Source organism: Hippopotamus amphibius, chromosome 3 (genome assembly GCF_030028045.1).
Source record: "Hippopotamus amphibius kiboko isolate mHipAmp2 chromosome 3, mHipAmp2.hap2, whole genome shotgun sequence".
In the NCBI taxonomy this organism is placed as follows: Eukaryota; Metazoa; Chordata; class Mammalia; order Artiodactyla; family Hippopotamidae; genus Hippopotamus; species Hippopotamus amphibius.
The window spans coordinates 21,142,026-21,268,105 of NC_080188.1; the positions used below are offsets into that span (position 1 = coordinate 21,142,026).

At 37.3% G+C, this 126,080-nt stretch overlaps 1 protein-coding gene, 1 non-coding gene and 1 pseudogene across 3 annotated transcripts; 1 reads left to right on the top strand and 2 right to left on the bottom strand.

The window, feature by feature from the left end:
* The first annotated feature begins 7,159 nt into the window (after window positions 1–7,159).
* On the top strand, window positions 7,160–100,475 carry SLC30A9 (solute carrier family 30 member 9). Of its 2 annotated transcripts, XM_057730077.1 has the most exons (18): window positions 7,160–7,408; window positions 16,522–16,674; window positions 29,608–29,670; window positions 32,449–32,548; window positions 35,465–35,557; window positions 35,940–36,022; window positions 46,375–46,433; window positions 54,472–54,539; window positions 57,628–57,730; window positions 79,329–79,384; window positions 81,737–81,872; window positions 83,434–83,473; window positions 84,614–84,685; window positions 85,288–85,395; window positions 88,081–88,246; window positions 91,121–91,250; window positions 93,102–93,215; window positions 97,073–100,475. In XM_057730077.1, exons 1-18 carry the CDS (start codon window positions 7,297–7,299, stop codon window positions 97,115–97,117), a joined length of 1,701 nt encoding a protein of 566 aa, XP_057586060.1. In that variant the 5' UTR covers window positions 7,160–7,296; the 3' UTR covers window positions 97,118–100,475. The 2 variants fall into 2 exon arrangements, with proteins under 2 accessions (XP_057586060.1, XP_057586062.1); XM_057730079.1 differs by lacking the exon at window positions 29,608–29,670.
* On the bottom strand, window positions 12,804–12,876 carry TRNAG-CCC (transfer RNA glycine (anticodon CCC)). Its single transcript has one exon. It is a non-coding gene; the product is annotated as a tRNA-Gly (tRNA).
* On the bottom strand, window positions 26,454–27,665 carry LOC130850487 (14-3-3 protein zeta/delta-like; annotated as a pseudogene).
* Window positions 100,476–126,080: the final 25,605 nt, after the last annotated feature.

The following is a 126,080-nucleotide window of genomic DNA, read 5'->3' on the forward strand; positions in this document are numbered from 1 at the left end:
ACATTCTTTTTTTCATATTAAGCCTTCATTATATGTTATATTCTCACAGCACATCTCAATTCAGACTAGCCATATATCAAATGCTCACTCTCCACATATGACTACTGGCTAATGTGTTGAACAATATAGATACAGAAGGTATGAAGGAGATTGTCAAACATTCTCTGGCGACCTTGGTGTTACCACATACTGATCCTCCCCAAGTCTAGGACTAAGACTCCATGGCTGTCAATGGAGCTTAGAGGCAAGTGGAACAGATTAAAACACTCCACTGGCTTGTGTACTTGTGTACTTTGTGTGGTTTGGATTACATGGCTTGAAAATGAAACTGCAATTGAACATTCTTTAGGATTTTGTGTGTGTATTAAATTGACCAACATTAAGACTGCTTTATTATAGAGTAAACCACTTTTCTCTTCCATTATATGGTATATTAGTCCACTCGGGAAGCCATAACAAAATATCACAAACTGGGTGACTTAAACAACAGAAATTTATCTTCTCACAGTTTTGGAGGTTGGGAATTCCAAGGTCAAGGTGCCAGCAAAGTAGATTTCATTCTGAGCCATATTGGCTTGTAGGTAGCCACCATCTCACTATATGGTCAGGTGGCCTTTCTTTGATGTGTGTACTTGGAGAAAGAGAGAGGATATTTCTCTCTTCCTCCTCTTGTAAAGCCTCCTATTGGCTTAGGGCCCTACCCTTATGATCTCATTTAACCTGAATTTCCTCCTAAAGGTCTTATCTCCAAATACAGTCACACTGGGGGTAGGACTTTAACATAAAAATCTGAACAAGATCCACCCCAGTTAGTTACACAGAAAAGGATTTTTTTGAAAGGATATTGGGTAGCTAACAACATTTTTTAAAAGGAGGGGAGACTCAGGCTTGGAAGCTCTCTAACTGGGAATGATGCAGCTTCCTCTTGCAGTTTCCATTGACACACAGTTGTCACTATTGCTGGGACATGCTCCTGGGCTTCTGTTCCTACTGCCTCTGAGTTTGTGTATTTGTGCCTCACATCTCTTCCCTCATCAAAACATGTTCCATGAGGTGCCTTGCTTTTCCCATTATTTTCTTGCAAACTGAGGCCTCTCACAGATTTTCTTATACTTTTTAAAATTTTTATTATTTATTTATTTATTTATTTATTTATTTGGGGGGGGGTCTCTCACAGATTTTGCTGGTTGGTTGGACCCTCTGTCACATCTGTGGGCCCTAGCTGGAAAGGAGCCTGGGAAAGCAAGTGCCAGCCTTCTACCTTGGAGAGGTAAACCGACAAGGTGGGAGATTCTCCACATATTGGAAGTGTGTTCAAAATATGCTAGGCAGCCACAAAATATAAATGTCCTTCACTGGCAGTGACTTTAATCATTACTTGAAAAAAAAATTCCATGTCAGGAGACCTAAATTTAGTTTAAAAAAACTTTGTTTAATCTAGAATTTGTTTCCAATAGCAACTGTTAAACAATCTGTCCGCTTTCAAATTTCGTTTTCTTTATTCCTGACCTTGCTTCTAACCTTTATCTGTTGCATATTTTCTCATTTGACATCCTGGTAAATAACAACCAAAACCCATTGCCTGGGTTTCATCATGGACTTGTATTCCTTGGCTGGGGGGTGGAGTGAGTAAACAACGTGATGCTTTACTTATGGAAAAGGAATAAGAGTGTGAGCCCATTATCAAAAAAAAAAAAAAAAAACCAGCAGGAGTGTAAAATATTGGGCCACCTCAGGGCTTCTTGCCTATTACCATAAAACCCACAGTATTCAGCAGTCAAGTCAGTGAGCAGCCTGCTGCCAAGTTCAAATGGTATATTAGATTCTATGACCAGTCTTGACCACCACATAACCACTTTTTCTACAACCTTTAATTTTTCTTTTCTTTTTTCTTTTTGAAGGCAGGAATGACTCTGCTAAATTATTATTTAAGTTTAGAATTCACTGTCATTTCTGCACAATTCAGTTGCTGAAATAACATATAGCAGATGCTACAGTGCAAGTTAATGAATAATTATTTTTTGTACTATGGCCTCTGATTGCAACTCATTTGTCACAGCCATATGGGTTTAGTAATTATTCTTTTGACACTTTCTAACTTTTTTTTTTTTTTTTTTTGCCACACATAGCAGCATGTGGGATCTTAGTTCCCCCCTGCAGTGGAAGCACCAGTCTTAGCCACTGGATAACTGCCAAGGAAGTCTTCTAAAATGTTTTTAGCTTTTTAAAAACATTTTTGCTGCTGTCTTTAAATTTTCCATTTGTTTGTTTAATTCTTTTCTGTTTATTAAATTCTTCCATTTGTCCTAATTCTTTAGAAAGTCTCATGGCTCTTTATGGTCTACATCTGTTTAAGTATAAAGAGGAATGTGAAATTCTTCCATTGATTTTTTTTCCTTATTGTAAATAAGCCAAAGCCAGGGTCATGCTTACTTACCATTTCATGGGCACAATTTAGGCTTCAGCTTTCAAGGGCATATTTTCAGCTTGTTACAAGCCATGCTTTGGCCTCCCTTCTTCAAAGTCAGCTCTTAACCAGGACACAGGGCAGGGACAGGATTCTTTGCTTCCCATTTCAGTTTCTCTATAGCTGCTGTGTCCAGAAGTAAACATGGCACAGCCAAAATTAGTACCAGAATTGACTCCATCCAACCTATAAAAAAAAAAAAGGCTAAAAAAGTAAAGGCCTGGATATTTTTAGAAAGATCAAATAATCAGTGTAAAATTTCACAGAAATTTGATATATATAGATCAATGTCATACAAAAGTATTTCCAGCAAGCTACTCAAAGACAAAAAAATGAACATTGGCGGTGTTAGGAGACAGTGGAGTGAAGCTGGTTGGAACAAAGAAGCTATAATGAAGCAGGTCCATGCTGCTGAAATATTTGGAAGATGGATTTGCAAGAGGCTGAGAATAAAATAGAGCAAGAATCTAGTCCTGTGTATCTTTTTACCTTCCTATCCCCACTTGCATAGATATTGGAGGCAAGAAGATGAGGAGCATTACCACCTATTCCTCTCTCCCGAATTCCCAACAGTGATGCTGAAGTGGGGAATTGGCTTCAGACATGGACAGAGCTGGTGGACAGGGAAAACTGTCAGTATCAAGATTCATATGTGAGGATTTAGGATTAAAAACATATATACATATACACGTTTGGTAGAAGCTGGTGGGCATTGCTTTTAATATGTAATTTTGAATTGACTCAGAAGCAGTTTTTCAACAGTGGCTTTACTGACATTTTGAGGAGTCTAATTCTTTGGTGTGACAGGCTACCCTGCTTACTGTAGGATGTTTAGCAGCATCTTTGGCCTCTACCCACTAGATGCCAGTAGTTACCAGTTGTTACAACCAAAATGTCTCTAGACATTGCCAAAAGTTGCCACTGGTTGAGAATCACTGCTGCAAAGCCAGCGTGATGTGGTTAGGTGGGAGAACACAGGACTGAGCTGGGGCGGGCAGGCTGGTAAGACTGGAAGGGCAGAATTGTGAGAGGTGGGAGGAGATGGTGGATGAGTAAATTGAGTGGAATACTGGGCAGAGAGCATGTAGGTTCCTAAAAGAGAGGGAAAATGTCCTAGTGGCTGAGAGAGCCTTTTAGGAATGTAACAAAAAGGCATGTAACATTTAAGGGGGAAAGCCTGCTTACCCTTCTGATGGCAGGGTCAGGAGGTCAAGAAGGATAAAGAGTAATACTTGAAGAATTGCCTAACTGTGGTAAGCACCTGAATGTGGTACATTTGCTGTCCCAAGGAGTACTTGATCAGCTAATTAATGAAGAGGAGTAACTCACATGGATACTTTGGAAAAATATTTAAATTTCAGTTTCTTGCTGTTTGGACATGCAATACTGCTGTCAATGAAGACAGCATAAAATTCATAATGAAACAGGAGGGAAGGGGGCAGGGCACAATCTTTAAAAGAATGACGTAGCCATAGGACATGACAAAAACTGCTTGAAATCAGTTGGGCCCAAGATGGCAGACAAGTAGACCTTGAACCTCATTATATGCTCATTGTAATACATTAGCATGCTAAATGACACACCCACTAGTGCCAGGACAGTTCTAAGGCTGATCATCTAAGATCAAAAAGTGGGCAGTGGCCCAATTCCTAGAAATCTCCACCCCTTCCCCAAAATAGTTGGAATAATCCTCCCACTCATTAGCCTGTGAAATTACCCAGCCCATAAAAAATAACTACCCCATATTTTGGTGCTTCTCACCTTCTGAGATGGCCTACACTCTATCTGTGGAGTGTATTTCTCTCTAAATAAATCCACTTCTTACCTATCACTTTGTCTCTCACTGAATTCTTTCTGCGATGAGACATCAAGAACCTGAGCTTCATTGAGTCCTGAAACCAGGTGTGTGATCTCAGTTGGAAGGCCTTGGGTTTTGGCCAGTTTGAGTCCTGCCACATGGGTTCAAGTCCAATCTGAGATGCACAGTTTCAACATCACACAGCTATTATTAAAATTATTTTAACAACCCTGCAAAAGTTGTATTTAAAAAATGTTTCTTATCACAAAAGGAATGACTATTCCTCTAAGAATTATTAGAAAATCCATGTCAACAAAAAGAAAAATTAAAATCCTATCATACATAAAAATAAATCCTATGAAATTTTGACCAGTCTTGAATAAAATGATAGCTGAAACTAGGGGCCAACTTTAAGAATGCAAAGCATTTAAGTTAGCAATGTAGTAGAGGCTAATGCATATTTAAATATAGTTACCATAAAATTAGAGTTAAGCCCTTATGTATTTTATATCAAGTTGGATTTCTGCTAAAATTTATCTATAAGAAAAGGATAAGAACTTCCCAGTAATCAGATTTTTGAGCAATCTTGAGGTTAGAGATATTTAAGGAACAGCATTTTTTAATGTTTAACCACTTAGTGTTTTAATCCATGTTTGTCATAGGAGGTTAAATTGCTCACTGTTCTTGTGATAATTTAATCACTATGACCTCACTAATCTGGTTGTACTTTTTCAATCAGCATAAAAGACTGTTGAGTCTCTTAAAATTGGGAACATACTAATTTATTTCCCCTTGAATTAGTTATTTTATGGTGAAACTGAGCAGGCCTTGTGGGGCCTTTCCATGTCCCCCAGTTTCTTACTTATGGGGAAAAGGCTACAGCCTTCCAGACCTTCCCTGAGTTCCAAAAGGCAGATTCAAACAGTTACTAATTAAGGGGCATGGGAAGGAATGCAGAAACAAAGGAGGAGCAGTGGAGAAACAATAGTGCAGCATAAAGCAGGGTCCTGGTTCTTCCTCAATGGATGTACATAGCAATATATCTCTGAGTTCTGCAGGAACTAAGGCACCCACCCAGGTGGAGGATGGTAACTTCAGGCTGAGCACAAGCCACATGAACCCCAGACTGCAACCAGAAGGTTGATGATTGAGATTCTTGGAACACCACCTGCTACCTCACTACCAAGCAATCAGGGGAAGGTCATACACCCTGCAGACTTTCCTTCAAATTTTGCCCATAAAAACTCTTCCTTGAAAACCATCAGGGAGTTTGGGCCTTTTGAGCACAAGCCACCTGTTCTTGCTTGGCCCTGAAATAAACCTTTCTCTGCTCCAAACTCTGTCATCTTGGTTTGTTTGGCCTCTCTGTGCATTGGGCACATGAACTTGGGTTCAACAACAGTAGTACTACAGTTAAGTGACTCAATTTTAAAACAAACCACCATGTATTCCATTTAATTTATTTGTGTCAGGCACTGTTTTAGCCCCTGGGAAACAGCAGTGTGCAAAACACAAGATTTCAGCATCGTGATGCTTGTTTTCTATTCTGAGAGACAGAAAATGAAAAAATACATACATAATTTCAAATATCTTTAGGCATTTTGAAGAAAAGTATACAGGGCAATAGGGTAGAAAATAAACAGGCCTACTATAGCATTGGGGAGGAAGAAATTTTTCCTCTACTCTTCTAAGTTCTAGCTGGTCTAAGAATTAAATTGACATAAGACAGATTCACAGGAGAAAATCAAACAAAAGTTTAATAACATGTATACAGGGGAGAGACCCAGGAAAACTGCGTAACTCTCCAAAATGGCCAAAACCTTCACCATGAATACCATCTTCAGCTAAAGAGGATGTTGGGGGTAATAGTTTGGGACTTCCAAGGGGACGAAGGCAACTGGCAAGGAGACAAAAAAGCAAATGTTGGTAAACAATGTTTGTTGGGCCCGCTGAGACAATAGGACACAGAGAGGAATTTTAACAAACAGACTTTGCTAGGATGCGCCCTATCTAGTTTGTACTATAGTTGCTTATGGTGATGGCTCCCTTCTTGGGACAGGTCCTCTATCTACATTCTTTTAGGCAGGTAGGGGAAAGGTCAAAGTCTTTGGGGCCTTTAAAAAAAAAAGTCAGCCTAAATTCTCTAGCCAAAGGAACCCATTTTGGGGTGGCAAATTTTGCTCCCCTACAACAGCTAGGGTGGTCAAGGCAGGCCTCCTTCCTGTTTGAGCTAAGACCTGGAAAAGCATGTCAGATATACACACAGTTAATGATTGGTGAATACTGTTCTGGTCTCTTTCTCCCTGAGACCACACTGACTCCTGTTTACATGTCTGCACACCTGCCCATCTACCCAGACAAATTCTGAACGTGTAAGTCTTATGACTATACAATATAGACAGGAATCCGAGGTTCACAGATTACTAGGGCAAGTTACAACTGATTCTGTGGGTACCTGCTTTCACGGTAATGGCTACACAACGGTGTTGCGATGTACTGTGTTACAAGTTCCGAGAGCACTGAGGACAAACTAGCCTCGGCTTAGGCTTATCCAGAGGGAACGGCTCAGAAGGCCAATGTCCTTCCTTCCCACCTTACCTCCCATTTCCAACACCATGGCCCAGGATCTGAGCCCAGAAAAAAAGAAAAGTAAGCAGAGCCCCCAATGGCTGTCACTTCTGCCAAGGCGCTCCTGGCTGTTAAGAGGCAATTTCGTTCACACAACTAAGCAAAGCGCAAAAGCAGTAGCGCGGTCAGACAAGGTAGACGGCTAAACTTTCTGCGCAGCCACGCCCTCCCCAGGTGGTACGGGTCAAGCAAGGTCTCGCGATTAGCGCTCGGCGGTTACGTCACTTCCGTTGCCTCCGCGGCCTGGTCGCTAAATAAAGTTACCACTTCCGGGTTCGCTGAGGCCGCCTGCGGCGGCGCGGGCGTCCGTGTTCGCTCGTCTCCTGTCTATGGAGTCAGTTGGTGTCGGCGGCGGCGCGGAGGCAGCAGGCGGTGTCCAAGTGGGGGCCTTTGCCCCGCCAGGATGTTACCGGGCTTGGCCGCCGCCGCTGCGGCCCACAGATGTAGCTGGTCCTCCCTGTGCCGGCTCCGTCTGCGCTGCAGGGCGGCGGCCCGCGGCTCCAGCGACCGCCGGGGTGAGTGTCCTGCGCCGGCCGCTGACTCCGCGGAAGCCGGATTGGAAGAGAAGGCCGGGCTCGGCGCTGGGCGCCTCGCCTCGGGCAGTACGCCGCCTTGCCCTTTCCCGACCCCAGAACCTTATTTTCGGGTGTCCGCCTTTGCCGTTCAGCCTGCCCAGCCGGCGGGGGCCCCTCCAGGCCTCCCTGATCCGGGTCTCGCCTGTGGTCCTAGCATGGCCCCCTCGGGCACCTGGGGGCAGTTCTCGGGCCGTGTAGCATCCACGAAACTGACCACCTCGTTTCAGACAAAATGTTACGTGAGCATCGCGCTGCCCGGCATGACCGCCCGCTCCCCAGGCCGTGGGAAATTGCTGAGTCCACAGGGTTCCAGGGCCTTTTGAGCTCACTGCCTTACCTTCATGGAGCGCTTTTGATCGAGTAGATTTTCTTACCCTGTTCCTTTTCTCATACTCCCAAGTTGTTTTATTAAATTTTATAAGGAAGAAGTTGGGGGTTGCTACTCAACATTTACGAGTCATTCTTTAATATGAGGGTATGACCATCCCACAATTATTGAATGAGCCCAGTTCGGTTGAACAACTTTTTGGTGAAATAAGTGTCTGCTGGAGCTGCAACCCAGAAAACAGTGGTTGTCGGGAGTTTTTATCCCTCATTTTCAACATTCTGACTCAAATTTTAATTGACAGTTTACAAAATAACATTGAACTTTCAAGTTTTAGTCAGGCGTACCTCCGTTTTTGGCGTCATTGGCTTACCGTAGGTTGCTTGACACTTGCGAGCTGATAGTAGCAATGAGGGAGAGAGAGAAGCAAACCCACCCCTGATCTAATCCCCCAGGATCTTGGGGATGAAAAGAGTGTTTACAGAAACATTTCCCCAAAATTGATGTTTGAAAAAACTTGTGGCATGTTTGTACCTTGCAGTAGCAGTTGAAAGTCGTAGTCATTCAAGTTTGTAAGTAGCATAAGCTATAATGATGCCTGCGCTGTGCAGTTATTTTAGAGTATGGTCCTGTCTTTTATTTGCAATAAATGTACAAACTTGCTCTTAAAATTTCTAAAGGGTTAATTTTAACAGCACTGTTCTTGGGGCTTTTTGGTAGTGATAAAAACTTGTAACTGTGGAGTTTTCCTATAATGGAAATATACCTGATTTTCTTGTGAACAGAATGATTCATTTGGTTGTGCTCTACTCCGAAATCCCCAGCTAAACTTTATTGCTTCCATTGACCAAGCAGTTTTGGCATTTTACACTTAAATTAGGTGGAGTGGCTGTTGGATTTAGTCTAAACTGCCCTTTAACTGTTGGTAAAAAGAAGTTGAAAGAGTGTAATTTGTAATTCATTATGCTCTGTAGCTGCCATGTTCAAGATTATGTGCTCTGTCTCATCTCTCCGTGAACCACAGATAATAATCACCTATCTCACCAGTCAGAATGACTGCAAAGTTGTTCGCAGTGTTTAGTACCAAAAAATTAAAATGTGTTTTCATGCTTAAAAACAGTAGATTTAGAAAATAGCCTTGTTGGTGCAAATTTAGTTTCAGAAATACTGAAACAGTTTTTGAAAGGGCAACCATAATGATGATAAAACTTAAAAAATATTATTTAGAAAGAGTACTAGTTAAGTTGGGTGCACGTAAGAAAATATTTAAAGAACTTGGGAAAAACATTCTAAAAATAAATGTTTTTCTTTGTTGAGAAATTTAGTTTATGCTTCTAAAACTCTGGTGTGGCTGGGAAGAACTTAAAGAATAAGTAGAGGAGGAAACCTTGAGGGAAACAACTACTTCATTTGTATACTTAAAAATGAGAAATGTCGGACTTCCTAGGTGGCGCAGTGGTTAAGAATCCGCCTGACAATGCAGAGGTCACGGGTTCGATCCCAGCTCCAGGAAGATCCCACATGCCTCGGAGCAACTAAGCCCGCGTGCCAAAAAAAAAAAAAAAAAAAAAAAAAAAAAAAAAAAAAAAAAATGAGAAATGTCTTTGGGTCAAACTAACGCTGAAGACATTTAAAGGCAAAAAGGAAAACAATATTCTAGTGCAGCTCTCTCCAAAAGAAATATAATGTGAACCGTTTATGTAATTTTTATTTGTCTGATAGCCACATTTTAAAAAGTAAACAAAGGGAGTCCAACTCGAGGATGGAAGATGCCTTAGAGGACTGGGGCGGGGAGGGTGGGGGGGACTCGAGGGGGGGGAGTCAAGGAAGGGAGGGAATACGGGGATATGTGTATAAAAACAGATGATTGAACCTGGTGTACCCCCCAAAAAGTAAAAAAAATAAATAAAAATTCTAAAAAAAAAAAAAAGAAATAAATTACATAGGTAACTGTCAAAAAAAAAAAGTAAGACATGAAAATAATTTTATTAATATATTTTAATCAGTATATTCAAAATATTTCAACATGTAATCATTATAAAAATTCTTGAGATATTTTACATTATCTTTTTGTACTGTCTCTGCAGTCAAGTGTGTATTTTACACTTACAGTACACCTTAGCTCATACTGTTCACGTTTCAAGTGCTCAGTAAACAGTGACTACTGTATTGGACAGTGCAGTTATAGAGTTAGTAGCCCTGATTTGTAAAGAATTTTTACAAACCAATGTACATTCCAGTAGAAAAATGGGCAAAGGAAATGAATGCTTTCATAAAGTAGCCAATAAAAATGCAAAAATATTCCATACTTACTAATAAGCATAGAAATATGTCTAAAGGATTTACTACTTATTGTCTATCTCATAATAGCTAAGTTTTTCATAGTGATACTTCATATTGAGGGTGCAGGAAAGCAGGAACTCTCTTACTACTGATTGGGACATATAGTTAGTTGAACAGTGTTTTGGAGGTCAGTTATTCTTTGTATTAAAAAGAACTTTAAAGGTATATGCCTTCTCACCCAACAGTTCTGTTTAAAGGGATTTGCTTTCAAGAAACAGATACATATTAAAGTCTGTGCACAACTTTATTATTAATAGTAGTAAATAGGTAACATTTACAGTTATGAAGAGTTGAAAGCATATTATGGTACAGTTATTTAGGGCTGGTGATAGATGCAACCATTTTTTAAAAAATCATAATTTAGAAGAATAGTGACGTGGGAAAATGCTCTTGATGTATATTAGGTAAAACTAGAAAAAATGCAGTAAGAATATATACTATGATATTAGTAGTGACTTTCTTTAGAAAATTTTTTTTATTAACTGTAGTGTTTTTCAAATGATTTACATAAACATACTTTTAAATAATAAAAATATTACTTAGTTTCTCTAGTAAATATACCCTTTTAAAAAAAAAGTTGTTTTGGCTTTGCATAAGCAGTTATTTTTTCATGTATTTATGCCTTGCCTCATTTGACAAAGATTTGAGATGGGAGGGTGCTCCTTTAAGGACTACATGTCAAGTCAACAGATACACGCTTTTGCTTAAATTCGAGATTAATAAAAGTATAGCTTTTAAATAAAAAGATAGAAATTGAACTGTGTGTTTTTAAATTTGTCTTCAATCTGCTAGTATTACCATATGAAAAGTAGAGTGGGAATTTAACTCCTTAAATAACTAATAGGAACACTGACAGTTATAAAAACCATTTTGGCAGGCTAATAGCATGATTCTGTGTAGTTCGGGTTGATGATAGGGTTACCTGTAAAATGAGGTTAACCACTGTGTGTGCTTCATAGGGTTTTTGTGAGTGAGGATCATTCAGGAAAGAGGTACCAGGCATTGTAGTTGCTGGTGGTGTAGTACTGAACAAGACGGACACAGTTTCCACCTTTTTTTGGAAATGAGGAATAAGAAAACATATGTAAATGCTGTAAAGGAAATAAGCAGAGTGATGGGCTAGAAGATAGCCAGCAGGGGCCATTTCATTAGCTAGACTGGCCTGGGACTTCAGCTTTTCTGAGGAGGTGGTAACTGAGCCAAGGCATGAAAAATGAAAATGAGCAAGCCAGGTGAAGATCTGGGGCAAAGAGCAATCCAGGCAGGGCAAATAGAAACCCTAAAGACTAGACTTGTATTCAGGAGCAGAAATGTGCTGTAGCTGGGGTATGGTTGGAAGGGGAGGGTGTGTGAAACGAGATTTGAGAGGCATCATAGCCTTTTGGGCCATAGGTTTAAAAAAAAAAAAGAGGAAATGTTTTAAAAAATATCATTCTGACTGCTGTGTAAGAATGGATTGGAAAGGGGAGAGTGTAAATAAGGAGATCATTAGGGGACTATTAGAATAATCTACACAAAGAAGATTGTGGTTGGGCCATGGTAGTTAGCAATGGAGATGGAGAGATGTAGATGGCTTTGAGGTATGTTTTGGGATATAAATTATAGTGTGATAATACAGGTAAAGCATTTAGGACAGTGGCACTTGGCAAATCCTTAATGTATTAAATATTGGGTTTCCCCCCCTTTCTCTAAGCAAATAACAAGTATTAAGCAAGGCGACAGTAGAGTTTTATGCCAGGATGCAGTACAGGAAGTTGTGTATTCTTTACATACTCCAAAAAAAAAAAAAAAAAAGTGGATTCCCAATTGCTTACTCTGTTCTGGTGAAAAATCACATCAGCAATAGTCCTGAAGGTTGAGTCACCTGGTCTAGGTCACACTTTTGCTTGCGGATGATTAGGCATAAAAGGGATTTTCCTTCATTTCTTGCTAGCTGAAAGCATAAAAGTAAACAGAAGACAGTATGTTACTATTAGCAGTATAATATTAGATTTAACAATGGATATGTTTTTAATTTTAAATTTTAGGCATTTGGGGAAAATACAGAAACGTATAAGGTATAGAGTAAAAATTATGCATAATCCAGATATTTAACCAGTAGCATTTTTGAATAGTTGAAATCAACCTGTATTGTTTTGTCTCCTTTTTTTAATGCAACATCATGATCCAGTTATACACACTCATGCACACACACACACACACACGCACATATATGCTTATATATATTCTTTTTCAGATTCTTTTCCATTGTAGGTTATTATAGATATTGAATATAGTTACCTGTGCTTTCCAGTAGGTCCTTGTTGTTTATCTATTTTATATATAGTAGTGCATATATGTTAATCCCAAGGTCCTAATTTATTCCTCCCTGCCCTTTCCCCTTTGGTAACGGTAAGTTTGTTTTCTATATCTCTAAGTCTGTTTCTGTCTTGTAAATAAGTTTATTTGTATCATTTTTTAGATTCCACATGTAAGTGATATCATATGATATTTGTCTTTCTCCAACTTACTTCACTTAGTATGATAATCTCTAGGTCCATCCATCTGCAGTGATCTCTCTCTCTTTTTTTTAAATGTTTATTTATTTGGCTGTGCTGAGATTAGTTGTGTCATGCAGGGTCTTCGTTGCCTCATGTGGGATATTTAGTTGCAGCATGCGGGATCTAGTTCCCTGACCAGGGATCGAACCTGGGCCCCCTGCATTGGGAGCACAGAGTCTTAACCACTGGACCACCAGGGAAGTCCCTTCAATGGTCTCTTAAGTAAAGAGATTGATCTCTGGAAGACTTAGGTACAAGTTTGTCTCTGGTCCCGAAATTAGCCTGAAGCAAAACATTTTTGTTTGTTTTTAGTTATTGTTATTGCAGAAGCAACATACACAGTAGACAGAATTGTCAGTTTGCATAGGAGAAAAATAGTTTTTGGTATTGTAGTATGAAAAAGAAGGCTAAATTTCCTCCAAAAGCCAGAGTAAGTGGTAGGTGACAAACAAGATTGGAGAGAGAGGACAACGGGTGATCAGTTGCAGTGTCATTAGGAGCTGCAGAGGCAGTAACAGTAAAATAAAAGCGGAGAAAAGTGATGCGACTGGACTGATAAGATACCAGTAGCTCTGCAGTCTTGATGGAACAGCTCTTGTATATACAGCAATGGGAGTTCCTTGTCCAGGCACATAGAGTAGTGAGCACCAAACTAAAGACTATCTTTACCATAATAGTTTCTTTTAGAAATCATCTTGAAGAAAGGGTATGAATGGTGGGCAATGTTTTTTACTATCTTTCTGTCTCCTAGAATTAATTAACGAATTCAGTAATTTATTCAACATATGGTTGAGTTTCTATTGCTGTGTGTTAGGTATTCTGTTTGTTTTATTGAATCAAATGTGGTCCTGTATATCTTTTAGAATATAAAATGTTAAAGGCAGTAACATATTCTGCAATTTCTGTGCAGTTTTCAGTCTTGTATTCATGCCAAATGTGTACTTTTAAAGTTGCTGATACCTGAAATTCTACTAAAGTTAAAAATTAATTACTTTTTGAAACATTGAACAAGGAAGCTATCAAGATTACTAGGAAGGTGTCAGAAGGACACAGGAGTTGGGAATTCCCTGGCTGTCCAGTGGTTAGGACTTTGTGCTTTCACTGTCAAGAGCAAGGGTTTGATCCCTGGTAAGGGAACTAAAATCCTGCCACCCAAAAAAAAAAAAAAAAGGACATAGGAGTAAATTTGAAGAGACCCCTACTGGCCCCAGATGGGATAGACAGTTTGGACATTAATCAGGATAATGACTAAAATGGATTGATATTCATCAAATAACGTTTAGATCTATGAAATCATAATGATACATACACATGCAAATTATTATGTCACTGTTGCAGGATGACAGGTAGTGAACTCATTATTCTGAGAACTGGGAAATAAAGGGAAAGAATTAAGCACTCAGCTTGACTTTCCTATATGAACTGTACTGCTAACCAAATACATGAAGGGAGTTTTCTCTTTGTAGAAGTATTCTGACTAATAAATGAAGTGATAAAACTATAATATCACCGTTTTGTAGCCACTTAATGAATAAATGATTCTAGGGATTGAACAACAGCAGACACTATCACAAATAGAGACAACCAGATATTATGTGGCTTCTGGTTAAAGAACACATCACCACTTATCAAGTAGTGTTGTCCTAATAAAAAGGAACATGAATTTGGATAAAGCCTTTATATCCATCAATTTATAAAACATGTAGAAGTACAGGTTAAACGACACCATGGGAATTAAACCAGTAAAATTCAGACTGGCAAACTACCAAGACAAAAATTTAGGACAAAGAGCTGGTTTCTTCAGTATAAAAATTGCTCTAAAACACATCCTGTAGAAAAGACTTAAAAGATATCTCAGTCAATTGCAGTATGTGGACCAAATTAGGATCTGTTCACACACACAAAAATTACAACACTTGTAACAGTGGAAATTGGAAATTGAGGATATTTGATGATATTAAGGGGTTTTTTTTAACTTGCAATGGTGGTATAGCCATGTTTTAAAAAAATTTCTTATCAGAATGCATACTGAAATATTTTGTGAATGAAATTGTTTTATGTCTGAGATTTACATCAAATTAATATGTAGGTGAGGAGATACTGGTGCAGGTAGAGATGAAACATGGTTGGCCACGAATTGATAATTGTTGAAGCAATGAGTATGTATATGTTTATTGTACAGTTTTGTCTGCCTTTGCATATATTTGAAATTTTGTGTAATAAAATGTTTTAAAAATTAAGGAGAACCTTGAAAAAGATCTAGGATCAAGTCACAAAAACTGTCATTTTCTGAGGAAGGATTTTTAGACTGTAGTAATCCCTCTTTAAACACCTTAGCACAATCTCTATGGAAGCATTTTATCAGGGGGTGAAAAAAAAATGTTGGTGCCATTTTGTTTTTGTTAGGTAATAATCACAAAAGATATTTTGAATAGGGCTGACAAGTCAGAACACCAGTGGTGAAGAAGATGCTTTCCTAGAGGTTGGGTTTCTTAGGATAATTTGCTTTAACCCTTTCTTCACTAATTAATTTTGCTTGTAGGCTACATATTTTAATGTGCAAGAAGATACATTGTTACATTCCCTTTACTCAGCCTTTAATAAGTAGAGGCAAATGATTAAAGAAAACATACTAGGCCGTAAACAAATATTTGCCAAGTAAGTGAAAGATTAAGTTGGCATCAGAAAGTATTTTAAGAAAACAAGTTCTAAGCCTTAAATTCGAGTGAATACTTAGGCTGACTTATGTCCCTCATGATTTTCAGGTTATCTTCAGTGTTCACAATAATTGATGTTCCTGATGAATTCTCTGAGCCATTAAAAAAGATTTATTTTTTGGGTTTGGAAGGCGGTCTACACATGCACATTCATGAATTAACATTTTTGGAGGATCATTATTAAGCAGTTAGAAAAGTTTCAAGTCTTAAATGTTTAACCCTCCACTCTTGGAGAAACTTGACTGTTTCTAATAATATAATTTCATTATTTCCCCTAAAACTTTAGAAAATATATAAATTATACCTAAACAGTTTTTTGAGTTTTAAGTACTCAGCATAAAAAAATAAAAGCGAGAGAGGGTCACACAAGAATAGAGACAGATAGGTTTACTTTTCTTCCACTTTAATGCAAATGTGGAATATATTTTTCTTCTGTATTTCAGCCCTCTAAAGCCCACAGTCAACCCAGATGCAGGAGCTAAAGTGCTTTGTAATTAGTCTTCTATTCTTCCCTCAATTAGAATTCCCATATACTGAGAAATCTCACCAAATGTTGATCTAATTATCTGATTTTAAAAAATCAGTGACAGTATGAATGACTGATTAATATAGTTGACATATTGATTGTGAAATGAAAGAGGACTTAATCTCCAACTAGCAGAAGGAAGATGCAGGGTAATTTTGAGTAGGACACCCTCCTGACCTTCCCCCTTTCAGAGTTCTTATTCTGAAAAGACATTATGCCATTTTTTTTCGCATGCAACCAGCATACAAAATAAAGAGTATCTTTTATATGACCGGAGACTTTTCAGAATAGCTGAATAACTTGAATGTTTTATTTAATTTTATGTAATTTTAAGTTTTCATATAAATTGCAAATTAGGAGAAAAAAAGGAATATTATCTTTACTTTTCCTTTACAAAATATAGACCCTGTATACCTAGGGGGTCAATGGAATACCTCCATGGAAACGGTGGCTTAGCATTGTGCATTTGGATATTTAGCAGAATGAAAGTTTTACTGTTATTTTATTCTGTAAAATTATTCTCTTTCTAATCATGTTTTATTGGGTATAAAAATCCTTATTATTAGTTTCTTTGAAATTAAAAAAAATTTTTTTTCTTTTAGAACGACAGAATTTAGTGACATTTGGAAGCTTTTCAAACATTGTTCCCTGTTGTACACTGAATCAAGTAAAGTTATATTCCACAAATGTTCAGAAAGAAGGACAGGGATCACAAACTCATAAAATGGAAAAAGTACCATCATTTGATGAAGCAGGTATGTATCTTTTAAAATAGTTTTTTTCTGTATACAGGAATAGTTTGCATAAGATTATTTGTTCCTTGAATGTTTGATAGAACTTACATGTAAAACCATTTGGACTAGTGTTTTCTTGGTGAGGAGTCATTAAACTGCTAACTTAATTTCTTGTAATTTTTCTATTTCTTTTTGACTCAATTTCAGTAAATTCTGCCTTTTTCTAGGAACTTATCTACTTCAACCAAATTTTTAATTTATTGACATAAAGTTCATAGTACTCTCTATATACTTTCAGTAGCATATGTAGTTACACCCTTTTTTTTCCATTCCTAGTGGTGTTTGTCTTATTTTCTTGATTAATTTTGCCAGAGCTTTGTCCATTTTATTATTTTTCCAAGTAATATTTTTTTTTACTTTGAATCCTTGTATTGTGTTTCCTATTTCATTGATTTCTACTCTTCCCTTAGCTATATTCTCCTTTCTGCTTCCTTTGTATCTACCCTGTTATTCAATTTTTAACTATCAGTTAGCTATTTTGCTCATTAATTTGGAATGTTTCTTCTTTTCTAAAGTAGGAATTTAAGCCATAATAATTCTGATGGTAGATTTGATATGTCTTTTAGTTCTACCTACAATTTTGCATTGTATATTTTGAGGCCATATTATTAGATGCATACACATTTAGAATTGTTACATAACATTTTTTGGGCCTTCTTGCTTTATTTTCCATGTCTCTAAACCTCTCTGGCATACTATGTATTTCTTTATCTTTCTGGCCTGGATCCTGGATTATTTCCTTAGATCTACCTTGTTCACTAAGTCCCTCTTTAGGTGCCTCTAATCTGCTGGTTGGTACATATGTTGAGTTTTTTAATTTTAATGATTATATTTTTCATTTCTAAAAATTATTTTTATTTTTCACCTTGCTTGGTTGGTCTCTTGTTCCTTGCTTATGTTTTCAAACTTCTCTCTTATTAGGCATGTTAAACATAGCTATTTTATATTCTGTGACTGCAAATTCTGCTATCTGAAACCTTTTGGTTCTTACTGTATTATCTTTTTCCTCCATTTCTTGCTCTCATTTATGATGCCGTCTGTTTTTAAACTGAAAATTGTTCATTTTCCATGTAGGTTTATATCTTGGAACTATTTGACATCTCTGATTGAGAATGTGTTCCTGCATAGAGAGCTTGCATTTGCCTCTGTTAGCTGCTGGGGACACAGCTTGGGACCACATTAAATTAAATCGTCAGCTTAAGATTTTTGGACCATGTTGGTAGCATGAATTCAGACTATAAATGTGTGAGCTGCCTCATCCTTAGGATTTTCAGGGGAGTCTTTTTCTTCTCCACTATGTAACACCAGAGTAGGTGCAGGCTTGCTTCCTTGCTGTCCCCTTCTCTGTATGTTTTTTCTAGGTCACAGTAATGCCAAGTGTCTGGCTTTTTTGGGGTATCTCCTGTTAGACTCTCCATCTTTAGCAGAAGCCGGTTTTATTCTTTGTTCTTCCATGCCATGGAAGTAGAAGCTCAAAGGATGTAAGCTTCAACAGAAATCATCTGGGAAAAAACTGGCTTTGGTGTGCTCTCTTATTCTGTAGAGGTCCTGCTTTCCCTTCATTTTTGCCCTCTTCAGATCATTTTGCTGGCTTAGCAGTGCATTTGAAAACATTTTTTTAGGATATCTAGTCTTCTGTGTGGTATTAAAAAGAAGTCCTTTATTTATTCATTAATTTATTCAAGGAATATTTATTGGGCAGTTTTTATATGGCAGCAAATGAGAATGACTCTCAGAGTTTATATTCTCTTTATCACTAAAATAGAAGATTAAGCAAAAAAGTAGTATAGTAAGTACTGTGATAGAAGAAATACTGTGTGCTGGAGGGACACCTGAGTCTTGAGTGGTTGAGGAAGGTTTCCATAAGGAAATGATATCTAGTTAGTGACCTGAAAGTAGGCATTGGTGTGATGAATGGTGGAGAAAAAAAGGTACCACTGGAAGTAATTTAGTGTGACTAGACTAGTGAGTAGAGGACCTCATGGTGGGGTTGGTAGTTTTGAAAGTAGAAGGGGTGGGCTTCCCTGGTAGTACAGTGGTTAAGAATCCACCTGCCAATGTAGGGTACATGGGTTCGAGCCCTGTTCTGGGAAGATCCCACATGCCGAGGAGCAACTAAGCCCATGCGCCACAACTCCTGAGCCTGCGCTCTAGAACCCACGAGCCACAACTAATGATGAGCACACGCTCTGCAACTACTGAAGCCCATGTGCCTAGAGCTCATGCTCCGCAGCAAGAGAAGCCACCACAATGAGAATCACGCGCACCGCAACGAAGAGCAGCCCCTTCTCTGCAACTACAGAAAGCCCGTGCACAGCAAAGAAGACCCAACACAGCCAATAAATAAAAACAAATTAAGTAATTAATTAAAAAAATAAGATTTAGAAAGTACAAGGGGTGAAACTCAGGAGGTAAACATTAGTCAGATCAAGGTTTTGTTCGGGAGTCTGTTTCGTAGGCAGTGGAAATCTATTGTAGTATGTTAAGTAGAGGAAGTACTTAATCAGATTTAAGATTTTAGAAAGATAACTAGATGCAGACTGGAAAACAGGGGCAGACTGGAAAACAGATTGCAAAGGAGGGAGACTGAAACAGTAATACAAATGAGACTCTAGGTTAATGGCAGTGATTTTTTTAAGGGAGTAGGTGAATATGAGATTTGGGAGCTGAATGATTAAGACCTGGTGATTGAATTTGGGGGACTGAAAGAGAGAGGGTCAAGTAAAGGACAGTGCATAGTTACTGGATTGGATTGGGTGATTGTGTTGGTGATTTCATTGACTTCTAAAATTAGGAATACCAAAGCTGGAGTATATATTAATGAGAAGTTGAGGATTCAGTCTTGGATATCTGAATTATAGGTGCTTCTGGGGCATCTTAACAGATGACTAGTAGACACTTGGTTTTTACTGTTTTTCTACTGTGAGACATGATATCTTGGCTGGATTACTACAGTAGCCTCTCCCTGGGTTCCTTGCTTCCACTCTTACTTTCTCATTATATTTCAGCCAAACTAGTCTCCTTTCGGTTCTTAGAAAATACCAAATGTGTTCTTTTTTTAAAAAAAAAAAATTTATTTATTTATTTGGTTGCACCGGGTCTTAGTTGCGTCAGGCAGGCTCCTTTAGTTATGGCTTGCAGACTCCTTACTTGTGGCTTGCCAGCTCCTTAGCACATGGGTTCCTTAGCTGTGGCTCGAGGGCTCCTTAGTTGGCGGCTCGAGGCCTCCTTAGCTGCGGCGTGCATGTGGGATCTAGTTCCCTGACTAGGGATCAAACCCGGGACCCCTTACATTGGGTGCATGGAGTCTTAACCACTGCACCACCAGGGAAGTCCCCCAGACTTGTTCTCGTTGTAGGGTGTTTGCTCTAGTTGCTTTCCCTTTCCAAGATGCCCTTGTTTGTGTGGTTGACCCCTTTTGGTCATTTAAATCTTAAATGACAGGTCAGCTCTGTACACCCCCAGTCAACCGTTAATATTATACTAATTTTAATTCTCTGTGTAGATAGCATTTATTACTGACATTTTTAGTATCTGCTTTTTTCCCCCCTTTGTTTCCAAGCCTCATGATAGCAGGAACTTCAGTGCCTAGAGTAGTAGTTTGCAGATAATAGGAGTTCAATAAATTTTGTGAATGAGTGAATGCATAGAGTTCTAACCAGGGAATAGAGATTTAGGAGTTATAGCTACACCCAGGTGGTATCCGAAGTCATGAGTGTTTGAGACAGTACGGGGAGAGTTTAGATTGGGGAAATTTAAGAGCTAGTACAAAATCCCTAGTGAGTAAGGGACAGGTGGAAGATGAGGAGCTTGCAAAGAATACTTGAGGAGGAGCAGTCTGGAGAGGTAGGAGAAAAGCCAAGGAAAGTATGGTGTTAGGAAAAGAGAGTATTTGAAGAAAAATAAACATTTCAAGACTGTCTTTCCTTTAGTCGGATGTCTTTCACAGGGAGGATTTTACAGATTCCTTGAGAAACCTGTGTTTATATTTGTGATGCCTGTTTTTCATCCTTTTCCATAAGCTTCATCTTCTCTTTGGGCTTACTGTGCAGTTTTAGCCAGTTTCTTCTCTTTTCCTTGTGGTGGTGGAGAAGAAATGCTGGCGTACTTATTGATTGAGAGTTTGATATTAGAGGATGAAGAAATGGAGAGTGTATGAGTCCCTAAGTTCCAGAAATAGGCATATTTATTAGAACATTGGAATGGGAGAAGAAACAGGTGATGAAATAATATAATTAAAGGTAAAACATGTTATAATGCTCTTCTGAGGTGAACATGGACTCAGGCAAAAATATTTAATGTTGGTTCCACTATACAAAATGCTTGAAATTGAAACCTATAACTAGGTTTCTTTTTTCTCTGCTGACTGAAATTAAAATGTTAGTTTATTTTATTATATTAGGACTACATTGTTTATTGATGGTTTTATTTTGGGCTCAATTTTTCAGAATTTGCTTAGGCCAAATTAGACCTTGTTAGCCATCAGATAGACAGCAAGTAATTGCTTGATTGAAAGATAATTTGTATATTTAAGAGTTTGAGATTGACTTTTGAATAATTCAAATCACATGATAAAGTCAGAAACAGCTCATTAAGAGGCAGAGACTTGCTAAGGAAGCCTTAAGTTTTTAAGGAGCATTCAGATGTTTTAAATTTTAGTAAAATCAGTTTTAATTTTGCTAATGACAGCAGATGTGTGGCAAACAGCCAGGGCTTGAGCTTAAAACAAATGTCTAGAGATATTCATGGATAGAATGTCTGTTTACTTATTGAAATCATAAAGATTCTACTCCAGTGATCCAGTGTAAGTTTATTAAGATAGTGGTATGCAGAAAAAGTATTCATACATGTATTTGAGCCATTTACTAGAATTTCTTGTTTGTGATTCTTTTGGGTGGCTTGCGGGGTCTTAGTTCCCCAACCAGGGATTGAACCCGGGCCACAGCAATGAAAGCCCAGAATCCTAGACCTCCTTGTGATTCTTAATGCTGTATCATTGGTAATGTCTAGACAGTTTGTGTAGAGAGGAATATCCAGAAATATCAGTTTTAGAGCAACTCATTTTATGTGATTTGTTTGAATGACTTTGATCATTGTAGAAAGGAGGGCTGTCTGTGAAACTTTAGACAGTAGATTTCAGTTCAGATACAGGTGAGTGTTGAAAGCTTATTATTCTACTATCCCGTCCTTCACTATTCCCTGCCCAGGGCTCTATTCCCCAAAACAGAATTTTAAGTAATTGATATATAGGTACTATAGATAAAGGTGCTTTAGAATTTGCTGTGTATCTAGACAAAAATAAAATAACATATAACTGATCAGTGTCAAATGATATAAGCCGTAGTTATTAATTAAATAGAAGTGTTTTTAAGCCCCCCCCCCCCCCCTTTTAAACTAATATGCTGTCATAACCTACTTAGGAGCCTTTTTGGACTTTCTGTACAGATTTTAGTTATCAAAACATACCATGTTAAGTAATTTCCCTAGTGGCTTTTGCTGAAAAGTAATTAAGAAATATACTGGGCTTCCTAGGTGGCGCAGTGGTTAAGAATCCCCCTGCCAATGCAGGGGACATGGGTTTGATCCCTGCTCCAGGAAGATCCCACATGCCGCAGAGCAACTAAGCCCATGCACCACAGCTATTGAGCCCATGTGCTGCAACTACTGAAGCCCATGCGCCTAGAGCCCGTGCTCCGCAACAAGAGAAGCCACGGCAATGAGGAATCCTCGCACCACAACGAAGAGTAGCCCCAGCTCACTGCAACTAAAAGAAAGCCTGCGCACAGCAAAAAAGACCCAACACAGCCAATAAAATAAATAAATAAAGTAAATTAATTAATTAATTAAAAAATATACTAACAATTACATGTAAGATTTTTTTGCTTTTATTTCAGAGTTTTGCCTTTGTTAGTACCTATTCTGTTGACATTTAATTTATACATAAGAGTATTAAAAGAAGGTAAATCAGTAGATAGGAAGAAATTCTGATCAAAATAGCAATAGCATTGTTGAATGGGTGCTCTGAGGTAACTGTTCTGCTTCTCACTTATTGGAGGGATAGACAAAATATACAAAGAGAAAACTGAAGAAGTAACTGGGGTCAGAAAAAAGGTGTGTTATTTCAAAGAAGTGGAACAGAAGATGCCAGGCTCTGGGTTTGTAAGCAGACACTGGCAGCCAGGAGTTTGGCTCCTTTGGACTAATGGATCTATAAGTGCTACATGCTTAGCTAGCTGTTGAAGTCAGACTCACTGTGTGAACTTACCCACCCACCCTCATACAGGAGGCCGAAGCTAGCCTCTTCCATTTGTTACCTGAGGCTCTGTCTTGTAGGAGGCTGTTGGGTAGGGAGGCAAGAGGAAGAACAGGAACTGCAACCTGCTGTTTGCTGGCTTGGAGACTGAACTGAGGCATAGGAATTTCAAACTGGCAGTGTGAGATCTGGTTCAGGACAGAAGGGTCAGATTGAGTTCTGGGCACTAGAGCATGAAGAGGAGAGTAAAAGGATCCTATTCAGAATAAGATTGCAAATTCTAAAATTTAAAAGTACACAAAGGATCATATTGCAATATATAAGTGAATCAAATCAATATGTTGTATACCTTAAACTTATAAAACATTATGTCAGTTATATCTCAATAAGTCCTAATGCTAAGAAAGCCAACAAAATCAACAATCAAATATGAATTAACTCCAGATGATGTTAAAATAACAGCCTGAATTGCTTTAAATAAGTTTAATATCCTCAAAAGAATAAATGAAGTACTCATATTTTTATTTTATTTTTAAATTTTGTTTTTGGCTGCATTGGGTCTTTGTTGCTGAGCACGAGGGCTTTCTGTAGTTGCAGCGAGCATGGGCTACTCTTCGTTGTGGTGCACAGGCTTCTCATTGCAGTGGCTTCTCTTGTTGTGGAGCACAGGCTCTAGGTGCACGGGGCTTCAGTAGTTGTGGCGCATGGGCTCAGTAGTTGTGGCGCATGGGCCTAGTTTCTCCGAGGCATGTGGGATCTTCCCGGCTCAGGGATCGAACCTGTGTGCCCTGCATTGGCAGATGGATTCTTAACCACTGCACCACCAGGGAAGTCCCGAAGTACTCATATTTGGAAACACACACTGGCAGAAATAAAAGCAGAACAAGGAAATCTGGAAAAGAGCCAACTAGAGAGCTTAGAAATGAAAATGTAATCACTAAAATAAGAATTTAATAGATTAAATAGCCATAGTCAAGTAGAGAATTAGTAAATTGAAATTCATCCTGAATGCACATAGGAAAGCAAAAAGATTTTCCAAAAAAATGAAAAAGCTTTGAAAAGGCGTGAAGCTCTAGCCTATATTTAATAGGCATTTCAGAGAGAGAGGGAATAGAGAAATGGTGCAAAAATTATATATATAAAGAGATAATGAGAATTTTTCAGAATTTGAGAAAAACAGTCTTTAGATCAAAAGTACACTTTTAGTACAATCTTTAGATCAGAAGTACACTTTTAGTACTACAAAGGATAAATGAAAAGAAGTCCACAGATTTCAGAACTGAAACAAGAAACAACCCAACTTGAAAGCTTCCAAAGAGAAAGTTGGACTGCTATCAGTACAATTGTTGCTCTTTTGAAGTAGACTTTTTATCTGCAACAATATGCAGAAAATAAGGGAGGAGTGATTTGAAGTGATATCCATGAAAGGGTAAGAGGAAAAATAAATGTTACCCTACACTTTTACACTGGTCTAAATAATCATTTTAGACGGAAGGCAAAATAAAAACATTTCACATATATAGAGATGACTATCATTTACAAACTAACCTACCCACATTAAAAAAAAAATTCGAATATGTATTTCTGTAAGATGCAGAGTAAACTCAGAGGGAAAGAAGGGTTGGGATATAAAAGGGATAGTAAAGAGCAAGAAATGGACAAATGTGTTGGTAAAGTTAATTGTTGATAGTAAAAATTATAAACTTTTATATTAAATGCTAAAATTCTAGTCAGGAGTAATAATATAGAAGTTTTCAGTGGTTAAAGGTTTTTTTCTTGTTCAGAGGAAGGTAGAGATGGTGAATAACTTAACAGATGGTTAGAAAGATTCATAGGAAAGTATGTGTGTTAAATTTCTAAATGGAATCATGAAAACAGTAGAACTATAATCTTATCAATTTGAAACCAGCATGGGGGTGGGGTGAGAGGAGGATATAGAAAACATCAATCTAACAGATGGCAGGAAAGGCAAAATAAAAACAAAAGGAAAGAAAAAAAGGATAGTAAACTGAAGATAGAAGTCTAAATCAGGTAACAAAGTAGTCAGGTTTCACGGTGTTGCCTATGATTTATATATACTCACTCTAAATATGTAGAAATGGTTAATTTCCATTTATTTTATCATTTCCACCTCTATATAAAATAAAATCAATATTTCCTTGATTCCATTCTCTTTCCCAGCTCTTACGGAAGTTCTGATATTGCTTTCACTTCCTCATCTCCCATCCTCACTTCAGCCTGTTGCCTTCATCCCTACTCTTCCTGCTGAAACGTCCTGCTGTTCTCAGAAGGTTACCTGTGATCTCCACGTTGCTGATCCAGTTTTCACTTCTATCCTCTTCCAAAAATACACAAATACCTACTTATAAATCAAATATTATTTTAAACATAGAGGTAATGTAGGAAAGTGGTTAAGAGAGTAGACTAATCAAAATGACTTGGGTTTCAGTCCTGACTGTGCTTCCGTATTAACAATACTAGCTGTGTGGCTTTGAGGGAAGTTCTAAAACTTCCTGAATAAGATGAAAATAATAATAGTACTTACCTCAGAGCAGTTTTGTGAGGATTAAATGAAACAACGCATGTAAAGCACATAGTAGTGTGTGCGGCACATGGTAAATAACTTAGTAAATGTTAGCTATTGTTAATAAGCTCTGAAATGTTATACTATTGAATGAAGATATAAATGTAGTAAGGGAAAATGTTTTAAGGGTGAGATTTTTATTACAAAATATTTGATACATAAAAAAGAAGACATGCAATGTATGTGTAAGTTAGAAAGCATAAGAAAATCATTGCCTGGGAACTTACCACCTAACCTGAGAACCTTGCATTCTTGATCACATTCTTATGATCCTTAATTCTTCTTCTTACAGTCCCTTTCACCCTGTGTATCCATGTGACTATCCTGAATTTCGTGTTTCAGTCTCTTTTTTTTCCATTCCTAAAACTTTTAGTCCACTTACATGAACTTGATACATGTGTTCTGAACAATTATGCTTGGATTGTTCATGAAAATCTCATAAGACATTAAACAAAGCTAGCCATCATCTCAAGTTAGTTCCCTGTTAACTGTTTTTACAGCACATGCATGTTAGGCAAGTATCAAAAAAAAAAAATTACAAAAGGAAAAAAAAAAAAAAAACTAAAAAAAGTTAAATACATGGGTTTTTTTGTTTTACCTCTGTGCTTGGTATCCATGAAGTAATGAATAGCAAACAATTCATTTTTACTGCATCTTTACTTGTACATTTGTTCTTAGGTTGCCTAAAACATTTAAATACAAATGAGTGTAGCAAAATAGTGAAAGCAAGACAGCGGGTAACTTTACAAATAAATGGAATGTGAACTGTTTCTGCCCTTATCCAGAGTAAATTGGGTCACAAATAAAGGAACACTTCTGTAGCTGTAGTCAGTGGTGTGCAAATTGAGACCGAGTATGCCACAGATAACATGGTTTAACATGTAATATCCATGGGATATCCATTTCTACTACAGCCTTGCAAGTGCTCCAAACCTTAAAGTACCCACAACTACACCTGTGACTAGAACCAATGATCCTTTTTATTCCCCACCAGGACAAACCAATATGTAGGCAGTTTTCTTTGCTTAGACATGGAAGCAGTTTTAACACTGGCCCTGTGAAACCACAATGTACCAGAAGTACTATACCAAACATTTATAACTTGTATAAAAATTCCACATCCCCATATTGGCCACCTCAAGATGAAAACAGATGACTCCCTAAATGTTAACTGGCTCTACTCCCCTAATATTAAACATAAAAACCACATGGGAAATATAGAAATTCAGATAGAAGTAACATAAAGCTGTCATAAATCATAAACAAAAAACTATTTGTGGGACAGCATGGATGACAAATGGTCTACTGTGTAAATTTTAGAATGAGGCAGACAAAAGTTGGAAGGCCGGTTAGTTTTCCCCTCCTTCTCCTGCTTCAGCTTTGTCTCCTTGGGTATCCGATCTCCGCAATGTCAAGTTGTCTCTCAGTAACTGCATTATTAGCGTGCTGTCTTTGTATGACTTCACTTAATGTATCAGGTTTATGTATGGCTTCATCAAATGCTGTCTTTGCAAGAGAGCAGGCTTTCTCAGGGGAGTTCAGAATCTCATAATAGAACACAGAGAAGGTAAGGGCCAGACCCAATCTGATAGGATGTGTTGGTTGCATTTCCTTTTTGCTGATTTCATAAGCTTCTTAGTATGCTTGCTGTGACTGATCCACAGTCCCTTTCTTGTCATCACCAGCAGCAGCCTCAGCCAAGTGACGGTAGTAGTCTCCTTTCATTTTCAGATAGAAGACTTTGCTCTGTGCTTGTGAAGCATTGGGGATCAAGAACTTTTCCAAAAGAGACAGTACATCATTGCAGATATCTCTTAGCTCGGTCTCAATTTTCTCTCCGTATTCTCGAGCCATCTGCTGTTTTTTCTCGGCACCTTCTGTTTTTTGCTCAATATTTGAGACGACACTCCAAGATGACCTACGGGCTCCTACAACATTTTTATAAGCAGCTGAGAAAAGATTCCAGTCCTCATTGGATAATTCAGCTCCTTGCTCAGTCACAGACTTCATGCAGGCTGCCATGTCATCATATTGCTCAGCCTGCTCAGCCAGTTTGGCCTTCTGCACCAGCTCATTTTTATCCATGACTGGTTGTTCTGTGTCCGGAGTGGGTGGTGGCGGATGGAGGGACAGAGCTTAGCAGTCTCTGGGCGGCAGCGGCGAGGCTGAGACTCTGTCCCTGGATCTCGCTGCTCACAAGCTACAGCTGCTCCACAGACACGGGGTTTCCTCTCAGTCTCTTGATTTAAAACAAAAATTTTTTTAAAGGTGTAGATTTAGATACTTGTATATATCCCTAGTTGTTCAGTTAACTTATTTTTGTATTTTATTATGGTAGCTTATTGTATGTATTCTTTTGTGATTTACTTTTTTCATTAAAGTTTTTTGCTGTGATTTATCTTAATGGTATATTTGTCTAGTTCATTAATTTTTATGGGGATAATTATAGCGTGTACTTTGGGGGCTGTTGTGTGAATTAAATGAGTCGATGCACATCAAGTACTTAGAATAGTGCTTGCCATATAGTAAGGGCTCAAAGAAAGATAGCTGTTATTATGTTTGTTCTTTTTCACTGCTGTATGAAATTTTGTTTTATTGAAGTATAATTGCTCTACACTGCTGTGTCAGTTTCTGCTGTACAGCTAAGTGAATCAGCCATACGTATACGTATATCCCCTCTTTTTTGGATTTCCTTCCCATTTAGGTTACCACAGAGCACCAAGTAGAGTTCCCTGTGCTATACAGTAGGTTCTCATTAGTTATCTATTTTACACATAGCAGTGTGTATATGTCAGTCCCAGTCTCCCAATTCATCCCCACCCCCACCCCCCATATGAAATGTTGTTGTATGAATATAACATGGTTTGTTTCTCTTTTCTCATATTGATGGACACTTGGGTTGTTTCCAGTTTGAAACAACAGAGCGCAGTACAGCTTTAAATGAATGTTCATATACTTCTGTCCTTGTGCCCTTGTACAGATTTCTCTGTGCCAAGTATATTGACCTAGAAGTAGAATTGCTAGGTCATAGGTTATGCTTGTATTCAACTTTATTAGATGAAGCGAGCTTGTTTACCAAGGTAATTGTGCCTGCTTATGTTTCTACCAGCAGTGCATGAGTTCCCATTGCTCCATACCCTTGCCAACATTAGGTATTATCATCTTTTTTTCACTTTTTGTAATCTGATGATTGTAAAATGGCATCTTGTGATTTCATTTGGATTCTGTTAGTAATGAGGCCAGCATCTCTTTATATGTGTATTGGTTATTTGTATTTCCTTTCCTGTGCAAGCTTGTTCTTATCTTCTGCCTTTATTTTTCTAATGGGTTGTCTTTTTGTTAATAGAGCTAGAGGAATTCTTAAATATTCTTCATACTTATCCTTTGTTGATCATGTTTCTTGGAAATATCTTTTCCCAGTTTGAAGCTTTCTTTTCGCTCTATACTGTTGTCTGTTAATCATGTAAATGCCTTAGTATTTGTCATTAATTTACCTGGAATTGGTTGTTTATGGTGTGAGGTAGATTCCAATTTTCTTTCATTAAATTCTTTTTGAAGGGGATGGAGTTGTACGGTTGTTCCAGTAACCATTTAATAGTCATCCTTTCTTCATTGAATAAATATCTTTAGAATAGTTTTGGGTGGAAGAATTAACATTGTTATGTCCTTGTTTTGTTTCTTGTTTTAAAGGGATACATGTATATTTTCACCGTTGAATATAATGTTTGTTATAGGTTTGCTTTACCTTTTAAGGAAATTCGTTTTTGTCCTAATTTTCTTAAAAAAGTTTGAAACTTGGATGGGTGCTGAATTTTATTAAATGCATTTTTTTAGCTCCTCAAATGATTCTATAGTTTTTCTCCTTCTCTCTGTTAATGAGGGAAACTAATAGCTTTTCTAATGTTTATTCTTTCATTCCTAGGATAAACCCAACTTGGTCTATGATAATATTATCTTTCTTTATACACTGCCAGATTGTTAGCTAATATTAGTTAAGTTCATAGGTTTGTATGAAAACAACTGTGTAATATAACTTTTTTAAAAATGAACTTCACAGCAGAAAATATTGGTGCAGAACTGAAAGCTCCACTTATTAAGCAAGAACCTCTCCAAGTAAGAGGTAAATATATTTTATTCTGTTTTTTATTATAATGCTATTTTGAATTAAATATATAAAATTAGTTTATATAGAGCTCTTTATAGTTGTAAGGCTGTATTCATTTTTACTTTTCTTTAAGTATATTGACCATAAGGATTTATTCTATTTATAAACTAATTTTCTACTGAAGTTTACTTTGAATTTTGGTCATAAATTTTATGGTAATTGTTTTTTCAAAAGCCTGAAGAAAGGAGTAATGGCAAATAAAAATCAATTGCTTTATCATTTTTAGAAAAGTAATGTGATTAATAAGGAACAAGAGGCCAACACCTATAGCTTGTTCAAATCCAGGTAGAGTTTGGACATTCTTGTCTGATTTCCTTTTCTGGGAGTTGATTGAGTGATTAAGGAATTCTTGTTTGCAGCTCTCTTCTTTATAATGGGCTATGGCTCCCACCTCGAAAGTAGCATATTTCACAGAGGAACTAATTCTCTGATTAGGAGCACCATGGTTTTTGTGTCAGACAAAAGTGGATTCAGTTTGTAGCTTTAGCAGTTTACTTGATTTCTCTGAGCCTTAGTTTCCTCCCTTATAAGATGGTGCTAAAGATGGGACTTTTCTAGGATAACTTTGGAGATGATAGACAGTGTACAGTCACAATTAAGAATACTTAATGTTGGGGCTTCCCTAGTGGCGCAGTGGTTAAGAATCAGCCTGCCAATGCAGGGGACATGGGTTCGATCCCTGGGCCAGGAAGATCCCACATGCTGTGGAGCAACTAAGCCCGTGTGCCACAACTACAGAGTTCATGTGCCACAACTACTGAAGCCCGAGGGCCTAGAGCCTCTGCTCTTTGCAGCCACTAAGCCTGTGTGCCACAACTACTGAAGCCTGAGAGCCTAGAGCCCATGCTCTGCAACAAAAGAAGCCACCACAACAAAGAGTAGCCCCTGCTCACCACAACTAGAGAAAGCCCGTGCACAGCAACGAAGACGCAAAGCAGCCATAAATAAATAAATAAATAAATAAATAAATAAATAAATAAATAAATAAATCTTAAAAAAAAAAATACTTAATGTTGTGTTATCATCAATTATCTGGACCAGGACAGGCCAACAGGGCTTTCTAGATACTTTGAAGAAATTATTAAAAAGTAGTTAAAGGGGTTTCCGAGGTGGTGCAGTGGTTGAGAATCCGCCTGCCAATGCAGGGGACACGGGTTCGATCCCTGCTCCAGGAAGATTCCCACATGCCGTGGAGCAACTAAGCCCGTGCGTCACAACTACTGAGCCTGCGCTTTAAAGCCCATGCGCCACAACTATTGAGCCCATGAGCTGCAACTACTGAAGTCCACGCGCCTAGAGCCCGTGCTCTGCAACAAGAGAAGTCACGGCAATGAGGAGCCCATGCACCGCAACGAAGAGTAGCCCCCGCTCACTGCAACTAAAAAGAAAGCCTGTGCACAGCAAAAAAAGACCCAACACAGACAATAAAATAATAAATAAATAAATAAAATTTTAAAAAAGGTAATTAAAACAGAATAATCTTTTTGAAGAGCAATATAATTCTCCTCTCTGATCCAGAGAAACTTATTTGGATTTAGAATTTTAGGATTATTAAAGTAGTTTAGAGAAACTCATGCAAAAAGAAACCTGAACTTGCTTATATACTTTTTTCAAATAAGATTTTGATTTTTATATTGAACTTTATTTTTGAAATGTTCTTGTTAACTTATTAATGCATTTAAGTTCATGTGTTATTTTAAGTCTTTTTACCTGCTGTAGTGGTGGATAATTTTAGTCTTAATTTATTGTTTCAACTTGTAAGTACAACAGGAAACTCAGTTACTAGATGTGAGAATAGAATATGAAGTGACTAGGTGACAGTTTGAAATAGAACACGAGTTTCTGTTGTTTTTCTCTTGCTTTTCAGAGAGTTGCTTATATTATTTATCTATGACTTATGACCAAAGTCTCACTTTATAAAAATGAGCAGGCCAATGTTGATTGCAATTTTTATTAATTCATCGACTATAATTGATGCCAAATTGGTATTTTATTATTGATGTCTCTGGCTTTTTTTATGAACAGTTTGATACTTGATAATAGGAAAATAATTTAGTAGAAGGCAGTATTTTACCTATAGTCTGTAATTAACTTCCTATAGTTTTTAACTGATAAAAATATTCTTTATACTTACTTCATCTTTGTTACATTATGTGAAATTGTCCAATGACTTCCAAACTTTTTTGACTGCAACCCACATAAGAAATACTAATAATTTAGTATACATATAGATTATTATATGTAACTGAAACAAAAGTTTTCACAAAAAGTGTTTATTCTTCATTATATATAGTACTGTTTGATTACTTTCCATTTTCATTTTTATAAAATGCTGGTTTCACCAGTTTGTAAAACACCAAACCAGCATGTAATTGTTTCATTGAAACTTCAGTTTATTTTCATTTAGACCCTAAGCAATTTAAATTGTACTAGTATGATTTAAACAGACCAGCAATACCTATACAAGGTATCCTTTAGACAAAGGGTTGACATTTTGGCATCAGTTACTGATGAACTATGGAGATAAAAGCTAGGTGGTTACAAGTGTAATTGTGTCCTATTCTGTACTTGGAGTACACTTTTTTTCCTCTGATGCCATGCAAAGCATCAGGAAAAACATCAGTTTTCTATGGAATTTATTAGTGAACCCACTTAAAAATCAGCATATGTTCATCTTCAAATATGACTTCCAGTATGCATATTTAGTATATTTTCCTGTATTTTTGGTTTTAGTCAAAGCAGTCCTTAAAAAGAGGGAATATGGACCAAAGTACACTCAAAATAATTTCATCACTGGAGTCAGAGCAATGAATGAGTTCTGCCTCAAATCCAGGTACAGTAATTTTTTAAAAATGTGTTAGTTTGCTCTATCTTATCTAAATAACCAATTATTTCCTAGAATTTGCTACCTGCTACCCTCCATGTGGAAACTTTACCATGGCTTCTTCCTTAATTGAAGAAATATTTTTATTCAGTTAAAAAATGTTAAAATTGTTAGTTTACTAACCTGAAGCCTGTTCCAGCATGAGCAATTCCAGTGTTTCCTGGCTCCTTTAACTCAAAAAAGCAGGTTCTTCAAAATCCCTGTGTCACACAAGAACCTTAGGAGTTTTATTATGTTAATATGTAGCAAAATTATCAATAAGAGTATTTGCATATTTAAAATTTTGGTTTTTTTGGTAAAGCAATTTTATTATGTTTTGTTCACACTCCAGCTGTGGTTCATGTTGATTATAAATTATTTTCCTTCTTTCTGGTATCTTGTTATTAATTTTCTTATAATTAAAGAGATTTATTGAGGTATTTTTTCAAAAATGAGGTATTTTCAAAAATTTAAAGTTTTAAAATACGTATTGAGGTATTTTCAAAAATTTAAAGTTTTCCTCCCCTTGTACATTTACCTAGAAAAGCTATAAGGTTTTTTTTTTTCCATTCAGGATGTTAGTTTAATTTGGTTTCTGTTTTTTTTTTTTTTTCCAATCTTTATTGGGATATAAAAACCTTACACTGTTGTGCCCGTTTCTGCTGTACAACAAAGTGAATTAGCTGTATTTATACATATATCGCCCTATCTCTCCCTCTTGAGCCTCCCTATCCCACCCCTCTAGGCCATCACCAGTCATTGAGTTGATCTCCCTGTGTCGTGTAGCTGCTTCCCACTAGCTATATCTATTTTACATTTGGTAGTGTATAAATGTCAATACTACTCTTTCACTTTGTCCCAGCTTCTCCCCCCGCTCCATGTCCTCAAGTCTGTTCTCTACCTCTGCATCTTTATTCTTCCTCTGCCACTGAATTCATCAGTACCATTTTTTTAGATTCCACATATATGTTAGCATATGGTATTTGTTTTTCTCTTTCTGACTTAACTTCACTCTGTATGACAGATTCTGGGTCCATCCACCTCACTACAGATAACTCAATTCCATTCCTTTTCATGGCTGAGTAATATTCCATTGTATGTATGTGCCACATCTTTATCCATTCATGTGTCAGTGGACATTTAGGTTGCTTCCATGTCCTGGCTATTGTAAATAATGCTGCAATGAACATTGTGGTACATGTATCTTTTTTTTTTTAATTAATTAATTAATTTATTTTATTGGCTGTGTTGGGTCGTTTTTGCTGTGTGCGGGCTTTCTTTTTAGTTGCGGTGAGTGGGGGCTACTTGTTCGTTGTGGTGCGCAGGCTCCTCCTTGCCGTGACTTCTCTTGTTGAGGAGCACGGGCTCTAGGTGCGTGGGCTTCAGTAGTTGCAGCACATGGGCTCAATAGTTGTGGCGCACGGGCTCTAAAGCGCAGGCTCAATAGTTGTGGCGCACGGGCTTAGTTGCTCCACGGAATGTGGGAATCTTCCTGGAGCAGGGATCGAACCCGTGTCCCCTGCATTGGCAGGCGGATTCTCAACCACTGCGCCACCTTGGAAGCCCCGGTATATTATCTTTTTGAATTATGGTTTTCTCCAGGTATATGCCCAGTAGTGGGATTGCAGGGTCATATGGTAGTTCTATTTTTAGTTTTTTGAGGAACCTCCATGCTGTTTTCCATAGTGGCTGTGTCACTTTACAGTCCCACCAGTAGTGCAGGAGGGTTCCCTTAGAAAAGCCATATTTATGTGGAAGATTTCTCGGTAATTTAGACATCAGATTATCTAGCCTCCCCCATCCCCACCCCCAGTCCACGGTCACATTTTCTGTGGTATAGTGTCAAGAAATAAGGATTCCTGTAATCAATTTTATAACTTCCATAAGTATTGAAACAACAGCCAATTATAGTAATGGTATAAAACTATATGGTTTCACACACAAAAATTTTGTGAGTTAGGTAGGTTAGGTATTGCTGTCTTCACAGTATAGGCCAGGGAATATAATAAGGATGTTAGTGGTGACCTAGCTCATTGAGTGAGTCAGTGACAGAGAGGAAGCTAAAATATATATCTTTTGTTACCTGGACCAGACTTTTTTTTTACTGTTGTGTGATAGTTGATTGTTGACTTATTTTCTTTTTATTTTCCTTTATTTATTTTTTGTCTGTGCCACGTGGCTTGCAGGGTCTTAGTTCCCCGACCAGGCATTGAACCTGGGTCATGGCAGTGAAAGCCCGGAATCCTAACCACTAGACCACCAGGGAACTCTCCAGATTTTTATTTATAGGTCTTTTTGTTGCTGTTACAGAATTTCCTTCGGAAGACCAATGATCAAATTTAGAATGACTGTTTAGCAGTAAGTTGATAAATGTATAAACCTTTTAGAATTTAAGAGAAAGGAAGATAATTAAATAGCATGAAATTGACATTTACTCTTTATTACTTGATATCTATGAATGATATTACCACTTAGTATTAATCTGGATGTAAACAAATGACTGTAAATATTAAATTTAAATTCTTAAAGAGAGGGATAATACTCTAATTATGTTTTTTCCACTTTTTACTTTTTTTCTTCATACATCAGACATTGCAATGGTGTGTTCCCAGCAGTAAAAATACAAGCACTGATAAAGGAATTGACTCTCTACTTATTATGTTATGGTATCTATACTGAGCATCAAGAATAATTCTTAGTTTTTCAGCTGTCTCTAAACCAGTTTTGTGTACAAAATGACATCTTTAGACTGATTTTTACAGGCTATACAGAGTTAGCTATTAAAATGAAAGTCAGTGTAGTGGCTTTTAATCTGTCTTTAATCCTTTTAAGTACATGAACTATATGAACCTCGTCTAAATAAATGCAATATGTTTCTTTCTTCAGTGATCTAGAACAACTTCGAAAAATCAGACGACGAAGTCCTCATGAAGATACCGAGTCTTTTACTGTATACTTGAGATCAGATGTGGAGGCAAAGTAAGAACATAGTTCTTTTAGAATAAAAATACAAGCTGAATTTGGGATTAATAAAAACGCAATTTAGACAGACTCAGAATTTTAAAAATGACATGTTTTAAAACAATATTTTTACATTTGCAAATTTGTTTATCTGAGAGTTACTAGTATGTACTAGTTAGCAAAAAAAAAAGTCATAATTTATGAGAAAATTTGCTGTTGAATTTTCTCTTATTGTTTAGATTTAATTTAGAAAAGTTTCTTCAGTGCTTCATATTTTTCTTAAAGGACCTTATGTTTTGTTGTCAAATTCTCATATATAGTTTTAATTATCTGGATTGGAATATGATTATAATAAAATCATTAAAATTGTTATTATTGGTGTCCATGTGTGTGTACACAGATCTTTGGAAGTTTGGGGAAGCCCTGAAGCTCTTGCCAGAGAGAAAAAACTTCGTAAGGAAGCAGAAATAGAATATAGAGAAAGTAAGTATTTTCACTTTAAAGCTGAGTTAACTGAAGCAACTTGTAAGTAAGACCTGTGCCTATAATAGTGGTTACCCACCTCTTGACTTTGGCTTTGTTGGTTCTAGCAAATGCCAGTTTTCATTTTAGGATTCACTTATTTTATAAAAACAGTATCAGTTTGTTTTCTCCTCTATAGCTTTTTGAAGATCATGAAAGCAAGCAAAACTAGTTTGCTGTTTCTATAAGACAATATGAATATTAAAACTTAGGGTCTAATTTGAAGATTGTACCTGTTCTAAAAGTGAATCCTAATTTATAAGGGGTTTTGGCCTCTTGAAAGAAGCAATCAGCTGTTGAGTATCTTTATATTCACAGATATGCTAAAGAGAGCTACAGTTAAATCCACAGGAATGAAATATTCACTTTCTTTTTTAAAAATTTATTTTTTTTGAGGCAACATTGGTTTATAACATTATGTATTTCATGTGTACAACATTATATTTCTACTTCTGTTTATCCTACAGTGTGATAACAACCAAAAATTTAGTTTCCATCTGTTACTGTACAGTTGGTCCATTTTACCCATTTCACCCTCAACCCTGCCCCTTCCCCGCCAGTAACCACTACTGTTTTCTGTATCTACACTTTTGGTTTACTTTGGATTGTTTATTTATTTCATTTGTTTGTTTGATTTTTATAGTCCACATATGAGTGAAATCATAAGGTATTTATCTCTCTCCATCTGAGAAAGTTTATCTTTTTTATGGCTGAGTAGTATTCCATTGAGTAAAAATATCACATCTTTATCCATTCATCTGTTGTTGGGCACTTAGGTTGTTTGCATTTCTTGGCTATTGAAAATAATGCTGTGATGAACATAGGGGTGCATTTATCTTTTCTAATTAGTGTTTTCATATTCTTTGGATTAAATACTCAGAAGTGGGATATCTGGTTCATATAGTAGTTCTTTTTTTTAAAATTTATTTATTTTTATTTTTGCTTATTGGCTGTATTGGGTCTTTGTTGCTGCACACAGGCTTTCTTTAGTTGTGGAGAGTGGGGGCTGCTCTTCATTGTGGTGCTCGGGCTTTCTCAGGGTGGTGGCTTCCCTTATTGCGGAGCACGGGCTCTAGGCTCGCGGACTTCAGTAGTTGTGGCACACGGGCTCAATAGTTGTAGCTTGTGGCCTCTAGAGCACAGGCTCAGTAGTTGTGGTGCACAGGCTTAGTGGCTTCATGGCATGTGCGATCTTCCTGGACCAGGGCTCAAACCCATGTCCCCTGCATTGGCAGATGTATTCTTAACCACTGCGCTACCAGGGAAGTCCTATAGTAGTTCTCTTCTTAATTTTTTGAGGACTCTCCATACTGTTGGTATTCCTTTTCTCCACATCCTCACCAACACTTGTTTTTTCTTGCCTTTTTGATACTAGCCATTCTTACAGGCACGAAGTGATGTCTCGTGTTTTGATTTGCATCTCCCTAATGATTAGTAATATTGAACATCTTTTCATGTTCTATTGGCCATCTGTATGGAAAAATGTCTTTGTAAAAATGCCTATTCAGCTCTTCTGCATTTTTGAATTGGGTTGATTTTTTTGTTGTTATTTAATTGAGTTGTTTATATTTTTTGGATATTAACCCCTTATCAGATACTTCATTTCTTTTCCCATTCAGTAGGTTGGCTGTCTTTTTGTTTTGTTGATGGTTTTCTTTGCTGTGCATGAGCTTTTTAGTTTGATGTGGTCATGTTTGTTTATTGTTTTATATTTATTTATTTATTTATTTATTTATTTGCTTGTTGGGTCTTCGCTGCTGTGCGTGGGCTTTCTCTAGTTGTGGCAGCCAGGGGCTGCTCTTTGTTGTGGCTTCTCAGTGCTGTGGCCTCTCTTGCTGTGGAGCATGGGCTCTAGGTACATAGGCTTCAGCAGTTGCAGCACACAGGCTCAGTAGTTGCAGCTCACAGGCTTAGTTGCTCCATGGCATGTGGGATCTTCCCAGACCAGGGTTCAAACCCATGTCCCCTACATTGGCAGGTGGATTCCTAACCACTGTGCCACCAGAGAAGTCCCTGTTTATTTTTGCTCTTCTTTTCTTTGTCTGAAGATATATATCTGGAAAGATATTGTAAAGATCTGTGTCAGAGCATGTACTGCTTATGTTTTCTTCTAAGAGTTTTATTGTTTCAAGTCTTACATTTAAGCCTTTAATCCATTTTGATTTTTGTGTAAGGTGTGAGATAATAGCCTAGTTTCATCTTTTTCCACGTAGCCATCCTGCTTTCCCAGTAGCGTTAATTGGAGAGACTGTCCTTTTTCCATTGTATGTCATTTGCTCTTTTTTTTTTTTTTTTTTTTTTTTAATTATTATTTTATTTTATTTTTTTGGGGGGTACACCAGGTTCAATCAACTGTTTTTATACACATATCCCCATATTCCCTCCCTTCCTTGACGCCCCCCTCTCGATTCCCCCCCACCCTCCCTGCCCCAGTCCTCTAAGGCATCTTCCATCCTCGAGTTGGACTCCCTTTGTTATACAACAACTTCCCACTGACTATTTTACAGTTGGTAGTATATATATGTCTGTACTACTCTCCCGCTTCTTCTCAGTTTCCCCTTCACCCCCCGCCCCCTCCCATACCTCGAGTTCTCCAGTCCATTCCCTGTATCTGCTTCCCTGTTCTTGTCACTGAGTTCATCAGAACCATTTTTAGATTCCGTATATGTGAGTTAGCATACAATATTTGTCTTTCTCTTTCTGACTTACTTCACTCTGTATGACAGATTGTAGTTCTATCCACCTCATTACATATAGCTCCATCTCATCCCTTTTTATAGCTGAGTAATATTCCATTGTATATATATGCCACATCTTCTGTATCCATTCATTTGTTGATGGGCATTTCGGTTGCTTCCATGTCCTGGCTATTGTAAAGAGTGCTGCAATAAACATTATGGTACAAGTTTCTTTTGGGATTATGGTTTTCTTTGGGTATATGCCCAGGAGTGGGATGACTGGATCATATGGTAGTTCTATTTGTAGTTTTTTAAGGAACCTCCAAATTGTTTTCCATAGTGGCTGTACCAACTTACAGTCCCACCAACAGTGCAGGAGAGTTCCCTTTTCTCCACACCCTCTCCAACATTTGTTGTTTCCAGACTTTGTGATGATGGCCATTCTGATTGGTGTGAGGTGATACCTCATTGTGGCTTTGACTTGCATTTCTCTGATGATGAGTGATGTTGAGCATCTTTTCATGTGTTTGTTGGCCATCTGTATGTCTTCTTTGGAGAAATGTCTATTTAGGTCTTCTGCCCATTTGTGGATTGGGTTATTTGCTTTTTTGATATGAAGCTGCATGAGCTGCTTGTATATTTTGGAGGTTAATCCTTTGTCCGTTGTTTCATAGGCAATTATTTTTTCCCATTCTGAGGGTTGCCTTTTAGTCTTATTTATGGTTTCTTTTGCTGTGCAAAAGCTTTTAAGTTTCATGAGGTCCCATTCGTTTATTCTTGATTTTATTTCCATGATTCTAGGAGGTGGGTCAAAAAGGATGTTGCTTTGATGTATGTCAAAGAGTGTTCTGCCTATGTTTTCCTCTAGGAGTTTGATAGTGTCTGGCCTTATATGTAGGTCTTTAATCCATTTGGAGTTTATTTTTGTGTATGGTGTTAGGAAGTGTTCTAATTTCATTCTTGTACATGTTGCTGTCCAATTTTCCCAACACCACTTATTGAAGAGGCTGTCTTTTTTCCATTGTATACTCGTGCCTCCTTTGTCAAAGATAAGGTGCCCATATGTGTTTGGGCTTACTTCTGAGTTCTCTATTCTGTTCCATTGATCTTCCTTTCTATTTTTGTGCCAGTACCATACTGTCTTGATCACTATGGCCTTGTAGTATAGTTTGAAGTCAGGAAGCCTGATTCCACCAACTCCATTTTTCCTTCTCAAGATTGCTTTGGCTATTCGGGGTCTTTTGCGTTTCCATACAAATCGTAAGATTTCTTGCTCTAGTTCTGTGAAAAATGCCATTGGTAATCTGATCGGGATTGCATTAAATCTGTAAATTGCTTTGGGTAGTACAGTCATTTTCACGATGTTGATTCTTCCAATCCAGGAACATGGTATATCCCTCCATCTGTTTATGTCATCTTTGATTTCTTTCATCAATGTCTTAAAGTTTTCTGCATACAGATCTTTTGCCTCCTTAGGCAGGTTTATTCCTAGGTATTTTCTTCTTTTTGTTGCAATGGTGAATGGGAGAGTTTCCTTAATTTCTCTTTCTGCTCTTCCGTTGTTCGTGTATAGGAATGCAAGAGATTTCTGTGCATTAATTTTGTATCCTGCTACTTTACTAAACTCATCAATTAGTGCGAGCAGTTTTCTGGTAGAGTCTTTAGGGTTTTCTATATATAGTATCATGTCATCTGCAAAGAGTGATAATTTTACTTCTTCTTTTCCAATTTGGATTCCTTTAATTTCTTTTTCTTCTCTGATTGCTGTGGCTAACACTTCCAAAACTATGTTGAATAACAGTGGTGAGAGTGGACACCCTTGTCTTGTTCCTGTTCTTAGAGGGAATTCTTCCAGTTTTTCTCCATTGAGAACAATGTTGGCTTTTGGTTTGTCATATATGGCTTTTATGATGTTGAGGTAATTTCCTTCTATGCCCATTTTCTGGAGAGCTTTTATCATAAATGGATGTTGAACTTTGTCAAAAGCTTTTTCTGCATCTATTGAAATGATCATATGGTTTTTATCCTTCAATTTGTTGATATGATGTATCACGTTGATTGATTTGCGTATATTGAAGAATCCTTGCATCCCAGGGATAAACCCCACTTGATCGTGGTGTATGATTTTTTTAATGTGCTGTTGCAGTCTGTTAGCTAGTATTTTGTTGAGGATTTTTGCATCTATATTCATCAGTGATATTGGTCTGTAGTTTTCTTTTTTTGTGACATCTTTGCCTGGTTTTGGTATCAGGGTGATGGTAGCCTCATAGAATGAGTTTGGGAGTGCTCCGCCTTCTGCAATATTTTGGAAGAGTTTGAGAAGGATAGGTGTTAACTCTTCTCGAAATGTTTGATAGAATTCGCCTGTGAATCCATCTGGTCCTGGGCTTTTGTGTGTTGGGAGATTTTTAATCACTGCCTCAATTTCTGTACTTGTGATTGGTCTGTTCATGGTTTCTATTTCTTCCTGGTTCAGTCTTGGAAGATTGTATTTTTCTAAGAATGTATCCATTTCTTCCAGGTTATCCAATTGATTGGCATATAGTTGCTTGTAGTAGTCTCTCATGATGTTTTGTATTTCTGAGGTGTCCGTTGTGACTTCTCCTTTTTCATTTCTAATTCTGTTGATTTGCATCTTCTCCCTTTTTTTCTTGATGAGTCTGGCTAATGGTTTATCAATTTTGTTAATCTTCTCAAAGAACCAGCTTTTAGTTTTATTTATTTTTCTTATGGTTTCTTTCCTTTCTTTTTCATTTATTTCTGCTCTGATCTTTACGATTTCTTTCCTTCTGCTCACTTTGGGGTTTCTTTGTTCTTCTTTCTCTAGTTGTTTGAGGTGTAAGGTTAGGTTGTTTATTCGATCATTTTCTTGTTTCTTAAGGTAGGACTGTATTGCTATAAACTTCCCTCTTAGAACTGCTTTTGCTGCGTCCCATAGGTTTTGGGTTGTTGTGTTTTCGTTGTCATTTGTTTCTAGATACTTTTTGATTTCCTCTTTGATTTCTGTAGTGATTCCTTGGTTGTTTAAGAGTGAATTGTTTAGCCTCCATGTGTTTGTATTTTTTGCAGTTTTTTTCCTGTAATTGATATCTAGTCTCATGGCGTTGTGGTCTGAGAAGATGCTTGATATGATTTCAATTTTCTTGAATTTGCTGAGGTTTGATTTGTGACCCAAGATGTGATCTATCCTGGAAAATGTTCCGTGTGCACTTGAGAAGAAAGTGTAGTCTGTTGTTTTTGGATGGAATGTCCTATAAATATCAATTAAGTCGAGATGGTCTAATGTGTCATTTAAAGCTATCCTTCTCAAACTCTTGTGTGTCTTTATTTATTTTCTGTTTGGATGATCTGTCCATTGATGTAAGTGGGGTGTTCAAGTCTCCCACTATAATTGTGTTACTGTCGATGTCCCCTTTTATAGCTGTTAGCATTTGCCTTATGTATTGAGGTGCTCCTATATTGGGGGCATAGATATTTACCATTGTGATCTGTTCTTCTTGGATGGATCCCTTGATCATTATGTAGTGCCCTTCCTTGTCTCTTTTAATAGTCTTTACTTTCAAGTCTAATTTGTCTGATAGGAGTACTGCTACTCCAGCTTTCTTTTGACTTCCATTTGCATGGAATATCTTTTTCCATCCCTTCACTTTCAGTCTATATGTATCCCTTGGTCTGAAGTGGGTTTCTTGTAGGCAGCATATAGAAGGGTCTTGTTTTTGTATCCATTCAGCCAGTCTGTGTCTTTTGGTTGGAGCATTTAATCCATTTACATTTAAAGTGATTATTGACATGTGTGTTCCAATGACCATTTTCTGAATTGTTTTGGGTTTGTATTTGTAGGTGTTTTCCTTTTCTTGTGTTTCCTACTTAGAGAAGTTCCTTTAGCACTTGTTGTAAGGCTGGTTTGGTGGTGCTGAATTCTCTTAACTTTTGCTTGTCTGGAAAGCTTTTGATTTCTCCCTCAAATCTGAATGAGATTCTTGCTGGGTAAAGTATTCTTGGCTGTAGGTTTCTCTCTTTCAGGACTTTCAGTATATCCTGCCATTCCCTTCTGGCCTGCAGAGTTTCTGTAGAAAGGTCAGCTGTTATCCTGATGGGTTTTCCCTTATATGTTGTTTGTTGCTTTTCTCTTGCTGCTTTTAATATTTTTTCTTTGTGTTTAATTGTCGTTAGTTTGATTAATATGTGTCTTGGTGTATTTCTCCTTGGGTTTATTCTGTATGGGACTCTCTGTGCTTCTTGGACTTGGTTCATTATTTCCTTTCCCATGTTGGGGAAGTTTTCCACTAGAACCTCTTCAAATATTTTCACAGACCCTTTCTTGTTTTCTTCTTCTTCTGGGATGCCTATAATTCGAATGTTGGTACGTTTAAGGTTATCACTGAGGTCTCTGAGGCTGTCTTCTAGTCTTTTTATTTTTTTATCTTTTTCCTGCTCTGTGGCGTTTATTTCTTCCATTCTATCTTCCAACTCACTTATTCGTTCTTCTGCCTCAGTCATTCTGCTGGTTAGAGCATCTAGAGTATTTTTAATTTCAGTTATTTTGTTATCCATTGCTGTTTGTTTTTCTGAGTTCTTATGAACTGTTTCTTGTACTTTCTCTATTTTGTTATCGAGATTTTGTATCATTTTTACTATCCTGACTCTAAATTCTTTTTCAGGCATTTTTCCTATTTCCTCCTCATTTATTTGGTCTTGTGGGTTTTTTTCCTGCTCCTTTGCCTGCATGGTGTTTCTTTGTTTCCTCATGGTTGTCCAAGCTTTTGGGGTTGCTTGTCCTGGTGATAGAGGTGTTTATAGAAGACTGTCCAAGCTTCAGACTAATGTCCAAGTATTGGATTAGACGAATATTCAGTCGGCTATGTCAGGTTCTCCACAGCCCTTTCCGGTGTCCGAGGCCGTCTGCTGGTGTTCAGCTGGTTCTCTGTGGGAATGACTGTGTCCTTCCGTGCATTCCCAATGCATCTGTGGAGAGGGATGCACTCCACGTCTCTCTACTTCGCCGCCATCCAGACCATTCTGTCATTTGCTCTTTTGTCATAAATTAATCATCCATATATGTGTGGGTTTATTTCTGGGCTCTCAATTCTGTTCTATTGATGTATGTTTGTTTTTCTGCCAATACCATGCTGTTTTGATTACTGTGGCTTTGTAGTGTAGTTTGAAATCAGGCATGTGATACTTCCAGCTTTATTCTTTTCTCTCAGTATTGCTTTGGCTATTTGGGGTCTTCTGTGGTTTCATAAAACTTTTAGAATTTTTTGGTTCTATATCTGTGAAAAATGTCCTGGCGTTTTTGATAGGGATGTGTTAAGTCTGTAGCTGAAATGTTTACTGGTTTTTTGGCCATGCTGCGCAGCTTATAGGATCTTAGTTCACTGACCAGGGATCGAACCTGTGCCCCCTGGAGTGGAAGTGCAAAGTCCTTACCACTGAATTCCCTGAAATGTTTACTTTCAATGAAAGAAATACATGTGGGGGTCAGGGAGCCCCATAATTGTGGTATCACTCTTCAGTTAATGGCTTCTGTTGGGTTTCTTTATAGGCAATACTGGTGCTAATATAGGGTATGATCAAATTTTATTCCAGTAGGGCATAATCCATTGGGGGATTATATACTTGTACTACAGTTATAGTTCTCTTACTCTGCGGAACTGAACGATAGTGTGGCAGGATTAAAATAGAGATAGACATGCCAGTATCTGCAAAAATTAGAATTTTTTTTTTTTTGGTCTGGCTTTATTTAGGAGGATTCTGAATTCTTTAACTATATTTCTAAGTTATGCATAGGACCAAAGCTTAAAGGTGACATTTCCTTCTCCTGTTGAGTTGATGAAATTTCTAGGTGAAAATTGTGAGACAGTTGTGGTCACTAGCACAGGAAGAAAAGGGGTAGGGAGAGTTTCTGGAGAGTTTGGGTGTTCAGTGTCAAGAGGGAGAGCAGTGTGATAAGAAGGAGATCAGAAGATCAGGAAGAACATGGAGAAGACATGCAAGGAAGGAAAGAACAAAGTAGGCGAAGTCGTGGTGCTCAACTTCACTGTTGACCAGTGGAGACATCTCAGATTGGCTCTGAAGTCCTTTTGTGAAAACCCTGGTACTATTGTAACATCCTTGCTTTTAGGTATAATAAGGTGTTTCAGGTTTATCTTGTATATTTCCTGCCCCAGGTTGGGAATCAGCCATTTCTAATAGGAGACCTGTTTCCTTTTAATAGAAGATAAAATTGGGAGACCTGTGGGCATTAGGGATACTCATTCTTAATAGGTTGATGTATTTTTAAGGTCTTCGCAAGGTGAAAAAGGTTCTGGATATTTAAAGTACAGATTTTGAGAGAGCACAGTAATAGAAAAATAGTTTTTCTCTTATTTTTAAACTTTGAGCTAACAATGAAGAATTGGTTCTTATATCAAGCTTAAATAACTCATTTTTAAGTTACTATTGAGAAGAGAATCTTAGCAAACTGCTTTTATCTCATTGCAGAAATACAAATTGTAACTTTTTTTGTGTACAGTTCCGAAGTGTTAAGTATATTCACACTGTTATGAAACATCTCCAGAAAATGTATCTCTTACACTGAAAATCTTTTTTGAATTTGGGTGTGATAATACTTCTTTGAGACCGTGCTTTAAATTTTTTGGGTATATACCCAGAAGTGGGATTGCTAGATCATATGGTAGTTTTTAATTTTTTGAGGAACCTCCATGTTGCTTTCCATGGCAGTTGCAATATTTTATAATCCTGCCGACATACTCAAGATTTCCAATTTCTCTACGTCTTTGCCTATACTTGTTGTTGTTGTTTTTACTATTATTATTATTTTGGCTGTGCTGTGCAGCATGTGGGATCTTAGTCCCTGGCCAGGGATCAAACCCATGCTCCCTGCATTGGGAGCATGGAGTCTTAATCAGTGGAACACCAGGGAAGTCCCTATACTTGTTATTTTCTGTTTCTTTCTTTTTCTTTTTCTTTTAAGATTTATTTGTTATCTTATTTATTTATTTATTTTTGGCTGTGTTGGGTCTTCGTTGCTATACTCGGGCTTTCTCTAGTTGTGGCGAGCAGGGGCTGTTCTTCGTTGTGGTGTGCAGGCTTCTCAGGGCGGTGGCTTCGCTTGTTATGGAGCACAGGCTCTAGGCTCTCGGGCTTCAGTAGTTGCAGTGCATGGGCTCAGTAGTTGTGGTGCACGGGCTTTGCTCTGTGGCATGCGGGATCTTCCCCACCCAGGGATTGAACCCGTGTCCCTTGCATTGGCAGGTAGATTCTTAACCACTGTGCTACCAGGGAAGTCCCTTGTTTTTTATTGTTTGTTTGTTTGTTTTTGATAGAAGCCATTCTTATGGGTGTGAATTGATACCTCACTGTGGTTTTGATTTGCATTTCTCTGATGATTAGTGATATGAACATCTTTTTATATGCCTGTTGGCCATCTATATATCATCTCTGGAGAAGTCTATTCAGGTCCTTTGCCAATTTTTTAATCAAGTTGCAAATTTAGATTTCTTATAATAACATGATATTGTTGTTGGTAGTTAGTAGAAGACTAACATAGTCTTAGAATAATCGTGTTAATCTAAAATGTGACTGATAAGCATATGTATGAGCTAAATGTATTGTGTAATTCTTTTCTTATAGGGCTATTTAGAAATCAAAAAATATTGAGAGAATATAGAGACTTTCTGGGAAACACCAAGGTAAGGATATCTTTTTGTTAATGTTATGTGTGTATGTGTTGCACAGAAAATCCTAATATCAGTCCTTGGTGAAAATCTAGCATGTCTGTGATCCTATTCCAAGATTTTCTTAAGTAGATTGTAATTTACTGAATTACAATCTCTTTGCTTCTGTCAGCTTTCTTGAAATTAAAGAAATTGGGACATAAGTTCTCTTTAAATTCATAACTGTGTTATAAACCATAAGCATATAGATATAGATGATTTATTTTGTTAGGTTTTTACCAAGGTTTAGCTTTCTCGTATACACCCTTAATTTCCTTTATTCTTTTTGCTTCTACTCTTAACGTTGGTTAACATTCAAACGGGTAATTCTCTACTTGTACCCAAAGAAGCTCAGCTGTTAGAGGAGAAAATTGCACAGACATTTTGATGATTTTTTTCTTTATTATGTAAGTGTACAAAATCGAAACTCAATATTTGACAGTCGTACTAAACTTCCATAGTATGTTCACTCTCCCATTCTGTAAGATACTTATTGCATACCTTTTCCTCTCTTCCCAGACTTCCTATAGAATCACTTTCCCACTTCAGCTGATGACCTTGTTTTATATTTCATTGAGAAAATAGATCTAATCTGATGGAAGTACCTTATCTTTCCATCACCAAATTTACTACCTTATCTACAAATGTGCTAGAATACTGTGTTTTCCTTCCTACCAGAAGGAAATTAATATTGGGACCAATATAGAAAGTTTGCCTTTACTGTCCTACTTCTTTTTTTCTTTTTTTCCTAACTAGATTGCCAGTTTATTATTAATTCAGGAACAGCCAGATGGAAGAGGTGCAGAAGGCAAGGCATGTGGGAAGGGGCTCAGAACTTCCATGCTCTCTGGAATGGAAGCCACTCTCCCTGAATCTTCACACATTCATCAAACCCTGTCCTTTCAGGGTTTTATGGAGGGTTTCATGGAGGCTTCATTACATAAGTGTGATTGATTAAACCACTGACCATTGGTGATTGAACTCATTCTCCAGCCTCTTTCCCCTCCCTGGAGGTTGGTAGGACTGAAAGTTATAACCCTCTTATATGATTGGTTCCTCTGGTGACCAGTCCCAAATCTTTCTTTCTTTTCTTTTTTTTTTCTTTTAATCAATTTTTATTGGAATATAGTTGCTTTACAATGTTATGTTAGTTTCTGCTGTAGAGAAAAGTGAATCAGCTATATGCATACATATATCCACTCTTTTTTTTGGATTTCCTTCACATTTAGGTCACCATAGAGCATTAAGTAGAGTTTTCTGTGCTGTACAATAGGTTCTCATTAGTTATCTATTGATATTTTATACATAGTAGTGTATATATGTCAATCCCAATCTTGCAGTTCATCCCACTCCCCCCCTTCCCCCTTGGTGTCCATATGTTTGTTCTCTGCATCTGTCTCCATTTCTGCTTTGCAATAACTTCATCTGTATCATTTTTCTAGATTCCACATATTAGCGATATTATACAATATTTGATTTTCTCTTTCTGACTTACTTCACTCTGTATGACAGTCTCTAGGTCCATCCACATCTCTGCAGTGGCACAATTTCGTTCCTTTTCATGGCTGAGTAAAATTCCATCCCCCGCCCCGCTTTCCACCCTTGGTATCCACATGTTTGTTCTCTACATCTGTTGTCTTGATTTCTGCCTTGCAAACCAGTTCATCTGTACCATATTTCTAGATTCCACATATATGCATTAATATGATATTTGTTTTTCTCTTTCTGACTTACTTCACTGTGTATGACAGTCTTTAGGTCCATCCACATCTCTTCAAATGGCACAATTTCCTTCCTTTTTATGGCTGAGTAATATTCCATTGTATATATGTGCCACATCTTCTTTATCCATTCCTCTGCTGATGGATGTTTAGGTTGCTTCCATGTCCTGGCTATTGTAGATAGTGCTGCAGTGAACATTGGGGTGTGTGTATCTTTTTGAATTATGGTTTTCTCAGGATATATGCCCAGGAGTGGGATTGCTGGGTCATATGGTAGTTCTATTTTTAGTTTTTAAAGGAATCTCCATACTGTTCTCCATAGTGGCTATATCAATTTACATTTCCACCAACAGTGCAAGAGGGTTCCCTTTTCTCCATACCCTCTTTAGCATTGATTGATTGTTGATTTTTTTTGATGATGGCCGTTTTGACTGGTGTGAGGTGATAACTTATGGTAGTTTGGATTTGCATTTCTCTGATAATTAGTGATGTTGAGTGTCTTTTCATGTATTTGTTGGCCATCTGTATGTCTTCTTTGGAGGAGTGTCTGTTTAGGTCTTCTGCCCATTTTTTGATTGGGTTGTTTGTTTTTTTGATATTGAACTGCATGAGCTGTTTGTATATTTTGGAGATTAATCCCTTGTCAGTTGCTTCATTTGCAAATATTTTCTCCCATCCTGACGGTTGTCTTTTCATCTTGTTTTTGGTTTCCTTTGCTGTGCAAAAGCTTTTAAGTTGAATTAGGTCCTGTTTGCTAATTTTTGTTTTATTTTCATTACTCTAGAAGGTGGGTCAAAAAAGATCTTACTGTGATTTATGTCAAAGAGTGTTCTGCCTATGTTTTCCTCTAAGAGTTTTACAGAGTCTGGCCTTACATTTAGGTCCTTAATCCATTTTGAGTTTATTTTTTTGTATGCTGTTAGGGAGTGTTCTGATTTCATTCTCTTACATATAGCTGTCCAGTTTTCCCAGCACCACTTATTGAAGAGACTTTTTCTCCATTGTATGTTCTTGCCTCCTTTGTCATATATTAGGTGACCACAAGTGCATGGGTTTATCTCTGGGCTTTCTATCCTGTTCCATTGAGCTATATTTCTGTTTTTGTGCCAGTACCATACTGTCTTGATTACTGTAGCTTTGTAGTATAGTCTGCAATCAGGGTGCCTGATTCCCCAACTCTGTTTTTCTTTCTCAAGATTGCTTTGACTATTCGGGGTCTTTTGTGTTTCCGTACAAATATTGTAAAGTTTATTGTTCTAATTCTGTGAAAATGCCATTGGTGATTTGATAGGAATTGCAATTGAGTCTGTAGATTGCTTTGGGTAGTATAGTCATTTTCACAATGTTGATTCTTCCAATCCAAGAACATTGTATATCTCTCCATCTGTTTGTGTCATCTTTACTGTCCCACTTATTTTCTCCTGAATCTTCTCCATTTGGGCTTCATTCCCACCACTCCACTGAAATGGCTCTTATCAGAGCCACCAACACCTGTAAGGTGCCAAGTAGTCATGTCCAGAGTCAACTTTGCATTTAAAGTGAGCTAATTTCCATTTCCTCTTTGAGCCCTGTGTTTCTAGTGCCCCAGTGCTGTACTGAAGGTCTGGACTCTCTTCAGTGGTGAGGCCTTTGTATGTCATGTGAATCAGCATCTTCACTTTTGTGCCTTGACAGCCACTGACACTGGCTTTTGCTATGGAATAATTTAGGCTGGTGAGATCTGCCTCCTGGGAAGGTTTACTGCTGGGCTTATGTCTTTTCTGCGTGGAGGATCATCATCACCAGATTTTTGAATAGTAGCTGTTGATTTCTGAAATCTGTGTCACTTACAGGCTTTTGAAGATTAAGACTCATCAGCCTTGAAATGTTATAGGTTTTGAATAAAATTTCTTTCTGATATACTCTTTTTTTGTAGTAATAGGATAAGACTTTAGTATTTAAATTCCTACTGTTCCCATATTCCTGTTAGTGACACTCACTCTCCCACTAAGGATGATTGCCTTCCTTCTCTAAAACACATGGGGCTAGTCCTATTTGCTGGAATAAAGATACCTGCTTTATTTGTACCTCTTTTTCCTCTCTGATCCAGATCCTTCTTTTTCTGTTGTATTCTTTGTCTAATGGGAAGTCCAGAAGTGAAATAATATGAACCGCTATATTCTGGGTTTGCCACAAGCTTTCTCTCATCAGAACAATATCTAATTGATATTTTTCATCCCTTTAATACATTTCCCCTTTAATAATGTTTCTACTTTCCTGTGCCTTCCCTTCCAATCCTAATTCTCTGAATTTCTTGGGATAGTCCTTCAGAGCATCAGAAGTATCTTTATCTGCACTTGGAATGGTGGTGTCACTGAAATCACCAATAGTCCTTTGAGTGTTTTATGCTGATTTTCCTCATAGTCCTCTCAAATCTATCCAAATTTTCTGGGGTTTTTTTTGTTGTTGTTCTTATATTAAAAGAACTTGGTTGTTGTGGAAATTTCCAAATATGTACAAAAATAGAAAAATAGATACTTGATATACCCATCATCCAGTTTCAGTAATGATCTTTTTGGCCATTCTGATCTTTAAAGAGCAGTTCTCCAGTTGCTTTTGTTGTAGACCTTTTGGGTGGCTTTAAGTTGCTTCCCAAGAGGGTTGTGAATCCTGGGTCCTTATGGATCTCTTGCTTTTCAAGATTTTGCTTCTTTAGCTGCTAGATTTCTTTGGACCTTGTCACTGTTTCTGACCTAGTTATTACCAACACATTTTCACCTTTTCTACAACCATCTTTTTTTTTTTTTTGGACATGCCATGTGGTTTGTGGGATCTTTTCCCCGACCAGGGATTGAACCCTTGCCCTTGGCAGTGAAAGCATGGGGTCCTAACCACTGGACAACCAGGGAATTCCCTACAGCCTTCTTTATTGGAGCAGTTTGACCTCAGTGAATCTCATTTTCCTTATTATAACTAATTCTGTCTGGAGATCTCCCTAGTGGTCCAGTGGCTAAGACTCTGTGCTCCCAATGCAAGGGGCCTGGGTTCAATCCGTGGGATCTAGATCCCACATGCTGCAACTGAGAGTTCACATTGCCACAACTAAAGATCCCACATGTGGCAGCAAAGTTCCCGTGTGCCACAGCTAAGACCTGGCACAGCCAAATAAGTAAATGATAATAAAACAAACAAACAAAAAACCATTTTATTCTGGTTTATAGATCACACTTTCCTTTGCTATCTATTTTGTTTATTCCATACATTCTCAAAACTTTCTTCTAAAGAAATCTTTCTCATCTTCTATCTTAAGCAGCATCATTTACTTATATTCATTTTCTGTTGTTCCTATAACAATTTCATTGAGCTTTTTTCTTCTACTCAACTAAAGGATATGGTATATTCTCATTATAATAAAACACACACACTCTTTTTTTTGTTTATCAGCATAACACAGAAATCTAGAACCGTGGTCAGAGTTTATAGTTTATAAATCTAACACTTTAAAGCTCACAGCTCCCTCTTTTGCTCTGTTGTCCACAGGGAACTTGGTAGGTGCTTTTTCTTTGCTATTTTTTAATTTTTAAAAAATTTATTTATGTATTAATTAATTAATTTTATTGGCTGTGTTGGGTGTTTGTTGCTGCACATGGGCTTTCTCTAGTTGCAGTGAGCAGGGGCTACTCTTTGTTGTGGTGTGCTCACTCCTCATTGTGGTGGCCTCTCATTGCGGAGCATGGGCTCTAGGCACGTGGGCTTCAGTAGTTGTGGCACATAGGCTCAATAGTTGTGGCTCATGGGTTTAGTTGCTTCGCAGCATGTGGTATCTTCCTGGGGCAGGGATCGAACCTGTGTCCCCTGCATTGGTAGGTGGATTCTTAACCACTGCGCCACCTAGAAAGTCCTGGTAGGTGCTTTTTAAATCCTGGCTTGCAGACCTGACTGCAAAGCACTATCAAAGTGCAAAAACCAAAAAAAAGCAAAAAAATGAGAGAAAGAAAGGGAGGGAGGGAGGGAGCAAGGAAGGAAAGAAGGAAGGAAGGAAAGAAAAGCATTTTGCTCTCCTAATGCCTAAAATGGAATCCCACCTCAGCTTTCTTGACAACATGAGGCCAATGTGTATCTGTCGAATTCAAGCTTAAGCTGCAGTAGCCTGCCCTATAGGACCTGTACCTTCAATGAGGACTGTTTGTACTTATTCAAGGTCATTGTAGCATGCCAGGAGATAAAACTGTCATTAGCTGTGGTGGCTTATTAAAAACAAACTCTTTCATGGCATGGCCACACTAACAACCTAAAATTTCACTTCTTATTTGTTTTCCTTAGCTCTTTCTCAAAGTTTGAAGCCATAAAGACTTAGAGACTCTTCTTACTTAGATTATCTAGTAAATTGTAGCCAACTCTATCCCTGCTGCCTCGATATAGAGCCATGGAAGAATAGAAGGGAATGTGTACCAAATTCCAAAATAAAGGAGGGAACTAAGCATGCCCAGCATTCTCTCCCCAATTTACTAGTTTTGCTACCTCACTAAACTTAGTCTACTTCCATGGGGCCAGTGGGGAGTGGGGAGGGTTATGTGCAAGGGGCGGACAGTATCAGGAGGGGAAAATTCCCTCTTCATGGAAATCAGGGAAGTTAAGATGAAGTGTTCAAGTGCCCACAAATACTCATTTTCCTTGGAATGCCTTATTCTGTAGAAGCTCAAGACAGTCTTTCTCCTGGTTTTCCTGTTCATTAATTCTGCCTTCCCCTCTGTCTTCTTTGCAAAAGACCATGCTTTTTTTACCCAACCATTCAGTGTTAGAAATTCATTATAGGCCCTTTTATATTTAAATGTTAGCAAGACCCATTGGCATATTCTCCAGAATGTCCAATAGATACTAAGTATGACTGCTTCTTACCATATCCTTTATTGAAGTCTTAGTCTAAATCATCACCATCTCTTATCCTCCTGTTGATCTCTCTCTTCTTTGCTTTTGCCCCCATAATTTATTCTCTGTATCATAAACTTTATCTTTTAAAAACAAATTATTCTATGTCAAGCGTCTGTTTAAAATCATCCAGTGGCTCCTTTTTGTTATTGGAATACAATTCACACTCCTTACCGTAGTCTACAAAGTCCTGTTGGGATTTGGTCCCTTCCTCTTCCTCTGGCCTCAGCTCTTACCATTTTCCTTGCTATCTCTGCATTAGCCACACCGGCCTTGTTTTTTTCCCTTTCTTCACACGAAACTTACTTCTGTTTCAGAATCTTTGCCTGTTCTGTATACTCTGCCTAAAACATTCTTCTTCCAGATTTTCATGGTTGCCTCCTTCTCATCATTGAACTTCTTTCTCTCACTATTCTAACTAAAATAACCCTCTCCGTTATACCTCCCCCCAACACTATTCTCTCAGTCTCTATTTTAGTTTCTTTATTATATTTATCAGTGTCAGATATGATGGATTTACTCTCTATCTTCCTATACTAGATAGTGAGATCTACGAAGGCACGGACTCTGTTTTGTTTACTGCTGTGCTCCAGCATCTATAACAAGGCATATAGTACTTGCACAATAAATATTTCTTGAATAAATTACATAAGGCAGAATATATGACATGCTTTAATAGAGAAGTAAAGTACAATAATAAATGTGTGGCAGAGTGAGTATTCTCTGTGGGGGACCAAGGAGGGCTTTACATAGAAAGGTGACACTTGGCCAGAGAGGGATGAAGATGAGTAAAGTTTAGACAGGCTGCAGTGGAGGATAACAGCGTTCCAGGGAGAAGAAAGAGCAGGCGAAGAAACACAGGCAGTATAAATTCAAGGAATAGCAAAAGAACCTTTGAAGAAAAGTGTTTTCCCTGATTATGTTCTTGTTTGATTTCCTTTTGTTTTGGTCTTTTTTGGAATTAAATACATTGTTATCACTGGAGGTCTTTGGTCTGTAAAGAACAGTCATGAGTTGGCTTTGACCATTCCTTGTTTTAAAAGTTAAGAAGTTCAAGAAATGGGAAAATTTTAGAGTATTTCAGTTCAGTACATTTTTATCACTTTATTTCTGATTTTTATGTAACCAACTCACAATTTTTTGAAGTAGGCAGGAAATTAATTACAAAGAAATAAAGTTCTGGAAAAAGGACCCACAGGTACTTTCAATTTCCATCTTCCCACATCTTAAACAGGAGGTTCTAGAGAAAAAGAAATAAGTAAATCTGGTTGTTTAGACTCATTGATAGAGGAGATATTTTCGGGTGTGTCAGAGTCTTATGAGTGTCATAATGTTTCTCTGGGAAATGTTAAGAGATTTTTTGGTTTTGTTTTTGTTTTTTATAGCCACGCTCTAGAACGACATCAATTTTTTTTAAGGGGCCAGGAAAAGTGGTGATGGTTGCCATTTGCATGTAAGTACTGAAATGTAAGCCTTATAAAATAGAAATATATTATTTTTAATGTATATATCCTTGAATATATAAATTCATTATTTGGTATCTAGATAAAGATGCTCATCTGAAAAATTTTCTTTTATTTTCATTGGTGTTTATAGAAGTCTTTTTTTAAAAAGTTGAATTGGCCAAGGTTATTTTTAGAGTAACTAAAGCAACCTGGGTTATAACTACTGAAGAGTACCTGCACTCTTATTTTTCTCCCACTTGACCTCAGTAGAACATAATTGATACTTTTGCCTCTTTCTTTTTCTTTCTTTCTTTTTTTTTTACTTTTTATTTTTTAGTGGACTGTAGCCAGTTAACAATGTTGTGATAGTTTCAGGTGCACAGCAAAGTGACTCAGCCATACATAAATATGTATTCATTCACCCCCAGACTCCCTTCCCATGCAAGCTGCCACATAGCGTTGAGCAGAGTTCCCCATGCTATACAATAGGTCCTTGTTGCTTATCCATTTTTTAAATATAGCAGTGTGTACTCCTCTTTCTTCTTCTTTTTTTTTAATATTTTAAATTTATTTATTTATTTATTTTATTTGCTGTGTTGGGTCTTTTTTGCTGTGCGTGGGCTTTCTTTAGTTGCGGTGAGTGGGGGCTGCTCTTCGTTGTGGTGCGAGGGCTCCTCATTGCCGTGGCTTCTCTTGTTGTGGAGCATGGGTCCTAGGCACGTGGGCTTCAGTAGTTGCAGCACATGGGCTCAATAGTTGTGGCTCATGGGCTCTAAAGCGCAGGTTCAATAGTTGTGGAGCACGGGGTTAGTTGCTCCACGGCATGTGGGATCTTCCTGGAGCAGGGATCGAATCCTTGTCCCCTGCATTGGCAGGCGGATTCTTAACCACTGTGCCACCTAGGAAGCCCTACTCCTCTTTCTTCTTGATTCCTATTATTTTGCTTACCTTTTATCTATTTTACTGAGTAATCTATTTTAGGATGTTTAAGAGCATTAATTCCATAATTCATTACTTTGTTCTTTTATTTCTAAAATACATATATTACACGTGTCGGGAAATTTGATATGGTCTGGAAAAGTAAAGGTAAAATACATAATTCTTATTCTCAAGGATTAGATGGACACTAGACTGGAAGAAGTCATTTATAATAATACAGAAAAGATAGTGATGGTAGGAATCGAAAGACATGGTTAGGTTTCAGAAAGTATTTAGGAGGTCTGGTCAGTGATGCTGTCCAGGTTCTGGTTTGGACAGTTGGGTAGATATTGCACCATCACTGAGAGAAGGAACACTAGAAGGAGGGGACAGGGTGGGAGCAAAGAAAATGAGTTCCTTTTTGAGTTTGAGTTATTTGTAGGGTACCCAACTGGAGTTGGTCAGCAGAATGAATTCTTTTCGTCAGTAAAAGGGGATTAGCATTTAAAGGTTTTTACATTGGAAGAATGTATGTAATGTATATAAGCTGCTGTATAGTACCTGTTATATAATAGGTACTTAATTATTTTTGTTAGTATATATTGGTTTGAAGCTCAGAAGGAAGATCTGGATTAGAGATCTGGTTATAGAATTGAGAGTTATTAGTATATAGATGATAATTAAAGCCATAGGAGTAGTTAATATCACTTGGAGAATGTGTAAATAATGTATGAGGAATGAAAAGCTCTCCAGAAAAAACCTTACAGGTTGCTAACATTTAAGAAATGGGTAGAAGAAAAAGCCTGCAGAAGAGACTGAGGAAAAGTAAAGAGAAAGGTGGGAAGAAAACCAGGAGTATTGTGGAAATCAAGGAAGACAGCGTTTTAAGAAAATAGTGGCAAATGTTTCTCTGAGATTGAGGAAAATATTAAAATGTTTTCAGGAATTTAATAGCAAGAAACGGTATATTGATAAGAAGAATCTTATGAGGTGTTGGTGGTAGAAGCCATTGTTCAGTGGATTGAAGACTGAGTGCCAAGTGAGGAAAACAGACAGCAAGAGTGGATATAATTCTTTTAAGAAATTATCTGAGGGTTTCCCTGGTGGCGCAGTGGTTAAGAATCCGCCTGCCAGTGCAGGGGACACAGGTTCGATCCCTGGTCTGGAAAGATCCCACATGCTGCAGAGCAGCTAAGCCCATGTACCACAACTACTGAGCCTGCATGCCTCGACTGCCGAAGCCCATGTGCTCTAGGGCCCGAGTGCTGCAGCTCCTGAGCCCGACTACTGTAACTACTGAAGCTTGCGCACCTAGAGCCTGTGCTCTGTAACAAGAAGCCACCACAACGAGAAGCCTGCACACTGCAACGATGAGTAGCCCCCGCTTGCCACAACTAGAGAAAGCCTGTGCACAGCAATGAAGATGCAACACAGCCAAAATATAAATAATATTAAAAAGAAAAAGAAAGAAAAGAAATTGTCTGAAATGGAGGAGAGGAGAAAAGGGTAGCTGGAAGGGGATGTACAGTTTCCTCATTTATAAAATAAGGATGTAGTAACTACTACAGTGTTAATATTTATATAATAGATTTATAGTAAAACATGGTAAGTGACTATAGTATGGTGCCCGAGATAAATTTTACTAGTTATTACTGTTGGAATCTGAGCACAGCTGGCTTCCTCAGAGCTAACTATGTTTATTTTAGCATCTATGGTCTTCTAGTATACACAGACTACTAGATATAGTTTTGTCTTTACCTCTGGCATCTGCATGATTAAATAAACCGACCTTCACCAACATCTTGCCTTTGACCCTGGCCTACTGAACAATATCAAGTGCAGATCAGCTTTCACCTACCTAAGACATAATTTCCTTTCTAATTCCATTTTGTTTAAATGTAGAACACCCTCTTCTCATCAGTTCTTAAGCAGTTTGCTTACATATATCATGCATCTTTCATTTAAATATTTAATGAAACCATACTCTGTATTCTTTAAATGTGTTCTCTTCTTGCCTAAAACATAGTAAATCTTGAAGGCTAGGGATTCTTTCTAATTTACTTTGAACAGAATTGTGCACGCACGCACACACGCGTGTATGTGTGTGTAAATTAAGTAAGCTTTTGGTGGAAATTTTTATCTAACCCTATGCTAAATTATCTTCTCTTTCTCTCCTAGCAATGGATTAAACTGCTTCTTCAAATTTCTTGCCTGGATTTATACAGGTTCAGCAAGTATGTTCTCAGAAGCTGTACACTCTTTATCCGATACTTGTAATCAGGTGAGGGGTAAAAGATTGTTTATTAATTTAAAGTAATATTTTTTGAGGCTTTAGTCTAAAATTTGACATATTTAAAAACTGAATGATTCCTATAGTTGGGTTGTAGAAGAAAATGAAGTTGTTTTACTTTTGAATGATGATGTGCATAGAAATATGATCATAGTATTCGAAAGCAGATTGTTATGCTTTAAAAAGTTTTAATGAAATGTGAAGTATAAGATCATCAGTCACTAGGTATTTGGGCAGAGGCTATTGTAGAAAAGATTCTTATGTTAGGTAGAAATTTGGTCTGTGAATATGAGTCCTTATAACTGTAAGAGCCAGTGGATTTAAGTGTTTTGAATAAAGATATAAAATAATCATGCATGATTGATGAATTATAATGATTTTCACCTTAGACTAGTATTTTCATTTTTTCCTTGAATTTGCAAATGAAAAAAAAATTTTATAAAATTAAAATACCTTCTTAGACTCCCTTTAATACAAATTTTGAATACTACAAATCTAAGCCTTTTTAAAGAACACAACATTCTTCTTATATGTCATTTCGCATTTTGAAAATGTGGATTGTTAAGAGAAAATCTTTTTAGTATTTATTTATTTATACTCCTGTTACACAAGAACAGATTTGAGAGGACTTATAATAAAAGACACAGGTACAATAAGAATATTTAAGAGAAAGTTAAAAATAATAATGAAATGATAAGGAACAAGGAGAGCAGTCTTAAAAAAAATTAAACCTGAGAACTCATGTGACTTACTGTCAAGTGGATTAAAACCTTTTGTGAAAGTAAGGAAAGAATACAGGCATTTGCTGTTAGTACTAACAGTTGTTCTCTTTAATTAAATTTTTATACTCAGTAAATATTTAATAACTACTATTTATATAATATTTTGCCTGTTGAGTGGGGAAGAGGAGGTGGGAGAGAGATATATTACACACAATACCTATTTTGTTGAAAGTTTATGTGAACATAAGAAAATTAAGATGCAAAAATATTTGTACATTTGGGCAAGGAGATATGTACATATTATTAATTTTAGTATTAGTTATTTAAAACGTTGAAGACAATTTTTAAATGTCCATGCTCTGAAATACTATTTAGGGGTTTAAAAGCATGTGGTAGATAGCTGTGTACTGATCTGGAATAATAACCATAATATGAATATAAAATCAAGTTGCAAAACATTATGTACAGAACTTTTGTTTCCAGCCATGATATACTAATGTGAATTGTATAAATAGCTAAAAAACTAGACAAAATGTATTAAACAATATTTTCAAACATTGGACAATAGCAGTGCAAGACCATGATCCCTGAAGAAGGGGAACAGGTGAATTGAACTCTGTGATCTCTCGTTTTTTGCTTGGAGGTGCATTTGGGATAGTGGAGCAGGGTGGGAGACCCATCATAGAGTTGAGAAGGTAGAAATTAGGGTTTAATGAATCTGAAGTGGCTAGAAATTACAAGGCTGCAGAAATCTTCATAGGGTTTTCCTTGAGTTGAATCTTTGCTGAGTGTTAGATTACACATGTGTAGGGTAAAGCTCCATGATGCTGGGCAAAGAACCAGCAGGGAGCTTAAGCTGAGTAATTCCTAGAGTTCATAAAGGGCTTGGATTAATTAAGTTCTGACGTTCTGAGCTAGAGAGTCCTGATTGATTACACAGGTTCAGACATTAGTAGTAGGGCTAATTATCTTAGTTGTAAAGACTATTGTAGAACTTCTCTAACAGAACTCTAAGGAATCACACTGATTTGCAAGTAACTTAATTACCTGTGAGAACAAAGCCCTATGTGCTATTATAAGGAAGACAACAAAATCCAGATACACAGAATAACATTCACAAGTGTTCAGCATCTAATAAAAAGTTTATTAGACAACCAAGAAGCAGAAAATTTGACTCACAACCAGGAGAAAAATTAGTCAATAGAAACAGACTCAGTTGACATGATAGAATTAGCAGACGGGGTAAATACGAACTATAACTATGGTCATGTATTGAAAAGAAAATACGAACATCATGAAAAGAGAAATGGAAGATACAAAGAAGAACCAAATAAAACTTTTAGAGCTGAAAAATATATCTGATGTGAAAAATCCACTACGTAGAATTAACAGCAGATTAGACATTGTGGAAAAAATGATCAGTGAACTCAAATATATGGCAGTAGAACGCATTCATACTAAAATTAGAGTGAAAAAAGACTAAAAAAGATTAAGGGGGTCTTAGATCTGTGGAACATTATCAAGAGAATTCTATCAAACATTTAAAGAAGAGATAATACCAGTAGTACACAGACTTTCAAATATAGAGGAGAAGGAAACACTTTTCAGCTCCTCTAATATGGCTAGCATAACCCTGATACCAAAACCTTAAAGATATTACAAGAAGAAAACACAAACCAGTAGTATCTCTCATAAACATAGATGCAAAAATCCTTAAGATATACTCAGATTGAATCTAGCAATATATAAAAATGATAATACATCATAATCAAGTGAGTATTATTCCAGGAATGCAAGGTTAGTTTAACATTCAAAATCAATGGAAGATTAATATTAAAAAAAAAAACCATTGCATTTCTACTATCAGTAAACAAATGGAGAGTGAAATTTTTAGTAAATTCCATTTATGATGTTGAATACTTAGGAGTAAATTTAACAAAAGATATGGAAGACTTTAACACTGAAAACTTAAAATGTAACTGGGGAAATTAAAGATGACCTAAGGAGATGGAGAGAGATGCCATGATCATGGATTTGATAACTACATTAATATGTCAAATTTCCCTAAATTAATCTATAGATTTAATATAATCCAGCAGATTTTTTTTGTAGAAATTAAAAAAAAATTTTAATTAATTAATTAATTATGCAGTGTCAGGTCTTAGTTGTGGTACATGGATCTTTCATTGCAGCATGCGGGCTTCTCTCTAGTTGTTGTGCACATGCTCGGTAGTTGCAGCACGCAGGCACTTTAGTTGAGGCGCACAGGCTCCATAGCACGTGGGCTCTGTAGTTGTGGCACTCAGACTCTCTAGTTGCGGCCCCTGGGCTCAGTGTTTGTGGCATGCAGGCTTAGTTGCCCTGTGGCATGTGGGATCTTGTTTCCCCCACTAGGGATTGAACCCACGTCCCCTGCGTTGGAAGGCGGATTCTTAAGCACTGGACCACCAGGGAAGTCCCTTTTTGTAGAAATCGACAAACTGATTAAATTCTAAAATTTATATGGAAGGACTTCCCGGGCGGTCTAGCGGGTAAGACTCTGCACTTCCACTGCAGAGGATGTGGATTTGACCCCTGGTGTGGAACTAAAATCCCGTATGCTGCATGGCATGGCCAAATAGTAGTAGTAGTAGTAGTGGTAGTGATGGTGGTGGTGGTGGTGGTGGTAGTAGTAATAAATTTATATGGAAGTGTAAAGAACCTAGAATATTCAAAGCAATCTAAAAAAAGAAAGAAAGAAATTTGGAGGACTTTAAGACTTATTTCAGAGCACAATAATTAAGACAGCGATGTATTGGCACAAGGACTGACAGACCAGTGGAACAGAATAGAGAGTCTAATAACAGACCCTCAGTTACATAGTTGATTTCTGACAAAGGCACCAGAACAGTTCAGTGAAGAAAAGAAACACTTCAACAAATGGTATGGGGAAAATTGGATATCCACATGGATAAAAATATGAAGGACCTTGACTCCCACTTCATGCCATATACAAATTTAAGGTGGGTCATAGACCCAAATGTACAAGCTAAAACTATGAAAATACTAGAATATCTAGGAGAATATCTTCTAGGCCTTTGGGTAGGCAGAGCTTTCTTAAACAGAACACAGAAATAAAACCATAAAATAAAAAAAATTATAAATTAAACTTCATCAAAATTAAAAATTCTTACTTATTAAATGACACTTTTAAGGCAATAAATAGACAAACTGCAGGTAGGGAGAAAATATTTACAAAGTATATAATCTGACAAAGGACTGGCATCCAGGATAAATAAAGAACTTGTATGACTCAGTATTGAAAAGACAATCCAATTTTTTTAAAAAGCTGAAGACTTGAAAAGGTACTTCCTAAAGATACCTGAATGTAGTTGATGGACACACAAAAAGGTGCTCAACACTATTAATCATCAAGAAATTATATTGAGGGGCTTCCCTGGTGGCACAGTGGTTAAGAATCTGCCTGCCAGTGCAGGGGACTTGGGTTCGATCCCTGCTCCGAGAAGATCCCACATGCCATGGAGCAACTAAGCCTGTGTGCCACAACTATTGATCCCATGTGCCACAACTACTGAAGCCTGCACGCCTAGAGCCTGTGCGCCGCAGCAAGAGAATCTGCCTCAATGAGAAGACCACACACCGCAACTAGAGAAAGCCCACATGCAGCAATGAAAACCCAAAGCAGCCAATAAATAAATAAATAAATAAATAAATCTGTTTATATAAAAAAGAAAAAAAGAAATTATATTGAAACCCCAACAGGACATCTCTACACATCCACTATAATGGCTAAAATTTAAAAGCCTGGTAATCAAATGTTGGTGAAAATGTAGACCAGCCAGACTTTTTAGAAGTTGCTGGTGGAGTGTAAAATGTTACAACTACTCTTAAATTTGTCAGTTTCTGGGAAACATATGCCTGCTATTTGACTTAGCAATTTCACCCCTAAGTATTTACCCAAGAGAAAGGGAAACAAATGTCCACAAAGAATTGTATAAGAATATTTATAGCACCATAAAGGTGCTCTCATGGCCAAAAACCTGGAGTCAACCCAAATGTCCATCAACAGTGGGATAAACAAATTGTGGTATAGTCATACAGTGGAATATTATCTAGCAATAAAAAGAAATACTTATCCATAAGCAGCATATATGCATCTCCAGCAGTATGTTGAGTAAAAGAAGGCACATGCAAAAGAGTGGTTACTGTGTGATTCCATTTATATTAAGTTCTAGAATAGAACTTTGACTTTAATCTTTGAGGGAGAGCAGGATTAGCTATAGTCTGTGATATCTTATTTTTATAAGAAGAACTAATAAATCTGGCCCATATTCAGTTTATGAAACATTTGATATCTCACACTTCATTGTACAGCAAACCTGAATATCAAGTATTTTAAAAATAACTGAACACTTGACTATATTGTAAACATTATAAACACATACTTATGTAAATAGTGTGAAATGATAATAAATATTTCAATTTTAATATACAGATTTTAAAATTATACATTCTTCTTAATTTACTCTCATCATTCTCTTAGTTTAGTTCACTGAAAGGACATTATCTGTGTTTTAGGTAGTTTTGACCCTCTTTTTTTTTTTTGTAACATTCTTTTTTTTTTTTTTTTTTTGGCACACGGGCTTAGTTGCTCCGTGGCATGTGGGATCTTCCTGGAGCAGGGATCGAACCCGTGTCCTTTGCATTAGCAGGCGGATTCTCAACCACTGCGCCACCTAGGAAGCCCTGACCCTCTTTTTTTAAAATTTTTATTTATTTTGTTTATTTTTTATTTTTAGCTGCCTTAGGTCTTTTTTTTTTGGGGGGGTACACCAGGTTCAATCAACTGTTTTTATACACATATCTCCATATTCCCTCCCTTCCTTGACGCCCCCTCCTCGAGTCCCCCCCACCCTCCCTGCCCCAGTCCTCTAAGGCATCTTCCATCCTCGAGTTGGACTCCCTTTGTTATACAACAACTTCCCACTGACTGTTTTACAGTTGGTAGTATATATATGTCTGTGCTACTCTCTCACTTCTTCTCAGTTTCCCCTTCACCCCCCGCCCCCTCCCATACCTCGAGTTCTCCAGTCCATTCTCTGTATCTGCTTCCTTGTTCTTGTCACCGAGTTCATCAGTACCATTTTTAGATTCTGTATATGTGAGTTAGCATACAATATTTGTCCTTCTCTTTCTGACTTACTTCACTATGTATGACAGATTGTAGTTCTATCCACCTCATTACATATAGCTCCATCTCATCCCTTTTTATAGCTGAGTAATATTCCATTGTATATATATGCCACATCTTCTGTATCCATTCATTTGTGGATGGGCATTTAGGTTGCTTCCATGTCCTGGCTATTGTAAAGAGTGCTGCAATAAACATTATGGTACAAGTTTCTTTTGGGATTATGGTTTTTTTTGGGTATATGCCCAGGAGTGGGATGACTGGATCATATGGTAGTTCTATTTGTAGTTTTTTAAGGAACCTCCAAATTGTTTTCCATAGTGGCTGTACCAACTTACAGTCCCACCAACAGTGCAGGAAAGTTCCCTTTTCTCTACACCCTCTCCAACATTTGTTGTTTCCAGATTTTGTGATGATGGCCATTCTGATTGGTGTGCGGTGATCCCTCATTGTGGCTTTGACTTGCATTTCTCTGATGATTAGTGATGTTGAGCATCTTTTCATGTGTGTGTTGGCCATCTGTATGTCTTCTTTGGAGAAATGTCTATTTACGTCTTCTGCCCATTTGTGGATTGGGTTATTTGCTTTTTTGGTATGAAGCTTCATGAGCTGCTTGTATATTTTGGAGGTTAATCCTTTGTCTGTTGTTTCATAGGCAATTATTTTTTCCCATTCTGAGGGTTGCCCTTTAGTCTTGTTTATGGTTTCTTTTGCTGTGCAAAAGCTTTTAAGTTTCATGAGGTCCCATTCATTTATTCTTGATTTTATTTCCATGATTCTAGGAGGTGGGTCAAAAAGGATGTTGCTTTGATGTATGTCAAAGAGTGTTCTGCCTATGTTTTCCTCTAGGAGTTTTATAGTGTCTGGCCTTACATGTAGGTCTTTAATCCATTTGGAGTTTATTTTTGTGTATGGTGTTAGGAAGTGTTCTACTTTCATTCTCTTACATGTTGCTGTCCAATTTTCCCAGCACCATTTATTGAAGAGGCTGTCTTTTTTCCATTGTATACTCGTGCCTCCTTTGTCAAAGATAAGGTGCCCATATGTGTTTGGGCTTACTTCTGAGTTCTCCATTCTATTCCATTGATCATCCTTTCTATTTTTGTGCCAGTACCATACTGTCTTGATCACTATGGCCTTGTAGTATAGTTTGAAGTCAGGAAGCCTGATTCCACCAACTCCATTTTTCCTTCTCAAGATTGCTTTGGCTATTTGGGGTCTTTTGCGTTTCCATACAAATCGTAAGATTTCTTGCTCTAGTTCTGTGAAAAATGCCATTGGTAATTTGATTGGGATTGCATTGAATCTGTAAATTGCTTTGGGTAGTACAGTCATTTTCACGATGTTGATTCTTCCAATCCAGGAACATGGTATGTCCCTCCATCTGTTTGTGTCGTCTTTGATTTCTTTCATCAGTGTCTTAAAGTTTTCTGCATACAGATCTTTTGCCTCCTTAGGCAGGTTTATTCCTAGGTATTTTCTTCTTTTTGTTGCAATGGTGAATGGGAGAGTTTCCTTAATTTCTCTTTCTGCTCTTCCGTTGTTAGTGTATAGGAATGCAAGAGATTTCTATGCATTAATTTTGTATCCTGCTACTTGACCAAACTCATCAATGAGTGCTAGCAGTTTTCTGGTAGAGTCTTTAGGGTTTTCTATATATAATATCATGTCATCTGCAAAGAGTGACAATTTTACTTCTTCTTTTCCAATTTGGATTCCTTTGATTTCTTTTTCTTCTCTGATTGCTGTGGCTAACACTTCCAAAACTATGTTGAATAACAGTGGTGAGAGTGGACACCCTTGTCTTGTTCCTGTTCTTAGAGGGAATTCTTCCAGTTTTTCTCCATTGAGAACAATGTTGGCTTTTGGTTTGTCATATATGGCTTTTATGATGTTGAGGTAATTTCCTTCTATGCCCATTTTCTGGAGAGCTTTTATCATAAATGAATGTTGAACTTTGTCAAAAGCTTTTTCTGCATCTATTGAAATGATCATATGGTTTTTATCCTTCAATTTGTTGATATGATGTATCACGTTGATTGATTTGCGTGTATTGAAGAATCCTTGCATCCCAGGGATAAACCCCACTTGATCATGGTGTATGATTTTTTTCATGTGCTGTTGCAGTCTGTTAGCTAGTATTTTGTTGAGGATTTTTGCATCTATATTCATCAGTGATATTGGTCTGTAGTTTTCTTTTTTTGTGACATCTTTGCCTGGTTTTGGTATCAGGGTGATGGTAGCCTCGTAGAATGAGTTTGGGAGTGCTCCGCCTTCTGCAATATTTTGGAAGAGTTTGAGAAGGATAGGTGTTAACTCTTCTCGAAATGTTTGATAGAATTCGCCCGTGAACCCATCTGGTCCTGGGGTTTTGTGTGTTGGGAGATTTTTAATCACTGCCTCAATTTCCGTACTTGTGATTGGTCTGTTCGTGGTTTCTATTTCCTCCTGGTTCAGTCTTGGAAGATTGTATTTTTCTAAGAATGTATCCATTTCTTCCATGTTATCCAATTGATTGGCATATAGTTGCTTGTAGTAGTCTCTCATGATGTTTTGTATTTCTGAGGTGTCCGTTGTGACTTCTCCTTTTTCATTTCTAATTCTGTTGATTTGCATCTTCTCCCTTTTTTTCTTGATGAGTCTGGCTAATGGTTTATCAATTTTGTTAATCTTCTCAAAGAACCAGCTTTTAGTTTTATTTATTTTTCTTATGGTTTCTTTCCTTTCTTTTTCATTTATTTCTGCTCTGATCTTTATGATTTCTTTCCTTCTGCTCACTTTGGGGTTTCTTTGTTCTTCTTTCTCTAGTTGTTTGAGGTGTAAGGTTAGGTTGTTTATTCGATCATTTTCTTGTTTCTTAAGGTAGGACTGTATTGCTATAAACTTTCCTCTTAGAACTGCTTTTGCTGCGTCCCATAGGTTTTGGGTTGTTGTGTTTTCGTTGTCATTTGTTTCTAGATATTTTTTGATTTCCTCTTTGATTTCTGTAATGAATCCTTGGTTGTTTAAGAGTGAATTGTTTAGCCTCCATGTGTTTGTATTTTTTGCAGTTTTTTTCCTGTAATTGATATCTAGTCTCATGGCATTGTGGTCTGAGAAGATGCTTGATATGATTTCAATTTTCTTGATTTTGCTGAGGTTTGATTTGTGACCCAAGATGTGATCTATCCTGGAAAATGTTCCGTGTGCACTTGAGAAGAAAGTGTAGTCTGTCGTTTTTGGATGGAATGTCCTATAAATATCAATTAAGTCGAGATGGTCTAATGTGTCATTTAAAGCTTGTGTGTCTTTATTTATTTTCTGTTTGGATGATCTGTCCATTGATGTAAGTGGGGTGTTCAAGTCTCCCACTATAATTGTGTTACTGTCGATGTCCCCTTTTATAGCTGTTAGCATTTGCCTTATGTATTGAGGTGCTCCTATATTGGGGGCATAGATATTTACCATTGTGATCTGTTCTTCTTGGATGGATCCCTTGATCATTATGTAGTGCCCTTCCTTGTCTCTTTTAATAGTCTTTACTTTCAAGTCTAATTTGTCTGATAGGAGTACTGCTACTCCAGCTTTCTTTTGACTTCCATTTGCATGGAATATCTTTTTCCATCCCTTCACTTTCAGTCTATATGTATCCCTTGGTCTGAAGTGGGTTTCTTGTAGGCAGCATATAGAAGGGTCTTGTTTTTGTATCCATTCAGCCAGTCTGTGTCTTTTGGTTGGAGCATTTAATCCATTTACATTTAAAGTGATTATTGACATGTGTGTTCCAATGACCATTTTCTGAATTGTTTTGGGTTTGTATTTGTAGGTGTTTTCCTTTTCTTGTGTTTCCTACTTAGAGAAGTTCCTTTAGCACTTGTTGTAAGGCTGGTTTGGTGGTGCTGAATTCTCTTCACTTTTGCTTGTCTGGAAAGCTTTTGATTTCTGCCTCAAATCTGAATGAGATTCTTGCTGGGTAGAGGATTCTTGGCTGTAGGTTTCTCTCTTTCAGGACTTTCAGTATATCCTGCCATTCCCTTCTGGCCTGCAGAGTTTCTGTAGAAAGGTCAGCTGTTATCCTGATGGGTTTTCCCTTATATGTTGTTTGTTGCTTTTCTCTTGCTGCTTTTAATATTTTTTCTTTGTGTTTAATTGTCGTTAGTTTGATTAATATGTGTCTTGGTGTATTTCTCCTTGGGTTTATTCTGTATGGGACTCTCTGTGCTTCTTGGACTTGGTGAATTATTTCCTTTCCCACATTGGGGAAGTTTTCCACTAGAACCTCTTCAAATATTTTCTCAGACCCTTTCTTGTTTTCTTCTTCTTCTGGGATGGCTATAATTCGAATGTTGGTACGTTTAAGGTTATCACTGAGGTCTCTGAGACTGTCTTCTATTCTTTTTATTTTTTTTTCATTTTCCTGCTCTGTGGCATTTATTTCTCCCATTCTATCTTCCAACTCACTTATTCGTTCTTCTGCCTCAGTCATTCTTCTGGTTATAGCATCTAGAGTATTTTTAATTTCAGTTATTTTGTTATCCATTGCTGTTTGTTTTTCTGAGTTCTTATGAACTGTTTCTTGTACTTTCTCTATTTTGTTATCGAGATTTTGTATCATTTTTACTATCCTGACTCTAAATTCTTTTTCAGGCATTTTTCCTATTTCCTCCTCATTTATTTGGTCTTGTGGGTTTTTTTCCTGCTCCTTTGCCTGCATGGGGTTTCTTTGTTTCCTCATGGTTGTCCAAGCTTTTGGGGTTGCTTGTCCTGGTGCTAGAGGTGTTTATAGAAGACTGTCCAAGCCTCAGACTAATGTCCAGGTATTGGATTAAACGAATATTAAGTCTAGGAAACATATACATGTATAAGACACACAATTATTGAATCCGTTAGGACATAAAGCTCTAGAAAGACCTGACAGAACCCCAGTGTGCTATCAGATATTCAAAGAGAAACCCAGCAGAAATTGACAACTGAAACAGTACAAATCAGAGACAAAAGCAAAAGCAAACAAACAACAAGTAACACCCTACACTTACAAACATCAATCCAGGGAGATTTTGTAAGCTAGGATCAAATATAGAAATGAGCTGGAGTACCACCAGAGAGAATGGAGATTCTCAGAATGTAATTAGACAACTGTACTAAGAACTAAGATAAAGACAAAAGCCTAATATTAATACCAAGGCAGTGCATCATCTGGAGAATAGAGCAAGGAGTCTGAGCAGACCGATAGTGTTGCTTATAAGTATGTTAAGATAAAATACACTTAAAATGGCTAGAAGAAAGGGTAACAGAAGAGCGTAATGTGGTTGGAAATATGCAAAGAAAAAGAAAGGAATAGAAGTGTATAAAAGATAGGTATGAAAGGAAATTATGAGAGATATTTTGTCCGTACTACCAAAAACTTAGCTAGATATAGAAGTATATAAAAAGGCAAAAAAAAAAAGAATAAAAAATATCCTTAAAAAATTATGTTATAAAACTTGTAGATCCCTTAGGGCTAAGATCGTATTTAATAAATCAAAAAAAAAAAAAAAAAAAAAGAGAGAGAGAGAAAGAAAAAAAAAAAAAAATCCAGAACTGATCCCAGAATGGACCAGTTCAATAGGTATTGATACTACTATTTCTGTTTCCTTAGCGTCTCAGCTGTAAGTGTCCTTCTCCTTGCCTTGGGTTTTTTTTTTGCGTTATTCTGTGACCAGCAGAGGTTCCTTTATTGTTCGTCTGTAAGCCTCGGTGTGTGGGGAGGGAGAGGGTACAATAGTGGCTCCTTCTCCTGGGAGTGAGTGAGCAGTGGCGCACTGTTGTTTCAGTCAGGCTTGGAGGTGCCTGTTGCAGAGGGCGCTGGTGGCTCAGGCGTACACAGAAAGTCTTAGAGTTGGGCCTCTCTCAGGGTTTTTTCTTTTTGATGCTGGTTTTTTTTTTTTTTTCTCTCGGCAGCCTCCCTGCTGCTGGCGTTGCAAGGAGTTTTAATCTAGCCCCGCCCGAGCGCCTGAGGGTGCTTGTTATCCCTGAGAGCCTTAGGTGGCCCGCAGGGCGTCTCTCCACTGCCAGTTGCAGAGGCACCGAAAGAGAGGGAGAGGCTATGCGCGCGGCTCCTCCCCCCTGCCCGGGAGCCTGCAGCCTCCAGCCGCCATCATGGCCGGGCAGCTCTCAGGGACCGGCACTCCTCTCCGCGGACCTCCTCCCTCCTGTCCTCTCGGTCCGTCACCCTACCGGCAACAATGTTTCTCACCCTGAACCAGCTCTCCGGTTCCCACGCTCCTGCTCCTGGACCCTCCGTTCAGCCGCGGATTGATGTCTCGGTCCGGGAACGCTGAGCTGTACTGCGGACCCTCCGTATGTTTCTCACTCCCTCCCATCTGCCACAGCTCCGCCACTTCACCCTCTTTGAGCCCTCGTAGATGCCTCCCTACCGGCTATGTCGGGCTCCCCGCAGCCCTTTCTGGTGTCCGAGGCCGTCTGCTGGTGTTCAGCTGGTTCTCTGTGGGAATTACTGCGTCCTTCCGTGCGTTCCCAATGCATCTGTGGAGAGGGATGCACTCCACGTCTCTCTACTTCACCGCCATCTTTTCTCCTATCCTGCCTTAGGTCTTCACTGCTGCACACAGGCTTTCTCTCGTTGTAGCAAGTGGGGGCTACTCTTCGATGTGGTGCTCAGGCTTCTCATTGCGGGGGCTTGTCTTGTTGAGCACAGGCTCTAGGTGCAGGGGTTTCATTAGTTGTGGCATGTGGGCTCAGTAGTTGTGGCTCACAGCCTCAGTACTTGTGGTGCACGGGCTTAGTTACTCCTCGGCATGTGGGATCTTCCTGGAGCAAGGCTTGAACTCGTGATCCCTGCATTGGCAGGCGGATTCTTAACCAGTGAGCCACCAGGGAAGCCCACTGACCCTCTTTTCATTTGGAATCCAGTAGAAAAAAACTGGTATTCTGTGTATTTAGGATTGGATTTCCAATATCAGAACTTAAAGTCTGGTATATATTTGTTTTAGCCTTTTTTTTTTTTTTGGCCACAGTGCATGGCATGTGGGATCTTAGTTCCCCAACCAGCGATCAAAGCCACACCCCCCTGCTTTGGGAGCGTGGAGTATTAACCACTGGACCACCAGGGAAGTCCCATGTTTTAGCCATTTCCAAGGTGGTATAATCTTCATGTTTTACAAGAGAGAATGTTTCTATAAATGCCTGGTAACCTCCAGAGAAACCTCATCCATGAAGAATCTGGCTATCTGGAAGCTTTACCTATTTGATTATTTGATATGTGCTGAAAAAATGGAAAAGCCCCAGCTTAGTTGAATAAAATCACATAGGGTATTCACTCAGAGGCTTTGTATTTTTATTTATTTAATTTTTTTAAGCTCTTTATTGGAATATAATTGCTTTACACTCTTGTACCAGTTTTTGAGGTACACCAAACTGAATCAGCTGTATTTACACATATATCCCCATATCCTCTCCCTCCAGTGACTCCCTCCCACCCTCCCTGTCCTGGCCCTCTAAGGCATCACTCATCATCGAGTTGATCTCCCTTTATTATACAGCAACTTCCCACTAGCAATCTATTTCACAGTTGGTAGTGTAAATATGTCTATGCTACATTCTCACTTCGTCCCAGCTTCCCCTTCGCCCCCTGACTGCCCCCAACCCTGTGTCCTACAGTCCATTCTCTGCATCTGCATCCTTATTCTTGGTACTCCTGTCACTGGGTTCATCAGTACCATTTTTTTTTTAGATTCCGTATATGTGAGTTAGCATACACTATTTGTTTTTCTCTTTCTGACTTACCTCACTCTGTATGACAGTCTCTGGGTCTATCCACCTCATTACATATAGTTCAGTTTCATTCCTTTTTATGGCTGAGTAATATTCCATTGTATATATGTGGCACATCTTCTTTATCCATTCATCTGTTGATGGGCATTTAGGTTGCTTCCATGTCCTGGCTATTGTAAATAGTGCTGCAATGAACATTATGGTACATGTTTCTTTTTGGATTATGGTTTTCTCTGGGTATATGCCCAGTAGTGGGATTAATGGGTCATATGGTAGTTCCATTTTCAGTTTTATAGGGAACCTCCAAATTGTTTTCCATAGTGGCTGTACCAACTTACATTCGCACCAACAGTGCAGGAGGGTTCCCTTTTCTCCACACCCTCTCCAGCATTTATTGTTTCTAGATGTTTTGATGATGGCCATTCTGACTGGTGTGAGGTGATACCTCATTATGGCTTTGACTTGCATTTCTCTAATGATTAGTGACGTTGAGCATCTTTTCATGTGTTTTTGGCCATCTGTATATAGTCTTCTTTGGAGAAATGTCTGTTTAGGTCTTCCGCCTATTTGTGGATGGGTTATTTGCTTTTTTGGTATTAAGCTGCATGAGCTGCTTATATGTTTTGGAGATTAATCCTTTGTCCATTGCTTTGTTGGCAAGTTTTTTCTCCCATTCTGAGGGTTGTCTTCTAGTCTTGTTTATGGTTTCTTTTGCTGTGCAAAAGCTTTTAAGTTTCGTTAGGTCCCATTTGTTTATTCTTGATTTTATTTCCATGATTCTAGGAGGTGGGTCAAAAAGGATCTTGCTTTGATGTATGTCATAGAGTGTTCTGCCGATGTTTTCCTCTAGGAGTTTTATAGTGTCTGGCCTTACATTTAGGTTTTTAATCCATTTTGAGTTTATTTTTGTGTGTGGTGTTAGGAAGTGTTCTACTTTCATTCTCTTACATGTTGCTGTCCAATTTTCCCAGCACCACTTATTGAAGAGGCTGTCTTTTTTCCATTGTATATTCTTGCCTCCTTTGTCAGAGATAAGGTGTTCATATGTGTGTGGGTTTACCTCTGGGTTCTCTATTCTGTTCCATTGATCTACCTTTCTACTTTTATGCCAGTACCATACTGTCTTGATCACTGTAGCCTTGTAGTATAGTTTGAAGTCAGGAAACCTAATTCCACCAACTCCATCTTTCCTTCTCAAGATTGCTTTGGCTATTCGGGGTCTTTTGCGTTTCCATACAAATCGTAAGATTTCTTGCTCTCGTTCTGTGAAAAATGCCATTGGTAATTTGATCAGGATTGCATTGAATCTGTAAATTGCTTTGGGTAGTACAGTCATTTTCACAATATTGATTTTTCCAATCCAGGAGCATGGTATGTCCCTCCATCTGTTTGTATCATCTTTGATTTCTTTCATAAGTGTCTTATAGTTTTCTGCATACAGGTCTTTTGCCTCCTTAGGCAGGTTTATTCCTAGGTATTTTAATTCTTTTTGTTGCAATGGTGAATGGAATAGTTTCCTTATTTTCTCTTTCTGCTCTTTCGTTGTTAGTGTATAGGAATGCAAGAGATTTCTGTTCATTAATTCTATATCCTTCTACTTTACTAAATTCATCGATTAGTGCTAACAGTTTTCTGGTAGAATCTTTAGGGTTTTCTATATATAATATCATGTCATCTGCAAAGAGTGACAATTTTACTTCTTCCTTTCCAATTTGGATTCCTTTTATTTCTTTTTCTTCTCTGATTGTTGTGGCTAAAATTTCCAAAACTGTGTTGAATAATAGTGGTGAGAGTGGGCACCCTATCTTGTTCCTGTTCCTCGAGGGAATGCTTTCAGGTTTTCCCCATTGAGAACGATGTTGGCTTTTGGTTTGTCATATATGGCTTTGATTATGTTGAGGTAATTTCCTTCTATGCCCATTTTCTGGAGAGTTTTTATCATAAATGGGTGCTGAATTTTGTCAAAAGCTTTTTCTGCATCTATTGAGATGGTCATATGGTTTTTATCCTTCAATTTGTTAATATGATGTATCACATTGATTGATTTGCATATATTGAAGAATCCTTGCATCCCAGGGATAAATCCCACTTGATCATGGTGTATGATCTTTTTAATGTGCTATTGGATTCTGTTAGCTAGTATTTTGTTGAAGATTTTTGTATCTATATTCATCAGTGATATTGGCCTGCAATTTTCTTTTTTTGTGACATCTTTGCCTGGTTTTGGTATCAGGGTGATGGTGGCCTCGTAGAATGAGTTTGGGAGTATTCCTCCTTCTGCTATAATTTGGAAGAGTTTGAGAAGGATAGGTGTTAGCTCTTCTCGAAATGTTTGATACAATTCTTCTGTGAATCCATCTGGCCCTGGACTTTTGTTTGTTGGGAGATTTTTAATCACAGTCTCAATTTCTGTACTTGTGATTGGTCTGTTCAAATTTTCCGTTTCTTTCTGGTTCAGTCTTGGAGGAATGTACTTTTCTAAGAATTTATCCATTTCTTCCAGGTTATCCAATTTGTTGGCATATATTTGCTTGTAGTAGTCTCTCATGATCTTTTGTATTTCTGTGGTGTCAGTTGTTACTTCTCCTTTTTTATTTCTAATTCTGTTGATTTGCATCTTCTCCCTTTTTTCCTGATGAGTCTGGCTAATGGTTTATTGATTTTGTTTATCTTCTCCAAGAGCCAGCTTTTAGTTTCATTGATCTTTGCTATTGTTTCCTTCATTTCATTTTCATTTAATTCTGATCTGATCTTTATGAGTTCTTTTCTTCTGCTCACTTTGGGGTTTCTTTGTTCTTCTTTCTCTAGTTGTTTTAGGTGTAAGGTTACGTTGTTTATTTGATATTTTTCTTGTTTCTTAAGGTAGCATTGTATTGCTATAAACTTTCCTCATAGAACTGCTTTTGCTGCTTCCCATAGGTTTTGACTTGTTGTGTTTTCATTGTCATTTATTTCTAGGTATTTTTTGATTTCCTTTTTGATTTCTTCAGTGATTTCTTGGTTGTTTAATAGCGTATTGTTTAGTGTCCATGTGTTTGTATTTTTTAAAGTTTTTTTCCTGTAATTGATATCTAGTCTCATGGCATTGTGGTCAGAGAAAATGCTTGATACGATTTCAATTTTCTTAAATTTATCGAGGCTTGATTTGTGACCTAAGATGTGATCTAAAGTCTAATTTTTCTGATTTGAGTATTGCTACTCTAGCTTTCTTTTGACTTCCATTTGCATGGAATGTCTTTTTCCATCCCCTTACTTTCAGTCTATATGTGTCCCTTGGTCTGAAGTGGGTTTCTTGTAGACAGCATATGTAAGGGTCTTGTTTTTGTATCCATTCAACCAGTCTGTGTCTTTTGGTTGGAACATTTAATCCATTTACATTTAAGGTGATTATTGACATGTGCGTTCCTATTACCGTTGTCTTAATTTTGGGGGGTTTGTTTTTGTAGATCTTTTCCTTTTCTTGTGTTTCCTGCTTAGAAAAGTTCCTTTAGCAATTGTAAGGCTGGTTTGGTGGTGCTGAATTCTCTTAACTTTTGCTTGTCTGTACAGCTTTTGATTTCTCCATTGAACCTGAATGAGATTCTTGCTGGGTAGAGTATTCTTGGCTGTAGGTTTTTGTCTCTCAGGACTTTCAGTATATCCACTTCCTTCTGGCCTGCAGAGTTTCTGCAGAAAGATCAGCTGTTATCCTTATGGGTTTTCCCTTATATGTTATTTGCTGCTTTTCTCTTGCTGCTTTTAATATTTTTTCTTTGTGTTTAATTGTCATTAGTTTGATTAATATGTGTCTTGGTGTATTTCTCCTTGGGTTTATTCTGTATGGGACTCTCTGTGCTTCTTGGACTTGGTGAATTATTTCCTTTCCCATGTTGGGGAACTTTTCCAGTATAACCTCTTCAAATATTTTCTCAGACCGTTTCTTTTTCTTCTTTTGGGATGCCTGTGATTCAAATATTGGTGCACTTAATGTTGTCACCAAAGTCTCTGAGACTGTCTTCCATTCTTTTTATTCTTTTTCCTTTTTCCTGCTCTGTGGCAGTTATTTCCCCCATTGTGTCTTCTAACTCACTTATTTGTTCTTCTACCTCAGTTATTCTGCTGTTTATACCATCTAGAGTATTTTTAATTTCAGTTATTTTGTTGTCCATTACTATTTGTTTGCTCTTTAGTTCTTCTGAGTCCTTATGAACTGTTGCTTGTTATCTATTTTGTTATCGAGATTTTGTATCATTTTTACTATCGGTACTCTGATTTCTTTTCCTGGCAATTTTCCTGTTTCCTCTTCATTTGTTTGGTCTTGTGTATTTTTACCTTGTTCCTTCATCTGTGACATATTCTTCTGTCATCTCATTTTCCCCCCAATGTGGATGGGTGGGATTATGTTCCTGTCCCACTGGATGTTTGGCCTGAGGTTTCAAGCACTGAAGTTTGTAGGCTGTTGAGTATAGCTGGGTCTTGGTGTTGAGGTGAGAACCTCTGGGAGACCTCACTCTGATGAATATTCCCTGGGAACTGGGTTTTCCTGTTAGTCCAATGTTTTGGACTCAGTGCTCCCACCTCAGGAGCTCAGGCCTGACCCCAGACTTGTAAATCAAGATCCCACAAGCTGTGTGGAGCAGGAAAACGAAAGAAAAAAAAAAAGTAGGAGAACAGCAGAACAATAGCAAGATAAAAAATACGATAAGAATAGGAAACTAGCAGATGTGTTAGAAAAAAATTTTAAAAAAAATAGATGGAGCAACAACTGGAAGGTAAAACAACTGCAATAGTCAAAGTGAGTAGATGGGAGGAAAAAATAGAAAAGGTAAAAAAAAGCCAGAAAAGTCCTTGGCTGTGGGGGGCGGGGCTTAGACAAGGTGGGAGGGCAGAGTTAGGCAATGGGCATGGCCTATGCTTAGAAAAGGCCCTGGGGGTGGTGGGGAATGGGGCTTAGGCCCAATGAGGCAGAGGGGCCCAGGAATGCCTCTGGTCCTGGGGACAAAAGACCAGGTCCAGGTACCCAGCAGGCTCCCTGGGCCTGAGTTGGTGGGAGAAATGCTAGGCACCTCCCCTAGTCCTCCAATCTCGGAGGGTCCATCCCTCTTCAGTTCTCTTCTTCCTCATCCCCTCCCTCCTATTTTCCTAGGACCCTCACAGCTGGAGGGGGCACGGGAAGGCAGGAGACCAGACTCTGACACCGACCAGGCTTCCTAGGGCCAACTGGGCTAGGGTAATGCCAGCCTCACTTCCCCAGATCTCCCAGTCTCGTAGGGTCCTTGTCCGCCTCTCTTCTTCTCCCCCTCCCCCACCCCCCACTCTCCTAGGTCCCAAGCAGCTGGAGGGGACCCTGGAGTGTGAAAGACCAGGTCCGTGATCCTAGCAGGCTTCCCAGGGTTAGTGGGCAGGGGAAATACCTTCCCTGCCTCCCTCGCTCCTCCAATCCCAGACGGCCTCCTCCCCTGCCCACTTCTCTTCTCCCCTGCTTTCCCTCTTCACCCCTAGGACCAGTGAGACCTAGAGGGGCCCCTGGAGGACCGAAGACCAGGCTTGGGGGCACAGCAGGCTTCCCAGTGCCAAGTGGGTAGGGAGATTTCCCACAGCATCTCCCCTGATCCTCCGGTCCTGTAAGGTCCCCCCCACTACTGTCTGCCTCTCTTCCTCTTCCCCTCTCCTCCCTCCTTTCCATGCCTGTACGACCCATTCAGCCAGAAAGGGCCCCAGAGACCAAGGGAGCAGACTCGGGAGCCCAGCAGGTCCACCAGCCCCAGGTGGGCAGGGGACAAGTCCTCCGCACCTCCCCTGGTCCTCTGATCCTGGAATGTCCCCCCACCTGTCTGCCTCTCTTCCTTTTCCCCTGCCATGCTCCTCTGCCCCCAGGACCTACGCGTCTGGGAGGGACCCTGGAGAGCTGAAGACCAGGCCCAGGAGCCCAGCAGGCTTCCTGGGCCAGTGGGCAGTGGAAATGCCTTCCGCTCCTCCCCAGATCCTCTGATCCCAGAGGGTCCCTCCCCCCTTCTGCCACTCTTCTTCTCCCACCACCACTTCCCTCCTGTACTTCTAGGACCAATGGCCTGGAGGGGCCTTGGAAGGTGGAGGACCTGCCTGGAAGAAATACCTGGAGAAATCCCTTCCCACCTGCACTGTCTGCCTCTCTCCCTCCCCTGGTCCCCCTCTCCATCATGCCCCCAGGACCCAAGTGCTGGAGGGGGCCCGGAGAGTGAAGGACCAGGCCTGGGAACCCAGTCGGCCTCCGTGGCCAATAGGGCAGATGAAATGCCTTCTCACCTCCCCACCCCCTGATCTCAAAGCCCCTACCCCCACCAGTCCACCTCTCTACCTCCTCACCCCTCCTCCTCCCCTACCACACCCCCAGAACCCAGGCAGCCAGGAGGGGGTCTTGGAGGGTGGAGGACCCCACTGGGGAGCCCAGCAGGCTCCCAGGCCCAGGAGCTCAGCAGACCTCCTGGCCTTGGTGGGAGAAACCTAGTTGCGGTTTCGGGATCTCCCTAGCCCCCAAGGATCTCTCCAGGCGGGAACCTCCCCCCTCATCCAGCCAGCCACCCCCCAGGGGCGCCGGTCCAGTCCAGCTTCCCCTTTCCCGCCCCCCTGACTTCCCCCTGGTCCTACCCGGTTGCTCTGGGGTTCCTCAGGTCTCCTTGGGCCTCAGGTCCCCCGCCAGCCTCCAGTAACTGATCTATTTGTCTGTATTTTTATTAAATATAAATAATTTTAATAAGGTAATCTTTTTCAGATTTCTAAATTTATATCAAATTAATAGAAAGGATACTAAGTGCAAGCATATTATTGAGTGGTTCCAGTGGGTAACTCTTTTTAACAAAAGGTACAATCAGAAAACCAAGTAAATAGAAATAAGAGAAGAAGAAAAGATGAAGGCAAGGGAGGAAGGAGGGAGAGAAAGGTGGTAACCAGGATTAAAGACTTGCATTTTTGTCATATTTACTTTAGACTTTTGTTTCCCTAAAGAAATAAAATTTTAGTTGTAACTAATCTTCCTTCTTTCTTTCTTCCTCCCACACACCAGGTAGTCACTGCTGTATATACATTGATGTGTATACTTCATGTGCATGATTTTGCAGTTTTACTAGAAACGTAAATGTATCATGTCCATACACAATTTGTACTCTAAAACTTTTACTGTCTTTGGGATTTCCCTGGCAGTCCAGTGGTTGAGACTTTGCCTTCCAGTGCAGGGGGTGCGGGTTTGATCCCTGGTTGGGGAGCTAAGATCTCACATGCCTTGCTGCCAGAAAACCAAAATATAAAACAGAAACGATGTTGTAACAAATTCAACAAAAACTTAAAAAAAATGGTCCACATCAAAAAAAAAACTGAAAAAAACCCCCACACTTTTACTGTCTTTTATTTGTGCAGCTATACAAGTTATTCTTACTATAAAAAATCCGATTATTACAGACCACCCTAATCCTACTCTTCTCAGCGTTCTAAACAGAGTTAAATGTGAGTTCTTTCAGATCTTTTCCTGTGCTTTATGTTGTATGTCATTTAAAAAACTACAGAACAGAAGTTCTTTTGTATTGTACATACTGTTCCTAAACTTGCTTTTTTCCTGTCTGCCGAATGGTATGTTTAGGAACTTTCACCGTGTCAGTACAGAGAGCTCTCTCCCAGCTCCACACTGTTGTAGGAGTAATTTATGGTTTGGTTATAGCGTGATTTATTTTGCCACTCCCCACTGAAGGAGTTTTAGGTGGCTTTCACATTTTACATCTTTATAAGCAATGTTGCTTTGAACCCCTTTCAGTTCATCTTTGTTTCTCCATGGTAAGTACTGGAAATGAGAATTGCTGGACTATTGGTCATATACATGTTAAGTATTTCTTCGTCATTGTCAGGTTGTGCCCTTCAGATTGGTTTATTATACTCCCTGTCTTGCTAATGATTATTTACCTTTTATTCTCCGTAGGCCTTACTAGCATTGGGCATCAGTAAGTCTGTTCAAACACCAGATCCTACTCATCCGTAAGGACATTGTCTTTATTTTGATTTCATTTGTTTTGACAGCAAGTCATTGAATTATAGAAATCTCCTGCAGTTTATATACCTGCAGTTTTGTGTTAAAGATTTGGTCATTTCTTCTGCTGTAGTATCTAAAATGCAGGACTCAGCTGTTGTGTCAAAGTAAATTTAAGATATAATTTGAAAATGGAGTTCAAGTTATTTTCATGCTTTGTAGCCTAGCAAAGAGATCTTGTCCTCTTTGTATTTGATAGTTAATAACAAAGCACATGTTTTGATCTTAGAGTTCTCTTTTATTTGGTCAAAGGAAATATATATATTTCACATTTGGGTTAATAGGCCACTCAATCTAAAATTTTAGTGATAATTTCTGTGAAATTCATGCTTAATGTATTTTAATCCTCCTGTTGTGATTTGGAAATGCTATTCTGTTAATATTTCAAAATTACTTATTTGTAAAATGAGTATGCTCTATAGGATATATTATTTTGAATTATATTAGTTATTTGATACAAAGACTGTTTTTCTATTGCTTCTACTAATGTAACCAGGTAAAATTTTTGAATTCCGTATGTATTATTTCTTTAAACAAGCTTCAGTAATAGAATTTGAGCAATCAAATTTGCCTTCAGGCAAAAAAATACACTTTTATTTCTGTGGAAATAAAGGAATCTGCCTCTGTGCTTTATATAAATGCCTTTCTTTACTTGAAAGCCAAACACTCCTGTTTTCTTATAAATAATAGCATATTTTGAATGTCCTGTAACTATCAATAAGCTTATATAGAGAACAGCTAGCTTTCTAGTCTGCTAATTACACTTAATTATAGTACTTTACTATGTCAAGAAAAAAAATTTTTTCCTGACTAGTTTTATATACCAGAAATTTAAAAACAGAGTAGAATTTAAAAATTTTAGGTTGTGAAGATTTCTTCTTAAGATATTTTCAACAATCTACTTTAGTGCTGCCCAATAGCATTTTCTACAGTAATAGAAATATTTATTTATATCTGTTCAGTGTGATAGTCACTAGCTGCAGGTGGCTGTTGAGCACTTGAAGTGTGGCTAGTGCAATTGAAGAACTATATTAAAATTTTATTTAGTTTTAATTAATTTAAATTTAAATAGTCTTATGTAGTTAGTGACTTGTATTGGACAGTGCAGATTACATAATTAAAAAATTTAATAAGAATCTACAAATTTCTTGAAAACACATAAAATGAAAGTAATGCCATTTAATTTAGATCTTAATTTATCTTAACTTAAAGTATCTCCTGTCTTATTTTGGGGAGTGGGGGGGAGCTTTAGAAGAATATGAATTTTTCTAAATTAAGCTGATAGAACACTGACACATCTGTAAACTGATAATTTCCTATGGCAAGATTACATATTTGCAAAAAGAACTCAGAAAGCAGTTTTAATTAAGAACTCTTGTTTAAATTTGCATCTCCAGAAGGGTGCCATAGAGTTTAGGTTTGGGAGTAAATTTCTCAGAAAATATTTTTATTAATGAATGATTCTTTCCCTCTTGTAGTATGCCATATTTTTAAATTTCTTATTACTCAGTATTTTACTGGCACATACAGTAATATAAAATAACGCACACATTGACCAAAAGACTCTTAAAAATAATAATTGAGATTTAACCAAAAAAAAAAGTCATAAAAACACCCAGAAAACTGAAGCTCTTAGTCTTTTAATAATAGTAGTTATAGTTAGCGGGACTTCCCTGGTGGACCAGTGTTTAAGACTCTGCACTTCCACTGCAGGAGGCATGGGTTTGATCCCTGGTGGGTGAATTAAGATCCCACATGTCGCTTGGCGCAGCCAACAACAGCAAAAAAAATCGTAGTTAGTTACTGTGTGCTAAACTGTATAGAACCAGCAAAAAGTATCTAGCATCAAATTATAGGTAATATAAATTATAGGAAATATAAATTATACAAAAAGACAAATATTTAATTAGAAGCTGCATTACAAGGAAATTTAACTGTTACCCTCTTCATTAAACATCTGAATGTATTTAAAAAATGAATTTTACCTGAATTTGTGGTACATAAGAGTAAAGTCACTCTAGTAAATCAAAGCAAATTATATGAAAGAGGGATTAGAAAATACCTGAATTAAATCATATTCACTCTATTTTTATACAATGTTAAAGATCTTCCAGTTTCTTCCACTTTATATATTGATTTTCTGATTAGATTTGATTTTGGCACTTACATTTTACTTAAGTATAAAATCATAACATCTTGATGTAAGAAGTTTTTTTTCTTTTTCATTGATCTGTTAAACATATTTTGAAAGAAAGTCGTTTGTATTTCTTGTAAACTATATTATCTTTTTTATTTTTCAGGTATGGATTTTCAAATATGCGCTATATTGCTTCACTAATTAGTGGTGTTGGTATTTTCATGATGGGCGCAGGATTATCTTGGTACCATGGAGTCATGGGATTGCTTAATCCTCAACCAATAGAATCTCTTCTATGGGTAATCTTCTCCCCTCCTCCCCCCTCAGTTTTGAAGTAACATGAAACAGTACAGTAGAATGCCTTTATCATACTGATGTTAAAGAATGGGACTAAATATACCTTCTTGACTGTAATATAGGGTTATGTGTTTGAAGTTGTGTTTTTTAGAATGTGACTGTACATGGCCTCTAAATTCATATGATTGAATGGTATTGAGCAAGAGTATTTCTGTAGGTACAGTCGTTAAGCACTGTGTTCTTGGTTAAGATTTTGGGCAGTTCTATTAATTTCTGCTGTTACTGTTGAAAAGCAAGGAGACCTCTGTTCACTTTTAGTCCCAAGAATAATCTCCTATCAGTAGTTAAAATGTCCATTCTGTTGTAACAGTCATATGTTAGAATTTTATTTAAAGTTAAAGCTTCTCTTTTCCCTCATTTTGGTAGGAAGCCTGTATTGGGAGAATGGGAGTGTGGTTCCCTTCTGTATTTTTCACTTATGGGCTTTTGTTCTTCTCTCCTACTCCATAGGTTGCCTCTGGCAGCACTGAAGGTAGAACTAGGGGCCAGAAAAGTACTGCTTTACTGGCACCACTGTCATCTTGCACTGTTTTCCTCTGGCCTTTGTAGATACTTACAGCTGTGTTTTTTTCCTCTCATGGAGACTTCTTGGAGATTACTCTGCTTGGCAGCTCTGATTGTAGCTCCCTTGACAAGTGCAAATTGGTCATGTGGCACCCCTGTCAGCTTCCGTATCTCATGGTGTAGTTCCAGACTATTACCACTTCTGTGTACTCAGGCAAATCATATAGCCTTGGAAATCTTAGTTTCCTTAACATAATTAGAAGAGTGTTGGACTGGGTTCAAAATTTTTAAACCTGTATTTCAGGGAAGCCTAGGGTTCTAAAAAGATAATATTGAAAATTCTACAGATGTTTGATTTGAATTTCATTTAAAATTTTTAAAAATTTATGTTAATTCTTTCTGTATATCTTGGATTAAAGCTATTCTTAATATCTTTATCTAATTCAAGAGTGTCTGGGACTGTAAGGAAAGTCGTATTATCCTCCTCCCCCAAATTAATTACTGGTTATATAACTGCTTATTTTTCTGAATGAGGACTGAGAAAGGATTCTCTTGGTACTGGGCATACAAACAAAATCGAAAGTTACTAAAGTTACTGGGTATGGTTGTGGATCTTACTGCATCTGGTATCCACAACCCTAGATTTCAAATGTTTGTGTTCATTTTGAACTTCAATTTTTTTTTTCACTAATTAATTATTCTTTTATATCATGAATTTAACTTAGGTCGTGGTATAACATTCTACTCTGTGTGTATGTGTGTGTGTGTATTATTCTTCCAAGTATTAAAAAATGAGATGGCCATCAAATTTTGAACTTTTGTTTCTTATGAAGATACCATCTATCTCATCGTCCTCATTTCAGCTGTTTCCCATCAAAATCCTTATCTGGCTAGGATTTGAATTTATGTTTCCACCTTAAACATTAAGTTTATGCATGAACCGTTGTAATTCTTTAGTGAGATATTAACTTATGCTTTATTTTAATATTTATTTCCTAGGCATATTGTATTTTAGCGGGATCATTGGTATCTGAAGGAGGTATGTATTGTCACAGTATCTTTTTATTATTAATTTAGTAATATATATTCACCAGTCCATTTTTTTTTATAAATTTATTTATTGGCTGTGTTGGGTCTTTGTTGCTGCACGTGGGCTTTCTCTAGCTGTGGCGAGCGGGGGCTACTCTTCCTACTCTTCATTGTGGTGCGCTGGCTCCTCGTTGCCATGGCTTCTCTTGTTGTGGAGCACGGGCTCTAGGTTCATGGGCTTCAGTAGTTGCGGCACATGGACTCAATAGTTGTGGCACACGGGCTTAGTTGCTCTGCAGCATGTGGGATCTTCCTGGAGCAGGGCTCGAACGGTGTCCGCTGCATTGGCAGGTGGATTCTTAACCACTGTGCCACCTAGGAAGGCCCTCGGCAGTCAATCTTTATAGATTGCTAAAGAAATTGATTGATTAAAGAAAACTGTGGAAATAGGAATATAAGTTTTGTCTCCTTTGAGGGAGGAAAGTCTTTGTATAATGTATTATATGGATGGGGCAAGTTTGGAAAAGCTTGGTTTTTTTGTTGTTCTTGAGTATCATATCATAATGCTCAGAACATTTGAAATGAAGTGTAAAAACATAACTAAGTATATACTGAATTTTTAAAAATCAGGTTTCAGTAATGTTAATGAGCGAGGACTGTTTTTGCAGTGCAAATATTTGAACATTTCAGAAAGTTCTAGCTATAGCAGTATTATGACAGAGAAGTGCTAATGCATGAAACTGCCTCATTCACTGCTGTACTCATAGTATGTTTACTTCTGAAACATTGTCATTTTCTATGCGTCATCCCTTCATCTTTGATAGTCATAAAAATGGTGGTACCTCAAAAGGTTGGGAGGATCAAAGTGATTATGCTTAGTGTGGTGCCTGCCAACTAGTACCTGTCTAATAAATTAAGGCTGTTGTGGTGGTAATGATATTTAAATTATAGTGGTTTAGAAATATGGGATTCATTGTATTGTAATGATTAATTGAGATCTTGATAATGACTAGTTTAATATAGAACTTTTCCTTATTGACAGCCCTTAGTATTAAAGTATTGTGCCTATTTATTTATCTTTTGAGATGCCATCTTTAAAGTTTGGAGGCATGAAGTTTCTTCCTTGCTGATATGAATGCTTTTCTTTCAGCAACACTTCTTGTTGCTATAAATGAGCTTCGTAGGAGTGCTCGGGCCAAAGGAATGTCATTTTACAAGTATGGTATGTATTTTAGAAATCTAGGTATATTATTTCATCTTCTTTATTTGCTTAAAATTGCCTAGTGCTATTGCTTTGTTCCATATAGATGTGTACAAAATATATCTCAGTGTCTTTCCTGTGTGGCTCTTATATATCAGCTCTTTTAAAGAGAGAAATGTATTGTAATTTGAACAGGAATACTTTATATTTGGATTTAACTTACGTGAACTACAGTGTTTCTGTGTATGAATATATAACTTGAGAAAGTAATTTGACTTTAAATATTGGTTATTGTTAACATTTAAACCAAGAAATTATGTTTATATTGAACAGGGTTTTAAAAATCAGGATCTTGTACATTTTTTAATCTTAATTTTTTTTTCCTTTTTTTTTTTTTGCTTTTTTTTGGCTGCACTGCATGGCTTGTGGGATCTCAGTTCGCTGACCAGGGATTGAACCCCAGCCAAAACAGTGAAAGCCTATAATCCTAACCACTAGGTCACTAGGGAACTCCTTCTTAATTTTAATTAATTAAATTAATGGATACTTATTAAAATGTTACCTGCTGGTATCAAATTAAGATTTCAAAAGTTTCTTTTCTTGTCTCTACCCCAATGATTAAGTAATGGAAAGTCGTGATCCTAGTACAAATGTTATATTATTGGAGGATACTGCAGCAGTGTTGGGAGTGACAATAGCAGCCACTTGTATGGGCCTTACTTCTATAACAGGTAAATATTTCTCAAATTACAGGTGATTTATCTGTGCTACTTAAATAATTTTCTAATATGTGAGAATTTTCCTTTATATCACTGAATAATTTTAAACCAGTAGATTGTTAAATGTGAATATCAGACTAACCATTTGTTTGTATAAGACAAATAAGATAGTAAAAGGGTTCAGATTTCTGAATTCGAAATTTCTCTTAGAAATAAAGAAGGCTGCTAATAGAGCATTTCTGTAATTTTCTAAACCTTTCTAGCTGTAACTTAAGTTACACAACTACCCAGAGCTTTAAGTTCTTTACCTATAAAGATATTGATAACATTTGTCCTAGTGACCTTACAAGTTTAAGATAATACATGAGAGAACTTTAATAAACTCTACAGTTCAAAATAAATATACATTGTGGTTCATGTCTGTTTATCTTTTTCTACTGTTAGTGCCAATAATAAGTGCTGTTGCGTTCCTATTTCCTTGATTCTTTAGTGGCTTCCATCCTTATTTTGGTAGGTAGATAAATGTTTTCAAGGCCAATACAGCATAGGTGGATAAGAAGACAAAAAACCATTTTATTTGTATTTTCTAAAACAGAAGAACCACTTAGTGTGAGAAGACTCAATTTCTGAGGTTGGAATTCTCTTGAAATGGTACTTCCATTCTTACTTGTGTTCCTATCATATTTAAGATAATTTTTGGTGATGAGCTTCCACAGTTCTGCAGTTCGTTCCTTCCTTCCTTCCTTCCTTCCCTCCTCTCTCTCTCTCTTCTCCCCCCCCCCCCCCCCCCCCCCGCCCTCAGCTGTATTGGGTCTTCATTGCTGCACACAGGCTTTCTCTAGTTGGGCAAGCGGGGGCTATTCTTTGTTGTGGTGTTTGGGCTTCTCGTGGTGGCTTCTCTTGTTGCAGAGCATGGGCTCTAGGCACATTGGGCTTCAGTCGTTGTGGCATGTGGACTCAGTAGTTGTGGCTCACGGGCTGTAGAGCGAAGACTCAGTAGTTGTGGCACACAGGCTTAGTTGCTCTGAAGCATGTGGGATCTTTCTGAACCCATGTCCCATGCATTGGCAGCAGATTCTTAACCACTGTGCCACCAGGGAAGCCCAGTATTTCTTAAAATAGTCTGATATGTGAATAGGTCTTTCTCATTTTGAATGTACATTTTAAGACTAAACCAGCATTCTCTGATGTTCACTATGTTCCAAAATATTTCTAAATGTTTTGATTGTTTTTCTGGTTGACCTTACCATTTTAGACATTTTTTAGACCTAAATTATTACTTAAAATTTTAGGCTTAAGGAAAGTGTGACTTGATGAATAAGTCGACTTTTAATAGATTATTTGTTTTACATAGTAATATAAACCAGGCAAATCAAACTTATAAAAATTTTTAAGAGTTTCATATTAATTTTTTTAATTACTTAGTCACTTACATTAAATAGCATGCCAAGAAATAAAATATTTTCCATCTCATAATTCTGTGATTTCTATAGGATTATTAATAGACATATATTTTAAAATAAAAATAATTAAATTTGGATTTCTAAAGAGCAATATTTGATTTTGAACTCTGTATTTACAAATTTCCTAGTGGGTTATATTTTACAAGAGGATCATATTTTTGCATTTTAGTAGTACAAAATAAGTCATTCAGTTTTTAGTGTTATATTTTGATTAAATATAAATATAGTTAATAAAACTAAATTGAGATTCTTTTTTTAGTAAAACAAATGTATATTTTATCAAGCATTAAGAAAGTTAAATTTAACATTAACATTTGACCTTTGGAATAAAAAGACTTCTCATTATAAAAGCCTTGTGTATAAAATTTGTTATAAAGATTTAAAGTATAATATTTATTGATGTCAGTTATGTAAATATTAACCTATACGTTCATAGATAATCAGCTCTTCTCATTGGTTCTGGTAGAGAATAAAGCCCTAACAACCTAAGGCAAACTTTAGAATCAGAATCATCAGGTGGGATTGGGAAGGCACTGAATGCTAGATCCACCCCCCCCCCAACCACCCCCAAGATTTAGAAGGTCTTGAGTGAGGCCTGAGAATTTGCATTACTACTGAATTCTCAAGTGATGCTGATGCTACTAGTCAAAGGACTCCACTTTCAGAACCACTGCTCTAAGGTAGCCATTATATGCAATGAATTAACTTCCTTTTTTTTTTTTTTTTTTTTTGGTTTCTTAAGTGGTACTAGCTATGTATCATTCTTGGTTGAATGAGGTAAGAGTGCCTCATAGAGTTTTTGGTATGCCTTAATTCACAGAACCTTTGTAAGAATAAGACACAGAAATGGTTATTTCTTTTAGCTTTTGATCTTAGTTATTTTGTCAACCTGGGATAGGAAAAGTGCTACTGATATATCAAAAAGAAATGGGGTCTTTATTATTAGTATGTATATCATGTCTCTAATTTGAAAGTGCTCTGAACCCTTACCCATGTGACCAGGTGCAAGATACAGATCATAAGTAATTAAACTGAATAATGCTCCTATGTAATATGAAGCAAGTTGTAGCATCTTTATTTTGTAAAATAGTAAAACTATTAGGAGAAAGTCATTAAAGGAATTAGAAATGAATTTCAAGTCCCTTGATTTACTAATTCTGGTTCTGTGCTCAATAAAGCTCATTGAAATAATAGAAAATGTTAATTTACTGACTTCTTATGTGCTTTTATTTAGGCAATCCACTGTATGATAGCCTTGGTTCTTTGGGTGTGGGCACCTTATTAGGCGTGGTCTCAGCATTCCTCATCTACACTAATACAGAAGCGCTCTTAGGGCGATCCATCCAGCCAGAACAAGTACAACGGCTTACTGAACTTCTGGAGAATGACCCGTCAGTAAGGTCAGCTTATTCCAGTGATGCTGTTAAGGTTTACAGAAATGTATTAAGAAATAGAAGTGCTTGTTTTGTAAATACTTGCAAAAGAAGTTTTGAATTTCTAGCCTTCAGAACTTTTTAGTTTATTGCTTTGCAGCATTGCAGCCTTATAAGAAAGCAAGTGAAAGCATTTAAGAAACTCCCTAAGTTTCCTTTAAAATTCTGTGTATCTTTAATTTTTAGAATAAGGAACAGTTAGATGATGTAATGGAAACAGAAGTTTGCAGAGTATTTGCCTCTTTAATGTGCAGCCACTTATATGAAACCTTCATGTTTATATTTGCCTTATATTTGTATTATAATTACAAATTGAATGTATTAAACTTAAGATTTTTATTCATGGGGATATGATTACCAAATTGAATATAATTTATACTTTTTTTGAAAATAGACTTCTTGTTTTAGCTTATTTAAAAAATTTTTTCCTTATTATCTCTTTCTTTAAATGGTATAAAAATAAAGAGTTGAAGACTTAGGAGGTAATCAGAAGAGGTACAGAATTCTAATAGGACTTTTTAGTGAACTTCAGCAGCAGTGTAGTTTCAGAGTGAAGGAGAAGGAACAGTCCTTTAAAATCCTGCTTTTCTGCTACCTGCCTACATACACATATTTTAAACTTTCAAATAAGAATGTGTTTTTCTTGTGTTATAACTAAAATCTTTAAATCTTTTAAGAATGACCTCTATATCTGCTTCAGTAGAGCAAATAAGTATGTGAGTAGTAGATTTATATTCTAAGCTCTATTTGTTTACTCTTAAAAAGTAGTTACCTACCAGATCAAGATTAGAAGTTGAGCATTCTTAGTATTATGCTTAGTAATTTAATGTGAGATACTCCATATTAATATCCTTTCCTTGTGATGTCTTTGTTTGATTTTGGTATCAAGGTAATATTGACCTTATAGAATGCATTGGGAAATGTTTCCTCCTCTTCTATTTTTTTTAGAAGAGTTTGTAAAGAATTATTACGCATATTTCTTCTTTAAATATTTTGTAGAATTCAGTAGTGATGTCATCTGGGCATGGGCTTTTCTGCATGGTTAGTTTTTGATTACTTATTCTATCTCTTGTTATTAGTTTATTCTGATTATCTGTTTCTTGTTGTGTTAGTTTCAGTAGCTTGTGTCTCTCTAGAAATTAGTCCATTACTTCTGTTATCTAATTTGTTGGTGTACAGCTGTTCCTAGTATTCCTTTGTAATCCTTTTTATTTCTTTAGGGGTGGTGGTAATGTCTCCTCTTTCATTTCTGATTCTGATAATTTGAGTGTGCTTTCTTTTTTTCTTGGTCAGTCCAGCTAAAGATTTGTCAATTTTGTTGGTCTTTTCAGAGAAACTAGCTTTTGGTTTAATTGATTTTCTGTTTTTCTCTTTTCTGTTTCATGAGTTCCTGCTTTAATCTGTATTATTTCCTTCCTTATGCTTGCTTTAGTGTGTAAATTGAGAAGACAATAGATATTGAGTGTGGACAAGATAAAAGTCACAGATTAGTCATCTAATCTTAGAAATGACATCTCATCATTTTGCCATATTCTGTTGGTTAGGAGCAAATCACTAAGTTTATCCCACATTGAAGTAGAGAAGATTGCACAAGGGCCTGAACACAGGCGGGGGGATCGTTGGGAGCCGTGATAGAAGCTGCCTAATACAGTTTTCTATCTGCAGTTAGTTATGTATAAGAACATAAGGAAAAAGTATATCAGAATATTTTTTATTAACTGCTAGGTAAGTATTAGTCAAATAATGAGTATTTTAAATGTTTTGTTAAGACTGAGTTAGATATACCTTTTTTAAATGAATAAATTATAAACTCTTACCAATCTGGACAAGTTCTATTTCAGTTTAGGCATACATAACTTTATAAATATAAAATCATTAACTTATTTTCATCTATACTTCTTTATTCATATGGATAAAGAATTTTAGACTCAGTATTTAGTGACTTGCTTAAGCTCTCTCAGAAGTTAGAGTCAGATGTTTTAAGAATACTTGGAGTCTCATTTAGGCTTGTTTTCTCAGTAGGAAATCTCTTATGTCCTCATAATTCAGAATGTTTTTAATTTTCTTATGTATCCTGTAAAGAAAAGATGTTATAATGATTACCGCAGAAAGAAAGGAATTTCTCAGCAGTTTTCTAGGGAAGATTGATACCTGAGGATTAGGGCAGGAGGCATAAAAAGCAATTATGCTTGAGCATCTGCTCCTTTTCTGGAAGGCAGAATGGTATAATGGAAAGACCACTAGATTTGGGTATCTAAAGATCTAGGGGTGAATCCTGGCTCTGCTGTTGACTAGATGAATTACCTTAGGCGGGTCACTTACGCCCCTCTGGGACTGTTTTATCTGTAAAGTAAAGATGCAGCCGTAATCTACTTCATGAATGTCATTGATCAAATGCCTGCTGTGTAATTGGTACCATATTAAACATTTTATATATGTTGGTTCATTATTCCCTACATTAATCCCATTAGGTAGTTCTTATTAACCTTGTATGAAGATTTTTAAAGAAGCTCTTGAAAAAAGGAAAAAACGGATAAAATGACAACATTGTAGAAAAGCAATTTAGAGTTGATTTTTTTAATCCACAAGCTATGTAATTCATATATATACAGATTACCATAAAATAGTATTTATTGTTTATATCTTTGTATGGCATTATGCAAAAAATGCTAAACTGAACATTTGTTTGGAAAATGATAGGTGGTACTTAATGGTGAACACTCTGAAAGCCATCTTAGTCGATTTTTCATCACTGGTGGTAAAAAATAAAAATTCTAGACTTTTTGCCATTAATATGTATGTGTGTATGTATAAATTTGTACGCATTGTTATTGGTTGCAGGGCAATTCATGATGTTAAAGCCACAGATCTGGGATTAGGGAAAGTAAGATTTAAGGCAGAAGTAGATTTCGATGGACGAGTCGTTACGAGATCATATTTGGAAAAACAAGACTTTGACCAAATGCTACAAGTAAGTTTAAGTATTTATTGATTTCTTCTTATATAGCCAAGAGTTAGAAAAACTACTTCCTAAGTTAATAAAGTAAATCTTTTTCTTTTATAAGTCTTAAAGTCACTTTAGGTTTCAACTTCTTAGGGTTCCAAAATTTGACAAAGACCTTTTTATTTTATTAAAGTGCTTCTTATGTGCCAGGCATTTTATATATGTTACTTTGTTTACTCTCAACAACCTGTGAGGTAAATAAATAATATTTTCATTTTTATATACAGGCAAATTCAGACACAGGAAGATTAAGTAACTTGCCTAAAATTGCAGAGCTATAATATGGAATCAGATATAAATTTAGATCTCTGTGACTCCAGAACCCATGTTTTTTTATTAAGAAAAGAAAATTTATAGAGGATAATATAATGAACAGAGCAGAGGTTATCTCTTGCCTTTGTCGAATATTAACATTTTACTCTACTATATTTGCTTAAGATCTTAAAAAAAAGAAAGAAATTAATACAAAAATAGTTACAGCCCTTGTTTCTCCTTCTAGATCCCATTCTGCTTTCTCCATCCCCAGAACTAACAGTTATCTCGAATTTAGTACCTGTCATTTCCATTCAGGTTTTTATACTTTCAACTTTTTTTTTAGTGTTATATATAACATTTTAGATTTTAAAAATTGATATAAATGGTATCATATCATATGGTTTCCTCTATAATTTGCTAAACAGCATGTTTTTGAGATTCCTCCTCTGTGTTAATATATATACCTCTAGTTAATGTACTTTCATTGCTATATAATATTCCATCTTATGAATATGCTGCATTTGCTTATCCAGTCCCCATTTCACAGACAGTAATATTGTTTTGAGTGTTAAAGTGTTGGAGACAATGCCACAGTGGCGTTCTTATACATGTTTCCTTGTTTGCATGTGCAAGAATTTCTTTAGGGCATTACATAGCTAGATTTAAAATAGGTGGATCGTTGGGTGAACACATCTTCAGCTTCCTTAGATAATGGCAAATTGTTCTCCAAAGTATGTCAATTTAACTTCCACCATCAGTGTATCAGAGTTTCTGTTGCTTCACATTTTCACTAGATTGTATTGATAGAGTTTTGGAATTTTTATCATTGTGACAGATATGAGATAGTATCCTGTTAATTTAATTTATATTTCCCTGGTCTTTTGTGAGGTTAATAAGCATAGAAATTTATTGACCACTGGGGTTTCCTGTACTTGCTTCTTTGTTAGTTTAATTTCTATTACTCTGACAGATTTGTAAACGTTTTATTTTTGAAACGCTGGATACTAATCCTTCCTCTGTTGCGTTTATGCAGATAACTTTCTAGTTTATAATTTACCGTTCCACTTTGTTGTTGTACAGAAGATTTAATGCAGTTTTTAATTTTATGTCAAATTTGTGATCTTTTTCTCTGTGCTTTTTATTATCTTTCTGAGAAACCCTTCTGTATCCCATTATCATAAAAATATTCTTTTTTCTTCTAAAAAGGTTATGGTTTGTTTTTTACCCTTAGGTGTTCAATCCAGTTAGAATTATTTGTTTAATGGTCTGAGATAGGAATTTAGTGTTTTTTTCCCTATAAAAAATAATTTCCCCAGCACTGTTTATTGATTAGTCTGTTCTTTTCCCACTGATTTTGCAATGCTATCTCTGTGGACCACTGTACTCAGTTTTTTTCTCAAATTGAGTTTTTTTTTAAATATGTGGTCTATTACCTATGGCTTGAAAGTTTTTCATTTTTCATTAAACTTAATGGTGTTTGTTGTCATTTTTAAAAGAAATTATCAGTATACCACTATAACTTTTTAAGAATTTATTTTGTTTTTCTCCTATTTTCTGTTGTAGGAAATTCAAGAAGTGAAGACTCCTGAAGAACTAGAGACCTTTATGCTTAAACATGGAGAAAATATTATTGATACTTTAGGAGCTGAAGTAGACAGACTTGAGAAGGAGCTGAAAGTAAGTTATATTTATGGTAATAATATAGTACAGTGTCGGCTACTTTTTGAATATTTATCTGTGTCAGGCACTATGCTAACTGCATCACTTGTATGCTTTTCTCAGTAACCCCATGATGTGTATCAGTAGTTATGGGTGAGAAAATGATTGGGTTACAGAAGTTGGATAACATAACTCAAGATAGTAGGGGACTTGGGATTGAACCTTTGTTGTCCAATTTCAAATTTTGTACTTTTAACCACTATTCTATACTGCTTGCTTAGTTTCTGAACTAGTCAAAGGTTTTTTGCTTGCTTGTTTTTCTTTAAATAAGAAGCATTTCTAACATTTCTAGAGAAAGGTGAAAGGGAAACTTTAGATGCTGTTCAAAAGTTAAAAAAAGAGTGTGACCTTAAACATATACATATATCTTGCTTTAGTCCGTCTGACATTATTTTATATTTTCTGTTTGTTTGTTTTTGTTCAGTTGAAGATCATTACAGCCTATTGGTTTTTTACTGAAATCTTACCTAACCAGATCACCTTTAAAAAAGTCTCAGTGCTCTCAAATTGTCATTTATTGACATTTGAGTTCTAATTGTTTGCAATGAAGAAAACTTGTAAATATCTTTAACGTTTATAACTTGTTGAAGGCAATGCATTTTCTTTAGTTGATATTGATTATTCTCTAGTTTTGTTAAAAATTGAAGAGAAACAAAGACAAAAATTGAAGGGAAACATTTTTATCGCCATTTTACTGTCTTTTAGAATCTAGATATGTGATTAGATTAATAGACGCACTTCAAAAAAGATGATTTTGTTAATGTTAATATTATAGTTCATGAGCTTGTCAGGCATGATTTTCAGAATTTCTAAGATGAGCAGTTCTCAAATATTTTGATCTTAGGACTCTATTCTTAAAAATTATTGAGGACTCAAAGGGTTTTCATTTTTTAGTTATATTTATTGATATTTACCAAATTATAAATTAAAATTGAGAAATTTAAAAATATTTATTCATTTAAAAAACATAATAAACTATTTCATGTAAATATAAATAACAGTTTGAAGAAAAATAACTAATTTCCAAAATGAAATAAATAGAAGAGTTGTGTTGTTTTACATTTTTATAAAAATTTAAGATTTTTAATCTTAGATTTAATGGGACTCTAAGACAGCTAGATTCCCACTTGTGCTTCTGCATTCAGTCTGTGACCGTATGTTATTTTGGTTGAAGAATATGAAGAAAATGCAGGCGCCTTTGTAAGTTTTCTCATAGTGTTTTCAGGTAATTGTGATACTCTCTTTCAGTATTACACCAAAACTTGATGACTGGTAACCTCTTAAAGCTTAGTTGTGACATGAAACCTGAAACCATATCAATGAACTTTTCATATACTGTTTTTGAAGTTAGGGGACACAGTCCACAAGACGACCTTCATTTCTAACACCAGTTGCAAAGTTCAGGGGGTTCCTAAGGCCATCCTCAGATTTGATAATTCACTAGGAGGACTCACAGAACTCACTGAATGGTTTATTACAATGAAAGGATGCAGATTAAAACTAGTCAAAGGAAGAGATACATAGGGCGAGTTCCATACCTGGAGTTTCACTTGTCCTCTCCCCATGGAGTCAGGGATGGGGTTATTTTCCTGGCAGTGATGTGTGACAGTTTGCATGGAGTATTGCCAACCAGAGAAGCTCAACTGGGCCTTGGTGTCCAGAAATTTTCTTGGGGCTCTGTAACTGACTGCTTGAGTGGCTGACCTTTCATCTCCAGCTCCTCGCAGGAAGAGCTGACGCCTTTAGTCTCCACCCGCTTCTGGAGGAAGAGCAGATGCTGTGTGGCCAAAGATAAAGACATAAGTATCAGGCAGGATATTCCAAGAGCCTAGAGATTACCTCCCAAAAGCCAAGAGCAAAGGCCAGACATCTTTGAATATGATTAGTTGTCTCCTATACACTATTATATTAAAATCTGTTGGTCTATCTTTAGACTCTGGCTCATTGAATCTTTTAACCCATGTATGATACTTTAACATTATGAATTGGTCATTTGGAAAATACTGGCTCACTGAATTTATGCAGGTCATTCTAATGTTGATACATTTCTAAGTATTGGGAAGCTGTCAGGCTCATGGTGGTGGATATGAGTCTTTCACCATTCTCATTTTGACTTGAAAGCTTGCATTTTATTATTAGCAACAAATACTGTTAGTTGTTTCCCTTGAAGTAGTGAACTCATTTTGTTTATTTCTTAAGAAGATGCCTGCCAGATACCCAAATTTGAATAACGATAGTTTGTTAGTTGTTCTTTCACGTAAAAACGGTGTTCAGATAAAAACCATCTGATTGAGCTCATTCAAGCAATCACGGGGTGCTTTTCCTTGTGACAACATCAGGCTTCAGTGTGAAGCACGAGAGCTTTACATGTACTTCCCATTTTGTCACAGAATATTTTTTTAAAGTGTATTCAAGGGTTGAGGTTTAATAAATCAATACTTTTTACTACTTCATGAAGGATATTTTAAAGTGAAACTGACAAATTAAATAAATAAATAAATAAATAAATAAATAAATAAATAAATAAATAATTTTTAAAGGATTTTTGTTGTTGTTACTGAAATTCCTTAAGATTTTTCCCAATCTGGCTTCTGCCTGTCTTTCCAGCCACATTACTTTTTGCGGCTGCTGTGCTAACTGTACCATCCTGCCAGTGCATACTTTCCAGGCTCTCTGACTTTGCTCATGCTGTTTCTTTTGTCTATTCCCTTTTCATCATCTATCTGGAAAATTCATCATGTTCAAACCTTGTTTAGATATTATATCCTCAGTGAATTCTTTTTGGATCTCATGAGCAAAAGTAATAAATCTCACATTTTTGTTTCCAGAGTTATCATTTAGGACATTAAAATAGTTAGGACCTTGGGGTCTGGAGTCAGGCCTGGAATCTGTCCTGGCTCTGTCACTTACTAGCTGTGTGACTTTGGACAGGTTAGTTAATTTCTTTAACCTTCATTTTTCCCATATGTAAAATGGAAGTATTGGGTTATTTTGAGGATTTTAAAACACGTACTTTCTGTGAAGCCCGTTACTTATTATTAGCACAGTACTTGACACAAGAGTAACTGCTCAATAAATGTTAACTGGTTATTATTATTAGCTATAATGCTTTTTTTTCCTTTGGCTGTGCTGTGTCTTACTTGTGACATGCAGGATCTTCGTTGCGGCATGCAGGCTCTTTAGTTGTGGCTTGCAAGATCTAGTTCCCTGATCAGGGATTAAACCCAAGCCCCCTGCATTGAGAGCATGGAGTCTTAGCCATTGAACCACCAGGGAAGTCCCTATTAGCTATAATGCTTTTGCTTGAAGAGGTTATTCATACACTTGTCTCTCTGGCTAAACTGAGTCCCACAGGGTCAGGAACAGCGTCTTATTTAATAATCATAGCTCTACTTTCTAGCACAGTGCTTAGATCAAGACTGTATTGATTGTTACTAGAACATATAAAATAAGTTAATATCAATTTAGTCTTTCTGATTATTATTGTTTTGCAGTGATTTTCACCACAAACGAGCATATTCCAGTGTTTTGCAATGCTTGGCACATACTAGTTTCTTAATCCATTATTGTATCAATGAACATATGGACAAAACTCAAGGAGGTTGGACTACTTACTGTATTTTTTATAGTGTATACTTAGTCTATTCATCTATTGATCTTATGTTTTTCCCTATGTAAATATTTCTCATGCTACTATGCTACAATAAAATAGTTTGACCAAATGTTCTCACTGGCTTTAGTGATCAAAAGGAGAAAAAGGAAACAGAAGATTGTCTTTTGCAATTAGTAATGTAACAGTGAATTTTTCCTTCCAGAAACGAAATCCTGAAGTTCGACATGTAGATTTGGAGATACTATAGACTTGATGGAATGAATCACCTTGAAGGGAGCCTTGGAGACAAGTTTGCCAAGACTGCTTTCCCACACTGAAGGAGTCAAGGCCGTTCAAAAACCATTTTTTTGTTCTGTTTTGTTTTTTTAAGATGAAGAAAATATTTATGTAAAGAGCAATCCAGCAGTCCACAGAACTAAAACAACTTTTTGTTTCTAAGAGACATATTACAAGTTGAATCGATTTGGAAATCATGTTTTTATGTTTCTACAGGAAACATTTTAGTTACTTAAATTATTTATAATTTCTCATTTTAGCCTGTCGGTGTGTATTGTACCTTGCAATCATGTTTCCTTTCTTCACATTGGTAAAAAGTAAGCAGCATCCATAAGATTATGGTTTTTAATTTCCTTACCGGTGAAGATTTCACTCCATCAAAACCTGTCATTCTTGAACATTCTGGCTAACTCTTGGTTTGTGGTTTTTAAACCAGTCACTCCATTTCAAAGTCTATCTTTCCTTATAGAATGTAGAAATTATTTTAACATACATTGTATTTTTGCCCTGAGCACTAAGAGGAACACTCTCCTAACCTAGTTATCCATAAATGTTCATTCCAGAAAGGGCTTTGTTACTGAATTGAAGGAAGATATGTCAGTACACTCTTTTAGGTCATGCTAGTTGCCATTTTGTAAAATTTATTTTCTCTTCTTTGCTTTTTTTCCTTATTTAGTTTAATTTTTCTAATGGTAGGAAATATAAAATAGCCCTAGATGTTTCCATGGGCCAGTGTGATGACTGGGTTTCTGTTGTTTTTAACTGGCTTCAGTGCCATAATGTGTATTTACTAGGAACTGATGCATTTATAAGCATTTTAACATTCTGTAAAGTGGACTAGAAATATTTATCATTTTACAGATAGGACAGCATTTTATTTTTAATTTATTTTAAAAGAGGCACTACTTGTGTAAATCTGCACTGTGGGATATTTCTTGCTTTAAGAGATAGAGAAGTAAACCTCTTATGCGGAAACTTGTGGCCATGACTTTTGTATAATATCATAGTCAATAGTGTGTCTGTAACATGAGTTTCTTGCAGTTACAGATGGGCATTTAGCATAATGAATGATTATCACATTATGTGATAAGTCACTTTCTAATGATCATAAGGTATCAAGGTGAAAAAACATGCAATTCAGTAATTGAAAATTTAGTGCAGAACTACAGCTGTGTCTCCATTCATCAAAAGAGTTCATATGCACTTTAAATTGTTCAGGTACCAGTGAGCATTGTCCATGCAAGAGTGGTGGCTGGGTGAATAATCTCTTAGCTGGATAAGTGAGTGCTTAGGGACCTAAGGCAATGTCTAAAAACTTACTTAGATTGAAGTTTATGAATTATAGCAAATTGTAACACTGGAAACGAAAAATAAACATTTGATTAAAGGGTTTGTAATAGTAATTTTTGATCCAGAACTGTCATCTACTGGAAAATTGTGCAAATTTATATTGGTGTACCTTTTTTGCCATTACAAAGCGTTTTGCGTGCTGTACATTTTAAGTGAAGTAACATTCCAATTTTATTTTTTAAGATAAAAAATTGTTTTATACATATATATGTATACACACACGCAGTTTGCTCTTATGTTTTCAAGTTCTTCACCTCTACTCTTTAAAGAACTTTTTTACCCATTATAATTCACTCTATACTTTCTATGTACTCCTCCCTCCCCTTTCCCACCTGCCATTTAATTATTCCATGCCTGTGCCATAGGTAGGTATCAAATTATATCCAATTTCCTCCTAGTAACATTACTCTAAAAAAAATTCACTTAGCTAGACCAGAATATTAACTCATTAAAAAAAACCTCAAAGTTGATGTGTAGTAGTTATTTCAAATGGTGGATTTTTAAAAGGACTCCCAAAAAGAGTCCACTTCCTAATATTTCCTTGAGTTTTCTAATCTTATATTGATTGAAGTCATACCTGTTCTTAAATAATTGAAGGCTTACGTTTTTGTCCTTTCTTTGCTGTTCTGTTCTGCACTGATACTTTAAAGTTTGTTTAAGTGAAATTTGACATAAAGAAGTACAGCCTACCTAGGAATTTAATGTATGACATCGCTGGTCCCTTTTTTTTTTTTTTTCCTTTTGAACTAAAGTCAAATTTGAATTTTGAAACCAGGGAATTTGGTCTTCATTCTTTAAAAATAAGATAATACCTAGTTGTTCAGGTTTCTTATTTTTTTTTTTTGCCAAATTAATACTTCTTACTTTAAGTCTTACCCTTATGCATAGTGTTTGAATATTTAAGCATATAAATGTTGATATTTTTAAGGAAAATAGCTTCTATAGTAGAATAATTGCAAAAGTAATGTTGGACAGAGAAGAGGTCGGTCAAGGCCATGATTCCTACTTGTACTAAGCTGAAATCTGGAAACCAGCAAAGGTGAAGTATACTTGCTTTCAGCTCTGGCTGTAAGTAACAAGCCCCAGACTGTGGAAGGTGGCATTTTCTTTAGACATGGCAGAGCGGGGGATGAGGGATGAAGATGTGTTTTTAAGTGGACCATGTTGGCGGCCAGTAGTATTCAATTCCAAAGAGAGAAATTCCTGAACATATACTGAGGAAACTGTATGATAGAATCAGATTGGAAAATTTTCAAGTTTTTTCAAAAACTAAGTTAATATCTGCATACATCCTCCTACACACCAAATAACCCAGAATCACAAAATGGCATTAGACTTGAATTTTGGGCATGTGATTTTAGTGTTACCTTAATTATCCTGTACCTTGGATAATGCTTTTTGCTAAAATTATACCATCTGAAGGAAATGGCTTAAGTTTTAAATCTGATAGCTTTTTGAGGTAGAATGCTGGGAACTGTGGAAAATTGCACAGCATTTGCAATTTATACTGTTTTTCTTAGATTGCATTTGTCAAGCTTTGGCATTTCTTTTAAATGTGATGACCCCTAATTTGCCAAACTGTCAGAAGTCAGTGAAGCAAAGAATTGAAGATAAAATGTTGATTCAAAGATTGTCCCCCCTAAATCCCTCATCCTTGTCTCTGAAATGGAACTTTGAAAAGCATTTATATAGAAGATTGGTCTGGCAGCCTTTGTATTTGCATTTAAGGTTACTAGCATCCCTAGACTTGGTTTTATGGAAAAGAGAAAAATTTTGTTTCTATTACATTGTATTTCATCTGTCTGACTTCTGTGGCAGGTTAAGATTTTCCTGGTCCGCCAGGGTGCATTTTTCCTTAATAAATGTTGTATGTAAATAAGAGCAGTTCACTTCTTAGTTTGGGATTTTCCCCTCCCCGATAAATAAATGTTTGTTAAACATAAATACTTCTTTACCTCATCTGCTAACCTTTAAAAATACACGCCTTTGTTTTTGAACAGAATTTATTATTCCTTGAGTATGCTGGTTAGTTTGTGGGTGTCCTCATTTTACAAAACCAAGATATAAAAACTCTTAGTCACTATTTTATGATCCATTTTCAGTATAAAGAGAAATTATTAATATACCATTAGGGTATCATGTGTTTGGTCAAATGCAAATTCAAAAAATTTACACAGTGTATCATTACATTTTGACAAAATAAGACTATGTAAACGTTAGTTGGATTATATCTTTTGAGATGTGTCTATATAGTATATTTGGGGAAAAAAATAAAAAAATTAAACACACCGAAAGGTAGAGCTAGAGCCAGCCTGCAGTGCGATCCAGGTTGAATTCTGTACTAATCCTGTAGGAATTCCAACTGTGTTTTCTTTTTCACAAGAAACTAAACCAAAGTAATTACTCAAAGCAATTTGGTATTTTGAGAGGGCATATTTCCCACCCCAAAATCAAAATGTATTGGAAAGAGAAGCACATATAGTTTAGAATTTGTGTAGCAAAATACAGAATTGTGTCTGTGTCTCTAAGGGCTTGTAGAGGTTTTAAAACAGACAAAGTGAAAAAAAATTGTATGTAATAGCTATCAATAGGATAATTTGAGCTGTTTATGCCAGGTAACATATTTTATGTACAAGCGTTCCTCAGAGATTGCAGGTTCAGTCCCAGACCACTGCAATAAAGCAAAGCACAGTAAAACAAGGTATGCCCGTACTAACCCATTTAATCCTTACAAAGAGCTAGTAAAGTGGGAATTATTACTCACTTTTTTGCAGATGAGGAAACAGATACAGTAGTTCTATGTGTCTGAGAATACTGGGCTGATAAGGGACAGAGTCAGGATTTGAACTCACATAGTCTGGTTCTCTACAAGTCACTCTGCTGAGCGGAAGAACCCAAGAAAACTAACACTATAGAAAGTAGAGACGAAATTTTCATTTTGTTATAAGAAAATGAATTAATATTCAGTAGACAGAACAACTAGCTGGATCTAACTTGAACTGCCTGGAACAGCGGGGTTAGTGGGGTCAGGTAGGGGGTGGGACACTGACATTGTGTGGTTGCTGAGGAATTGTGTCACTTCGAGATTTATGTTCAAGCATTACTTAAAGGCCACCTTAGAGACATATCCAGAAAACAGTATTCAGTTCAACTGTCAGTCATTGATTTGAACCATGTAGGAAAGAAATTTAGGGAAAGTTATGGAAATTAGCGTTAACCAACATTTAAGAAAAATTTTTTAAACTTATATTTGAATAGACAAAACATATGATCCAAAATTAAGAATGTTCAAACAGATATAGGGGGAATATTTTCTTTACCAACTCTGACCCCTAGTTACCCATTCTTCTCCCAGAGACAGCTAATACTGTACGTAGCCTTGTGATGTATCCTTATCAATATTTGATATATATATGCACACACACACATATATACAAGTTTATAGTATGTTTCCTCTTCTACACAGATGGTAAAATACACGTTAATGAATCTTTTTATAATTTAAAAAGTATGCGGTCAGTGGTGGTCCAATGGTTAAGACTGCATTCGCAATGCAGGGGGCCTGGGTTCAATCCCTGGTCCGGGAACTAGATCCCACTTGCCGCAACTAAGAGCCCACATGCGGCAGTGAAGATCCCAAGTGCTGCAACTAAGACCAGGCACATCCAAATAAATAAATAATAAATGTTTTGAAAAAATTAAAATCGTGATTAAAAAAAGGTATGCAGCCAATTTTTAGAGTTTTGTGTTCACTGAAAATTGTTATATCAAGAGGATGTAACACAATCTAGTGCTGTGCTTTACCATATGGTAGCCATTTGTGACATAGAACTATTTACATTTAAATTAAATGAAATTAAAAATTCAATTCCCCAGTTGCATTACCCACGTTTTCATGTGTTCAATAGCTACGTGTAGTTAGTGGCTACCATATTGTGCAATGCAGATATAGATCATTTCCATTATCACAGGAGGTTCTTTTGGACAGCACTAAAGATGTATTGATATATAATTAGTTACTGAGCTATAACTTAAGGCTACCAACTAGTTAGTATTGCTTGGAACAAGTAAATTTCTCATCTTCAAAATAGTTTGAACTTCATCTCTCATTCAAGTGCACGATCAACATTCTGAACATTAGGGAAGAAGTCAGTCTTAAAAAAGTGTTCTTTAACCATTATGAATTCTTACCCAGGTTTACACAGTATTTGATTCTGAGGGTTAATGTTAGTTTATATGGTGGTCCAGGAAAGAGCTAAATCAGTATGACACTATTCATCACGTAAAGGCCTTAGAGATGAAAACTTGGAATTGGTGGGCCCAAGAGAAGACAATGGGAAAAGTTACAAGTTTACGACATTTTATACAAGAAGTAAGTTCCTGGAAATTATGTAAATTAAATAACTTTAAAATCTGTATTTTTAAAAGCACTGGAGGAGCTCACAATTTAAAAGAAATCCTTTTGCAATGTAAATGCTACTATCTCTGTTTTGTTAAATCCTGTTTAAAAAAAGATTGACTCTAGATTACTCCTGAAAGTATGGCAGGTGAGGTTGGGTTTAGAAGAGCATTAAGGGACTGGGTGATAGATGGTCTGACATCAACTGTATTTGAAGTTCCAAGGAATTAACTCAGATTGATCAAGTTTCCTTCTGATACTTTCCATGGATCGAGAGCACATGTCAAAATTAGGTACTTACTACATACTATATACTGTGATATTGTCTGCTGTATTAGATGCCAGTGGGACCCTCCTAGAAGAAGAAAGATAACGGCAGTGTTGTCAACCAGATAAGCTGAATCAGTCCTGATGGCCAGCGTAGTGTCTCATTCAGACCCTCTCTCTTCCAGAGAGGAGTTTCTCATGGCTGTGGCTTCTGTCTTTTTGGGGATCACTGAAGCCTGTCTGGATCAGAAAACCAAGCAACTGATAATTATGGGCCAGTGATGGGCAGGCTATTTCGAGGATAGAAGATGTTGAGATCCTAATCCAAGTCCATTTAATGGAAAATACTGTGAGCAATGCCCATAAAGAATTCTTTTGTGTTTGTTTTTGCAGGTTCCGGTTCACTTAAGCTTCCTAACTAAGTTTGACAATGTATGAAATCTTCACACAATTTTTATCATTATGCTCTTATTTCTCCCATCTTAGAAAAATGAACTAAAACAAACACGTCACACACACACACACACACACACACACAAATTCCTAAAAACAACCCTTCAACTACTTTCCCATTTCTGTTTCCCTTTACAGCAGAAAACTCAAAGGAGTTTTCTGTACTTGCTGCTCTTCTCTTTTCTTTTTCTTTTTTTTTTAATTAAATTTCTTTATTAATTTTTGGCTGCATTGGGTCTTCTGCTGTGTGCGGGCTTTTTCTCTAGTTGTGGCAAGCTGGGGCTGCTCTTCGTTGAGGTGCATGGGCTTCTCAGTCTTGTGGCTTCAGTTGTTATGGAACACGGGCTCTAGAGCACAGGCTCAGTAGTTGTGGCACATCAGCTTAGTTGTTCTGCGGCATGTGGGATCTTCCCAGACAAGGAATCAAACCCATGTCGCCTGCATTGGCAGGAGGATTCTTAACCACTGCAGCACCACCAGGGAAGTCCCTCTTATTTTCATTATCTCTCCACTAACCCCGTCCTTGACCTCCATACTACTAAATACAATGGTCAATCTTTTTTTTTTTTTTTTTTTTTGATGTGGACCATTTTTAAAGTTCCTATTGAATTTGTTACAACCTTGCTTCTGTTCTGTGTTTTGGATTTTTGGCTGTGAGGCCTGTGGGATTTTAGCTCCCCGACCATGGATCGAACCCACACCCCCTGCGTTAGAAGGCGAAGTCTCAACCACTGGACCACCTGGAAAGTCCCCACAAAGGTCAATCTTAAATGCTCATTTTACTTGACCTGTCAGCAATATGTGACACTGAATCTTCGACTTCGAGAACCCAACTCTCTGAGTTCTCCACCTACCTTTACCTCCACTCTTTTCCAGTCTCTTTTGCAAGTTATTCCTCGTTTCCCTTACCTCCAAGAATTGGAGTGTCCCAAGGCTACATCTCTTCTCTGTCCACATTCATTCACTGAGTGATTCAATCCCATGATTTAAAAAACCACTATTTATTGAGACCTGAATTTGCTACCTTGAACCCCATGTTCATAAATCCAGTTGCCTAACTTGACATTCCATTTGGGTGTTGTGGTAGATTATGTGACTGTTACTAATTATTCACAACCAGAACGTTATATATCCCTGTTGAATAATTATCCCATTGCCATATGACTTGCAGTACTTCCCATTCACATCAGTCTTCGTCATGGAATAGGTTTTAGCTAATATATTGTGATCGTAAGAGATATATACCATATCTGAGCAGATGTTTTGTCTGTATTTTTTTAAATTAAAGTATAGTTGATTTACAATGTTGTGTAAATTGAGCAGATGTTTTAAAATCTATTGCATGATTCTGCTGTAGTTGTTTTCCCTTTTTCTTGAGAATGGTATGTTCCAGGTAGGGGCTGTTTTGGTTAGTTGGTTGGTTGTTTTTTAACCTAGATTCCTGAATGAAAAAGACATGGAACAGAAAGGCAACCAACCCACAACCATTGTAATGTGAGCATCACTGAGATTTGGAAGATGACTAATATCTCAAACTCAACATATCAGAAAGGAAACCTCCCAATTTCTTCACCTCACCTTCAAAAAAATCTCTTGCAGTCTTTTCCTTCTATTAAATGACATCTTCCTGCTTTCAGCTGTCCCAAACCTTGGATTTATGCCTGACTCTTCTCCGTTTCCTATACAATGGACAGTCAACCCCTTAGCAAGATCTACTGGCTCTACTTCCAAAATATATTTAGAATCCATTTCTCCTCATCTCAATTATTATCTTAATGTCAGCCATCATCATACCTTGCTTGAGTTTTCAAAATAGCCTCAAGTGATTTCCCCCTAACCCTAGCCCACACATTGTATTTCAACACAGCAGCTTGTGATTTTTTGAAAACGTCAGATCGTGTCCCTCCTCTTCGGAAAGTCCTTCCTGTGGTTTCTCGTCTCATACAGAACAACAACGTCTGTTCTGACGAAGCTTAGAAGTTCTCCGTGACGAGTTTCTCCACTACCTCTCGGGCCCCATTTTCTGCTATTCTCTCCCTCACTGTTCCAGCCGGACTGGCCCCCTTTCTGCTTTTCGTACATCCTAAGCATGCTCTAAACCCACAGCCTTTGTACTGTCTGAAAGACTCTCCCCACCACATGCTGTACAACATGCTGCTCTACTTCAAATATCTGTTCAAATGTCACCTTATCAGTGAGCCCTTTTCTCACTGCACTTTATAAAACAGCAAACCCTCTGCATTTCTCTCCCACCCCCCTAATTTTTCCGTGCTTTGTTTTGACTATAGCAGTCATTACCTGCATCCTATGATTTTAGTCGTTTATTGTCTATCTCCGCTAGGATGTAACATCCATCAGACCTAGACCTCCAGAAACTAGAATGGCATCTGACACAGAGTAAACATTCAATCAATATATGTTGATAAGTGAATGTTTCTGTATGATGCTGTCTCTAGAGGTATAAAGGTAGAAAAGAGACTCAGGACTTCCCTGGCAGTCCAGTGGTTAAGACTCCGAGCTTCCACTGCCCAGGGCAAGTGTCCCATCCCTGATCGGGGAACTAAGATCCCGCACATCCAGCAGTGGGCCCCCCACCCCCAAAAAAAGACATAGGCTCACAGTCTAGTTAACTGGCAGAGAAGAAGCCCATACAAATAGTCACAATACAGTGAAATAATGTGGTTGTCCAAAACAGCTACGTGGAGCAGTGTCACTCTTCATCAGAACTGGGTTTGTGAAGCAGGCATGGTGACATGCTGCTCATGCGAGGGTGAACTGGGGCCACCTATATACACAGTACTTTTCTACTGGGTTTCAAGAGTGGAAAATGTTCCTACCTTTTTTTGTTTTTAAATAAATTTATTTATTTATTTATTGGCTGTGTTGGGTCTTCATTTCTGGGCGCAGGCTCTCTCTAGTTGCAGAGAGTGGGGGCTACTCCTTGTGGCGGTGCGCAGGCTTCTCATTGTAGTGGCTTCTCTTTTACAGAGCACGGGCTCTAGGTGCTCATGGGCTTCAGTAGTTGTGGCACGTGGGCTCAGTAGTTGTGGCATGTGGGCTCAGTAGTTGCAGCTCACGGGCTCTAGAGCACAGCCTCAGGAGTTGTGGCGCATGGGCTTAGTTGCTCCACAGCATGTGGAATCTTCCCAGACTAGGGCTCGAACCCGTGTCCCCTGCATTGGCAGGCAGATTCTTAACCACTGTGCCACCAAGGAAGTCTCCTGGTCATATCTTTTGACCCAGTCATTCCATGTGTAGGAATACAATCTAAGGAAATGGTGTTGCTCTAGTATAAAAAAATTAGAAAAAAAATTAGGAAAATGGTTAAACAAGGTATGGCATATTTGTAAGTTAGTCAGACCATAATGTAGTCTTTGGAATCATTTTTTGCAGAATGCTTAATAAGATGGCAAAATGCTTATGATAGAGAAAAACCTAAGAATACACACCTATCACTTTAAGTTGTTACTGTTAAGGGTTGGGATTGTGGTGGGAGATGTCCTTTACTTTTTATTATTCATACAAAAATATTTTACAGATAAGAATTAGTTTTGTAAACTTTAGAAAGTGCTTAAGACTCATTTCTTAGTGGAAAAATAAAAATAGGACACTTAAGAATAATTTCAATTTTATGTACGTAGAAAAAGAACTAAAAGGAAATACATACACTAAATAGTAAGCAGTGCTCATACCTGATTTTTCCTTTTTTTTTTTGGTCATTTAGAAATTTCCTACGATGAACTCTTCTTTTATAATAAAAAGATAATTGAAAAGGACAGACAATTCTTCAATCATCCTGAGATAACTGAAAACATTAGAGTATCATAAAACTAAAGTGTGAGAATTCCTGAATTAGAATTCTAATTTTAGTACCTCCTTTCAAAAGGAGTTGAAAACCAAAAATTTTAAAGGGGAAAAGCTGAAGATAAGCTGGTTTCTTTTAATTATTTTTTAAGTTGGGCTTAATACCATTAGACTTCAAAAGTTTTCCATAGGGATTTCCACCCGTAATAATAGGGGTCTATGGAACTTAACATGGTGGTGTGCTTAATTCTTCATTCATATAATCTGTCAGGCTCTCAGATCTCACTAAGGGTTATCAGAAAAACAATATGTTTGTCAGAGAAAACTAGGGCACTTGTCTTATAAAGTTGGAAAACCAAAAAAGAAATTTAAAAAACCGAGCCTTCAGTTATTGCATTCACTCCACACATTTTGTGGGTGCCCTGTGTCCCTAGGCACTGTAACTACCTCATTACTACCAGGCAGTATGGGTAGGAAAACCTCCCCCAGAAGTGTCTCGAGGCACAGAGCAGAGGGATGGGGCGGGGGGTGGCATGTTCCAGGAAAGAAGGAAGGAATATGGACAAAAACATGGTATTGATCTTCAGTTGATAGCTATGTCTAATTAGGCTAATACGATCTCATTCTATCAGGAATATCAGAGTGCATTTTCATTCCTGGGAACCCGTTCCTTGAGTGACAGTACACAGATTGTCTCTAGCCATCAGTAGTGAGTGAATTCCACTTTGCTACATCTCTGCTGGATCTGAAGAAGCATAATGGATCAGAGTCTCATGCCTATTTTGAAACGGTAGATATATAGTGTCTCTGGTGGTTCAGTATATTTAACTTGTTTCCTCGTAAGTGTAGCTGCAAGGTATTGTTTCTTGCTGGAGTTCTGAATTGTGATTTATCTGTCCTCGGTAGAAATATTAAATAAGTCTGAGAAAACTCTAAAACCCATTTTTATTGTAATTTTTCTTATTGAATTCTAGATGTAGTTTTAAAATGATTTAGTAAGAGATGAAAGGAGAGGTGGCTGTTAAACTCAGATTGAAGCAATTTAAAATTTTACAGGCAGTTGTATTTGATATAGAATTTCTCAGTTTATTCTAAATGAGGAAAAGTTTGGACCTCCAGAAGGAAAGAAATAGATGTCACAGTGGTTTCATTTGTTTGCATGGACTTCTTTTCTGCCCCAGCCTGCAAAGCTCCTCCTGCATCTCTTAGCTCTACCTTCATGTCTCTGAAACCCAAGGCCTTGCTGTGCCCTGGAGACAGGCTCAGTGTTGCAATAGGACTGCCCCTCAAAGCTTGGCAGTATTTTCAGATTAATGGGCCTCAATTTTCTTATAAGTTAGTTAATTTACTTAATTTTATTGAGGTATAACTGACATATAACATTATATAAATTTCAGGTGTACAGCACGATGACTCACTGTGAAATGACCACCACCAGTTTAGTTAACATCCATCATCATTCACAGCTATAACTTTTTTTCTTGTGATAACTTTTTTTTTTTTTGGGCGCACGAGCTTAGTTGCTCCACGGCATGTGGGATCTTCCTGGAGCAGGGATCGTACCCGTGTCCTCTGCATTGGCAGGCGGATTCTTAACCACTGCGCCACCTAGGAAGCCCATGATGAGAACTTTTAAGAATTACTCTTAGCAATTTTCAAACATGTAATACAGTATTGCTAAGTATAACCATGCTGTACATTACATCCCCATGACTTATTTTATAACTGGAAGATTTCTACCTTTGGACTCCCTTCACCCATTTAACCCATTTCACCCCCACCCCCGCCTCTAGCTGTCCCCAGTTTGTTCTCTGTTTCTGTAAGGTTTTTTTTTTTAGATTCTACATATAAATGATATCATATAGTATTTGACTTTCTCTGTCTGACTTATTTCACTTAGCATAATGCCCTCCCGGTCTGTCCATGTTGCTGCCAATGGCAAGATTTCTTTTTCTATGGCAAAATAATATTCCATTGTATATATGTACACATGTTCTTTTCTTTTTTTCTTATTGAGGTAACATTTATCATTATATAAATTTCATGTGTACATTGTGTTTCTACAACGCGCTCACCACCAAAAGTTTATTTTCCATCCATCAGCATGCAGTTGATCCCCTTTACTGATTTTGCCGTCCATGCCCTTCTTCTCTGGTAGCCACTACTCTGTTCTCTGCATCTACGTGTTTGTTTTTGTTTGGTTTGTATACCACATTTTCTTTATCCACTTATCCATCGATGAGGTCTTAGGTTGTTTCCATATCTGGGCTATTGTAAATAACGCTGCAATGAGCATGGGGGTGCATGTATCTTTTCCAGTTAGTGTTTTTGTTTTCTTCAAATAAATACCCAGAAGTAGAATTGCAGAATCATATGATAGGTCTATTTTTAATTTTTTGAGGAACCTCCATACTGTTTTCCACAGTGGTTGCACCAATTTATATTCCCACCAACACTGCACAAGGGTTCCTTTTTCTCCACATCCTCACCAATACCTGTTATTTCTTGCCTTTTTGACAATACCCATTCTAACAGGTGTGAGGTGGTATCTCATGGTTTTGAGTTGCCTTTCCCTGATGATTAGTGATGTTGCGCACTTTTTCATGTTCCCTGTTGACCATTTATATGTCTTCTTTGGAAAAATGTCTATTTAGATACTCTGCTCATTTTTTAATAAGCTTTTTTTCTTTTGCTATCAAGTTGTATGTGTTCTTTATATACATTCTGGATATTAACCCCTTATCAGATACTTGATTTACAAATATTTCTCCCATTTGATAGTTTGCCATTCCATTTTGTTGGTGGTTTACCGTATTACGCAGAAGCCTTTTAGTTCGATGTAGTCTCACTTGTTTATTTTTGCATTTGCTGTCTTTGCTTTTGGTGTCAAATCCAAAAAAAATCATTGCCAAGACTGAAGTCAAAGAGCTTACTGCCTATGTTTTCTTCTAGGAGTTTAATAGTTTACTTACTTTATCTTCTGAAATTCATCTCTGGTCCACTAAATTTAGCTGAATTTCTCTTGAAGATTTACATTCCTAAAACTTAACTGTAGAATTAAGTTTCTCCTTAATAAAGATAGTCACCACTGACTCTTCTATCAGAAAAGAATTTGCATATCTTCATCAGCTGTTTTCATTGGCATTGTAAATTTTGCTGTCTCTTCATAGGATCAGCTTGAGCTGTGTTTCTCAAATTTTAACCTGCATACAAATCACCTGGAAATCTGGTTAAGATGTGGATTTTTTGATTCAATAAGTATCAATTAATTCTAAAGTAATTAATTCTAAAGCTGCTGGCCCATGAACCACACTTGGACTATCAAAGATCAAGATTATTTTCAGATGTTGTATATGAAGCCTACTGACACAGTAATATTTCATTGTTTACAGTAAATGTATCTCTCAAGACATTTGATAGTTACTGTGGTTGTAAAATTGAAGCACTTTTTAAAGAAAGATCACTATGAATTCTCATAAAGAATGCATTCTTACATAATTAATTATTGGGAGTAAATCTGGAATTGTATCCAAAATATGATCATAAAATAATGTCAATAGTATTTTTAATACACATTAAAGCTCAACTAAGTGTTCCTTTAGAAATAATTCCTTGCGAGGCTATTGCCTTATTCTAACAACGTTGCCATCTTTAGGATATGTTTGGAACACCTGCTTGGGAGTTAACTACAGTATTTGTAACATTTGTAAAAATAGGTCTGATGAAGTGATGGATATCTTCATCCTTTGAGGATAAATGGAATTTTTGGCAAACCAGTCAAAACTAGTTGGATCCAAGACTGATGAATATGGTGGATGGGTGAGCTGGTTATTATTATTTTGGGTTAAAAATAAGGAACACTGTAATGAAATCTATTTTGTGTTTGCAGCTCATCATTTCATTTTGTAGGAGGAGCCCTACAAACAACATGAATATTATTATAATGAGTTCACGTCCTTTCAAGGTAATTACTAATCTGAAGAATAACGCTTACCTGAAGATATAAATTCTGGTTTCTTGGTTAAAGAAATCAGTCTAATTATCAAACAGAGTTTCAAAATACATGAGGCAAAAACTGATAGGACTGAAAGAGAAATAGATAAATGAACACAACGCCCCTCTCACAATAATCAATAGAAGTAGACTGAAAAACCAGTAAGCATATAGAAGATGTGAATAGGACTATCAGCTACCTTGACCTATTTGATATTTACAGTACATTCCATCCCTAAACAGAAATGAACATTCTTTTGAAGGTCACTTGGAATATTTACCAGTAAAGACCATGTGCTTTGCCATAAAACATGTGTCACTAAAGTTAAAAGGATTTAAATCATACAAAGTATGTTCTTTGGCCAAAATGGAATTGAGTTTAAAAACCCATAAAATGTAGAATTAAAATATATGACAGCAATAGCACAAAGGAAGTGCATTGTTGTAAGATTCTTACACTATTAATGAAGTGGTATGTCTTTATTTCAAGGCAGACTGTGATGTTAAAGATGTATGTTGTAAATCATAGAGCAACCGCACACACACACACACACACACACACACACACACACACACACACACACACACGAAGAGGTATACTAATAAGGCAAAAGTGGAGATGAAATGGAGTCATAATAAATACTCAATAAATCCAAAACAAGGCAATAAACAAGGAACAAAGAAAAGATGAGACAAATACAAAACAAATAGCAAGATGTTAGCTTCCATTCTTATGCTAATTCAAAAATGTAGGTACCTTACAGATAAGGAAACCGAGAGTTGGAGAGCTTTAAATAACTTCCCTGTAGTGACACAGCCAGTATGCACTGGGGCTGGGATTTCAATTTAGGTCCCCTGTCTTCCAAGGTCTCTGTACTCTATTTAACGCCAAGGTACTGTAGTATGGGTGTGTGTGTGTGTGTGTGTGTGTGTGTGTTTGTGTGCGTGTGCGTGCGCGCACATTCAAGCTACCTGTGTGTAGAATAATTTGGAGAACTAAACCTATGTCTTCCAAAAGTTGTGCATATGATTGGCATTTATGTTTCTGCGTGCCTATATAACTAAAATATATTCTCGCTTTTCAAATTACAGTGAAGCTATATAGAATTATTTCTTGAGGGTTTTCCCATCTGTCTTCACTCTCCATCACAGGTCAGGATATGCCTAGATTCTCTACAATTGAGGGAGTGCTATGAGATGGTGTCCGTGCTGTCTGGGCCTGCCTCACTGACCACAGTGAGAACAACCTAAGTCATTTCCCACAAACCTCTTCAAATCTTTAAAAGCTTCTTGATGTGTTCATTATTTATGTATATACACATATATGAACACAGTACACTGACACATTAAAATATTTTGGACATTCCATACACTATGCCAGGTTCTGTGGTAGGCAAAATACATAAAAAGGTGAAGCAATTATGTCCCCTGATATCACAGAGTTAAAAGTCTCATGAGGCATACAAACTGTATACAAAGAATCAAAGAAATATATGTAATATTGTCATAAGTGCTATGAGAGCAACAGGATATCATGATAGTTAACAGGATGTCCTCATTGGAAGTAGCCATTTTCTTCTTAGACAAACATACTGAAGACTTTGAAACTATTACAAAGCCACCAAGTTAGAAGTTGACTATAAGTAAGGTGATTTAGTAATAAAATGAATTCTTTCAACCTTAGCATGCCTGGAGCCACGTGATGTATTTCTTACAGTCTCTTGAGTATGAAGGGCTGTCACTTGCAATTATTTTGAAAGTTATTCACCCTTTCCTTTCCAATTTGCCAAAAGAATGATTTGAAAAACTATATTTATTTATTTGGCTGCACCAGATCTTAGTTGCAGCATGCAGGATTTTAGTTGCAGCACGCAGGATCTTTAGTTGTGGCATGCAGTATCTTTAGTTGCAGCATGCTAACTCTTAATTGCAGCATGTGGGATCCAGTGCCCTGACCAGGGATCAAACCCGGGCCCCTTGCATTGGAACGCAGAGTCTTAACCACTGGACCACCAGGGAAGTCCCAGAATGATGGTTTTTAAGAGTAAAGATTTAACTAGGAATTTTTCATTACAATACAGTCTTTAATCGTAGGACTTTAGAAGAAAACTCTTCACTTCCAGCGGTCCATTTAAAAAATGGCTGTGGATGATTTAAAAAGAGCAGTAAAATAAGCTGTAACTGATGTAACCTACAGAGGTGTAAGGGGCTCACCCAGAGCCTTCTGCATTTGTCCTGAGCTGTGGCCTGGGAGAAGCTGAGCGGGGCATGGTTCTAGGAAGAGCCCACTTCCCTGTCTCAACAAGACCAGATCTTGCAGGGGCTATTTCTGATTCTCTCCAACCAGAGCCCACTGGTTGGAGCCCAGTGACCAGCTGCAGCTGATATGAAAGCTGCCCAGTGTCATTTTGAAAAGACCACAAAACTCTTTCCTCTGCATCCCATCTTTTCCTGGTGACAGGGAACCGAAGACCCAAGGGCAGGCCCAGGACCGATCACTTGTATTGTGCTTAGTACACACTGAAGACTCAATAAATGCTTAAAAAAAAAAAAGAAGAAGGAATATAAAATAAAATCGAGCGTTTGGTTTCAGATAGCTCAAAAGGGAGACAGAAATAAAATCAGTTTTTGTTAATTGTTAGATAAGAACCAAAGCAGGAAGAGAAAAGAAACAGTGATTTTTAAAGGTAATTTACAAAAGCGCTGGATCATTATCTGATGACGTTTGTCATCAGATAATAAAATTTAGCAAAGAAAGTTGCTTTATTTTAGGAACAAATTTAAGTGACCAGACTTTAAACATTCTCCCCAAGTATTATTTTCCTGGTAAGACACTTAGTACCTAGGCAATAGAAACATCTCGCTGAACAGATAGCACAGAATAGAGAAAAAGCACGCAAACAATTGCACTTGCTTTTCTGATTAGAGCGAAGGGGAGGGAGGGGAGGCAGGAACATGAAGGGAATGATGTGGGTGGTTGTGTCTGCAGTACGTGCCTGCCTGCAATATAAATGGGCAGGCTTGTCTGCTCAACAAAATGGGAAGGATTGTTTCTAGCACAGAATAATTGTCCTTAAAAAATGTCTCCTTATAAATATTTTTATTAGTATACCATAAAGTTTTTAGTATTAAAGAACCCATCAGATTAAGGCTTGGCATAATTTTGAGAAGGTATATGCATTCGTTTTTAGGGTATTTTGGGGAGCAAAGCTGCTTTATTTCAGTAATGATTGTAGCACAATGCTTTTTTAATAGTGGTATTTCATTTTTGGAACAGGTTCATCCATTTGTCTTTCTGATACCCTCTTTTTAGACTAATAATTTGGGCATTTTATTTTAATATTTTAGAGCAGCATATTTTACTCCAAAGCCTTTCTATGTAGCCAAGTGCTATAAGAAGAAATGAAAAAGCTGTGTAAGGTAAGCTGTCAGGGGCAAAAATGATTCTGAGCCGAGGAGAAGGGCCTAGATTATTAGGAGTTCTTAATGTGGGGACCATGGATAAAATTTAGGGGATTCAAGAATCCCTTGGAATTTCCTGGAAAATCCTGAGTGTATCTACAGAGAGAGTCCCGAGTTTTTGTAAGATTTTCAGAAAGTTCTTGACCCAAAAGAGTTAGAATCTTGTAGTGTGTGTGAGTCAAGATAGACTAAGTTATGCTGCAGTAACAAAATGACCTTGAGACCTCGGTAGCTTAAAAGGTAGCTTTAAACCACCGTTGCTTCTCACTACCTAAATTACTTCCTCTTCCAACTGGTCTCAGACAACAGATATTTGTTCAGAGTTAATTCTGCTCAAAGGCTCCTAACTAGGGCCGCGGAGAGAGAGGAATCAGGTCCTCTGGACACCACACGTCTTTATCTCTGGACAAGTTCCTCACTTTTCCTTATCCAACAGATTCTTTATTTATTTAAATTTTTATTGGAGTATAGTTGGTTTAAAAAGTTGTGTTAGTTTCTGCTGTATAGCAAAGTGATTGTTATACATATACATATATCCACTCTTTTTTAGATTCTTTTCCCATATAGGCCATTACAGAGTATTGAGTAGAGTTCCCTGTGCCGTACAGTAGGTCCTTATTAGTTTTCTATTTTGTATATAGTAGTGTGTATATGTCAATCCCAATCTCCCAATTTATCCCTTCCTCCCTTATCCTCTAGTAACCATAAGTTTGTTTTCTACATCTGTGACTCTAGTTCTGTTTTGTAAATAAGTTTATTTGTATCACTTTTTTTAGATTCCACATATAAATGATATCATATAGCATTTGTCCTTCTCTGTCATCCACCAGACTTTTATCCTCATTGCAGACAAAGAGGGCATAGAATTCTGGTAGGGAAGTGACTACAGGTTGAGAAAATAGATTCCAGGTAGATAAGTTGGAACAAATAGTTTGAAATGCTTTTGTTAGTGTTGGGGAGGGGTGGGTGGAGTAGGTGGCAGGGAGGTGTGAAGGAGATTTCTTATTTCTGGGGTTAGCTTTTGAACATGACAATTTATGTTCTAGAAAGCATTCCAATATACTTATCTTCCATACTTCATTTATTTCTATGTTAAAAATAGCTCATAGTCATAAACGTTCAAAGATAAATGCAAAATCAAGAACAGAAAAAGATGGTTGGTGGTGGTAGAGAACAAGCAGACAGTAAGGCGGAATTAAGGGAAGCTACAGTTGAGAAAATAACTTAACACTGGGCTTCCTGGCAGCCAAGGAAAAAGGGAAACACCAATAAGAAATTTGGACAAGTAGTTGTAAAACTCTTACGGTTCTAAGGGACTATATGTTTTGATGTTCATTTAGGCACTGCTAGTAAATAGCAGCATGAACTTGAACAAGTTGCTAGAGTGTTCTAGGCCTTACTCTACTGTAAGTGATAGTAACTGCCTGCTGAATTAGACAATATCTAAATTTCCTCTATCCATAACTTAATTATTAACGACAATTCAAAGAAATGTCTTCCTTTATACTTTTCATCAGGATTATACACTTCTTCATTAAACATGTTTACAGTTCTCTGTAGATTCATGAGATTTCCCCCATTAAGTATCCTTAAAGAGAAATGTGACAGAACTCCCTAATCTTTACTAATTTCAAAGCTAACACATATTTCACAGACATGATGTGACACATGCCTAGTTTTGTCTTTGACATTCTTCTGCAGTCACAGAAAAAACAGTATATCCAAAAATACACCAGAAATGAAAGGGTACTTATTTACTACAAAGTGTTAGTAGAAAACACAACACAGGCCACAAACACAATTATTATGTTTTAAAAATTGAATTGAAAATGCTTCCATGTTGCCAGGAAGGAGAAAGAATCATTGTCGTTAGTATCAAAAAAAGAAATAGACTAGAACAGGAACCCCCCCCCCCCCCCCCCCCCGTTCCTCACATCTCAACAGGGCCTGAATTTCTTCCTAGAATCTGGCAAAGAGTGAAGACTGTTTTAAATCTCACTTATTGCTGGGAAGTGGACCTTAGCTTTTAAGAATGTTCTATATTTATATATTTTCTGGTCTCTCTGCTTCTATCCAACCACACAGAAGAATCCTATTATATTTCATTTTCATTAGTGGTATTCTTAAATATTCTTGTGCCTTGATGAATTTTTATTTTTCAGCAGTAAAGAAGGTAAAAAAAAATCAAGATTAATCTGGTTCATAACATTTTTTTCTTTTTTGGCTGTGCTGTGCAACTTGCGGGATCTTAGTTCCCCAACCAGGGATTGAACTTGGGCTCCCAGCAGTGAAAGCCTGGAATCCTAACCACTGTGGTGCAAAACATTTTTGTTAGGTGAGAATAAAGATACACATCTTACGAGAGTAGCACAGACATATATATACTACCAACTGTTAAATAGTCAGTGGGAAGTTGTTGTATAACAAAGGGAGTCCAACTCGAGGATGGAAGATGCCTTAGAGGACTGGGGCAGGGAGGGTGGGGGGGACTCGGGGGGGGGGAGTCAAGGAAGGGAGGGAATACGGGGATATGTGTGTAAAAACAGATGATTGAACCTGGTGTACCCCCCCCCCCAAAAAAAAAAAAAAGATACACATCTTAAAGCTGTATTTCAAAACCATGTTTTAACCTAATTTATTGAAATTTGACAATGGATAAGTACAAGGTCCAAGATATTCTATATATCTATATGTATCTCATCCTACCTTACCTATCATCTATCTATCTATCCATTCATTCATTCATTTATAGAAGCAAGCATATTTTTTCTTAAGCTCTTTAATGGAATATAATTGCTTTTACACTACTGTGACAGTTTTTGCTGTACATCAAAGTGAATCACCTGTATTTACACATATATCCCCATATCCCCTCCCTCCTGCGACTCCCTCCCACCTTCCCTGTCCTAGCCCTCTAAGTCATCACCCATCATCGAGCTGATCTCCCTATGTTATGCAGCAACTTCCCACTAGTTACCTATTTTACATTTGGGAGTGTATATATGTCAGTGCTACTCTCTCACTCCGTCCAAGCTTCCCCTTTGCACCCCTCCCCGTCCTCAAGTCCGGCAAGCATATTTCTTAAACATCAGGATCAATGAATACAGCGGACTACTGAGAGAGGCACTGAGACTGTGTCTCTATGGATTTTTAGGACTGAATCAGAACCAAGACTCACCTGGGACACAGGCATTGCACCAGTATTCATCTGGGCATTTTTTTCAGGATTTTGAGCAGCAGTCTTCTGAGGCCAAATTGAGAAATGAATTATAGTTGGATCAGCCAAAGCTGGGTAGACTTAAGAAGTAGTTTCTCCCCCGCTTTCCCCCCTTGGTGTCCATGTGTTTGTTCTCTACATCTGTCTCCATTTCTGCTTTGCAAACAGGTTGCTCTGTGCCACTCTTCTAGACTTCTGTTTTTTCTTTTATGCATGCTCTTGTTTTCATGTCTAAGAATTCTTCAATCAGGCCAAGTCACGAAGATCGTCTCCTAGGTTTTCTTTTGTTTTATAGTTTCATGTTTTATCTTTGGATCTATGATATGTTTTGAGTTTAATGTATAAGGTGTAAGGTTTAGCTTGAGGTACATTTCTTTGCATAGAGATAGATGATCAATTGTTACAGCACCATTTGCTGAAACCTGTCTTTATTGATCAGTTAATAAATATGTTTATGTTTTGGAAAAAAAAAGTAGTTACTGTTTTATCAGCCTCATTGTTGCAACTTTTTTCTCAGCCTTGAAAATCTTCAAAGATCAGTTTTATTGGAGTGGGTGAAACATGGGCTTCTCACCTGGAGCTGGACTGCATGGATTAGCATCTTGCCTTCAGCACTTCACTACCACTAGCTCTGTGACCTTGGGCACATGTCTCTAAGCATCAGTTTACCCATCTGTAGAGTGGGGATAATATTAGAGTTTACCTCAGAGGCTGTAAGAAAATTCACTGGGATAATGATAGTAAAGCATTAAACAATTGACAAGAACTGTTAACTAATCAAATTATTGAGAATTAAAAAGTCATTTATGTAAATAAGTCAACTCTAAGGATTTCAGTGAAGGGGAACCAAAGACATCTTTGAACTATCCAACTCATCCCCATTATCCATTGTGATTAACTCCATCTCCGCCTTGCTCTGCATCCCAGGCAGCTGACCTGCGCGGACATCACTGTGCTCTCCTGCCCTCTGGTTTCCAGTTGCTTTCAGCTAGAGAGGAGCATCATACGGAGACAGAAGTGAGGAGGAAAGGCAGGGTACTGATCCTCCTGGTCCCTCCCTGCAGGCTCTGCCGAGTCTAACCATGTTTCCTCACGTGGAGATCACATTTCCTAGAAGGGAGCCCTAATTCCAGTGCCACCCACCGCTCACCCCACCTCTTCAGGCCGATGACAGCACCCTGACAGTGCAAGGTCTGGACACTACACTCCCCCATCATAGTTTCAGGCTACGCTGCTCACACATTTGGACTAAGTGTTTTTTTAATCAAACTCTTCTCAAATCAACTATGCCATCTGTTTCCTGACAGACTGGTTGAGACACTAGGTGTGTATCACTAAGACAGTGTCTATGTGAGGCCTGAGCAATAGCTTTAAGAGGAGGGGGGAGAAAGGAAAAGAGAAAAAGAGAATGATTCAACCAGGATTTGGGAGCACACCAAATTACACATGAATAATTCTTTCTGTGCACTGGCAGGTACTTTGGCTGATACCGTCTAATTGAACTATTTTGGTGTGATAAAGACAGACTCAGTGGCCTTCATTTTCTCTCATTCTATGCCTGATTCAGCTTTGTAAATACAGCTTTATTGGGGGCACAAGTTGCTCAGCAGAACCTGGGATTTTCTCATAGTTCATAATAGATCTTGGTTATTTTTTTCCAAATAGTTACTCAGCTGTCAGCTGTTATTTATTCGGTTCTTGGGACATGATACCTGATACAGTGCCAGGCACATCAGGCTATCAGTAAATATATTGCACAAATGTATAATCGACTTTAAAGGGTTCATCCATGTTGCAGTGTTAGTATTTCATTCCTTTTTTATGGCTGAATAACACTCCATTGTGTGGATGTACCACATTTTGTGTGTCCATTTTATCAATTAATGGACATTTGGATTGATTCCACTTTTTGGTATCATAAACAGAGCTCCTAGGAACATTTGTGTACAAGTTTTTGTGTAGACATATGTTTTCAATTCTATTGGGTATATGAGTGGACTTGCTGGGTCAAATGATAACTCTGTATTTTTTAAGGAATTGCCAAACTTTCTCAAAATGACTGTACCATCTTGCATTCCTACCAGCAATGTGTGAAAGTTTGTCTCTCCATAGCCTGGCTCATATTTGTTATCGTGCATCTTTTTCATTGGTATTTCACTGTGGTTTAATTTGCATTTCCCTAATAACTAGTGATGTTGAGCATCTTTTCATGTGCCTGTTGGCCATGTGTATCTTCCTTGGAGAATGTATGTTCAGGACCCTGACCCACTTTTAATTAGGCTCTTTGTGTTTATTGTTGAATTGTAAGAGATCTATACATTCTAGCTACAAGTCTCTTATCAGACACACAATTTACAAATACTTTCTCCCATTCAATAGGTTATCTTTCTGTTCTTCATTATGATGAAGCACAATTTATCTTTTTTTTTCCTGGTCACATGCTTTTGGATGTCACATTGAAAAAACCATTGCTTAACCCAGGAAGATTTAGTTCTCTGTTTTCTTCTAAGAGTTTTATAATTTTAGCTCTTCCACTTAGGTCTGTGACCTATTTTGAATTATTTTTTGCACATGGTATAAAAGTAGGGGTCCAACTTCATTCTTTTCGATGTGGATACCCTGTTATCGCAGGATCGTTTGTTGAAAAGACTATTCTTTCCTCATTGAATTATCTTGGCACCCTTGTTAAAAATCAATTCACCACAAATGTTAGGATTTTTGTTGGCTATCTGGATTCCTTGCATTTCCATAAGAACTTTAGGATAAGCTTGTCAATTTCTGCAGAGAAGTCACCTGAGATTTGGATAGAAATTGCAATGGATGGGTAGATGAATTTGGGAAGTATTGCCATCTTAACAATATTGATTCTTCCACTCCATTATCATGGGCTATCTTCCCATCATTTAGATCTTTGAAAATTTCTTGCAATAATGTGTTGTAGTACACTTGCAGTGTACAAGTCTGGCATTTGTTTTTTAAAATTTATTCCTAAGTATTTTATTCTTTCTGATGTTACTGAAAATAAAATTGTTTTTTAAATTGCGTTTTCAGAGTGTTTATTGCTAGTGTATAGAAATACAGTTGATTTTCATATATCGATCTTATATCCTGCAACCTTGCTGAATTTGTTCCTAACCTTTTTTAATCTGTAGCTTTTACTCTGTGTGACCTGCTACAAAATATTAAAAAATCCAAGTTACTTAATAATCCTCTTTTAATGCTTTAGAATAATAATTTAAATTTCATTTTAATTGATATCCCAATTCAAACTCAAATTATTTGGACTAAATTATTGATTTTTCACCCAAAACTACTGTTTAGAACATTGCATCTTGTGGTGCAAAAATAAAACATCTATTTTCCCTAAAATGAAAAAATGTGTTTTGTTAGTTTTTAGTCTAACCTATGAATGACATTTATTCAATTTCATTGATAATGGTGGATCTGTCAGATTTATATTTTATGTAATATCTAAAAGTGGGAAGCCACCACTATGCCACCTTATTTAGCCACAGCTATCTTGCTTTTTGTAATCAGGTCACTGTTCAAAAACCATAAACAATCACCGTCTATTCATTGTTAAAGGTGAAGAGCAGCAGCGGTAGGATTCCTCCTCTCCCTGGCAGAGTGGAACTATAAAAGCATATATGTGTAAAGTGTGAATGTACAAAATACTGCACAGAAATCTTGGATTACACTTCACTCCTAGATCATCACTGGTTGTACCTTTCATTCACTAGATCAAATAAATTTTTGGATGAGTTTTGGTCAGTTCCCTGATATAACTGAGTATCTCTTATTTGGGTATTAAGCATATAACATTTTCCTGGCATTCAGAGACAAGCAGAAAAGCCTTGGTATCAAGGAAAAAAGAGTTCTGTTTAAAAAAACAAACCAGAAAAGCATCTTGAATTAGAGAACGATGCAAAAAAACAAGTTAAAACACTTAACAGAAACTTGACATTTATTGTGCAATTTTATCTCCAACAGAACATGTGGCATTCTAGAGGTATATGAGGTAATAAAATCAATACTTCAATTAGAACACCTGAAATAACTGGCTCTAGTAACAAATGTTTCTTATAATTAAAAATATTAAATGTTTAAAAAACTCTTATAACATTTTAACTTCCTAAAAGAAATGTGCCTAACACTTAAAAAACAACTTACTCTTCTATATAAATTGTTCACAAAAAAATCTTCCTATTCTATATTACACTATGCATTTATAGTTTTATTAACATATCCCTGGCGGGTATTAACTCTACACAGTACAATCAAATAGAAATTATTCATAAAGAATCAACAAGACTTCAACAATAAAAATATTAGGATCAATGGATTTGTCACAGTTTCTCCACATCATAGAAAATAGAGTAAAGGCAAGTTGGCCCCAGTGTTAGGCTGCTACATGAAGTTCCAGAGAGGAGAGACACACAAAGGCAATGCTTAAATGGGGCAGGGTCAGACTGGACCAGTGACCTTGAAGTTTCAGGACCCCTCTTATGGCCTGACATGCCCTGTTCCCTAGAAACAAAGCCAGGCCCTGATGGCCATGGCAAGCTCTTGAACTTAAACACAGCCAGAGATGTTAAAGCCACAACTACAGGAAAGAATCAACAGATTACTGTATTTTCCCACAAAATCTTCACGACAGTTCTCACAGTGACATCATGGATTAAAACCCTCTCTTCCAAACCAGATTCATTAATTCCAAGGCTATGAACACAACAAATGTGAAAAGTGAATGGACATTGGGTAACTGATGTTCAGTGCCATTTCTAAAATCTATCTGTTCCCAAAGACCATCACTTAGTACTGAGTTCAAAGTTTTGCTTTTATATCCCTGCATTTTTTTTTTACTGGGAACCTATGACAGAAATGTGAACTTAGTAATTTTAACTAATTCACTACTTCAATTAAACAACAATTCCATTCCAAAGTGTTGATGGGTTTTGAGAACCTTAACTACTGGGGAAAACTGAACTAGGCATTCTGCTCACTAAACCCAAAGATTTCCTCTTATTAGCTGAGTACCTTGGGCAGTGTCCTTATCAATAAAATGGGGTAGTAACAATAACAGCCTAGAGGGTGGTTGTGAAGATTAAAAATGAGAGGATGCACTGAAGTGCTTACCAAAGTACCCGGCACACAGGGCTCAATGAATACAAGCTATAGCTATTGTTCTTGTCAGGAGTTACGAATGGGCCTAAACAGTTTTCCAACGTGGACAAGACCCATCAGACTACCTATAGTGGAGCAATTACTCTGAGAATGAACAGGCTTTTGAGTAAGTCATCTTAGCAGCTGTATTTTCATTGTAATTTGGGAAACTGTGATTCCGTGAAAACCTAGCCCTTGCATTAGCCAGCTATGGATGGCCATGAGAAGATTTAGTCTGGTTACTTTCGCCACAAAGATTTGGTAATTTAGTGCTTTCAAGAGCCAAGCTTACCGAGCTGCTCATTAGATGAGTGAAGTCCAGACCTCTCCACGTTTCCTGCAACTGAATATACCACGGAGGGTGAAAGCCGTCTCTACTGTGGAAGTAGACCTGTTATAGTTCTGAATTTTAATTAGGAGGCAAGTATCCGTGAGTTATTACTTTTGCACTCCATGTTGTCTGCTACCAATTCTTCACTCTCCTCTAAAAAACAACACAAATTGAACTGATGCCACTAGCTGATAACGTATGTAACTGCGGAGGGCCATCAACTGGGTGACATTTTTCTACATTATTCAAGAGAAGTGGTTATTTTTATCCAGTACTTACATGACTGAAAGAAGCCATCACTATGTTTACAAAAATATATCATAATGATACATACTGCTGTTTAGACACATTTACACTAGAGTTCTGACTCAAGCATCCTATTTGACATGTTTTGCCAAGCAGTTTTGGCATGTGTCACCACATTAAACACACACCAGCAAGACTTGCACCATATGTGCAAAATCACTTTCTATTACATTTCTAAAAACTGGTATATAAGAGCTGTCAAAAATTACAAACATCTGTACTGTGAAATGAGAAAACTTTAAATCTTTTCTTAAAATAAAGTTACCTAAGAACGGGACTTTTTAAAATGACTGAAATCTAAGAAAAACTCAGGAGGTAGTCAGTGGGCCTTAGGTTTAGGTTCTAGAGTACATGTTGAATAACAGAATTCAGATGAGGGCACCGTACGTTTGCTTTCCTGAAAACAGTGCAGGCTCCACCCTACTTGACGCTCATCCACTTTCTGACAGCAACAGGAGGTCAGGCCATTAAAGGTGGCAGGAAAATGGAGACATCACGAACTTGTAGATTCCCAAGCCTGTATTACTGTCTAGATTTTGGGAAAACATCTGATATTACAAGAATTTCCTGGACTTAACCATTCTATCAATATCTGACACATGGAGGAGCTGGATCAAATAATACATTGAGCATCTTATATCACCTTATAATCCCGATGAAGGAATCTCTCAAGCCAAGTGTTTATGACTGATGAAGGGCTAAGAAAGATCCAGAATATAAAGTCACCCACTCGTTCTACAGCTGTGAAGTAGCCACAAGTGTAACACATCCTTCAATTCCTCTATCAAAGGAGATGATGACTACCTGCAAATGCTCTAATATTCTCCTCTCCATTCCTAGTGAAGCCTTATGAAACATAAATGGTGACAGTAACTTCAATGGAAATTTTCAACCAAGAGAGCGGTGCCCAGGTTCAAGGGCTGAGTATTTTCAAGTAATAGTTTTTCTCCAAAATATTTAATACTGAGGTTAAACCATGAGACTGTGAACGGCAGACCTTCAAAAGAGACAGTGAGAAAATGGGACCTTAGTTACTGCTCGCAGAATATGACAACCTCCCCACAGGTTCCCGGCCTACGTCCTCCAAATAGATCACTGAAGGGTTATCCTGGGCCAAGCAGAACTGCACTTGGGGTTCCATTCACTGGGAAAGCAGGCATGCTCTTTGTGATGAGATTTTAATTTGGGAAAACATAGGACACACTGAGACACTGTCACTGAGAGTAGGTATGGGTTCCCCTGATAGATGGGATTATGAACCATGCCCAGTCACTGACAAAAACACCAGATTTGGTCTGTGGTGTCAGGCCAGACCTGTGACCTTTTCTCTCACTAATGAGGTGGAGCACAGCTGCATCCTGAGCTGTTTTAATTCAATCTATTTTATACCAATGCTAAAATGACTCAAGGAAGATGCTAAAAGCTGACACGAGTGTGTCTCCTCAAGAGAACAATTTGTCCAACTGCCAGACGAAGACGCAGAAAATGAAATCAAGAAAATATACGACATCTTCAGGTCTCCAAAGATATTAACTGAAAGGCTGACAGAGCACTGACAGCTCCAGTCTTCTCAGTGGTGAGCTTTTAACCTTGCTACAGAGGCTGCAATGGCCTTACCAAAAAAACGAGTGAAAGATCTTTACAAGCCCTGATTTAAAAATCATGTAACCATGCAGGCAACCACTAGGAGCCAGGTAATATACCAGCCTTAAAGGGGAAGCACAAATAGATGCGTGTGACACGGACTAAGGAGAAGAGAAAGCGGAACAGCCAAGCAGATACGGTGTCACGGCCCAAGTGGCCGTGAGTGCCCGGGTCAGGCGGTGGGCTCAGCTAAAGGAACACAGCAACTACGTCAACGGTGAAGAATGTGATGGAACGTCTGACGGGGTACAGGGGATCGCAGGTCCTGGACCCAGGAGAGACATTAGAACTGGCTGTGTGATGCTGAGTATGTCAGTCATCTTTCTGGGCCTTGACTGCTTATATGCATAAGAGACGGCCAATGTGCAGCTCTAACATTTTAGAATTTGTGAAGTACTGGAAAACAGCTGATAGAGAAATAATTCACCTGGAATAAGGGTGGGAAGAAGAGACCAGGTGTGCCTTTGGAGCAAAGGCTGTGTGCAACCATGTGGCTTGAGAGGCAGAGCAGAGCCTCCCGACCCGAGGGGCCTTCTCTGGGGATG

Excerpts from the sequence above, each read along its gene's own strand:
- SLC30A9 (XM_057730077.1), top strand. The coding sequence starts at position 7,297 with ATGTTACCGGGCTTGGCCGCCGCCGCTGCGGCCCACAGATGTAGCTGG. Across the intron at positions 57,731-79,328 it reads TATCCGATACTTGTAATCAG|GCCTTACTAGCATTGGGCAT; the intron begins GTGAGGGGTAAA and ends TATTCTCCGTAG. Across the intron at positions 81,873-83,433 it reads CAATAGAATCTCTTCTATGG|GCATATTGTATTTTAGCGGG; the intron begins GTAATCTTCTCC and ends TTTATTTCCTAG.